At 39.3% G+C, this 141520-nt stretch overlaps 10 protein-coding genes, 2 long non-coding RNA genes and 1 other non-coding gene across 32 annotated transcripts in view; 7 read left to right on the top strand and 6 right to left on the bottom strand.

Moving 5' to 3' along the window:
* The window catches only part of pak1 (p21 protein (Cdc42/Rac)-activated kinase 1), a 58341-nt gene extending 18589 nt beyond the window's left edge, over positions 1–39752 (bottom strand). The window contains exons 1-5 of the mRNA XM_051957572.1: positions 39600–39752; positions 24363–24430; positions 5058–5277; positions 2258–2352; positions 610–757 (exon numbers count right to left, since the gene is read on the bottom strand). Of these exons, the coding sequence (XP_051813532.1) occupies positions 610–757; positions 2258–2352; positions 5058–5250 (436 nt within the window). The 5' untranslated portion in view covers positions 5251–5277; positions 24363–24430; positions 39600–39752. The remainder of the gene's footprint in view (positions 1–609; positions 758–2257; positions 2353–5057; positions 5278–24362; positions 24431–39599) is intronic.
* A 6577-nt stretch (positions 39753–46329) lies between these two features.
* Positions 46330–49662, top strand: aqp11 (aquaporin 11). The gene is made up of 3 exons (XM_022214602.2): positions 46330–47079; positions 47285–47401; positions 49076–49662. Exons 1-3 carry the CDS (start codon positions 46482–46484, stop codon positions 49174–49176), a joined length of 816 nt encoding a protein of 271 aa, XP_022070294.1. The 5' UTR covers positions 46330–46481; the 3' UTR covers positions 49177–49662.
* Positions 49663–50714: 1052 nt separating this feature from the next.
* Positions 50715–57958, bottom strand: clns1a (chloride channel, nucleotide-sensitive, 1A). Of its 3 annotated transcripts, XM_022214601.2 has the most exons (8): positions 57530–57957; positions 55822–55958; positions 54709–54837; positions 54482–54592; positions 54365–54370; positions 52737–52910; positions 51785–51851; positions 50715–50997 (listed from the first exon to the last, which is right to left on the bottom strand). In XM_022214601.2, coding segments are annotated over exons 1-8 (744 nt in total). In that variant the 5' UTR covers positions 57649–57957; the 3' UTR covers positions 50715–50996. The 3 variants fall into 3 exon arrangements, with proteins under 3 accessions (XP_022070293.2, XP_051813542.1, XP_051813541.1); XM_051957582.1 differs by lacking the exon at positions 54365–54370; XM_051957581.1 differs by lacking the exon at positions 50715–50997 and having other exon boundaries at positions 51781–51851; positions 57530–57958.
* A 2691-nt stretch (positions 57959–60649) lies between these two features.
* LOC110965514 (nuclear factor 7, brain-like) lies at positions 60650–63353 on the top strand. The gene has a single exon (XM_051957575.1). It carries the CDS (start codon positions 61338–61340, stop codon positions 62778–62780), a length of 1443 nt encoding a protein of 480 aa, XP_051813535.1. The 5' UTR covers positions 60650–61337; the 3' UTR covers positions 62781–63353.
* A 3385-nt stretch (positions 63354–66738) lies between these two features.
* On the bottom strand, positions 66739–95786 carry lrch3 (leucine-rich repeats and calponin homology (CH) domain containing 3). Of its 12 annotated transcripts, none has more exons than XM_051957561.1 (22): positions 95471–95786; positions 88009–88153; positions 87785–87911; positions 87593–87698; positions 86680–86816; positions 86511–86611; positions 86340–86433; positions 84217–84331; positions 83715–83860; positions 83434–83489; positions 83293–83338; positions 83071–83193; positions 82818–82862; positions 82416–82469; positions 80610–80678; positions 80352–80426; positions 79282–79315; positions 79079–79192; positions 77897–77991; positions 77611–77748; positions 77454–77531; positions 66739–71589 (listed from the first exon to the last, which is right to left on the bottom strand). In XM_051957561.1, exons 1-22 carry the CDS (start codon positions 95724–95726, stop codon positions 71431–71433), a joined length of 2313 nt encoding a protein of 770 aa, XP_051813521.1. In that variant the 5' UTR covers positions 95727–95786; the 3' UTR covers positions 66739–71430. The 12 variants fall into 12 exon arrangements, with proteins under 12 accessions (XP_051813521.1, XP_051813526.1, XP_051813524.1 ...); XM_051957564.1 differs by lacking the exon at positions 66739–71589 and adding an exon at positions 71597–71763; XM_051957559.1 differs by lacking the exon at positions 66739–71589 and adding an exon at positions 71953–77284.
* A 920-nt stretch (positions 95787–96706) lies between these two features.
* abcf3 (ATP-binding cassette, sub-family F (GCN20), member 3) lies at positions 96707–113442 on the top strand. The gene is made up of 21 exons (XM_051957567.1): positions 96707–96822; positions 98522–98666; positions 100947–101023; positions 101329–101384; positions 101643–101740; positions 102138–102260; positions 102343–102609; positions 104341–104421; positions 107803–107862; positions 107944–108000; positions 108177–108199; positions 108569–108624; positions 108716–108916; positions 109129–109205; positions 109308–109352; positions 109441–109573; positions 109833–109921; positions 111672–111763; positions 111849–111981; positions 112059–112146; positions 112900–113442. The coding sequence occupies exons 1-21, from the start codon at positions 96750–96752 to the stop codon at positions 113056–113058; spliced, it is 2133 nt and encodes a 710-aa protein (XP_051813527.1). The 5' UTR covers positions 96707–96749; the 3' UTR covers positions 113059–113442.
* LOC127536666 (uncharacterized) lies at positions 102616–103670 on the bottom strand. Of its 4 annotated transcripts, XR_007945748.1 has the most exons (4): positions 103585–103670; positions 103335–103542; positions 103272–103292; positions 102616–103208 (listed from the first exon to the last, which is right to left on the bottom strand). It is a non-coding gene; the product is annotated as an uncharacterized LOC127536666 (long non-coding RNA). The 4 variants fall into 4 exon arrangements; XR_007945750.1 differs by lacking the exon at positions 103272–103292; XR_007945749.1 differs by having other exon boundaries at positions 103335–103661.
* On the top strand, positions 104433–106495 carry LOC127536667 (uncharacterized). Of its 3 annotated transcripts, none has more exons than XR_007945754.1 (3): positions 104433–104941; positions 105087–105375; positions 105650–106495. It is a non-coding gene; the product is annotated as an uncharacterized LOC127536667 (long non-coding RNA). The 3 variants fall into 3 exon arrangements; XR_007945753.1 differs by having other exon boundaries at positions 105087–105521; XR_007945752.1 differs by having other exon boundaries at positions 105087–105606.
* A 1529-nt stretch (positions 113443–114971) lies between the features above and the next one.
* Positions 114972–121287, bottom strand: LOC110971639 (uncharacterized). Its single transcript, XM_022222025.2, has 5 exons — positions 121163–121287; positions 119094–119701; positions 118861–118937; positions 117969–118220; positions 114972–117784 (listed from the first exon to the last, which is right to left on the bottom strand). The coding sequence occupies exons 2-5, from the start codon at positions 119692–119694 to the stop codon at positions 117545–117547; spliced, it is 1170 nt and encodes a 389-aa protein (XP_022077717.1). The 5' UTR covers positions 119695–119701; positions 121163–121287; the 3' UTR covers positions 114972–117544.
* On the top strand, positions 120340–124849 carry LOC110971640 (dual specificity protein phosphatase 14). 2 transcript variants are annotated; one of them, XM_022222027.2, is made up of 3 exons: positions 120340–120535; positions 122420–122733; positions 123687–124849. In XM_022222027.2, the coding sequence occupies exons 1-3, from the start codon at positions 120479–120481 to the stop codon at positions 123901–123903; spliced, it is 588 nt and encodes a 195-aa protein (XP_022077719.1). In that variant the 5' UTR covers positions 120340–120478; the 3' UTR covers positions 123904–124849. The 2 variants fall into 2 exon arrangements, with proteins under 2 accessions (XP_022077719.1, XP_022077718.1); XM_022222026.2 differs by lacking the exon at positions 120340–120535 and adding an exon at positions 121214–122339.
* trnal-cag (transfer RNA leucine (anticodon CAG)) lies at positions 121450–121532 on the top strand. Its single transcript has one exon. It is a non-coding gene; the product is annotated as a tRNA-Leu (tRNA).
* polr2d (RNA polymerase II subunit D) lies at positions 124201–126345 on the bottom strand. Its single transcript, XM_022222028.2, has 4 exons — positions 126033–126345; positions 124975–125155; positions 124460–124555; positions 124201–124335 (listed from the first exon to the last, which is right to left on the bottom strand). The coding sequence occupies exons 1-4, from the start codon at positions 126109–126111 to the stop codon at positions 124257–124259; spliced, it is 435 nt and encodes a 144-aa protein (XP_022077720.1). The 5' UTR covers positions 126112–126345; the 3' UTR covers positions 124201–124256.
* A 1618-nt stretch (positions 126346–127963) lies between these two features.
* Positions 127964–141116, top strand: LOC110971642 (scavenger receptor cysteine-rich type 1 protein M160-like). The gene is made up of 10 exons (XM_051958237.1): positions 127964–128766; positions 131891–131922; positions 133353–133625; positions 134674–134967; positions 135052–135336; positions 136427–136720; positions 136796–137092; positions 138116–138409; positions 139146–139463; positions 139810–141116. The coding sequence occupies exons 1-10, from the start codon at positions 127964–127966 to the stop codon at positions 139860–139862; spliced, it is 2943 nt and encodes a 980-aa protein (XP_051814197.1). The 3' UTR covers positions 139863–141116.
* The last annotated feature ends 404 nt before the right edge of the window (positions 141117–141520 follow it).

Here is a 141520-nt window from a genome sequence, read left to right as displayed (position 1 = left end):
TTATCGACACGGTGCAGATTAGTACAATGAAACAGGTGCTTTTATTTTGAAGGAGGAAGCGATGCAACAGAAATCAGCGTCCGACCGGGAGCGCGGAACACGGACGGACATCAACGCTGCATCGTGCATGTATTATGTATGCACGCTGCAGCACGGATGTCCGTCCGTGTTCCACGCTCCGGTCGGACGCTCCGGTCGGACGCTGATTTCTGTTGCATTGCGCGCTCACTTCCGCTTTTGATGACGTATCGTGCTCAGACGATTAGTCGACGCTTCGTTAGCTGCAGCCCTAGCTGTTCAAACATTTTCCTGATGTTTTTACATGAAGACAACTAAAGAAACAGCTGATCAATGGTGTTAGTAATGATGAATTAATTTTCTTTCTGAAAAACTTTTAAAAAACGCCTCAGGGCAGCATAAAAAGCTTTAACTGAGTTCAACTTGAGTCTCTTACATTTCTCTCGCAGTGTCTCAAAATGTGAATAAAGACAGTAAGGATTATGGAGATTTGCCTCCGTTCAGCGTTAAATTGAAGCATGTAACTCCTTACATGTAAGCATGAAGGTCAGTTACTGTTGGGCTTAAAGTCTGACTGAAGCCGCTACAAACCTGTGAAGCTCATGTATTTCTGGCTGTTGGTCGTTTCCTTCGAGTCGTAGAACTTCAAGACGTCGAGGACGGCCTGAGGATTCTTCTTTTGCTCCAGTTTGGTGATGTTGGACGTCTGCAGGAGTCGAGCCCACTGCTCCGGCATCCCCTAAAAACACACAAAAACCCATTTATTATCACCTGACTCACGTTTTCTATGTGCGCTGGTTGTTCTTTTAGAAAACACTTACATGATGATTCTATTTATTTTCAATTTACTCATGTATTTACACAAGTGCTGTGATTTTTAAGTCATTTATTTGGTGAATTTTAATCTTTGGATGACGTAAATTCCAGTAATTTTCAGAAAATACACACAAGATCTTATTTACTATCATTTTATTCATCTATTTCTACATGTACTGTGTATTTTTAAGTCATTTATGAGGTAATTTTTTATCTTTTTGTGACGTAAATACACACGAATCTCCATTAAATATCATTTTATTCTTATATTTATACATGTACTGTGGTTTTTCACTAATTTATAAGGGGAATTTGAATCTTTTTATGATATAAAGTCGAGCAGTTTTTGGAAAACACACACAAAATTACATTTATTATCCCTTTATTCATCTATTTCTACATTTAATGTGGTCTTTAACCCATTTATGAGGTGACATTTCATTTTATCTGATTTTATTTTATCTGATTTTATTTTCCCGGTATGTTCTATTGTTGCTTTCTTTAAATCTGCTTTTATTTCTTATTTTAATGTTTGTTTTTAACTGGAAAGCACTTTGATCACCATGAGTGTTTTTGATCGATTTGATTTTGATTTATGAGGTGAATTTGCCTCTTTTTATAATGTAAAGTCCTTTAACTTTCAGAAATCACACACATAATTCCATTTATTATCATTTTATTCATGTGTTTCTACAGTTACTCTGGCTTTTAACCCATTTATGAGGGGAATGTGCATCTTTTTATGACATAAAGTTCAGTAACTTTCAGAAAACACAAACATAATTTCATTTATTATCATTTTATTCGTGTGTTTCCACATTTACTCTGGTTTTTAACTCATTTATATGACAAATCTGAATCTTTTTCTGATGCAAAGTCCTGTATCTTTTATAAAACTCCACACTGAATCATTCTTTCTCGTCCTAAAGAGTCCTAACGAGCCGTCTGGTCATATTTGTGCTTCGGGCTCAGAACTGGGTCACATCTTGTTTTCCAGCTCAGACTGTCAGGTCACTTCATCACTTCATCACTTCCTCCTGCTCCTGTCTGATCTCTGCTTCCCGTTAAAGCATCTACGGGCTCCGTTTTCCTCTCAGGTTTGTTGGTTTGTGTTTATCTTTGTGTAGATGTTTGTGTTGTCCCGGATCACAGGAGCAGAATCAGCTCACGGTTAAACCAGCAGCTAAAGAGCTCGGTCAGGCGGATCAGGAGAGCCGCAGAAACAAGGCGTCTTTGTCTGACGGGATTATTTAAAAAGATTCATCTGCCAAGTGTGTGTCTCTGAGTGTGTACCTGAACACACACTGGCACGCAACAATGAACACGAGTCCTTGGCTGAGCAATTAAAGGCTGAAGTAGACGCACAAACACACAACGCCAGATTCAGGAGTGTTAGCGCACACAACGGACACACAGCACTCACAGTAAACTCTCCGGTGACGGCGTCGAAGCCCACATGGATGGTGTGCTCAAAGTCAGACGGCAGAGAAATCTCTGGACGCTCCTTCTTCTTGTAGGCTGAAACACAACAAACAGACAAATCAGTGAAGCTCTACTTTCACATCATTAAGATCAGATGAACTTTGTTTGCTTGTCTTCCAGAAGTTACTGAACTTTAAATCATAATAAGATGCAAATTGACCTCATAAATGACTTAAAAACTACAGTAAATGTAGAAACACATGAATAAAGTGGTAATAAATGAAATCGTGTATGTGTTTTACTGCAAGTTACTGGAATTAAGTCATAAAAAGATTAAAACTTCCCTTACAAACTAGTTAGAGACACAGTAAACGTAGAAATAGATGAAGAAAATGATAATAAATGGAACTGTGTGTGTGTGTGTGTTTTCATAAAAAGATGCAACTTTGTCTTGAAATGGAGTTAAAAACACACAGTAAATGTAGAAATACATGAATAACCTGATTATAAATGGGAGTTTGTGTAGCGTTTCCTTAAAGTTACTGGACTTTAAATCATAAAAAGATTAAAAAATGCCCCATAAATGGGTTAAAAACATACGGTAAATGTACAAATACATAAATAAAGTGGAAATAAATGGAATTATGTGTGTGTTTTCTCAGTTATTGGGGTTTACGTCATAAAAAGATTAAGCTTTGCCTCATAAATTAGTTTAAAAAACCACAGTAAATACACAAATACATAAATAAAGCGATAATACATTGAATTATGTGTGTTTTTCAAAAGTTACTGGACTTTATGTCATAAAAAGATGCAAATTTACCTCATAATTGAGTTAAAAACACACAGTAAATGTAGAAATAATAAAGTAATAATAAATGGAATTGTGTGTTTTTTAAAGTTACTGGACTTTACATCACAAAAAGATAAAAACTGGCCTCATAAATGGGTTAAAAACTACAATAAATGCAGAGACACATGAATAAAGTGATAATAAATGTAATTCTGTGTGTGTTTCCTTAAAGTTACTGGACTGTACAACATAAAAAGATGAAAGTTTCTCTTATAAATGACTTAAAAACACACAGCAAGTGTAGACATACTCAAGTAAAGTGATATAAATGGAATTTTGTGTGTTTTTTTCCAAAAGTTACTGAACTTTACAACATAAAAACATGCAAATGTATCTTAGAAATGGGGTAAAAACACACAGTAAATGTAGAAATAGATGAATAAAGTGACAATAAATGAAACTGTATGTGTGTTTTCCAAAGGTTACTGGACTTTACATAATAAAAAGACACAAATTTAGCTCGTAATTTGGCTGAAAACACAACACACGTAGAAATACATGAATAAAATGATCATAAATGGAACTGTGTGTTTGTTTTCCAAAGGTCACTGGACTGTACGTATGTCATAAAAAGATGCAATTTTATCTTAAAATTGAGCTACAAACACATGGTAAATGTAGACATACGTGAATAAAGTGATTATAAATGTGATTTTGTGTTTGTTTACCAAAAGTTACTGGACTTTACAACATAAATACACTAAAATTTTCCTCATCCAGTTGCTAGCTTTAAGTGTCCTTCAGTCCATCCTGGTGTTCTTTTAGCAATTATGGTCCCATTTTGAAGATAATTCATAAATAAAGCAGGACATCATTTCACTGCTATCAACTAATGGGAACGACCAGTTTAAGTCTTTGGTTGGTTGGAGGTCATTAACCATCATGAAGTCTCGGTCATGGTGCCCCACTGCTAGCCAGACTCACTTTGACACTTTCTGACACCAACATCCATCTCCAGCCTCATCAGTTAACAGTTTTATTTCTTTAAATAATCAGCTACCAATTAACCATAACAGTCCTAACAGACGTTAATGAGAAACACCTTTTAACTCTGAGTTTTTGGTGTTCTTCTAGCAAACTGCGGTGCTATTTCGGGTAAATTAGAAGATCATTTATAAATACAGCAGGTTATGTTTAAGGGCAGGGCTGCTGTAGAGGCGTATTTACAGCTAAATACTGTATAATTAAACCTCTACTAACCACTGAGGCTTCCTCGCTTCGGTTTCTTCACAGAACAAAGGTTTCCTGCCTCCTGTGAGATGATTTCTGCTGCAGCGTCGACACAATGACGTTACTCTGTGCCGAGGAGGTTTAAAATCTGCTCGGCGAGTATCGATCGAGTCGCGTCTGATCATAAAAACAGGATTTCTTCAACGGTTTCTCAGTCACTGATGTGATTTTTTTAATCAAACCTGGAGAGACGACGGACACTGGAGGGTTCAGTAAAGGGACGTTTTCATTTTATCCTTCATTTGGTTCACGTTTCTTTTAAATTCTGAAGAGTAATATCACTCAGAAGGACCAGATTTATGGTTCTGAAGGCCTAATAATGTGACCAAAGTCCACCAGATTAAACTCCTTTGAAGCAATAAAAGGTTATTTATTGAGCTCCGTTCTGCTAATCTGATACACAGTTAATAGCAACCTGGAAATAAACAGAGAAATCACAACATTTACCACAAAACTATGATGAAATCTGGCTTAAGATGGACAGGAAGTGATGTCAGTCACCTGATTTGCTCATTTTCATGTCAATATATTTCATTTTGGTTGATGGCTATGACTGGTATTTATAGTGTAAGTGACAATTTTGTGGTATTTTCTAAGATTCACAAGCGTCATGGTACTTGTGTCCAAACTTATGGCCATGGCTGTAAGATAAATTATTTTCCATGAATCCAAACACATTCCTGCGTGTTTCTTGTTGAATTAAGGAGACCAAACTCACTCTTGTCTCCTCCTCCTGTCAGGATGAAGCGGATCGACCGGTCCTTCTTCTTCTTGTCCTCCGGGTTTGGTGGGAGGGGCTTAGAGCCGTGGTTCAGGGGGGCGGGGTCTTTGTTGCAGGAGCCAATCATGGTGCTGGTGTTCCTCATGGGTGGAGCTGGAGGTTTGTCCTCGACCTCCCCATTATCAGACATCTTCAGATAGGTTGCAGCCGGACGCTCCTGCAGGAGACGACCAATCAGAGAGCAGGAGGGTGAGACACGACCAATCAGAGAGCAGGAAGGTGAGACATGACCAATCAGAGAACAGGAGGGTGAGACACGACCAATGAGAGAGCAGGAGGGTGAGACACGACCAATCAGAGAGCAGGAGGCTGAGAAACGACCAATCAGAGAGCAGGAAGATGAGAAGCAACCAACTAGAGAGCAGGAAGATGAGAAACAACCAACTAGAGAGCAGGAAGATGAGAAACAACCAATGAGAGAGCACGAAGATGAGAAACAACCAATGAGAGAGCAGGAAGATGAGAAACAACCAATGAGAGAGCACGAAGATGAGAAACAACCAATGAGAGAGCAGGAAGATGAGAAACAACCAATGAGAGAGCACGAAGATGAGAAACAACCAACTAGAGAGCAGGAAGATGAGAAACAACCAATGAGAGAGCACGAAGATGAGAAACAACCAATGAGAGAGCAGGAAGATGAGAAACAACCAACTAGAGAGCAGGAAGATGAGAAACAACCAATGAGAGAGCACGAAGATGAGAAACAACCAATGAGAGAGCACGAAGATGAGAAACAACCAACTAGAGAGCAGGAAGATGAGAAACAACCAATGAGAGAGCACGAAGATGAGAAACAACCAATGAGAGAGCACGAAGATGAGAAACAACCAACTCGAGAGCAGGAAGATGAGAAACAACCAATGAGAGAGCACGAAGATGAGAAACAGCCAATTAGAGAGCAGGAATGTTTAAAAAAACAACCAATCACAGCTGAGCATTCACCCAAAAATTTCCCAAAAACAACATTAAAGCAGCTGTTTTAGATTATTTTGTAAATAATTTTCTATCGCTAACAGAGAAAACCCAAAACCTTCAGATAAAGAACAGAAAGCAGAATTATTTTAAACCATAAATCAGCGTTTAATTACTGATTAATATTTATATTTATAATTACTAATAGCCATGATCTTAGTGAAGAGAACTTTGATATGTGTGCTCTGAACAGTAGATTCTCTGCTGTGTTTATTTTGAATCTATTAAGGACAAGACAATGTTAAGACTTTATAAATCCTGAAGGAAAATCCTAAAAATGCATTTTATCAGAGTTTCTACAGAGTAAAGTCTGTTTAAGAGGAGAAAGAAAGGAAGGTTTCCATTTACTCACTGAGTGGTTTGTTTGATCTACAAACACAACGATGACTAAACCATGAGGAGTGTGTGTGTGTGTGTGTGTGTGTGTGTGTGTGTGTGTTTGTGTTTTAATGACGTTTTTTGGTGACTCCTTCAAACTAAAACAACAAAATCCTCAGAATCACAGAGTTTAACCTGAGTATCTGGGTCACAACTGGACCGAATAAAACACAGAGAAATATAAGAGATTCAGTTTTATATTATATTAAATTATGCTAATCAGATCTAAAACAGCTCTAAATTTGTCCAAATAGACTCAAACCTGTGCAAACTGTCTCAAAATTATTCCAAAATGTTTTTAAAGATGCCTACAATTACTGAAAAACTCTCCCAAAGCAACTAAGAACCGATGCAAACAGACTCAAAACTGTTCAGGATGATTCAATGTTCGTCCAAAATGTCTCAAACTGTTGCCCAAATAACAAAAAATGTTCAAAATGACTCAATATTTGTCCTAACAGTCTAAAAACTATTCTGAAATTATCTTTAAAATGTCCACAATTACTCAAAAACATGCCCAAAACAGCTTAATACTCGTCTGAAAAGACTCAAAACTCGAAATTAGCCCCAAAACAACCTCAAAATCTGGCCACATAAACCAAAACTGTTCAGGACGACTCAATACTTGTGTAAGATGATTTCATATTTGTCCAAAATGTCCCAAAACTATTTCAAAGTTACATTTAAAATGTTCACAATTACTCAAAAACCTGCACAAACAACTAAAGTTTGTCCAAATAGACTCAAAAACAGATCAGGATGAATCAAAATATGTACAAAATGACAGAAAATGTCCAAAATAATTAGAATTTTGCTCAAAAACAAACTCAAAATCTGTCGACATAGACCAAAACTGTTCAGAGTGACTCATAACTTGTCCAAAATGACTCAAATCTTTTGACAAAATGACAGAAAATGTCCAAAATAATTATCCAAAGTTGTTTAAATCAATCCACTGGACTTTAAGAAAGTTCCGTGAAGACGTTTCACCTCTGTGACCATGACCTGGATGAATTAGAACCTGCACAGACGTCCAAAATAATTAGAATTTTGCTCAAAAACAAACTCAAAATCTGTCAACATAGACCAAAGCTGTTCAGAGTGACTCAAAACTTGTCCAAAATGACTCAACATTTGTCCAGAATGTCTCAAAACTGTTGACAAAACAATGGAAGATGTCCAAAATGACTCAAATCTTTGGACCAAATGACAAAAAAATGTCCAAAATGGCTCAAAATTCACCCAAAACAACTGAAAATCTGTAGCCTAGCCGCGCTAGACAACCCACGGCAACGAATTTAATTCTCTGCCAGGGTGGGTCTAGTTACCCTCCATAAGGCTCGAGGCTGGATTCTCCTAAAACTGGCCGGACCAATCACCATGAAGTGTAGAGTCAGAAGGCGGGCGTAACGAAGTGACGACAGAGGGGCGGCAATTCTGACAGAAACAACCGGCGCACAATAAACAGTTATCTTTCGACTCGGCTTTGGCCACAGCCCTTAAAGATTTGAAGCTAAAATTCAACTTGAAAGATAAACAAAGGACGGCATTGAAGTGTTTCATTGAGAAGAAAGACGTATTTGGACTTATGCCGACGGGATATGGTAAATCCTTAATATACCAGTTGGCTCCGCTGGTTGGGAAGCTAATGGGACTTAGCCACAATCCGCCGGTGCTCTAGGAACTACGTCAGCCTATTCGTTGCGCTGATTGGTTGTATACCTACCCAATTGCTGCAGAGTGATTTGATAGACAACCTTTTAGCCCGCCTCCCTCCCTGTCGAGCGGCCCTAGACCCTTGTGCCTTCAGAAACATGGGTCTAGCACGGCTAGGCTAGAAAATCTGCTCACATAGACCAAAACTGTCCAAAATGACTCAGTCCTACCCAGTCAGTGCAGTAGTCATGTGTAGAGCAGGTCTCTAACCATGAACCGTTTTTCCATTTGCTCTTATGTTGGATATATTGTTTTAGGTGTGTTATAAAGTTTATTCTCAGTGCTGCTATTCAGAGAGTACTGAACCGATTTTCATTGTTTTCTGTAACGGTGACAATAAAGATCTATTCTATTCTATATTATAATGCAACACACCATCAGCAGCACATTTCATCAGATTTAAAGAAACCAAGAGATAATCTGATCCTAAAGAGCCGCAGGAAACTTTATACCGATGTGTTAATGACACAAATTAATGATTTTACGTGTAAATCACTGGAAAAAGAATTTCTCAGGACAACAGCAGAACCAGAACTCATCCATGTGTAGTCAGAATAAAACCATTAATCAGACAAATCACCAGTTTAAAAAGGTGAACGTTCTCCGTTTCCAGCGTCACTGATGAAACTTTTTCTCACCAAACGTGAACATTTTCAAACTAATGTGGCATTTTTCAGACTGAGAAACCTTAAATAAAACAGATACACGTTTAAAACGGTCATTTTCTGCTATTTTAGGAGCAGAAAAATAAGACCTAAAATACTGTATAATTAGTATAAAGAGCAGGAGGCTAAAAAACAGCGAAACATCAACTTTCTGAGCTGAAGTTAAGTTGAGTCTATCTCATATTTTGTCTCAATAGTTTCAATATTTTATGCATTTATTCGTGTTTCTACAGATTAAAAGTCTGTCTGACAGGCTTTCCATGCAGAAAAACTTCAAATAGTCAACAAAAAATGCAGAAATAAAGTTTTTCTTGACTAATTCTTCAGATATTTAACATAATCTCACACATTCAGTTTCAAAACTACCCCAAAGTTTCCGTCCTAAACGAGTAAAACTGTCAGCAGCGGGTAAATCTTACCTCAGCAGACGCAGACAAACATGTTTACAGCTTAAAACTGATCCACAAACAAACAACAACAACAAAAGAATCCCTCTGAGTGAAAACTCAGATCTACTGACAGTTAAAAGTCCAGAAAACAGACTGAGGCTGGAGCTGTGGAGCCGTTCGACCAATCAGGGCTCAGCGTGTGATGTCACAAGGTGAGTCACACCAGGAAATCTCACACACACACACACAACAAACACACACACACACAGATGCTGGAGGGTCAAAAGAAAAAGTTTAATTCCATCACAAATCACGATATTTTTAGAAAATAATTCTATGACTGTAGTTTTATAGCAGAAAATCTGGAATTATTCTCAAAATTATTCCAAAATGTTTTTAAAGATGTCCATAATTACTCAAAACAACTAAAAACTTGTGTAGACTCAGACTGTTCAGGATGACTCCAAACTCGTACAAAATGACCCACTATTTGTCCAACAAGTCGACAAAATGATAAATAAAGTGTAAAATAACTCAAAATGACTCCAAATAGACACAAAACTGTTTAGAATGACTCAAAACTTGTTCAAAATGTCTCACAACTATTCCAAAAGTATTTAAAAATGTCCACAGTTGGTCAAAAACTGGAGCAAACTGACTAAAACTTTGTCCAAACAGACTCAAAATCAGAGAGAAATGACTCCATATTAGTCCAACGTTTGTCAAAACTGTTGAAAAAATGACAAAAGAAAGGTCAAAAATGACTCAAAACTGTTCAGGATGACTCCATGCTTGTGTGAAAAATTAAATCTTTAAATGTCCAAAAGAAGTTAATCATCAGTATTATAGCAGTTAGGGGCTGTTTTCTGGAAAAATGACCAAATAATGTACAGATCATGAAACCAATAGTTATCTGTGGAGCAACAAACTGATCATTTTTAGCTCAACAGAGGAATTAAACACACTACACAATCCAAAGTTGTGGTTTTCATGAGAGGTTTCAGTGTTTTAGAACACAATAGAAATTCTTCATTAATCCTGAGGTTGTTAGAGAAGAAAGAGTGAAGTTCCCACCACTGGAAATACAAATAAATGAGCAAAAACGTGCAGGAGAGAAAAACAAACAATAAAAAAATAAAAATGTCCCATGTAAAGACTGTGAAAGTGTAAAAAATAAACCAAAACTTAAAACCATCCTTCAACACACAACAGTTCATTGTGTCTGCTGAGTATAAAGACACACACACACACACACACACACACACACACACACACACACACACACACACACACCTGAACTGTTAGACACACACACACACACACACACAAAGAGCTAGTGTATATTTACAGCCACCAGACACACAAACAATGGCTGTTTAGAAGGAAGTGACACACACTCATTACACACAAACACTGACTCACACCTGAAACCACCCCACACACACACACACACACACACACCAGATGTCTCACATTTCAAACCCTGATGTCAGTTTCAGCAAAGTCCTGTTAGTAAAACAAACCCACACACTGTCTGCTGCTTCACACAGAGAAGTCACCAGTCGATGACAATCACAGTTCCAGAGGACTTTCCAGACTTGTGACAAACAGAAACTCTGTCAGAATCATTTTACCCCAAAGAGTCCCAAAGAACTGAACTCTGAAGCTGCTTCTGTTCCATCACCAACAGAACATAGAAAAGTAATTTACATGACAGGACGAAGCATTAAACAATACAATACGAGACGATGCATGTCTAAAACTGGTCCAAAATGAAAAAAAAACGTTCAAAATTACTCGAAACTTGGGCTGGCCCAAATAGTGGTTTCTGGCCTCCGAATATTCAGGCTCTATTAAAGACGAATATCCGGATATTCGTTCCGCCCTGTAACGTCCGACGGCACGAATACTCGGATCCGTTCGTCTGGTCTCCCGGGTGCAAATTTTGCCTTCGTTTTGTCTTCAGTTAAACTGAAGAATTCCCAAACAGCGAAGGTCTTCAGCATCTTGTCTTGTGTTTTTGCAACGAAGTGAAGCGTGACATCAGAGTGGGCAGCAACCCGGCCATTCAGGTGGTGGTAAGAAACACGAATGGATGAACTGAGATGAGCCGAACACGACGGGATGAGCCGAAGTGGGCCGAAGGCAAAGAGACGAGCTCCGAATATTTTCGTCTGGCGGGAGGAGGGGGTGATCACATAGACATATGTGTATGTTTATGTGATCACAGGACGAGATGAGCCGATATGAGCCAATTTGGGCCGATGGAAGAGGGAAGACAGTAACGCCGCATATTCTTTATGCCCAGTAACGTCCGACAGGGGGTGGGCGCGAATATTCGGATACCAAAATTAATATCCGGATACCGCCGTAGCGAACGAATATTCGGATATTCGGGATATTCAGGTCCAGCCCCACCCCAAAACAACAAAATCTTTGTCCAAATACACTCAAAACAGTTCAGAAGGACTCAAAATTAGTGTAAAATGACTCAATATTCGCAAAATTATTGACAGAAAATGTCCAAAATGACTCAAAATTTGCCCAAATCAAATTCAAAATCTGTCCACATAGACTAAAATTGCTCAGAATGACTCAAAATATGTGCAAAATGAATGAATATTTGTCCAGAATGTCTCAAAACTGTTGAAAAAAACTGACGTTTGTGTCTAAAATGACTCAAAACAGCTGAAACTCTGTCCAAACAGACTCAAAACTGTTCAAAATGTCTCAAATCTTTTGCAAAATGACTGAATCCAAAATGGCACGAAATCTGCACAAAACAATTCAAAACTTGATTAAATAGACTAAAAACATTTATTTGTTCAGAATGTCACAAAACTATTTTGAATGTACTTTAAAACGTCCATTAATTAATTAAATAAATTTAAAAAATGACTAAAGCAGCTTCAAAGTGTAGAATCAATCAGTTAAAGTTTAATTCTAAAGGCTGATATTAACCATATAAAACCTTTATATGAATAAAACCTTGGTACGAATAAAACCTCCGTCTCCGTTGTCTTCTGTCTCTCTCTCTCGTTTTCTCTCTGTTTTACTGCATTGAACTGTTTCAAATAAACATCCAGCAGACACTGAGTGTTTCCTCATACAGGGAGTCACTCCACCTTTAAGATAAAGCTGACATCAAGAGTCAGCACTGCCTGGAAAATCCATACGAGCCTCTGCATTTACTGGAAGAAGATTCACACACTGAACCCTCCATGCATGCATTAGTCCTCTGACACACACACACATTGTACGTTATGCTGGATGCTGCTTTGCACATTGGTTTCCTTATTTTGTCTTGAATGCAACATGTGAGACTCACAATTTGGACAAAATGACTCAATATTTGTGCAATTTGTTTCAAAATTATTCTAAAATAATGTTAAAATGCCCATAATTAGTCAAAACTTGTCCAGATAGACTCAAATCTGGTCAGGATGATTCAGAATTTGAGCAAAATGATTCAATATTTGTCCAAAAAGGGCTTAAAACTATTCCAAAATTATTTTTAAATGTTCTCAAAAACCTGCCCAAAGCAACAAAAAGTGTCCTAATAGACCCAAATAGACTCAAAACTGTTCAGAAGGACTCAAAATTTGTCCAAAATTTCTCAAAGCTGTTGACCAAATGACAAAAAAACTCAAGATTTTCCCAAAACAACTAAAATTGTGTCCAAATTGACTCAAAACTGTTCAGGATGTCTCGAAAAATTGTGCAAAATGACACAATATATGTCCACAGCGTCTCAAAACCGTTTCATAATGCCAAATAATCGAAAGTGCCTCAAAATTTGACAAAAAAAAAGACAAAAAAATACTCAAAAAATGTCCTAAAAGACTCAGAACTGTTCAGAATGACTCAAAATTTGTCCAGATATACTTAAAATTGAGTAAATTGACTCAATATTTGTCCAAAATGTCTAAAAAGTTGTTGATCAAATAACAAAAAAATTCCAAAATGGCTCAAAATTTGCCCAAAAAACAAACTCTAAATGAGACCTAATAGACTCAAAACTGTCCAAAATGACAACTTGTAAAATTATTACTTACAATTTCAATCTTCTTTTGTCCAAAACGTATTGTTTCACCAACATCAGTCCTGATTCTAAACACATTCATACAGTGTCTGGATTTTAACCCTTTAAAGGTCAGTCCGTTGACTTTTTTAAAAATCTATTTTGCCTTATCTGGTCCTGAAAAGTCTCTGAAGTGCTATGCTAACTTTCTACATTAATATTTCACTTTTATCTCATTTCAAGGTGCATTGTTTAATTTTTATTCAATTTTAAATTGCAATATTTCACTTGATCTCATCACACAGCTGCAATATTTCATTTCTATCTTATTTTTAGGTGCAATATTTCACATTTAACTAATTTTCATTGGCAATATTTCACTTTTATCTCATTTTTAGGGGCAGTATTTCATTGTTATCTCATTTTTCAGTAGCAACATTTAATTTTTCAGGTGCAACATTTCATTTTTAGGTGCAATGCTTCATTTTTCTTTAATTTTCAGGGGCAACACTTCATCTGCATCTCATTTTGCAGGTTCAGTATTTCATGCTGCAGAGACAGGCGGAACATTCAGCTGAGCTTGCAGACCCAGCAGGAGGTATCCGCCCCGCTGCAGCCCAGGACAGAGCACCGTCTCCGGGCACGAGGAGGCCCCAGAGCCCCCGTCTGCTCCTGGAGCCGCTGCTGTAAACGACACGGTAAAAACCGAGAGTCAGACGACGGGAGGCAGGAAACAGAAACAGGAAGAGACAAAGAGGAGCGGAGACAGATGAGGAGGCAGATGGAGGCGTCGCTGCCAGAAACACGACGAGGAACGAACCAAACAAAAGCCAGAAACACAGAAACACACACAGGTCTGAGGCACGAAACACAAAGAAGCACCTCAGAGACGGATTCCTGGAGCCGACGCCGTGTCGTCATGGCGACCAGACGAACCCACAGGCCCCGGCTTCAAATGTATATTTTAACATATTTTATTTAACAGCAGCGAGCAGGACATCACACACACACACACACACACACACACACACACACACACACACACACACACACACACACACACACACACACTGGACCACACCCTTTATAATTTGCGTCTTTGAAGTTTGAACCTCGGAGATTCCCTGCTTCACATCTTGACTGCAACTCTTCCTTCTTTTAACCGTTTTCCTTTTATAGATTTTCAGACACGTAAATAGAATTTTATTTATTCCCTTTGGGGTAATTCAGGCTATCCAGGAGCTGCTATATGCACGAAAAATCTCACATCTGCCTAGGAGGGTGCCAAGAGAATTTAAAAAACCAGAACTAAAAAAAAGTATAAATACAGTTCGACACTACAAATATAAGTACTATGTGTGTATAAACCCTCATATCTTACTCCTCTTTACTGTAGAGCTCCATTGTTGTCCAGAAACTACAAAAACACATCTCTGTTGCTCTCAGGTTCATTTATTACCAAAAACAAACACACAAACTGTCTTGCTGCCACAAAAAATCTCTAGAAAACCAAACATGGATTAATTCCTGAATAAAATCATCCTGATTACCAAAACTTTCTGGACAGTTTTTAACCCTTTGAACCTCAAAACCTGGCAATGAAAGGCATTTTTCTTTTAAAATAATGCAGAAAATAATTAAAATAACCAAAATCTCACCTTACATCAGATTAGGAGCTATAAAGATTTAAGAAATAGTTGGATTTTCAACTTTCTGGTGTGTGATGGAAGTTTTGTCACTAAATCTAAGCTTACAAAAGAAACAAACAAAAAATGCATTCAACAAGTCTTATTTAAAAATCTGCCAGAAACAAACTGAGGGATTCAGTGAGATGCTGTAAAAAAACTAAAAATTCTCTAGTCTTCAACACAACTACTGAGCCTTGATTGATTTGGCTGTGACAAACAGTTAATTTACAATAATTCCTAAAATAAATGCAGCTCGGCTCAGAAACAGTGAACAGAGGAGCAAGATGTTGGAGATACATTCAGCATGGTGAAACATCTTTCTATAGATGATGAGCAGAGACCCAAAACTGGACTAAATTTGTTCAAAATGTTTAAATTCTTGACTACAATTACTCACATTGTCCATAAAAACAAAAAATGTGTGATTTTTCATTAATTAACCACGCCTGATGAACGTCAGTGTGGTTACTGCATTCGGTGCGGTATCTGGCTGGCTGGGTAAGTATGCATGTATGTATGTATGTATGTGTGTATGTCCGTTACGATATCTCTGCAAGTGCTGAAGTCAGGCTAATCAAACTTGGCACTGAAGATCAGTCTAAGGTCCCCTGCTCAGTTGTGGAGTTACAGGTCAGCAGATCAAGTAGGAAGGGAGATACGTACGATGATCAAGATTGATACATATTGCATCATTTGTATGGGGAGGACAGGGTTTTGGCCAGTAGAGGGCGTGGTTCTGCCCTCTACTGAGGGCTCATCTAGTTTCAACTAATTTTAGAGTCATTGTGCATAATTCTTGAGTCAGTTCGGACACATTTTGAGCCTTTTTCCACATTCTGACGAGTTTTTAAATCATTTTGGACAATTTTTGACTAGGAGGAATATAAAACCTACTGGATCAATAAAATAAAGTCAGTATGGCTCAGAAACCATGAACAGAGGAGCACGTTGTTGGAAGATACATTCAGCATGGTGAAACATCTTTCTGCAGATGACGAGCAAAGACTCAAAACTGGACTAAATTTGTTCAAACTGACTCAAAAATTGTCATTTAAAACACATTTTGAGTTGTTTGTAATTAGTTTCAACTAATTTTGGAGAGTTTTCATGCGATTCCTGAGTCGTTTGGACATTTTTTTGGTTATCTTGGATAAGTTTCAGGTTATTTTGGACCTTTTTTGACTCATTTCTGACCATTTAATGTAACTTTTGATACTGTCTTAGACTATTATATTTAGACATTGGAACAAAACACAATGGATCAATAAATAAATGCAGCTCGGCTCTAAAACCGTGAGCAGAGGACCAAGTTGTTGGAAGATACACTCAGCATGGGGAAACATATTTCTACAGATGATGTTGCACATTTAATTTTTCACAATTTATGACAGAAACTCTACTTATTCATGGCATTATAACTTTTTAATACTACACAGAAGGCCTTTAGGAGTTCTCTCTACTTTAACACATGGGTTTGTTGTTTCCAGGACTTTATATGAAATGAAAAATGAGGAGCTGCTGGGTGAACAAAGAAACCATAAACTACTGACATTAGATTTGTTTGCATCTCCGTCCTCTGGCACCATGTTGTTTACGATACACAAACAAACATTTTCCAGTGAGTTGCTTTAAAACCGTCGTCCTCCAGCTGACCAACACACACTCCCATTAACGATCAATCACATGTGAGAAGAGGCTGCTCAGCACAATTAGACTGTTCAGTCAGGTGGTAATCAGTGTGTGTGTGTGTATGTGTGTGTGTGTGAGGGACAGATGGTAATTTTGAAGAGGAGGACGTGGCCAAACATTAAATAAAGCATCGACGAGGAGGAGAAAGAGGGGGATGGTTGGTTTAATTCTGCATGAACGAAGCCGAGAGGGAACAAAGATAAAAATAATAAAGAGTGAAAACATGAAGAAAGAAAAGACGGAAAGAGATGGACAGAGTGGACAAAAGAAAAGAGAGAGAGCGTGACTAAATAACAGACTGTACACTAGCAGGGGGTACACACACACACACACACACACACGCACACGCACACGCGCACACACACACACTCTAAATCTTCATCGTGATCTTCAATGATTTCTGCTATAATCTGATATTTTGTCTTCCAAACACCAGGGAGTCCTCACAAGATAAGTACAAACAAGCAACTTACATTAACTTATTTTCATTCCTAGAGATACGACTTTAACACGAACTTAAGCTTAAACTCAGTTTTTACACTGAAATTCAATCATTTCTTTGTTCTCAAAACACAACAAAGTCCTCACAACAGCAGTAAACACATCAACAAACACACGCACAACAACTCTAAGGTGTGTCTCGTCTCGTTTTACTTTCTAATGATTCACATTCATTCCTAGAAATACCACCTCAACCCAAAACAAGTCTTCACCCTGAAATCCAATGATTCACACACGCATGCATGTTTCAGTCTCTTCACTTGAACTTCATTCATTTTTTGAGACACAACTTTGACCCAAACTCAACCTTAAACTAAGTTTCACCCTAAAACTCAATCGTTTTGGTGCCAAAACCCAAGAGTCCTCATAATTTTAGCAAACATTTACAGTGACTTAAGTTCATTTCTAGAGACACAAGCTCAACTAAAACTCAACCTTAAAGTTTTCACCTAAAATTCAGTGATTTTTTTCTATAATTTCTTCTTTAGTTTCTAAAAGAACAAAGTGAGTCCTCACAAACGCCAAGGTGTGTTTACACTTCTTTACTTTACATGACTTTTATAAAGACACAATTCTAACACAAACTAAGTTTTCACCCTGAAATTTAATTTTCTCTTGTCCAAAAACACAAGAAAGTCCTCACAACACTTGTAAACACATGTAGAAACACACACACCTCTTTACATTAACTTCCATTCATTCCTAGAGACTCAGCTTTGACTCAAACTCAACCTTAAACCAAGTCTTCACCCAAAACTCAATGATTTCTTTTGTCTCGTTTCCAAAACACCAGCGAGTCCTCATCAGATAAGTACAAACAAGTATGAGCAAACACAAAGTTGTGTTTCCATCTCTTTAATTCACCTTATTTTCATTCCTAGAGACTCAATCCTCAATCCAAACTCAACCTTAAACCAAGTCTTCACCTGGAATTCGATGATTTCTTTTGTCTTGTCTCCAAAGGACAAGTGAGTCCTCATGAGTAAACATAAGTACAAACACAAAAAGTTGTGTTTCCATCTGTGAATATAAACTTTCTGGAGACTTAAATCAAATCTTTAACCTGAATTTTACAGATTTCTGCTGTAGTTTGTGTTTCCGGCCCTCACAACACCAGTAAACCCTCTGCAGTGGACGGTATCTTGCCCAAGGGAACGTCAGACAGACCATAATAAGTGCAGACAGACCATAATAGGCGCAGACAGACCATAATAGGTGACGACAGACCATAATCCCTGATCCGATGTCACATTCCTGCTCTCAGTTTACCCACAATCCTTTGTGCTTCAGGTTTCTTCTCAGACTTTTGAAACTCAGGAGTCGATTTTACAGCTGATTAGAAACACGATCAATACGACGGAAATCAAAACAAATACCTGGAAGTTCCAGCTTATTTTATTGATTTATTAATTAAATTTAAGTCTCATTCATTTACCATCCAAACTTCTGTCTCTGAAACAGGAAATTATCTTCCAAGATGCATTTTTATGCAGAATTTTCAGCACAAAGTTGTTTTTGTAGTGCAGAATACGATCTTTATTTAGTTTCCCAGTAGAGTTGCTGTTTTATTTATTTATTTGGAGCCTTTTGTTCGCTAGTAATGCAAAATCGAATATTTTTGATCAATTTCTGGGACGAAACAAAGCATTCGATGACGGATTTCAGTCAAGGAAGTAAGAAAGTCCTGCAGGAACGGACAAGTTACATACTTTTAGATGTTTAATCTACAGATTCTTATTAATAAAAACATTATTTGCAGACTATGTATTCAAAGTATTTAACAGAAACCTGACTTTCTACGGTTTTCTACTATTAAACACCAACTACTTTGATTTGTCACTTTAACATCTAAACTTTGTTTCCAGTTTCCTAAATGTGAATATTTTCAGTTTATTTCCTCCTTTATGTTACTAAACTTCACATTTGTTGCCAAAAAATGACATTTTTTTTGCTGTTTTCTAATTTTTTAATTGACAAAATAATCAACAGATTAATAAAATAAAAAACACACAACATAATTCTTACTTGAGAAAATCCCTGTATTGTTCTGGGTTTTACATCACTGTGTTGTTTTTGCTTAAACACGTGGACGACTGGCAGCACAAAAAATGCAAATATTCCTTAGGTGTACACTTTAATGAATCATTTTACCAAAGCAAACAGACCTGAGTTGAATATTTGATTTTCCTGACTGATTTTTTTTCTCATTTCCAGCTTTTCTGCGGCAAAAACAAAAAAAGAGTCGAGGCTGTGATTAAGTGTCTGCAGCTCATTGATTATGCAGCTTATTGTAGGAAATCATCTGAAAACCTCCATCCAGCCATCTGCTCAGCCACGCCTCAGAGAAAGAGAGTGTGTGGTTAAACAAATATACATAATCAACGTGGTTTCCTCCCACTGAGATCATTTATCTGATCCGCAGCATCGTTTACCGCTCAATGAATGAATGAATGAATGGGCGGCCACATCTCTGTGTAAATACAACCGTTTTTTTTAATGAAAGTCTCATTTTAAAGCCTTTTAGAAGAACTTCCCTCCATCAGACGAGCAGCTGTTGAATCTAAACTCACTGTTTTACACAAAGAACGAAAACTGAAACGACGAACAAATCAAGTCTTTCTGCAAAATGTCCAAAACAGAAACAGAGAAACTCCATTCTCATCTCAGCTCTGATGTTGAACAAAGTCTGCTGATCTACAAACAATAATTCCAATGAAGGAAACATCCTCGAGTCGATTCCTCTTGTGACGGATTGAATCAAGACTCTAATCGGACACGAATCTTTTACCACGTACTCCGAGGATAAACCGTTTGTCCGTCAGTAATGAATAAACCAGAAAGAAGAGTCTGTTCCTGAATATTGGCTCGTTGTGGAGGAATTATTGAGTTTTATTCCCAATCTGGAGTCTGACGCTTGTTCGGGTTGACAGTCGGACTTTAATCTCGACCCAGTTTATCCAGTAAACCAGTGGAGCCTGAACTCATCTCATCACATCAGCAGGAAGCCGACCTACAAACCTCCAGAGTTTAGAACAACTACTTTAGTTGGTTTTCTTTCAGCTGGTTAAGTCTCAGTTTTAGTCCATTTCATTGTTTCCCATCACATTTTTTGTATTTTTTTCATGTGCAATATTTCGCTTAATCTAATTTTTCAGGTTCAATTAACCGTTTTCATGGCATTTCAGTTTTGATATTTAATTTTTTATCAAAATCTTCATGTGTAATATTTCATTTAATCTCATTTTTCAGAAGCAAAATTTCATTTCTATGTTTTTTCAGGTGCAACATTTCGATTTAATCTCATTTTTCAGGTTCAATAAACCCTTTTCATGCTTTTTCAGTTGCAGTATTTCATCTTTAGGTTTTTTCACGTGCAGTATTTCATTTTTAATCTCATTTTTCATGTGCAATATTTTATTTTTATGATATTTTTCTGTTGCAATTTTAATTACATTTTTTTAAGGTGCAACATTTAATAGAATCTGTTTCTTCAGGTGCAATATTTAATTTTTCATGTTTCAGTTCAATATTTCAATTAATCTAGTTCTTCAGGTGCAATATTTCATTTAATCTAACTTTTAGCAGCAATATTTACTCATTTTCCATTTGTAATATTTCATTTAATATAATTTTTCAGGTTCAATTTTTCATTTAATCAAAATTTTCATTTGCAATATTTTTAGGTTTTTCAGGTACAATATTTAATTTTTATTTCATGTTTCAGTTCAATATTTCATTTAATCTTGTTCTTCAGGCGCAATATTTCATTTTTTCTCCACATTTTTCAGTTCCAATATTTAATTTTGTCTAGTTTAAATTTGTTCATGTAAATTAAAATCTGCACAATTTTCACAACGACTAATCAAACAATCAAAGAAACGTGAAGAATGAAAGCCAGAAAACAAGAATAAGTTGATAAATATTCACTCAGACTGTAACAGAGACCAAACATTTCTGTCTTTTCTTCTCCGTCTTTGTCTCGTCTCGTCATCTTCTACTGCGTTTAATCCGAGTGGAAAGTTTTCTGTTCATCGCGTGGAAGAAAGAAGAAATCATCGAAAGAAAAGCAGAATAAAAGAAGAATCTGATCCACAAAGACGGAGCGTGAAGGAAGAAGACAAAAGAGAAACTGAACCCCTGATTCACAAATAAAGAGACCGAGCAGAAGAATTTACACCAAAACATTTTGCACTCAACAAACGTCTCTCAGCTTTATTCTCTTAAACATCGTCAGCTCCTTTAGAAACGACTCAGTAATGAATTAAAGACTCCACCGAATGAAAGAATAATCACACTGTAGTCGACACAGAGCCACACGGACGAGAAAACACAAGTTTAGTAGCTTTAATCTTTGGAAAAATCAAATTATTACTAATTTATTGTGCTTTAATCAGCAGAAATATCAGTATTTTACAAGTAAATGCTGTTATCTGGAAGAAATAGGACGTATATTGAGGACTAAAAAATGACTAATTCTCTTAACGTTACAGAGCTTTTCTCAGTTTTGTTAAATTACCAAAAAAAAACTAGTGAAAACACTAAAAAGATTTAATTTAATTTTTATTATTATTATTATATATTATTTCAAATTACATTATTATTTATGTAAAAAAAAAAACAATGTCCCCACCAACTATCCATATTTTAAAGTAAAGAAAAGAAAATAGATAAAAATAAATTCTAAAAAAGGACCAAAATACAGCATAAATGAAATAAAGTAGAATAAATAAAATATGTAAAAATATATTTTAAAAAATGACCAAAATATGGTATAAACAAAATTAAGTAGAATAAATAAAATATATAATAACATATTTAAAAAAGGACCAAAATACGGTATAATTAAAATTAAGTAGAATAAATAAAATATATAAAAATATATTTAAAAAAGGACCAAAATACAGTATAATTAAAATTAAGTAGAATAAAAAAATATTTAAAAAAAATATTTAAAAAAGGACCAAAATATGGTATAAATAAAATTAAGTAGAATAAATAAAATATATAAAAATTACTGGTGGTAGTGCAATATGGTGTCGGTTTCTGTTCTGCTGTTATTTTTACAGATTTCATTTTACATAAATAAGATAAGATAATCCTTTATTGATGTATATAATCACGTAACCGTCATCTTTATTAAACTATAACGCCGCAAATCAATATCTAGAAACGATTTCTGCATCAACATGTCGAGTTTTTTGTATTTTTAAAAAATTTCTGCTTTCATTTATCTATAAATTAATCCTCTGATCACCGGATGGAGGATAAAAGACGTAAAATGTCATCTGGTCGCATTTTATTTCCTTCAGAACCTCTTTGTTGTTGCACAGAAGCATAAATTTTAACGACATAAAATGTTTTTTCAGTCATTTTTCATGAATTTTTTCTGAGATTATTCACCGTTATAGAAGATTTCTCCTCCTCCATTCACACTTTATAAATGAATGAACACTGCAGCAGAACATTAAATATGAATGGAAACTCTCCTCCCCCACTAGACTCCGCCCCTCACCATCAATAATGGACGCTGCAGTGCATGATGGGAAATCCCACCACCACTGACTTACATAATGAGGAACACAGAGGTTCTGCTTGGTTCCTCACGAAATCATCTAATGACTAAACGAACATCTTCAGGGTGATAAATAATCAAATGATGAACACTTGTGCTTTCAAATTTAACTGTAATTCTTTGAACAACTTACTATTAATTTATAGTTTTTCTCTGTTTTGGTAAATTTAGATGGCAATTTGTGAAATAAAAGAAAAAAATAAGTATTAATTTACATGGTAACCCTAAAAAAAATCAGGTCAAAACTGTAAAAAATAAAGTAAATAAATGGTAAAAAATTATAATAATAATAAACAGATTTTGTGGGCGGCTGTGGGTCAGGTGGTAGAGCGGGTCGTCCAATGATCGAAGGGTCGGCGGGTCGATTCCCGCTCTCGCCTAGTCATGTGCTGTTGTGTCCTTGGGCAAGACACTTTACCCGCCTTGCCTCCAGTGCTCTTCACTGGTGTATGAATGTGTGTGAATGTTGGAGGTGGTCGGAGGGGCCGTAGGCGTGGATTGGCAGCCACGCTTCCGTCAGTCTGCCCCAGGGCAGCTGTGGCTACAAATGTAGCTTACCACCACCAGAGTGAGAATGTGTGAGCGAATGAAAAATTGATTTATTGTAAAGCGCTTTGGGTGTCTTGAAAAGCACTATAGAAATCTAATCCATTATTATTGTTATTATTATTTTATATGTTAACCATAAAAAAACATAAATATCCAAAATGTCAAACTTCAACTGCAGCCAGATACAGGTAGATCAGAAAGTCTGATCCAGATTCAATAATCATATCTATTCTCCACCAGCAGCAACAAGCTAACTAGCTAAACATGCTAACTAGCGCAATAGCAACTATCAGCAAACTCCACCTTTAATATAGTTTCTGTTGTCTCATTTATTCCAAACCAAAGAGTCAAACTGTTTCACTGTAATGTTGGATAATGATGCTGCCTCCACCGTGCTTCACATCATGATGCTGCCTCCACCATGCTTCATATCATGATGCTGCCACCACCATGCTTCACGTCATGATGGTGCCACCACCGTGCTTCACGTCATGATGCTGCCACCACCGTGCTTCACGTCATGATGCTGCCACCACCGTGCTTCACGTCATGATGCTGCCTCCACCATGCTTCACGTCATGATGCTGCCACCACCATGCTTCACGTCATGATGCTGCCTCCACCATGCTTCACGTCATGATGCTGCCACCACCATGCTTCACGTCATGATGCTGCCTCCACCATGCTTCACATCATGATGCTGCCACCACCATGCTTCACGTCATGATGCTGCCACCACCATGCTTCACGTCATGATGCTGCCTCCACCGTGCTTCACATCATGATGCTGCCACCACCGTGCTTCACGTCATGATGGTGCCACCACCGTGCTTCACGTCATGATGCTGCCACCACCGTGCTTCACGTCATGATGCTGCCACCACCATGCTTCACGTCATGATGCTGCCTCCACCATGCTTCACGTCATGATGCTGCCTCCACCATGCTTCACGTCATGATGCTGCCACCACCATGCTTCACGTCATGATGCTGCCACCACCATGCTTCATGTCATGATGCTGCCGCTGCCTCTGAGCAAAGTACAGAATCCCCACAAACATCAGTTTCTCAAAGTTTAAAGATATAAACATCAGCTGACCTGTTAACGTCGTGTCGTCGTCGCTCCTCCAACAGAAACTTCAGTCAGTCAGTTTTTTTATCTGCAGCCTGAAGACAAACAGAGAAAAACGTTAGAACGAAATTATTTTATTTACTCAGGAACAGAATCAGATCTCATCTTCATAATCATTAAACAGAAATGGAGGAAAAGTTCATGTTTTATGACTCATCTTTACAGTCCAGAGGTCAGAGAGGAAACAACGTCCTACGTTACTGTCAACCGAAGCTAATGCAATATTTTCAAATGATTCTATAACAAAGACGTTTACTAAGCTCATCTGTGATAAGTGAAAACAGGTTTTCAAAAATAATGTTCAGAGTCTGAACTTCATTAAACACCTCAGTGGAAGTGAGACCAAAACTTCACAAAAAGATGTGAAATTCATACGTGTGAAAACATTTCTATTTACAGAAGCGTTTTATAATCATAATTAAATATAAAATATATCATTGTTAGTCAGGAAGCAGCTTCTGTTGCTTTTTTCTGCGTCTGAAACAGATGGAGTCCAAACACAACAAACAGGAGGTGAGTGTAAACCTGCAGCAGCTGTCCACACATTAACACCTCAGTGAGAAAGTACACACAAACACACACACACTGATTCCAGATTAGTTCTCTTCAAGGTGTTTCTAAACTCTCATTATCGCAGCTTAATGCGACATGTTGACACCTGCAAGTGTGTGTGTGTGTGTGTGTGTGTGTGGCTGAAACAGCCACACACACACACACACACACACACACACACAGACAGCTGGCCAGTGTTAGTGGTTTTATCTGTTGCTAATCATCAGAACATTCGGCCACTAAGCTGCAGCTTTGATCTGATCTGACAGTTTAACGTCAGGGTGTCAAACATGCGGCCCGTGGACCAAAACCGGCACTCCAGAGGGTCCAATCTGGCCTGTGGGACGACTTCACAAAGTGTAAAATTTACACAGAAGACACTGACTGCGAATTCTAATTCATAAAACTATAAATTTAAAATAACATCTACATCTTGACAGGCTGTTTTGATCATAAAGTAAATAAGTTTTGTGACTTTGTAGACAAACTGATCTATGAATGATAAACTGAGACATAATGTTGTTGAAAATTCACTTATTTTTCTCAAGAAACTTCAGTTTTCAGAACGCGTTTTTTTTTCAGTAAAACAAAGGAGAACATTTGGAGTTCTATAGGTTATTATGCTCTGATTTTACTGGTCCTGTATGTGGCCCCTGGACTGAAATGATTTAACAAATGGAGAGTATTCAGTGTACAGTGGGTCCCCCACTTACATCAGAGTCGATATTCGCTGAAAGTCGGAACTCTGGCGTAAACAAAGCCGTTACGTGCATCACGATATCGTTCAGTTCTTTGGAAAAGTCATGAATCCCAACGACTTTCATGCATACAAAAGTCATTTTACAAGAAAATAACTGAATATGTTGCACTGTTTTTACAACTTGATCTACTTGATCACGCTTGGGAGTCACAATCCATCCATCCATCCATCCATCCATCCATCCATCCTCTATACACCGCTTTATCCTCACTAGGGTCATGGGGGGTGCTGGAGTCTATCCCAGCTGACTCGGGTGAAGGCAGGGGACACCCTGGACAGGTCACCAATCTATCACAGGGCTATATATGAAGAGTTCATTTGCAAAAACAGATCCGTTTTGATAAATTTTCAGAAAACTTTTTTTTATTATTTACTTGAGATAATATCAATCAAACTGAAGTTGAGTGGATTTCATGCAGTAGAAAATACATGACAAAATAGAGAAAAAAGAAATTATTAGCGTTGTTATCTCAAGTAAACAATAAAAAAATGAGTTTTCTGAAAATTTATAAAACCGAGTTACCTGTTTTTGCAAATAAACTCTTCATATACAGACAAACAATCACACTCACATTCACACCTATGGACAATTTAGAGTGATCAATTAACCTCAGCATATTTTTGGACTGTGGGAGGAAGCCGGAGTACCCGGAGAAAACCCATGCATGCACAGGGAGAACATGCAAACTCCATGCAGAAAGATCCCAGGCCCAGGCCGGGATTTGAACCGGGGATCTTCTTGCTGCAAGGAGACAGTGCAAACCACTATACCACTGTGCAGCCTGGGAGTCATAATGAAGACCAAAAAGTTAGCAAATGTAGCACAGTCCAAGGTGGCGTACAACTGGAGAGTGTAAACAAAGACGTCTTATAGCGCCGCATGACGACGTATTCATTCACTCCGCTCGGCAACTAGTTACACGTAACGACAAAAGGCTGTCGGTCAAAGACATCGTAAACCGAGTAGTTCGGCCGCCATACTACCACCACCATGCTTCACGTCATGATGCTACCACCACCATGCTTCATGTCATGATGTTACCACCACCATGCTTCACGTCATGATGCTACCACCACCAAATTACATAACCAGCTTCTTTCTTCCATTATTTGGCAACACTTTATCCACGTTGTTCATCTTAATATCATGTATTTAGTGCAGAGTTGTGCACATTGTGGGATTTTGTCTTGTTTTTATGCATAGATGTTTTGTTTTGAGTGCGGCTGGTGTTTTGTTAGAGATTAGAATCATGATGAGGATATTTTCTTAAGAATAAAAACTGCTGGGGCATTAATCAAGCAGTCAGTATATCAATCCATAAAATAAAAAATTTATCATTTGGGTGCGTGTATAAGCAAAAACATCCTACTTAAGTTTCAATTTGATCGTAGGATTTCGCTGCAGTTTTTAGGTTTTGAACTGTTGAAGATATGATGCATAATTTATATTATTTTCTGACTTCAGACTAATAAAATAATCAGAAAAACAACTAGGACGCATCAATAATTGTTTGCAGTAATTCAACAAAATCCCTCTGAGATTGATGAACATGATAAATTACTGCCACTAGTAGCAGGTTTATTATTGACTATGAAGCACCGTTGAATCTATTTACAGCCACATTTAGCTTCATTACCGCTGTAACATTATTACAGATTAGCTCCAAATTAGCTTTGTCTGTTTAAGTCAGGCTGATGCGTGGACGGGCTGGAAATCCGATGTGTTGCTCCTGAACCAGCTTTGTTTCAGCCTCCGACCGGCTGTCGTCTCCTCTGAGGCTGAAAACACACATTTACCACAAACTGTGTTGATGCTGCTGGCAGACCAATGTGAGACTTACTGTGTTCGACGTCTGACGGAGAAAATATGTTCGATTCTAACGCCGTAAATATTAAATTTCACGTATGGATGTCGTGTGAAACATGCAGCTGATTATTTAGTGGAAGAGGTTTAAATCTGTGGAGTAAATTAAAGCTGCAGCCAAAGATTCGTTATGTAATGACGGATTTACATCACTGTTTGCTGCATTAGACGTGAGAAAATAGATTATAAATGAGAAAGCAGTGGGTTTGTTGGTTCAAAAGTAGAAAAAGAGACAATAGTGACAAAGTTTATTCCATTATTATCAGAAAAAGAGACTTTTCTTGCTACACCACATTTAAATATATTTACTACTATTGCTGTATTACTGTAATGTTGAATAATGATGTTGCCTCCACCGTGCTTCACGTCATGATGCTGCCACCACTGTGCTTCACGTCATGATGCTGCCTCTGTCGTGCTTCACGTCATGATGCTGCCTCCGCCGTGCTTCACGTCATGATGCTGCCTCCGTCGTGCTTCACGTCATGATGCTGCCACCACCGTGCTTCATATTATAATACTGCCACCACCGTGCTTCACGTCATGATGCTGCCTCCGTCGTGCTTCACATCATGATGCTGCCTCCGTCGTGCTTCACGTCATGATGCTGCCTCCGTCGTGCTTCACGTCATGATGCTGCCTCCGTCGTGCTTCACGTCATGATGCTGCCACCACTGTGCTTCACGTCATGATGCTGCCACCACCGTGCTTCACGTCATGATGCTGCCTCCGTCGTGCTTCACGTCATGATGCTGCCTCCGTCGTGCTCCACATCATGATGCTGCCACCACTGTGCTTCACGTCATGATGCTGCCACCACCGTGCTTCACGTCATGATGCTGCCACCGCCGTACTTCATATTATAATACTGCCACCGCCGTGCTTCACGTCATGATACTGCCACCACCATGCTTCACGTCATGATACTGCCCCCGCCATGCTTCATATTATAATACTGCCACCGCCGTGCTTCACGTCATGATGCTGCCACCACCGTGCTTCACGTCATGATGCTGCCACCACCGTGCTTCACACCATGATGCTGCCACCACCGTGCTTCACACCATGATGCTGCCACCACCGTGCTTCACATCATGATGCTGCCACCACCGTGCTTCACATCATGATGCTGCCACCACCGTGCTTCACATCATGATGCTGCCACCACCATGCTTCACATCATGATGCTGCCACCACCATGCTTCCTGTCATGGTCCTGCCACCGCCATGCTTCACGTCTTGGTGCTGCCTCCACCATGCTTTATATTATCATGCTGCTATTGACAAAGTTTTTTTTTATTTTCGATTGAAAAAGCAAATTTTCTTGCTATTTCACAGATCAATATATTGACTACTGTTTCTTTTTACTGTAATGTTGGATATTAATGTTCATACAGGAGGCAGAGGGGGCAAGCAGAGGACAAACCAACACACTTGAGTGGCCATATTTAAAATCTGGAGGGTGTTCTGTGTTTCTGTAAGAACGGAGGTGAGAACACAGCATGAAACTTCCCTCCGGGGAGAGGAATAAAATGAGGAAGAGAGAGAGCAAATGAGGGAGATGGATGTTGGCCTGAGAGCGACGAAGCAGAGAAAAATAATGTCAGGAAGGAGAGAAAATATGAAACAGAAACAGGCAGAGAAAGTGATTCCAGGAAGAGAAAATAAGATAAAGATGGAGGCCTGTTTTTGGAATTATATTCTTATATTTCTAACTAGTGATGAAGTATTCTAAATGCTGTGACAGATAACTGAAAACATGATTTATTTCCTTTGTTTCTAAAATGGTTTACATGATAATCCCTTCTCCTATAATCCTACTATTATAGTCTGGATATTGACAGCTACTCAATTTAATTCCATCCAGTAATTACCTCCCGACAGCCGATATTCTTTCTGTTCATCATGAATGTATTTCCTCTCTGTCAGGAACACACATTACGGGAGCTTTTACAATCTTCTGCAGGTCAAACTGGGATCTTCACGGACTATAAACGGACCCAAGATATTTGCTAGCATAGCAACATTAAAGCTACAAATACGACTTTAACACTCACTGTTCCACAACCTCCGTTTTTAAAGTGTCTATAAAAAATATTCTCTTTTATTGCGTTAAACACTGAATCATGGTCAGTTTAATTTGATGAAGCAGCTTCACGTCATGATGCTGCCACCACCATGCTTTAATCATGATGCTGCCACCACCGTGCTTCACGTCATGATGCTGCCACCACCGTGCTTCACGTCATGATGATGCCACCACCGTGCTTCACGTCATGATGATGCCACCACCGTGCTTCACGTCATGATGATGCCACCACCGTGCTTCACGTCATGATGATGCCACCACCGTGCTTCACGTCATGATGATGCCACCACCGTGCTTCACGTCATGATGATGCCACCACCGTGCTTCACGTCATGATGCTGCCACCACCGTGCTTCACGTCATGATGCTGCCACCACCATGCTTCAAATCATAATGCTGCCACCACCATGTTTCACATCATGATGCTGCCACCACCATGCTTCATATAACTTTAAAAGAAGGTGTTAAATTGGCCATGAGTCAATGTTAAATATTTACACGCCGGGTTAATAATTTCTAACCAAAGACAAACACATGAATCTCAGAAAGTAAATTTTAAATCCATTCAGTTATTCATTAGATGAAACATTAAAATATTTAGCCAGTGCCCTACACTTGTCATAATAGTCGGAAAAACTCTGAATTGTCTCAAAAAGGCGACCCACTTACTGCCAACTTGAATCTGCAAATGTGACATAATGTAATTTGTTATGTAAAGCAGCACAGATGAAACGAGCCAACTTTCTTTAATTCTGATTTGAAAATGATTCATTCTGCTTCGAACGTGGGAGGAAGAGAGAGAAAATGAGAAGAACATCTAACTAGTGGACGAGAGCAAAGAGAAAGAGAGACTTCCTCCGTTTGACAGCGAGAGAGACGAGGGAGTATTTATAGATAATAGTATTATGGTTGCTTCACTGGTTACATCACATAGACTGAAGGGAAGGACTGAGTGAAGGCTGAAGAAGGAGGAAAAAGGGGGAGGAAGGAGATTAGAGTGAAGAGGAGATAAAACTACACGATGGTGAAGAGCAGAAAGAAAATAAGGGGAGACGTTTGAAAAAGGGATGGAAAAGGGTTGAAAGGAACGAAGAGGAGAAGAGGAGGAGGACGGCAAAAGGGAAAGAGAGGGAGAACTGAGGAGAAAAACTAGTAAAAATCTGCTTTCTGTGTTTGGATACGTGCAGTTTTAAGGCTGATATCAGCAAAAATGACCTCATGATGTCGGCATTTGAACGTATCAGCTGGAACTCCCCCTCAGAACAAACCGCCTCCTTACAGAGTTTTAACTGACTTCATTCGCTGGAATCTGGTCCAAGTTCAGAGCCGCACCCACAATTATCTCCGTTACTGATTAACCTGCTGATTGTTCTGTCAAATGAAGGAAACATTCAGAGTCCACAGAGTTTATCTTTAAGCTTCTTATAATCGCGTAACGATTCCAACTTAATTTACAGCAGAGAAACAGCAAATCTTTAGAAGTTCCACTCAGCTTTATTGAATTCATATTAATTAAACTAATCGCTGGTGTTTATGCTCACAGTTTGTCACAAATATGTCGATCAGTTACATTGTGTTGGTCAAAACAAATCAGTAATTTGGATTTTTTTTAAGTTCAGGCCAGGATGGATGATTTAAAAGTTTTTTTTTAATATTAATATCATTTTTTTGTAAATATTTACTGTTATCGTTGCACATAACACCAAGTAAAACTGCAGAATAAAGTGTTAATTTACATGATAATCATATAAAACAGGTCATAACTGTACAAATGATAATGGGATCCTTTTGACCATAAAATTACAAAGTTTTCAATATTTTTACATTTTTATTTAAATCAAAAACTAAACTTTTTTATTATATTTAAATCTGTAAAAAAAAAACTTTTTCCTGTTAAATTGCTGATATTATTTTAATTTACATGTTGTGGGTACAGATAAATAAATAAAAACTATTTTTAAAAAACAGAGCAAAACTGTAATGAAATAAAAACTACATTTTTTCTTTTGTATTTAAATCCGCCAAAAAAAATTACCTATTTTTCCTATTGTTTTCAAATTATTGACATTATTTTAATTCACATGTTGCCTGTAAAAAAGGAAAGAAATAATAATACTCAATGTTTTAAAAAACAGGCCATAATAGAATAAAAAAACAATTTTCCTGTTTTGTTAAATTAATGACATTGTTTTAATTTGAATGCTGCCCGTCAAAAAATAAACATCAATGATAATAATAATAATAAATGTTTAAAAAAGCCAAAATAAAATGTACATTTTTTCCTGTTTTGTTAAATTACTGATATTTTTCATGCTGCCTGCAACAAAAAATAAATAAATAAAAATTACTTCCCTATGTAGTTAAATGACTGATAATATGTGTAAAATAATTTTTAAAATGTAGAAATATACATGTTGACTGTAAAAAACAACCGGTCACAAGAGCAAATAAATTTTTTAAAAATCTATGTTTTCACAAATCGTTCTCTGATTGTCTGATTCAGTGTGCTTAAACAACCTGTGTTGGAACCATAATTCTACAGACTAAATGATGAATTTTATAAACAAATTTTAATGCAATAGCAGCATTTCTACCAATAAAAACAATTTAAAGATGAGGTTTTCAGCACAAACTCTTTGTTATTCAGTCTGAAAGTGTTTTCCAGGCTCTAATCTAAACCCAGACGTGGATTTAAATTAAATTATTGTGAAGGTTTGAACCCTGAAGTCATGAGATGAAAACACCCAACAGACGCACAATCCAGCAACACACACAAACACACACAGCCTTTGGTGGTTTGTAAGAACACAACAGAACTATTCAACACTTTAACGCTTTAACAGTGAGCTGCTGGATCTCACAAACCTCCACTTTTATCTCTTTATGACTCAGCTGTGTGTCCTGTCGTATTGTGTTGTGTCCTGTTGTGTTGTGTTGTGTTGTGCGTCTCTCACACACACTTGTGAGCGTCGGTGTTTGTGTGTGAGCTACTTTAAGGTGTGCTCGGTCACCATGAGTGGGTGGTTCTTCACCATATGGTCCCCGGGCTGCAGAAACACACTCATGATGTCAGCCGGTAGGAAGCTGCCATTTGGCCTCAACCTCGTCGTCACAACTTGTTTCTGGTGTTTTTGTGTTTTTACTGTCAGACTATTCAGATGAAGCAGCCGATTCTAATGGTTTTATGTGGGTAGATTCACTTTTTAATCCTGAGTTGAGCCAAACTGGGCATATTTGAATGAATCAGCTGAAGTAAAGCAGATAAAATTAGGTTATTTGAAAAACTCCACTGTATTTTCTGCACTTTTCCACTCATAGAAACACATAGATGGAAGTTTAAAAATGTGAAAACCTTTAATATCACCTCTACTTTTCTATTGTCCTGCAATGACTCCAATGTTCACCAATGAAACCATAAATTCCCAAACTTTTCAACCCAACACAGAATATTAGAGCGACCAGAAAGACTCTTAAATATGAGTCTTTTCACCAATTTACAATCAGGTCCTTTCAAAACTCCCCAAAAGAACTATTCCGCAGACTCATGCTAATGACCACCACTAGCACACGAGGGCTCAGTGACGCATTCAACAACCCCCACCGATACTCACAACGACCATCGTTGAGTAGTCAGATGAGTTTTGGTATCGGTCGTTGGAATAATAGCCCTGGACACACCTCACAGAGGTTTAAAAGCTGAGGCAACACCAACCACCACCAGAACTGAAGAAGCCTCTTGGATCAGAGGTAAAACATATTCAGGGAACTTTCTTAAAGTCCAGTGGATTGATTTAAACTACTTTGGATAATCATGACCTGGATGAATGAGAGCCTACACGGACACTCTTAAATATGCATACACTACTGGTCAAAAGTTTCAGAGCACCCCAATTTCTCCAGTTTTTTCCTGAAACTCTAGTAGTTCAAGTTCAAAGAAGAGCTTGAAATGGTATAAAGGTAAGTGGTGAACTGCCAGAATTAGACAAAAAAGCCTTTTTCATGGAACAAGAAATTAACCTAAAGTTCTTCTGCAGCAATAGAGGTTGATCAGGCCTTGAAAGTTGTTGCTACCAAATCCTACAGGTGTCCCAAATATTCTGCATTTCGTCCAACCCCCTCTGTCTGCATAAAGTAGTGTTGGAACAAACCATGGTACCATATCCTCCAGAGCATTATTTAAACAGCAGAAAGTAGTGTGTCACTATAAAACTGGAGAGGAAAAGGCAATTAACAATCAAAGAGAGCCAGACCATCAGAACACTGAAAAATGTAGGTCTTTAGTTGTCGACCATCCCCCTCCTCAACACTGTCCTTTGATAGACAGTTCCAGCCTTTATCCAGCAGTTAAATACTAAAGTAGAGAGCGTAGCAAAAATATCCTGCACAACAGTAGAAGACACTGCCATCAAAATCTAACCATGGGGGGCCAAATGTCACGAAGAAATCAAACAAGGAATCGACTTCGAGCTCAACTTTGCAAGAAAAGGGAATCTCTGGCTGATCAGTTTGACTTCAAGATTTATATAGCCTCAAGGTGTCAGAGAGGACAGTTTTCTTCACCATCAAAAGGCTCAAAAACTGAGGAAACTCTGACAGGTAGAAGCCTGGAAGACCTAAGGCCACCACAGAATGAGAAGACAAGTTTCTGAGTGTCAACAGCTCGGTGATAGGAGCTCACAGGACAACAGCTTCAAGCACAGCATAATAGTGGTTGTAGTCAGAAGTCTGAGTTTCAAGTTGAAAATCTGCCCATAACAACTTGAATTGTGGCCAGAACAACACACTACTAAAAATCGTTCAAAATAATTTAAAATGTGACCAAAATGACACCAAAACCTGTCCGAAATGATTGAAAATCTGCCCAAAACAAGTAAAATGTGGCCAGAATAACACAAAATCTGAATAAAACAACCTACAATGTAACTAAAATGACTAAATCTGTACAAAATTACTTGGAATATTTCCAAAAGTGATCTCAAATCTGTCTAAAACACCTTAAAACCTTTTCTAAATGACTCAAAACCTGACCAAAATGACATCAGAACCACAAAAACCTTAATAAATTGCAACCATGATAAACACATGATGCTAACTGCTCGCTCCTGATGCTAACTATTACCATCAGGAGCTAGCTCATGATGCTAAGTGTTTGCTCCTGATGCTAACTGTTAGCTGCTGATACTGTGTGCTCATGATGATAACTGTTAGCTCCTGATGCTAACTGTTCATTCATGATAACACAAGATGTGCAGAAAACAACCTAAAATGTGGCTGAAATGAGAAAACCTGTCTAAAATGACCAGAAATTGCCCAAAACTATTTAGAATGTGGCCAGAATGACACAAAATCCTGTTCAAAATGATTATAAATCCGTATAAAACAAACTAAAACGTGGCTAAAATGACAAAACCTCAGCCACAACTGAATCCAAATGAAAATCTTGTCTGTTTCTAATCAGGTGAAGTTGCAGCTGGAATATTTCTGCTCCATAATTATAGCCTCAAACCCTCTGATCTTTGAACGCAGCATTAACGGCTCAGAACGGCTTCCGTCCATCAATAAACCAGATGAAACCAGATTCATGGAGAGAAAGTTTAGTTTAGTCGGTCTAGATGTGGAGTTCAGCAGCTTCCAGCAGACCAGAACATCCATTATTCAGCAATATTACGATTTAAACTGCTGCTCAGAGTCTCACTGGAGGAAAAATATCTACGTTCAGGGATTGTTTAGCTCATTATCCACCTGCTTCAGCTTCATATTAATTCTTGAACCCAATGCATGCTACTACCCTTGTATCCTTGTACTTGCTCTGTGCTGCTGCAATACCTGAATTTCCCCTCTGGGGACCAATAAAGGATTATCTTATCTTATATCTGCAGATTACCATGCTACACAGTTAGCATTAATATTAGAATGTGAAGAAAACAGGTCAGATTTAAACTTTTTCTGAGGGTTTTTTCTGTTCATTACAGCACTGAAAAGAACAGTTTAGGGATTTATTATTATATTAGTCACTCTATTATAGCCAGTTAGCATCAGGAGCTAACAGTTAGCATCAGGAGTGAACAGTTAGCATCATGAGCTAACAGTTAGTATTCGAAAGTTGAACAGTTAGCATCACTAGCAAACAGTCAACATCATGAGCTAACACTTCGTATCAGGACGCTGAACAGTTAGCATCATAAGCGAACAGTTGATATCATGAGTGACCAGTTAGTATCAGTAGCTAACAGTTAACATCAATAGCTAACACTTAGCAACCAGAGCTAACAGTTAACATCAGTAACTAATAGTTAACATCAGGAGCCAACAGTCAGCATCATGAGCAAACAGTTAGCATCCGGACCTAACAATTAACTACAGTAGTTAACAGTTAACATCAATAGCTAACAGTTAACATTAATAGCAACTGTTAACATCAGTAGCTAACTGTCAACATCAGTAGCTAACTGTCAACATCAGTAGCTAACAGTTAACACCAATAGCTAACAGTTAGCAAACAGTTAACATCAATAGCTAACAGTTAACATTGATAGCTAACAGTTAACATCAGTAGCTAACAGTTAGTAACAGGAGCAAACAGCTAACATCGATACCTAACAGTTAACATCAATAGCTAACATTTAGCACTGATAGCTAACAGTTAACATTATGAGCAAACAGGAGTGAACAGCATCAGGAGCTAACAGTTAGCATTAAGAGCAAATTTAATGTGTTTTTTCTTGATACTACTCACAAAAATGTGTTCTAAAGACTAAAACAGGTTGTTTTTCAGCCTCGTTATCATGGTTTTATTAAAAGATTAAATAAATGCCTGTGATAAGTAACTGCATTCTATGTTTCTGTGTTTTTGGTTCAGTCGGATTCAGTCTAAGGAAACTGACGGTTAAATTTAACTTCAATGACAGGTGAGACACACACACACTCACACAGAGTGACAACTGGCTTCACACCATAAAACACTCCTTCAGCCACACCCTGGTAACCACGACAACCAGTGGACCGCCTCAGACCTCCAACCAGGAAACGTTTCTGACACCGGTTTAAATTCGTTTAATGTGTTCACCTGAAGGTTAATCATTAATTAAATTAACTAGTTTCTATTCATGTTGGTTCGTTCTGTAATCTGGTAAAGTTTACTTCCTGCTTCGTCACCGGTTCATTTAGGAGTCGATATCTTAGTGATTAATTTCTGCAATTCGGTATAATTTTATTCATACAGCAGGAATTCACAGCTAAAGTCATCAGACCACTAGACGTAGTAACTCTAACAGTAAATCATAATAATTAATGCTGTTAAAAAACGGTTCAAATCTGTAAAAAAGCAATAGTGACAAAAATAAAACTGGTGGAATTCTGTACCATTAAAACTGGAAAAACACTGAAAGTACCAGCAAGTACCTGTAAATTAATGTTTTTTGCTAATTTAAATACAATAAAATGATATGATTTGACAGCCACACATTGTAAATATATATATAGACACACATTTCTGATTTACAGTTTTGGTGTTTATTTTTAATAGCTAATATGCAAATTGTTTGATATTTTACTTGATATTTTGATATTTTCTGTAATAAAATAATGACTTACCACTTTTCACTCCTTACAGTTCAATTTTTTTATTTTAAATGGCAAATATCTTTAAAATAATGTTATTTGTTTGCTTATTTAAAATACAGTAAAATTTGTGTAACTTTACCATCAAATGTAATGTAAATATTTGTACACATTATTAATGATGTAACATCTACTTCTGGCCTGTTTATTTTACAGTTAATAAAACTTCTTTCAAAGATTTTGCTCATTTTTATCTGTATGCATTTTACATGTTTATGTTTTGACATGTAAGGAAAACTGTAAAATAACTTTAAATTATTCAAAAACATTACAGTTATAAAGTATTTAAACATTAATTTTTTACAGTGTTGTCTGGAGGGGTCAGACAGGAAGTAGCAGCTAAAATAAAACTCACATCATTTTATTATATTTTATTTCTTTTAAAGCATTTTCACCAGAACAGAACATTTTGGACCAAAAAAAGCTTTTGTTCAAATTCACAATAACTTTAAATAAATGACAGTTTACATCTTTAAAGATGTCAATTGGCCAAATCTACATAAATTAATTCCAACTATATTAACCCTTTAAGCTTCAGTCAATTCCAGCCGTTTTCAGTACAAAAAAATCGCTAATATTCTATTTTTAAATAAAAAAAATTACGAAAAATACGGGGAATATTGGACGCGCATCGGGAGGTGCATTTCCTTGAAAACGACCGATTCGGGGATTTTATACCGACTTCAGGACATGTTTTGGACAAAATGGTTTACTGGCTTGTGTCATCTGATGTAAAAGGTTGGATTATGGCCGTTTTTTGTGGAATCTTTTTTTTGTGTGTAATAATAAACCCGGAAATGTGAGTCACGCTGTGTGCGTTGAAGCCGTGTATAGAGAACGGATGGATGAATATTTGTTTTTGTCGGACAAATGTGTTTTTCTCACCCGCTGTGGTAATCGCATCTGAAAGTGGTTTATACCGGCGGATTCATGAGAATCTAAGCTTTCCATCGGTGTATAGTGTTTGTATAATCGCGTTTGCACCCGTCGGACATTCTTGAAATTCCTATGCAAATTAGTAGGTGCATAGCTGAAAGAAAATCACCTAAAAGCTGTTTTATGAGAATTATTTGTATTTTTACATAAAAAATTTGAAATTATCAAAATAAAACCAAATCAGCTGCTTAATAAGTTTCTCAAACTACTATTAAATGAACTTCAGGTATGATATAAATTTTTTTAAAAATCACAATTTTACATTTGTTAATGATACCGCCACCACCGTGCTTCACATTTCATGGATTACTATGATAATTAATTCATCTGTGGGCTCATTAAAAGCCAAATATTGACTCTAAATCAGATTATTATTATTTATCCTGTGAAAATATATTTATTATGCTTATTTATATTAGCTTTCAATACTTCTACAATCCGCTTGCTGTTTATTTAACTTGCAAAATCTGCAGAAAAACTTAATCTAATACGATTTAATAAAACATATAATTACATTTTGTGCCATCAGACTTTATGTACGAACTAATTTACCCTCACAGAGGCGTAAAACTGCATCTGCAAAATATAAATATAATATGCTGCCAATACTCATTAAAACTTTTTCTGACCAGGAGAAGCTGCAGCTCAGACAGAAACCCAGAGAAAGGTTGCTGTTTCTGAGACTGATCTGAGTTCAGGGGTCGATATGTGATGATGAGGAGGAAACTAATGCTGAGTGGATCGATCAGAGCGGAGCTGCTGCAGAAACTCTGAACTCTGATTTGTGCTGAGCTTAGTGGAAACGATGAGCGAATCCCAGAAAAACTGGAGGAAGAAGTTCACCCAGAATTAAGGTGATTAAAAACACAAAGAGGCACTTTAAGGGGGATTAAAATGAATGATTTTTAATTGGATTTCTGATTCCTAGCTCTGACTAATTCGGAAGATTGGATTAAAGGTTGATTATTGGGCTACTGTGAGATTTTTTTAGCATAAAAGAGCATAAAAACACACTTCTGTTGTTGGATTACAGTAAAATACAGAATGTGGTGAATCCTTGAAGGTGGATTCAGACATGTAAAAGTGTAAAATGGCAGATTTCATTCATTCAGCCTCCGGTGAAAATCCTCCTCTTATTCTAATCAGGAGTGAAAATAATCGAACCACCAGAACCACCGACCCCTTCCCCGTAGCGTGGCCGGGCTCGGGTTGCTTAGAGCGGGCTGGAGGGGCCTGCAGGGTCCGGGGCGGTGATGTGTGGATGGAGGTAGGACCGGGAGATAATAGTCCTCTCAGCCCCGTTAACCCTTCACGCTGCCGGGCTGAGCCACCTGATCCACAGCGTCCCGAGCCCCGCCAGAACCAGGATTAAATCTCACCCACCTGGTCCGGTTCCGAACGTGAATCCAGCCGGTTGTCCGCCCCCGGGAGCCTCCGTCTCATGTATTCGGTGCAGAGTTGCTCCCCGTCGGCTCCGCCTGCTGCTCCGTCGCCTCCTGCTCGGTTCCTCCGTAAACTTGCGGCTATTGTTAGCCGCTCATAGAAACACACCGACGGACCGGATTGGTCAGCGGGGGGACGCGTCACCGAGACGCCATGTTGGTCCGGGGAGGAAATGATAAAATAAAATAAAATAAAATAAAATAAAATAAAATAAAATAAAATAAAATAAAATAAAATAAAATAAAATAAAATAAAATAAAATAAGTGAAATGAAACGAAATAAAAGAAAAAAATGAAATGAAACGAAATAAAATAACATGAAATAAAATAAAAATAAATAAAATAAAGTAAAATGAAATAAAAAGATAAGTAACATAAAATGAAATAAAAGAGCATGAAATAAAATAAAATAAAATTAAATAAAGCTGTGAAATGTTACTAAAATATAATACAGAGTAGATTATTATTATTTTTGTTGTTCTTGTTGTTGTTTTAATTATTGTTAAGTTATTATTATTATTATTATTATTATTAATAACAATATTATTAGTGTTAAATTATTATTATTATTATTATTATGTACAACCTTGTATAGGACTCTTTTTTGCTATGACTGGCATCAACTTTGACAGTCTGTCACTGTTTCACTGCATTAAAGTCAAATTTCTTGTTTGTGAAAACCTATTTGGCAATAAAACCTTCTGATCTTATTATTCTAATTACTTTTATTTGATTTATTCTTTTTTTATATTCCAGACATATATGTATGATACAGATTAGCTAAAAATTTAAAATGTGGAATTTCATACTAAAATTCTTTGTTTTCTTTAAATTTAACTGCAGTCGTTCTATCACATTTAAACAGAGATTTTTTAAATTCATTTTAGTTATTTATTTTTAATAAGTGGTCACTCTTTTGATATTTTGTTTCCATGATATGTATTCTTTCAGAATAAGGTAAAGAAAACATTTCCCTCTATTTTGTCTCTTTAATTATAATACATGCTTAAAGGCTGCTTTCTCAAAACGTGTTTTTTCTCATTTCTAAGCCAGAAATCTCCGCTTTAGTACCACTTGCACACACTTTAGGGTTATTTCAATCTATATTTGTTTTTGTTTTTTTTCCATATAACACTCACAGCCTGATCTATAGAACAGTTTATATAAATGTAGTGATTTTATTCTCTGTTTTCTAGAAAGATAAACAAAAAAAAAAAATCCAAAATCCTCTCAGTTGAAACCTTTGACTCTAATGTGCCAACAGACTGAAACTAAACTTTAAAGCTGGTTTTATCCAGTGTAAATTAGGACATATTTATATATTTAATACATAATTTGTAGATCTACATGCATTTTAAATACATATACTTCACGTTGATATCTATAAATTAAATTTTACACTATTTACCTGTTTGTCTGCCCTTTAATGTACTTACCAATTAGATAATTAGGTCCAAAATACATATTTTTTTCTTTCTGCATGTGAAATCATTTAGTTTATAAGTTAGTAAATAAATGTTAATTTCTATTTTAAGTCACATAAACAGCACTATGCAGTTCTACCTTACTACGTAGCTTCAGTTTAGTTCAACTACAGTACAATTCAGCTGTAAATTATGTGAGCATCATGAAGCAGATTAAACTGTTCAGAACTACTCAACACACATACCTACAAAGATGGTTAAAAGCACCATTTTCTGCATCCTACCAACAGTAATTTAATAAAAAATATTCTTTTGTTTCTTTAGCTTATGTTAGCATGAAGGCAGTTAGCTTAATGTTAGTTTTTAAAAAAAAAGGAATTACTTACTGAGAAATATATAAAATTCATCATTTTCCCAACAGTAACATCCAGTTATAAAGCTGCTTGTAGTTTCTTTTTTGTATGTCTTCCTCTTGAACTCCCTAAAACAGAACAGAAGTCTGATTTTTTTTTTTTAATTTAAGCTCAAAACTCACAGAACTATAATTATTCATCCATGCTGGAACCTTTAGAACCCCGGACCAAGATGGCGGCTGCAGAGACGCACGTGAGCGTCCTGCTGCGTCATCTACGTGTCTGGATCTATGGCAGGAGCCTGGTGGTGCCTTCACTGGCGGCTGGGAATGCAGGATTTCAGATCCTTTAACGAGCTAAAAAATCAAAGAAATCGTCAAATTATGGACGCATTCATGGATGAATAAAGATGGAATAAAGCCAGTTTTATTTAGTATCTTTAGTGTTTCAGAGGACACTCCTCTGTGATGTTTGAATCTGGTGTTCTGCAGCAGATCTGCCTTTGAGTATAAACTGGAAATGCATCTCAGCACATGTAATGACGGGAAAGATAATAAATAAAAGAAGTGACCCCACCCAGTAATCCTCATGTGGACAATGTCAGTAAGATTTAGAGCTGAAGATCAAGCTCCAGATCCCCACAGGAGCAGATTTTATGATGGGAGGAACACCATATCTAGAGAATGTGCATTTTTGCCTGAACTGGTGTAGGAAGGTACAAATTAAAGTGGGTCTCAAGAACACTGCTAAAATATATGCCAGGCCTCAAGAAGGTTCTAGAACACCAGTCAGGTCTCGAGAACATCCTAAAACCAGATTATAGGCCAAAGAAGGCACCTAAAACCAGTTTTAGATCTTTAGAAAGTTCCTAAAGCCATATTCGGGCCTGAAGAATGTTCCTGAAACCAGATTCAGGTCTGAAGAACCCTCCTAAAACCAGATTAAAGTCCTAAGAATATCCCTAAAACCAGTTTCAGGTCTTAAGAAAGTTACTAAAGCCATATTCAAGTCTGAAGAACACTCCTAAAACCAAATTATAATCCAAAGAGCACTCCTAAAATCAGAATATACTCCAAAGAAGGCCCCTAAAACCAGTTTCAAGTCTTAAAAAGGTTCCAAAAGCCAGACTCAGTTCTGAAAAACATTCTTACAACCAAATTAAGTCCAAAAACCCTCTTTTAACCAGGCTCAGGCCTCAAGAACACTCCTAAAACCAGATTTCCAAAGAATGCTCCTGAAATCAGTTTCAGGTCTTAAGAAAGTTCCTAAACCCAGATTGAGGTGTCAGGAATGCTACTAAAATCTCACCTAAGTCATAAAAATGCTCCTAAGACCAGATTCAGGCCTCAAGAATGCTTCTTAAAACCAGATTTAGGTCTCAACAACATTCTAAAAACTGACTAAAGTCCCAGGAATGTTTCTAAAAAAGAATTCAAGTTTCATGAACACCTCTAAAACACCAGCCACATTGCAACAGCACTCTGAAAAACAGATTCAAGTCCCAAGAATGCCACAGAAACCAGATTGGGGTCTTAAAACCACTCAGAAAAAACAAATTCAAGTCTCAAGAATGCTGATAAAACCTAATCCAGATCTGAAAAATGCTTCTAAAATCAAATGTAGGTGTAAAGAACAGTCCAAAAACCAGATTCATGTCAGATACATACACCATAACAAATATTAGTGTTGCCTGAAATAGTTCAAGTTCATTTTGTCTTTAAGACCATCAACAGAAGCTAAACTCCGTCCAGAAATGATTGAAGAATTGTCTCAATAAATGTTGTGGTTTTAGAAGGTATATTGTCTAACTTAAATACTATAAATGTCACTTGTAATTTCTGGGAGTAAAAATCTGTTTTGCATTAAAGTTCTCACCTTTTTATCACCAGCTGAAACAAGGACAATGACACACTCTTAACATTTAAACTTCCTTCTCAGAGAACAACTTTCTGGAGGCAGCAGCAGAATCAACTAAAGTGGAGCAACAGCGCCATCGTCTGGTGATGTGGAGGTTTTCAGACCATCAGTGCAAACCCAGAATCCAAAGTATGTTCTTAATGTCATATGTTCTACAGTTTTGCACAAATGAACATCTCCCAACCTTATTTACTAATAAATATAGACTTTGGGAGCATGTTCTTCAAGTTCTGCTACAAATCCACAGTTGGATTGAGGTCTGGACTCTCAGCCTCCAGAATTTCCTCCTTGTTGTCTTTAAATCATTTCTGAGTATCTTTGACTGTTCGCTTCGATTCATGGTCTGGATGGAAAACTGATCTTCTCCAAGTCTCAGTTCTCTTCAGACAGCATCAGGTTGTCCTCCAGGATTTCTCTAGATTTTGCTGCATTCATTTACCCTCTACCTTTACAAGCCTTCCAGGACCTGCTGCTGAGGAACATCATGATGCTGCCACCACCATGCTTCACGTCATGATGCTGCCACCACCGTGCTTCAACATCATGATGATGCCACCACCGTGCTTCACGTCATGATGCTGCTACCACCATGCTTCACGTCATGATACTGCCACCACCGTGCTTCAACATCATGATGATGCCACCACCGTGCTTCACATCATGATGCTGCCTCCACCGTGCTTCACATCATGATGCTACCACTACCATGCTTCACGTCATGATGCTACCACCACCATGCTTCACGTCATGATGTTCCTCAATCAAAGGGCTAAAAAAGGTGAAAATCACGTGAAATATCTGTATTTTACAAATCATCATTTATTCGTTCACAATTTGAATGTAAATGACACTGTTTACTGTATTAAAATCAATAATTTTAACTGTTATTTTAATGATCTGTCACCTGTTTTGTTTAATTACAGATAATACTGCATTTAATGGCTCTATTACTGCTGCTCTTTATATCCTGACAGTCAATAGAAACTTTGAGGTAGAAATGTACACAGAATTCTACTTGTAGGGGGGTTGTAATTATTCATTGTGGATTTACTGATGATCTAGTGTCCTGGTAGTTGAGATAATGATGAGTTGTCATTTTGTCATGATTCATTGCACATGGGTTGGTCACTTTGCAAAAGTGAACCAAATACACACCAAGCAGTACTCAGTGAGTATCTGCACAATTTGAGAATGGGTTTTGAAGGCCTATATAAAGGCCCAAAAAAGGCCACCATTGTTAGTCCAGTGAACAGCATCATGCCGCGTCTATCACATGAACAACGTCTCCGGGCACTGGGTATGGTGGAGGCCGCTTTGAGCTACAGTGATGTATCCAGGCGTATGGGCTGTTCCCAACCCACAATCAGAAGCCTGGTCCAAAGCATGCGCCGACGGATTGCTGCCTGCATCCAAGCAAATGGAGGCCATACTCGGTATATCGACTGTTGTGACTTTGTGTTTGGCAGGTGCTGTTTTCTTTTGTGAAATTCTTTATTTTGAAATCATTCTTGAAACTTTAGATTTTTGTTTCTGTATGCCAAAAGCTAAAGAAATGATTCATATGAAGAAAATCAAGTTTCAGGCCTCAAAATAAAAATTATGTTGAAAAATATGGTCTCAAAGTTTTTAATGACTGTCAGTGTACATATTTATACAGGTGAGAGGACACAGTTCTAAGATTTCAGGTCAGGCACAAGAGAGCGCTTAGAGCAGAGGATATCAGAAAACTGGTTTATATTTTATTTTATTTTGGCTTGAAACATCAGCATTTTGACCTTGATATCCATCCAAAAACACAACCTGGACAAACTCTTTAACTGTAGAAGTAACAGAACATCTCTAATCATCTCTTTTGTTAAAAAAAAAAAAACACTAATGCAATATTATAGTGATTATTTACAATTTTTCTTTACACTGATGTCCATTTGGTATTTGGATCAGTTCAGATTTTGTTCAGTTTACTTATTTGATATTTGGGCCCAAATCTAAGTTCTGTAAAATCTGTGAAATGTCTTTGTGTTTAAACTGGAGACACTGAATCATTTTTTGTTTTTGTGGTGAAAAAAATCATGTCTGAAATCAGATGAAATTCTGAAAATGATTGTCATAAAGTTCTTGCAGAGCTTAGTTTTGATTCCCAAATGACTTCCCCGTAACACCTTGTCCCCGCTAGGTGCTTATAAGTTTAAACACATCCTTTAATAGACAGCAACAGCGTGCAACCGTTTTCTGTCATCTTTATGTGAATTTTCAGACTTTTCGGCCGCGTCTTCGTCATGCCAAGAAACCTCTTCTTAGACAACACTTCCTGTGCCGCTGGAATGGTTACAAAATAAAAGCCTGCAACATTAAAAATACATCGTCAAAATAAAAGCATGGAGGGAACAGTTATTTTAACACTAGCAAAATAAGGCTTGCCAAAAGTGATGAACTGATCAACAGACCTTCATAAGTGTAATTTACATGCAGTTCATTTTTTATTAAAGATTTCATCCGTTGTGAATAATACGTCAACTGAGCAGCCTTGGTGGAGTACTGCGCTCTCTGAGTGCTTTTCTCGTTTCAGTTTGCAGACCACGAAGATAAAGTCAGACATCTCTTCTTATTTCAAGAAGAAAATTATCACAGGAAGAGAGAGAGAGCAGCAGAGGCATAGTGATGAGGAGACAGAGGAGGAAGGAAGTGAGGAGATTAACTCAAAATGTTAACTGTACTGTTATTAGTCTGTGCACATTAGATCATTAGTAACATTAAATATAACATAATAAGACAAGTTTATTAATAGGCGCTTCCTCAAGTCTCTCTGATAGTTTTCTGCTAGCCTACATACTACAGGTTTATAAAGAGATAGTAATAATGGTACTAGTAAAATAAAATTCCTGAAGTTATGGCTTTTTAGTTTTGGTGTGCCACCCCAAGATTTAAAGTGGTCCCCTCTATGAAAAACTTCTGCAGGCGCCACTGCAGTCACTTCCGCTCCATGAGAGCTACCGGGACTGAAGCTCATTTGTTCCCGGGCGGAGCAGCAGCAGCACCGCAGACCTCCATCCTCCATCCTCCAGAACCGGAGCACTCAGCGGCCAAAGGCAGCGTCAATCCTCGGTAGAGAGCGCGGACAGCCCGCAGACATGAGCTCGGACGTGGCGGTGTCTCTGTTGGTGCTCGCCGGTATCGTTGCTCTGAGCGATGCGACCCGCAGGTTGCTGTTCCGGGCCCTCGCGCACACCGGTCTGTCGGTGTACGCGATGGAGCTCGTGTCCACCTTCCAGCTGTGCTGCTGCACGCACGAGCTCAAGCTGCTGTCTGAGGTCGGCGGGATCGAGCCTCGTCTCGCGCTCACCTTGACGTACGTGGCGGCCGTCGTGCACGGGCTCACCTTCCGAGGCGCCTTCGGTAACCCCTCCGGTGCGCTCGAGCACGCGTACCGCGCGCAGCTCACCGGCGGATGCGCACTGCGGAGGATCGCGTGTCAGTTTATCGCTGCCGCCGCTGCGCGAGCCGCGGTTCCGGTGCTCTGGAGCGTCGGGCTGTCCGGGCTGCACGCGCGGCACAAGCTGCTGGGTTTCCGGTGCATCAGCCCCATTCACGTGCCCTTACCGCAGGCCGCCGCAGTGGAGCTCGCGTGCGCCTTCGCGGTTCAAACCATCATCACGCACACGCGGTCGGTGGAGGAGAAATACCGCGTGCACGCGGTAGCGGCGACCATCACTACAGTGGTTTATGCAGGTAAACAGTCACTGACTGGTACTAGTTAGTATTACTAGTACTACTGTGTAGGACCTTTTACTAGTACTACTGTGTAGGACCTTTTACTAGTACTATAGTAGTACTGTGTAGGACCTTCATGCTGCTCTAAAACTCTTCACTACTTTGTTGTGTTCTGCTGTAAACTAATGAAGGGTAATTGAAGTGTTTGTTGTTTGTTGTCCAGGTGGAGGTGTGACTGGAGCCGTGTTTAACCCGGCCTTGGCCTTCTCCACTCAGTTCCCCTGCAGCGGACACTCCTTCCTGGACTACTGCTTAGTGTACTGGCTGGGACCACTGCTGGGTGAGAACAAGAAAACCAAAACTGATCTTCTCCAAGTCTCAGTTCTCTTCAGACTGCATCAGATTGTCCTCCAGGATTTCCCTAGACTTTGCTGCATTCATTTACCCTCTACCTTTACAAGCCTTCAGGACCTGCTGCTGAGGAACATCATGATGCTGCCACCACCATGCTTCACATCATGATGCTGCCACCACCATGCTTCACATCATGATGCTGCCACCACCATGCGTCACAGTGATGATGGTGTGTTTGTGATGACGTACAGTATTTGGTGTCTAATCATAATTCATTTCCAAGTTCAAACTTCAATTTGCTACTCTGTAATTCAGAAAATACTGAACCGGTAAAAGAATACATACGCAACTGTCTTTTTTCTAGTTTCCTGTGTATGTTCTTTCACATGAAACACTAAAATCTGACTCTTGTTCTCAGTTAAAGTACATTTCTGTGTATAAAATGAGACATGAGTGCAGTTTGAGGACCAGCAGTGTTACATTTTTAGTTCATGTCGCTGGTTCTGGCCGTCGCTCAGCCAGTCGTGTTAAAAGTGTCGACACAAATCTGATAAGCTGCTTAGATTCAATTCTCATGACTCATTTGTTTCACACAAGTGCACACTCATGCATTTCCCTTCATCGGCAGCTGGAATGAGGATTTAAAATATCATTTGTAACTTCAGAAATTAGAGTTCTATTGTTATTTTAAAAATGTCATAATTGGCTTTTAGTTTATTGCTCTTCAGCATTGACTCATGGCCAGTTTATTTGAGTTTTTTTGACAAGAATTTATTAAAAATGGCTTTTTTATGGCACAGATTTCTACAAAGTTATCTCAATTAATGATGTAAATGTTTAAAAAAAAAAGTATTTGCTCAAGTATCTAACTCACCTGATTCAACACATGGAGCAGACAGTTGGTCCCAAAAGTCCCACAATTAGTGAAATAGAGATGATCTGAGGTCAGATGTAGCATAGAGACTCCTGGATCTGGTGGATCAGTCCTCCTGGATAGAACGACACCATGAAGACCAAAGAACTCCAAGAAACTCTGAGAAAAGGTTGTTGAAAAGCATAAGTCAGGACGATACAAGAACATTTCCAAGTTCCTGAAGATCTCTTGGAGTCCAGTTAAATCCATCACTAAGAAATAGAAGGAAGATGGAACATGAATAAATCTGACTACAGCAGGACGTCCTCAAGAACTGAGAGACCGTGAAGAAAGAGACACTAGTGAGGGAGGCCACCAAGACTCCTATGACTGCTCTGAAGGAGTTCCAGCTTCAGCAGCTGAGATGTTAGAGACTGTTCATCCAACAACTGTTGTCTGTTCTTCACAGTCAAAGCTTTATGGAGACAAAGAGAAAGACTCTAATGGAAAAAGCTCAAATTAAATCTGAACTAGAGTTCACCAGAAGACATGTGGAGACTCTGAAGACACCTGGAAGAAGGTTCTTTAGTCTGAGGAGACCAGGATGGAGCTTTATGACCATCAGACTGGACATCATCACAACACACCACCACCACTGTGAAGCACAGTGGAGGCAGCATCATGATGAGGGTAAATGAATGCAGTACAGTCCAGAGGAACCCTGGAGGACAACCTAATTCTACTGAAATCCTACAAATGTGTAAATCTCTTTCAACCCGTCCTTTCATTTTCTTCTTCTCTGTCCAGGAATGATGAGTTCGGTGCTGCTGTTTGATAAACTCGTCCCTTCGCTGTGGAGGAAGTCTTCTTCTCTGGATCTACCGCTGGACGCCAAGAAGTCGACCTGAACACGACAAGGCATCGTTCCAACCTGAGCACAGTTCCTGATAGAACCGTTCAGCTTCTGCTGAGGAAACAGAACGCTGATATGCACTTTTATAGACGAGACTTTAACCTGAAGGATGGTTTTTGACTTTGGATCATAATCTTCCAGGACGATCTCACATCAGAAGCACCTCTAAGACAAATGTAAACTTTCAGAGGTTATATTTTCTCTTCATGCCTGCAGAATTACAACAGAAGTAGCCGGTTAGCACTTTATTTTGAGTTACTACACTAATAATTAGTTCACTGGAAAGTTAAGAATGTGATGTTTGGTTCTATTACACTGATGAACTTTGTTTGAACTGTGAATATTATTCCTGTTTATAGTTGATGACATTCCAGAGCAGAGCACAGTCTAAAAAACAACTCAACACGTCTGTTAGTTTTTGCACAGATTAATTGGTGCCTTTGAATTCTCTGTAACACACATTAAAGTGTAAAATCAGTTATGTTTGGGTCCATTTGGAGATTGATTTATTGATTAGTTGGTGTATTTTAGTGTTTAAATCGTGGCCTTGTAAAGCAGCAACAGAAACCTGATTAGTTTGGACTTTTCGTCATGACGAGAAGCAACAAATAGGAATTTACATGTATTTTAAAAAAAGGCCAAAACTGCAAATAAAGTCCACATTTTACTGTTTCTAAATCAGCAAAAAGTGTAATTATTTTTACATTTATTTGGCATTACCGGAAAGAAAAATTATCTATGGAGTCACAGGAGTGCCACATCAAAATATAAATAAATAAGGAAATATAAAGACAAATAAATAAAAAGGAAAATTTTGTCTTTGCTTTTACCTTTTCTGTTTTTTCCTTTTATTTACTTATTTCTCTTTATATTTCCACATTTATTTATATTTTGATGTGGCACTCCTGTGACTCCATAATTACCTACTAGGACTGAAAAATGGTAAATAATTTACTGTTATTTTACAGATTTTTCTTGTTTTGTTAAATTACAGGTAACTGTCCAAAGCACAGAAAAAAAACCCAAAAACTTTAAAAGGCCAAAACTATCAAATGTGAAAAAAATGTGTTTTCACAATTTTTTTAAAAAAAATTTACGTTGTTGGAACACAGAACGAGTTTGATTTTAAATCAGAAAAATTTATACATTTACAGACATTTTCCATTATTTGGAGGAAATTATTTAAATAAGTTGAAAGAATTAAAACTGTTATTTTACAGATTTTACCCGTTTTATTAAATGACAGAATAAAAAATAAATACAACAAAAAAAAATGTATTTTACACACTAGCTGATTTTTTTTTTTTTTAAAGAGCCCAAAACTGTATTTAGTTGTTGTTGTTTTTTTTTACACTCTGACCATAAAATCATTGCTCTCCTGCATTTAAATCCACTAAAATCTATTTGTTTTAGACGCTGGCCACTTCCGCTGTTGTATTTGAACACTACAATATTCTAATATTTAACATATTTTTCTTTCACAGTTCAGAACGGAGCAGTGAGTTCTAATAACTGAAGCAAAAACCAAGAAGCTGATACAAAAACTAATCATTTATTGACATTTTCATACAAAGACGTGGACTCTCCGGCGATATTAAATTGGTCTTTAGGTACAAAACAGAAACAGAAACTTTAGTTTTACGGTTAACGGGACGATCCGAGCTGCAGCGGCCACTTCCTGACGTCGTTACCGCGGCAACACGAGAAGCTACCGAAGAGCTTAATGGGAGGAGCTTATAGGCGGTTAAACAGGAAGCGGATACATAAGTGCTGCCGTTTCTTCTCTTCAATCCCACGATGCAACACTGGAAAACATCTGCAGAAAGAAAACAGCAAAAAAAGTAACAACTAATTCCGTTTTATCGTCAATTTTAGAATGTTATGCTGCTGCTTTCTGTCGCTAGTATCATAAATAAGAAACACATCAATGGTTGTTTATGTTTATTTGCCTCTTCATAAACTTCAGAAATGTCTAATTGTGACTTTCTCCAAATGAAAACTCAGAAATCTGGTAGAGCAGCAGTGACTGAAACCAGTAAAAAATGTGGATATTTGCATCTCATTTAGAGCGTGGAATACAGAAATAAACCATAAAAAGCTACAGATTCTCCTGGCAGCAAGTAGAAAAGATAAAACCAGAAGAACCAACAACTGAAGAACAGACAGAAGTGAAAACTGGAATAAATGTTAGTGAAAGATTAAAATCCAAACAAAGAGGAGCTTTTATTCTGGATTTAGACAAAACACATTAAACCTGTTAGTTAATAGAACAATTAGTGATAATCTGGTGTCTGTTTCTTTACTATTAATGGTGTTTTTCTTTTTAAATAGCTTCCCGTGTTTAACTGTAAATAATTTAGCAAATGTTAAAGGAACTCTCTGGATGTAAAATAATGAAACCTACTTTAACAGTGTGACGTTTTGTGAACCTGCTGGCAGTAATGAGTGAAACTAATGTTTTCTCAACATAAAAATAAAATAAAAGCAGCAACAAGAGGCCTAAAAACACATTTCTCTGCTTGTAAAAGAGCAACCATGTCCTCAGTGGACGTTTGAATGAAGTCATTCTAAATAAAGTGCAGATTTGTGTCTTTTAAACTCACCAGTGCTCCACGTCTGCGTCCTCAAACTGCCCGGCCTCCATCGCTGCTGCGTCCACCTCCATCCCATCTGTCAACAACACAAATCTAAAATAATCCCCATTTTTAAGAGCAGATTTGACCTCCTACAACAGACTAATGTCGACATCCACCCATGAAAAAAAGGAATAAAAGCTTCATCAGGTTCACTCTGAATAAAAACAGACGTAGTGTTCAGACTGTGATGTAAAAGTGGTTTAGCTGCAGTTTTTAACAGAAATCAAATGTGTTGTTCTGCTCAGAAAATGTCACGTTTCTATCTGCTGGACTTGTGCAGTTCTGAAGGTTTGCCTCCTTTATGAGCCGTCCATCCACCCCCACCTCCTCCTGCTCACTCTAATGTTGGTTAGAAATGTGGAGTTTTCCCCTAAACATACTTATTAAATAATAAATGAAGGTACCATCTACTAGATAGTTAACAGAACCTGAACATTTCATGTGTTCATCTGCTGTAATGGAGTTCTGAAGGTTTGCCTCCTTTATGAGCCCTCCATCCACCCCCACCTCCTCCTGCTCACTGATGCTGTGTAGAAATGTGGAGTTTTTCCGTCTAAGCATATTTCTTAATCTTAATAATAAATAACAAACAAAAGTAATATCTGAGAAGCAGCTAATAGAACCCGCAGGTTTCATGTGTCAATTTGCTGTATTTATGAAGTCATGAGGCTCTGAAGTGATGGAAAAATGCAGCAAAAATTAGTAATAAGAGCCTCGTTTATAGTCGTCTTTATGAACTTTAAGGGCCCGTAACTCTGTAAATATTCATAGTTTGAAGATAAAACTCTGCATGGCTTCAACAAATGCACTAAAGTTACTGTAGATAAAACATTCTGTAGGTAACGGTTCTATTCCCTCTGTCTCTACGTCTTCGTTTACTGCCAACAGTCTGAATTAAATCTGAGGTCGGGGTCCAAACCTTCGAAGTCGGCCTTGGTCTCTTCGGTTCTGACTCCGGCCATGTGGTACTGCTGGGCCACGGACTGGGCCAGCATCCCCTCCAGCCTCTCCAGCGTGGCCTGGCCCTCCTGGGTCAGCGCCGACAGGCCCTCATCACAGGTGTAGAAGGAGGGGATGTCGCTGTGGCCGTGCTCTGCAGCAACAGACGGTTTAAGGTTTAACATGGAGCCTTCAGGAGCACTAAACCAGTGTCTAACAGGTGGATCTACACACAGAGGAAGGCTTTTAGATGCTGTAGGTTTCCTAGGTGTGCTGACTGTAAAAGACTGAAGTGTGATTCATCTTAAACCAACGTTTCTGTGGGTCAGTCTGTGGTATTTTAGATGTTAGTGCTGCTCCACCGTCTTACATGTTGTTCAGAGGTGATTCATTTGAACCCAAACTCAGGTTCTGTGGAGTATTTTAGCTCAGTTTGGGTCATTTTTGTATTTTCACCCTCCACCTTACTAGGGAAGCTGTTTTATAGCTCCAGAAGCAGAACTCAAACTGGCTGCAGTAGAGGAGAAAGTTTACATGATTGGCCCCTGAAAATGGAAAAACGGTGCACATTTTCCTAACAAGGCTGCCAGAGTGTATCTATGGATGGATCCATATTTCTACTATAATACAGTCCGTGCTCAACATTTCACCTACTTTTGAGGCTCTAACATCACAACTTGACATTTCTTTTCCCATTTTTAAGGATCAGCAATCATTCATTCGTGTGTATATACACGAGTAATTCTGAACAATCTTTATTTTAGACACATTTGAAGATATTTTGGACACATTTCCAGTTTTTATCTACGATTTTGAGCAATTTTTGACAAGTTTCAAGACATCTTTGAAAATTCTGAATAATCTCAGACAAGTTTTGAGTTATTTTGAATGAATTTTATTACATTCTGAAAAAGGTTTTTGCTTCTTTTGGACAGTCTTTATCCTTCTTTTAACATATTTGGAGTAATTTTGGAGACATTTCTCAATCAATCAAAGTTTATTCATAGAGCACTTTACAACAACATAAAAGAAGACCAAAGTGCTTTCCAGCAGCATCACAAAACATTTTGGTCAATTCTGAATCATTTAGGATGTTTATTCCAAGCAAAACTTGTCTGGTCAAACTTTCCACACATCAGATTCTAGTGATAGCAGAGCCTCAAAAGTTGGAGAGATGTCGAACAAAGACTGGATTTTAGTAGAAACATGGATCCATCAATAGATATAAACACTTACAGGACCTTTATGGAGACACAACCCCACTTTTGCCTGAAAATGTTGCACTTGTCTGATCTTTGGGGGTCAATTATTACAGATTTATTCTCTGCTGGATCCATTCAATCTGTCTGAAATGATTCTTACTGTGTTCTCTCTACATTTCACGGCTGTTGGAGTTTTATTTCTGCAGATATTGAACCCTTAAAATTACTTCTCAGGCAAGATGTTTTCTTAGAGGGCAAAACTCCAGACATTCCCAGCTCTGAAACCAGATGAAAGTCTCTACATTCAGCCAAAATATTTTCCAGAACTCAGATCTGGGTCCCAGAAAGTCTAAAGGTTCAACAGAAGGCGTTTGTCTCTGTGAATGTGAGGTGATGGACGTCTTACCTGCTTCTGCAACCAAAGCGTCCAGACGAGCGGTGGAGGAAGAGGAAGAACAGAAATGAGACAGTTTGCATTCTGAACGTGTGTTTTTATTATCTGTATATTCTTGTTGTTCCTCACCAGCTTCCTCCACGTCGTATTCTTCTCCCTCGAAGTCGTTGTCGGAGTCGTCGTCCTCGGGGTCTGGATGCAGAGCCTGACACTCACACATGGCCGAGAACATGGACTCCACTGGAGCACAGGAAACCAACACCGGATGAGTCAAAACTGGACTGATTAAAAACCCAAAATGTGTGAAAAAAGTGCAGAAATACAGCAGGAAAACCCCCCAGCTGCTCAGTGCTCACATGAGGCCTTGTCGCTGGGAACAAACCGGATCTCTGTGATCGTTCCTTGGTCATCATCTTCACCATCATCGCTGCCGTCTTCATCTTCATCATCTGCTGCTTTTTCTGCCATTTCTGCTTCGTTCTCATCTGTAAAAAAGAAAAACATGAAAACACAGCGACGACAAATCAGCTGGTTTTACATCGAACCGCTCAAATCCAGAACATTCTCTTCCTCACGCTGAAATCTGAGGCTGTTTGAGGAACAACAGCTGAGGAAATATTTCAGATAAAAAGCTGAACTCATCAGTGTTTCTTCTCATCATGTCATTGATTCAGAATCTGTAAAGTTGGACAAATAATCTCTGATTATCTGTGAGCTGAAATATGAAGACAGTGCATGAAAAGTCCCTTCTTTGAGCTCAAATTAACAGAAAAACCTAAAATATAGACGTCAGCTAGTGAGATTTCTGAATCATGTGCAGCTGCAGGACACAGTAACACAAAACTAAACATGTAGAAGACTTTAAGAAGAAACAGTCGATCAGATACGTTCAGATCTGAGAAGTCGTACCACAAAAATGTAAATATTAGTGGATAATCAAATCCAAGCTTCATCCACTTATTTTTTATCTATTTTTCCAGCATTACAGATTCAGAATCAATGACATGATGAGAAATAAGAGAGAAACTTTCAGGTTTGTATCTTCATTCATTCCTGACATGTTGTCGCCCAAACACCCTCTAATTTAAATGTGCAAAAAACCTGCTGAAAGTAGGACAATTTTAAAAATAATCTTTGAAAAAAAAAAGATAAATCAAGCAAAAAAATGCCACAAATACCATTTTAAATATTCACAGTTTATGATAAAAGTAAAGTAAAATAAAATGAGAGATGATCCAGCAGCAGGATGACTTTGGATTAACCCTCATATAAACACATTTTTTCACTCATCTTGTGATCATTAAACCCACAAACTACATATTTCTGGATGAGATTTTACACACATTTAAGACACTAAAGACTAAATGAACATGAGTTTTATGGAGTAAACTTTTCAGCACCAAACAAATGTCCTCCAGACAGACGCTGGTCAGACTTTAACTGACCGACTGGTTTCATTTTCTCCTCACCGCTGAGTTTGCCGTTGACCATCACGTACAGATGTTCCTGAGGATAAGTGCTGACGTCTCTGGAGATGGCGTGGAGGCCGATGGTGGGATATTCCAGAGAGAAACCCAAACCCGAACCGTCGAACCACAACAGACGCCTGAAATTAAGGCAAAAACAAACAGCTCAGAGATGCTAGTTTTATGTGAAGAAGCTGTGAAATACAGAACAGAAACATGACAGATTTCATGACTGTAGATCCAAAGTTCTGCGATCAGGAGACAGAAACTGAAATCAATTTAATTCTACATGTATCCAAGGATTGTTTTCGTTCTCAACTAATGACTTCATTTGGCTACAAAATGACAAAAGATTAAAACATTCTCAGCAAAATTCCCCAAATCTTAAAGTTTATTCAGTATACCACCAGATATCACTGCAGAGATAAGACAATTAACTGTTGAAGTAAACACATCTGGACTGGTTCTAATGTAACAAACAGAACAAATAAAAACATCTGGACCAGTTCTGATGACGGAAATAAAACAGGCAAAATATCTGGACTGGTTCTGGTGTAAACGGGTAAAACGTCTGGACCAGTTCTGGTTTAAACTGGTAAAACATCTGGACCGGTTCTGATGTAAAGAGATAAAACATCTGGACTGGTTCTAATGTAGCAAACAGAACAAATAAAAACATCTGGACCGGTTCTAATGACGGAAATAAAACAGGCAAAATATCTGGACTGGTTCTGATGTAAACAGGTAAAACATCTGGACTGGTTCTGGTTTAAACTGGTAAAACATCTGGACTGGTTCTGATGTAAACAGGTAAAACATCTGGACTAGTTCTGATGTAAACATGGAAAACATCTGGACTGGTTCTGACGTAAACAGGTAGAATATCTGGACTGGTTCTGGTGTAAATGGGTAAAACATCTGGACTGGTTCTAATGTAGCAAACAGAACAAATAAAAACATCTGGACCGGTTCTAATGACGGAAATAAAACAGGGAAAATATCTGGACTGGTTCTGATGTAAACAGGTAAAACATCTGGACTGGTTCTGATGTAAATGGGTAAAACATCTGGACCGGTTCTGACATAAACAGGTAAAACATCTAGACTGGTTCTGGTGTAAACAGGTAAAACATCTGGACTGGTTCTGACGTAAACAGGTAAAACATCTAGACTGGTTCTGGTTTAAACAGGTAAAACATCTAGACTGGTTCTGGTTTAAACTGGTAAAACATTTGGACCGGTTCTGATGTAAACAGGTAAAACATCTGGACTGGTTCTGGTGTAAACAGGTAAAACATCTGGACTGGTTCTGACGTAAACAGGTAAAACATCTAGACTGGTTCTAGTTTAAACTGGTAAAACATCTGGACTGGTTCTGATGTAAACAGGTAAAACATCTGGACTGGTTCTGATGTAAACAGGTAAAAAATCTAGACTGGTTCTGGTTTAAACTGGTAAAACATCTAGACTGGTTCTGGTTTAAACTGGTAAAACATCTGGACTGGTTCTGATGTAAACAGGTAAAACATCTGGACTAGTTCTGATGTAAACATGGAAAACATCTGGACTGGTTCTGACGTAAACAGGTAGAATATCTGGACTGGTTCTGGTGTAAACAGGTAGAAATTCTGGACTGGTTCTGGTGTAAACAGGTAAAACTTTAACGGCACCTGCATTCAGACAAACACCCGCCGCCATGTGCATCACTTACGTTTCGGCCACGTACAACGTGCCGCAGCCGAGCCTCTGTCCGTCCATCACCGCCGTGGTCTCGGCCTGCTCGTGTCGGATCCCCTCGGTGGGAGGTTGGAGGTTTTTCAGGAGAACCATCGTTGAAGTCTGCGGGGCCGCTGGACGAATCGGCGGGAGGAAACCAACCGAACAAGCCGTCAACAAACCGCCGCTGACCTATTTCTGCTACCGAGCTACTAATTTAACCGGAGAACTTCTCCGTGAACCGGAGCTGGACGGCTGGAGGCGGAGAGAAGCAGAGCCGAGCTGAGCGCTTCTTCTGCGGGTTGAACGGAACCAGACGAGCAGCTCAGAGAACCATAGACGGAGAAGAACCAGAAAAGTGAAGTTAGCAAACTGCTCTTAGCCACTCTGAATCAGAGGAAAAACACGGGCTGAAGTATCGCGATATCTTGAATTAAACGAACCGTTTGTACGGAGATACGCATTCACGTAGACGTAATACGAAAGCAAGTTCTACGTAAATCAGTGTCTGTGTCCCCTGGTGGCCACCGTGTGTAATTACACTTCATCTATTTCAAACAGCGCTGTTGATTTGTTTTATTATATTTAAAACGATGAAAATTGAAAAAGCAAGTCAATTAACAAGCTTTTTGTAAAAATAAGTAAAAAGTTAAATTATGAGAAAGAAAGATAAAGAAATAATCCCACCAAGCCTTAAAGACAAAGCACATAATTATGTCTTTCGTGTTTGTCATTTTACCCTAAAAAATTTACAAAAACGGACTCACACAAAGCTGTGAAGGACATAATTATGTGCTTTAGTGTTTTGTCTTTATTGCTCGGTGGGATTAGTTCTTATTGTTATTCCTTTGTGTTTTTAATTAAAATCAATAAAACATTACATTATTATAAGTTGTTATTATTTCGTGGCTTATTTTGGTGTTTTGTTTATTTTTCTTTGCTTTTTAGAATTAGATTGTCTTTTTCTCGTTGATACAGACACTCACATAAGTAGATTATAATTCTTATTGTTGTTGACAATAATAATAATACTAATGATAATACATTCATGACGACACGTTAGACAGGACTTCACTGACCTCTGGCGGCCAGACTGAAGAACTGCAACACTCAAAAAATACGATTTCAGCAATAAAACAACTTGATGTAATAACTTTACACATTATAATCGCCATGATGTAATTTATTCTTGGACAAGGAATGTTTGATGAAAAACATTATAATTGCAATTTAAACAGTAAGAGACAAAAAGCTTACAAACCTGACCCTGCTTAGCTTCCGAGATCAGACAAGATCAGGCGTTTTCAGGCTGGTATGGCCGTCAGCAACAAACACAGCAACAAACACACTATTTATGGAGGAAAACTGTCCTCTTTACTTTGGATTCTCCTTCATTTCACACTCACTTTATTCAGATCTCACTTCATCTGTCAACACACCAAAATAACATCATATTAATATGTCATACATGTGTGTTTATACCATCAATCAATCACATCATGGACAAAATCAAACACAGTAAATGTCACAATAAAACAATCCACTTAAGTTTTTATCCACTTCTCACCAGCTTATGCATCGCAAAGAAAACTATCCTTATAAATTGGAAAGCCAAAAACAATCTGAACAATAAGCAGTTTAGGAATCTCTTATTAGACTACATCAGCTTCGAGACAATGTCTGCAGGTTCAAGGGATCAGTTAGCTGATTTTCGTTCCCTCTGGTCCCCTGTGATCAGCTCCATCACCTAATGTAAGGGGTGAATTGGGGCCTCGCCACCTTGGCGGTCGGATGTCGGTGCGGGGGGGCCTGGGGACTGGGTGCTTGGTGCTGTCTTGGAGTGGGGGTCTGGGCTCCCGCGCTGGGGGGGCGGCTTTGTGCTTGGTCCGGTCTGGGGTCGGGGTGGGGGCGGCGGTTGGGGCTCTCTGGCGGCGGTGGGGTTGGGTTGCCGTGGGGGCCTGGGCCGGTGGCTGCCGGCCCTGGGCCGGGTGGGCGGGGTGTTCTGGGGTGGGCGGGGTGCGGGGCCCTGGGTCCGGGCGGCGGCGGGGGCGCCGGCCCATGCCGGGTGGCCGTCTGGGGTGGCTGGTTCCCCTGGCGATGTTGACCCTCTGCCTGGGGGGGCGGGGGTTGCGTCCTTGGCGCCTGGGGCTCGGGGTCCTGTGCTGGGTCCGCCCTGGGCCTCCGGCCCCTGGCGGGGTTGGCGGCCGCCGATCCTGGTCGCCTGGGGCCCGGCCCTGCTGGGTGCTGGGGGTCCTGGCCGGGTTCTCCCTCTGCCCCCTTCCGGGCCGGTCCGTGGTCGTCCTCGTGGTTTGGTGGCTCAGATGTCTGCTCTGGGATTGCTGCCGGCTTGCCTGGGTTTTGTGGGCTCTCGGGCCGCTTCTGGCCTTCACGGAGGTCAGAGGTCATAGTTGCATGATCACAGTCACAATTGCACCGTACTCTGCATGTGAACATAGCAACCATGTTGTCTTGGGGGGTGTTAAGTTTGTCCTGGTGCCAAAATATCAAAAGACATGTTTCCTCAGTTTGTGTGTTTCACATAGATGATTTGAATAATTACTAGCTGTGTTTCGTAACAAAACCCGTAGGATGCGTTCCGGTGTGTCTTTGTTAAGGTGTACCAGCTTGTTATCTGTTGTGTCGGTTTCAATTGAAAGATAATTGTATTCTTGCACTTTTCCTTTTCTCTTCACTATCCTCTCTTGTTGTTGTTTTTTTTCTCCTTTTCTCGTTTCTCTCTTCCTGCCTTTCCCCTGTCAGGTCCGGCAAATTTATGTACATTTATCTAATCAACAAGTATTCAATCTAAATAAATTACTGTACAGTATCAAGGGGAGTCTTATACTTAGGAACTCCCCTTGGAAAAGCAAACTTGTATGGCACAATGCAGCAGCCAGATCCTCATTCTGCCTGCTCTGTTGCCGGACAGGACAAAAAAAAAAAAAAAAAAGTTTTTATCCACTTGTCAGCTTTGTTAAAGTTCAAACTAATTAGTCAAAGTGAGCAAAATAAATAGAAATGATGCGTTAAAGTGATGATTGGAGGTGAAATAGAATCAGATAAAAGGTGTTAAGATGCATTGAGAAAGACTCTTTCCCAGACAGTGAAGCAACAAGAGACAAAATGTGGAGTTTAGTTTGATTTAAAAGTTTGTGTGAACAGTTTGCTGTTGCTTACGGCCATACCAGCCTGAATACGCCCGATCTCGTCTGATCTCAGAAGCTAAGCAAACTGCACAATTAAAATCACAAACTATGAGACAATAAAATGCAGTGACTTCATTGACAGTCTAACAGTAGGAAACCATGAGGTGGTGTGTTTACTTTAACAGTCAGAATATTTCTAATTAGTTGATAAATGAAACGGCTCCATCTGCTGGTGAGAAAATGAGACATCAGCTGTTGATCATTTACTGACAAGGAAGAGAAATGAAATCCAAAGTTGACTTTGTCATTGTTGAATGGAGGTGAAACACCATTACGGAATATCTGAGCTGAAAACATGAACTAGAAAGACTAAACTGCAGTTCTACAACACCGGAGTTTGAGTCTGACTGCTGACGGAGAATTCATTCAAACACCAGCATCTAAAGGAGACACGATTAACTGCAGTTTTACTGAAATCAAGTCCACCCACAAGACCAGGAAAGAGAACTTAAAGTTTACGTTTCTGATCAGAGCGGAGACGTCGTTACCTGAAACTGTGGGATCTGTCCTGAAGAACACTGACTGGAGGACTGGAAGTCAAAGGGACTGAGTTTTGGTGAGTCTTGTCGTTGAAAAGAAATCTGGAAATCAGTGGAAATGGCTGAGAAAACTGCTGTTGTTGAAAGTTTCCTGATTTGCCACGTATGTTCAGAGACTTTCAGAGATCCTGTGTCTCTGAGCTGCAACCACAGTTTCTGTTCAAGCTGCCTGCAGGAATTCTGGGAACAAGCTAAAAACAAAAACTGTCCCATCTGTAAAAGAAAATCCTCTAAAGATCCAGAAGTGAACTTTACACTGAAGGAACTGGCCGTTTCCTTTGCTGGGAGACAGAAAACTGGATCATCTGAAGCAGAAAAAGTGGAGCAGAAAGTGGAGGTGGAGTGTAGTAAACATCCAGAAGAAGCTCGATTGTTCTGTAAAGATGAAGGCAGAGCTATTTGTCCTGTCTGTGAGTTTTCTCTCCACCAGAGTCACACAGTGGTTCCTATAGAACAAGCAGTCAGTGACCTGAAGAAAAAGCTGAAATCTGACTTAAAGTCTCTGCAGGACAAGAAGGACAAATACAAACGAGTGGAGGAAACGTACGGAGAAATGAGAGAACACAACAAGAATCAGCTGTTGTCCACAGAGAGGCAGATCAGAGCAGAGTTCAACAAACTCCAGCAGTTCCTGAAGGAGGAAGAGGAGTCCAGACTGGCAGCTCTGAGGGAGGAAGAGGAGCAGAAGAGGAAGACCATCAGCAGAGAGATGGAGAGGATCCAGGAGCAGATCTCCTCTCTGTCAGACAGCATCTCTGCTGTAGAAGAAGAGCTGCAGAAACACAACATGTCGTTCCTCAGAGGTTATAAAGACGCTCAGACCAGAGCCAGAGCCCAGAGCTCACTGTCAGACCCACAGCTGCTCTCAGGAGCTCTGACAGATGTGGCCAAACATCTGGGCAACCTGTCCTTCAGAGTCTGGGAGAAGATGAAGGAGAAGGTCCACTTCAGTCCTGTCATTCTGGACCCAAACACAGCAAACCGCTGTCTCTATCTGTCTGATGATCTGACCAGTGTGAGATATGGAGACACAAAGCAGAAACTTCCTGATAATCCAGAGAGAAACACTATGTATGTAATAGTTCTGGGCTCTGAGGGCTTCAGTTCAGGGAAACACAGCTGGGAGGTGGAGGTGGGAGATCATCCTGAGTGGTTCATAGGTTTGGCTAAAGAGTCAGTTGACAGGAAGGGAAAGAGAAAGGCTTCACCAGAATATGGAATCTGGCGTTTAGCATATCAAGGTGGAAAATACATTGATGTTGTTGGTCAGAATGTCAGAGTGAAGAAGAATCTCCAGAGGATCAGAGTCCAGCTGGACTATGACAGGGGGGAGGTTTCCTTCTACGACTCTGAAGACATGACTCAGATCTACACTCACAGAGACACTTTCACTGAGAAACTCTTCCCATATTTCAGTATTGGAAAGTCTGGATTTGCCAAAACTACTGATATTAAAATCTGTCCCTCTGAGATTTCTCTGATGATCAGGAAAGTTCTTTAATGGTCCAAACTCTCATCTTAAAACCCTAAAATAACTCCAGCTTTATTTCACTCTTCATCACACTTTACAGTCAAACCTTCATTCTAGATCTTCACATTCTTCATTCTGTCTTTAAAACACATCTGATGTCACTTCATAGTTTTTATCACTGAAATCTGTTCAACAACCAAAATGATTTTCATCAACAAAACTGTTCAAAGCTGTTAAAACGTGCAGAAATGACATTTTCTGTACTTTGAATTCAGCGTGTGTTTAAATGAGACGAGAAGAAGAAGAAAAAGATCCACTAAACTCTGAGACTGGATCACATCATCAGTTTAAAGGTGGAAATGTTTCAATGTGTACAAAGTGAGGCTGATTATCTAAATGTAGATTCTGATCCTGGTCAGCAGCATCTGGACTCAACATCTGGATCAAAGACTTTGTTTGACTTTTTCTTTTATCCTCATCAGTCGTGTTTTTTCTTTGTGAGATTTCTTCATTTATTGTTCGGTTATTTTAGTTTTTAAAATGTTTTCTGATCTCCACATTTTCTACATTTTTGGGAAATCTTTGAACATTTTTTGGTGGAAAAAAAGAGAAATGTTAAAAATGTTTCTCATGTGAATGTTCTTAAAGAAAATATTAGAAATTTTACTGATATATCTGTAATCACTTTAGATATTTTTAGGGTTTTTTGTAAGATTTTTTCTCATTTTTTGAAAATATTTACAAGAGTTTTTCATCGAATTTGGCGGATTTTTAAAAATAAAACTTTTAAGGAATTATTGTAATTTTCTTCCTGAAGGTTTTGCAAATTTTCTGAAATTTAAGGAATTTTTTTTGCTGAATTTTTGGATTTTTTTCAGACGAGGAAACAATATTTTTGGTGCCGTTAAATGAAGACAACAGGAGGGTTAATCCAACTGTCTCTGCTTGTGTCTGAAATGAACGATGTAAAGTTTTGTTGGTTTCTTTTCACCTGGAAATCATTTTTTACAGACTTGAGCCTTCAAGGATTTACTTCTTTTCTTTAGTAACAATTTATTCAAGATGTAAACTCCTGTTTTTAGAATAATCTGACTTTTTTCTGCAGAATATTTTCTCCTGTTGTTCAATAAATCCTCTGATGGTTTTGTAATCTGACCGGCGCTGCTTTATTGGACTTTAACTGATGTGTTGAGTGTGTGCAGTCAGTTGTGTCGCTTCTTAGAAGAAGATTAATCCTCATGAAACTGAATCACATCAGCAGGAGACGAATTTATGAATCAAAGATGTTCATGATCCTGAAACAACTTTAACCCTCGTGTCGTCCTGCGTTTTAAAGTTTGAAAATGTGGGAAAAAAATACATTTTCACAGAGAAAACTTCCACATTTTCAACATTTTGGGGAAATTTTGAACATTTTCTGGTGCAAAAAAAGAAATGCTAAAAAAATGTTTCTTTAAGAACATTTGGAAAAATAATCAACACAATTTTTCTGAATGTTCTTAAAGAAAATACCAGAACTTTTACTGATATATATGGAATCACTTTAGATGTTTTCAAGGATTTTTTGGAAGATTTTTATTCATTTTTTGAAAATATTTACTTTTATAAATTTTTATTTCTGCCACATTTGGTGATTTTCTTTAAAAAACAAAACATTGAAGGAATTTTTGGAATTTTTTTCCTGAAGATTTTGCAATTTTTTATAAATTTGGGGATTTTTCTGCTGAGTTTTGCATTTTTTTTCAGACAAGGAACAATATTTTTGGTGAATGAAGACAACAGGAGGGTGAAACATCTGCAGAAAGTCACCACCAGATGGAGGCAGAGCTTTGATCACAGTCTGCTCATTTCACACTGAATCTTTTCATTCCTCTTTCTGACTCTTTTCTATCTTGTTGTTCTCTGACAGGTTGATGAAAAGCATCCGGTCTCTACACTTTCTTATTGGTAGTTCTTTCATTTTCCATCTTTAACCGTGATGCTGTTGATGGATCCTTCATCAGTTCAGTCCTTTCTAAAGAAACATTCATGTTGAATCCTCTCTCTGATATGAGGCTTTTCTCCTCTTATTTATTCTGAATGTTGTTTTGTTGTCTCTGTGCAGCCTGAGAGCTCCTGTAAGTTCTCCATGATGACGTCATGAAGCTCCTCCTCCAGGAAGCTGATGTTGTTTCATAGATTCTGGCAGCTCCTCTCATTCAGGTTGTTGTGGTTAAACAGTAACTTTAAATGTTGACTCTCTGATCAGGACTTCTTCTACTTACTTTGTGTAAAGCAGCAGTTCCAGCGGCAGCAGCACAGCCCCACAGCATGATGCTGCCACCTCCATGCTGGACGGTAGCTTTGGTGTTGTTGGGCTTCAAGGCTTCATCTTCTCTCCTCCAAACATGTTTCTAGACGATGTGGACAAAAGCAAACACAATAAATGTCACAATAAAACAATCCAGCTGGTATGGCCGTAAGCAACAGCAAACTCTTCACACAAGCTTTTAAATCAAACTAAACTCCACATTTTGTCTCTTGTTGCTTCACTGTCTGGGAAAGAGTCTTTCTCAACGCATCTTAACACCTTTTATCTGATTCTATTTCACCTCCAATCATCACTTTAACGCATCATTTCTATTTATTTAGCTCACTTTGACTAATTAGTTTGAACTTTAACAAAACTGACAAGTGGATAAAAACTTTAGTGGATTGTTTTATTGTGACATTTATTGTGTTTGATTTTGTCCATGATGTGGTTGATTGATGGTATAAACACACATGTATGACACATTAATATGTTGTTATTTTGGTGTGTTGACAGATGAAGTGAGATATGAATAAAGTGAGTGTGAAATGAAGGAGAATCCAAAGTAAAGACGACAGTTTTCTTCCATAAATAGTGTGTTTGTGGCTGTGTTTGTTTCTTACGGCCATACCAGCCTGAATACGCCTGATATCGTCTGATCTTGAAAGCTAAGCAGGGTCAGGCCTGGTTACTACTTGGATGGGAGACCACTGAGGCCAGGCCTCTCCCTGCCTGTAGAGCGGGATGTTGGGGTACTGGTGGATCTTTGCGTGATCACGCTGGTGAGGCTTGGTGCTGAAGCTCTTCCCGCACACACTGAAGTTGTGCTCCTTCAGACCATGAAGCTTCATGTGGCGGGTCAAGCTTGGCTTCTCAGTGAAGTGTTTGTCACACACACTGCAGACGTGACTCTTGCGCTCCACCGTTGTCTGCAATCTGCTGACAAAAAAATCAGGTGCTGTAAGCTTTTATCTGGACCACCTGCAGAGGGCGCTGCTGCTGCTTTACTGCAGACTAGAAAAATAGAACCCATTAGAACGTACATCAAGGCTTCATTAACGTCATCAGTAACAGGTGTGTAGATTTGTCCTGCTGATGGAACCACTACAACATCATACACTGCTGATGGAGGCAGACATGTTTGTAGGTGGTGGTGGGAGACAGGAGGATGATGACAAAGCTGGTGTCCATCATGGAGGACACCTACCGCCCCCTGCAGGAAACAGTAAGATCACTGGGCAGCTCCTTCAGTGACAGACTGCTTCACCCGCGGTGTCTAAAGGAGAGATACCGCAGGTCCTTCCTTCCTGCTGCAGTCACACTTTACAATCAAGCTCTCAGTAGTTTCTGTTCACCCATTTACAAACTGTGCAATAAAAAATGTAAATACTGATGCTGTGCAATTACTTAAAAATCTTGCTGTAAATAAGTGTTCTGTTTGCTGCTGTACAATGTAAATTTCCCCTCTGTGGGATTAATAAAGGTTTAATCTTTCTGTCTTTCTTAGTCCAGTATCAATCAGCCAATCACGTTTGAGTCACTGGTTACTATGGTGACTCGCTAAGGTCTAGTCTATAATTAAAAAACACCAGAGGAACAGTAATAAATGAGCCTCAGTGGTTTTTCATTGACCCTTAACATGCGAACACATTGTCACTACGTTCTGCTCAAGACAATAAAAGCATCAACTTTAAAGAGTCAAATTAAAATATTTATTTCAGGACTTAAACTCTTCAAACAGCCGCGTTCAAATCTTTTTTACAGCTTTCAGCAAAAATGAAGCAAAAGTGGAAAAATGTCTAAAACTGTGAGTCCCGTTTGTCTCCTTTAGAAACGGTGGAATGTCCTTTAAACTGTCGTCTCTGGGTTTGTCACGACTCATCACATGACCCGTCACTTGCACCGTCACGTTTCCTCCACACATGACCCCGTCACCATGTCACATGACCTGTCCCATCTGTCACATGACCCATCACCGCCCCAGGAGAAGAAGAAAAACATAAAAGGTCTGTACAACATGAACCCTCGTCGCCGTCTGCCTGCTCAGGACACAGAGGCACAGGATTGGACAGCAGACCTGTCAATCACAGCACTGTCTCCAGGGACCGATGCACCCTGAGTTCAGCCTCACAGGCAGCTGGACCAGATCCTCTCCTGGTTCAGTTTCCTCTGATGATTCAGTCTCAGGTGAGTCTCTGAAGTCTTCCACAGTCTTTGCAGCAAAGCATCTGACTGGCCGAGGTGGCTGAGGGGGCGGGGCTCAGCCTAGGAGTCAGAATTCAGGGTAGAAATGTTCCGATGAAGTTCTGACGCTGCGTTCAGGTGAATCAGAAGCAAAAAGAAGCCTAAGAACTTGAAGTTAAACTCTGAGGTTTCCGGTCACCTGAACTCAGCCTCGATGAAACATGCAAATATAAAACATCGATAAAGTTTAAATTAAAAACAAAGCTGCCGTCATTTTCTCCTCCGTCAGCAAACCAGATTCATGTTCTGAGTGTAAACAGGAGAATAAAAACAAGGAGGAAATTGAAAAACCGCTGAAGGCGCTAGAAAACCTGTAAAAACATGAATTTATTTAACAATGTTTTCTACCTTTTATAATTTAGTTTTGTAATTTAATTAAACTGGTTTTCTTACGCTCTTCTTTCTATGAATCTGTGTTTGTTCTTTGAAATGTTTGATGTTTGTTTATTTCTGTACGTCATGCAGGACGGAGGCTGAGAGTTTCTTACTGAGTTTAATCAGTAAAACTTTGTGGTTCTGCTCTCAAAATGCTGAATATAAATAAAGTTTATTGATAACGATGTGGGTTTGGGGTGTAAACACAAACATCTGGATGTTTGGAGCCAACAGGAGGAGAAAACAACTTTGTTTTTGCACCTTTAAAAAAAAAAACACAAGAAGAGGAGTTGCTGTGGTGACTGATCAACTCCATCGTCACGGTAACACGCACCGCCTCATATACAGAATATATCTATATATGTATATATTTACAAAATATATTTGTACACAAGCAGTCCGTCAGCAGGAGTCAGTTCACCCGGTGATCACCTGACCGCCGTCCTCCAATCAGGATCTTAAGCCGTCTGACATCATCGACACATCTGCTCATTCACTCTGATTGAAATGATTTCTGACAGTTTGGATCTGACGGAGACGTTGAAAACATCCAACATGTTGTGTAGCGTGAGCTCTAAGAGCTAAATTAGCTTAGACCAAAGATGCCTAGCTTCATGGCTAGCTGTGTTACCTCAAACTCAAACTACTGGGTTCATAGTGTGAGGTAAATTAGCATTTCCAAACCAACTACTGTACATCAATGCTAGCATGAGGCTACATTAGCTTCAACTCAAAACTAAAGATGTTTAATTTTATTGCTGGCTGTGTAAGCTCAAACTCAAACTACTGGGTTTATAATAAGTTGGCATTTCCAAAACAACTACTGAACACTTAAGTTAGCATGATGCTACATTAGCTTCAATTCAAAACTAAAAATATCTTACTTCATGACTAGCTGTGTTCGCTGAAACCCGAAAACTACTGGGTTAATAATGTTAGATGAAGTTAGCATTTCCAAACCAACTACTGTGTGCTTATGTTTGCACGAGGCTACATTAGCTTCAATTCAAAACTAAAAATGCCTAACTTCATAAAAAGCTGTTTGGGCACAAACTCCAAACCTCCTTCACAGGTTAAATTAGCATTTTCAAAACACTCGCAGTACACTTACGTTAGCATGATGCTACATTAGCTTCAAATTCAAGATTAAAGTTTGACAGCCAGCTGTTTAAATTTAATCTCAAAACCAGCTAACAAAATATTGTTTACAGTTAGTTTTACTCTCATAATGCTAGCCAATATTAGCATACTTAAAGTGACTACTGTACACCTGTGTTCACGAACATTAGCATTTAGCGTTGGTAGTGTAATCTACACCATCTTTATTGATGATTTCTGGATTATCTTTAAACCCAAAAGAAGCAATTAAATAAAATGTTTACAGTCAGTTGTATTAGCTTAATCTACAAACCGGCTAACTTAATAATGTTGTCTAATGTTTGCAGTAAGTTGTTTTAGAGCCAACACTAAACAACTACAGAAGTGTTGGACATTAACATAAGCATTGAGCTGCATTAGCTCACCAACTAGCATTTGCTGTGTTAAAGTCTCACGATGTCAGTTAATATTTAAGTCTGTTTCAGTCGAAGTTTTACTACTATTAGCATTTAGCAGTGTTGGCTACACCCAATATTAACTTTTTAAATGTGTACTAACATCTGCAGTGAGCTATGTTTGCATACTTACTGCTAGCTTAACCATTATCATAATTCTCACTGTCGTATTCAAGCTAGTACATTTACCATTGAAAGCATTTAGCAGAGTTAGTCTTGAGCTATATTAGCTCAATTCTGGACCAGAAAGCAATGGCTAATGTTTATAGTTAACTGTGTTAGCTTAGTCTCTCAACCAACTAGTTTAATCAGTTAATATCGGCAGAAAGCTGTAGTGTCACTTTCAAAACAACTCACCTTCATCAATGTTGAGTATTGTTCGCATTAGCTTAAACCTCATACAAGCAAGATTTGTGTTAGCTGAAGCTAATGGCTAATGTTATAAACTTTACAAAATAATTTAATAGCCAAAGTTGGCAGGTAGCATTTTCAAATTATGTTGAATTTAGATTCTCAACTGTTAGCAGTTAGCATTTTGTCCTTCTAATCTCTGTGACTGTTTTTATATTGATTTTAAACCAAGCAAATTTATGTTAGCTAATTTACAGCTAGCTGTTATTCTTGAAGTCAAAAGCCAACCAGTGTGATATTTTTAGCGTCATGTTAGCATCTCCTCTGAACCAACTACATCAATATCGGCTGCTAATATTAATGAGCTACCTTAGTGTCCTTTAAATAAACAAAAAAGGTTTGTTAGCGATTAGCAGCACAACACGTCAAACCATCTTTGTCAGTGTTAAATAACGTTAGCATTTTGCTACATTAGATTGATTCGCAATGCAAATATGCCACATTTAACTAAATATTAATCTTTTTATACTTTGTTTAGCTTGTATTTAGGTGTTTTCATAAGAATGTTTAGGTTTGGTATTGTGTTTAATAATAAGGTTGTTTGTAATGATTTTATTATTGAATGTACATTATTTTTAAAACCTTGAGCCCCCTCTCAAAGAAATACCCTGTAGGAAAAAGGAGGGACAAAGTGTAATATTTAATATCCTAAATCTGTACAAAATTTTAGTCACAGCTTCTCAAATGTGAGGATTTTAAGCTTTTCTTTGACAGAAAACTAAATCAAAATGTCGTCAGTTGTGTGCAGATTAATTTAGTTTAAGTTTTGTTTGAGCAACAGATGTTTTCTGCTCACGTCTCCATCAGATCCAGCTGCTGTTTTCACATAAAATCTTCCCGCCTGTGATACCAGCTGAAAGTTTTATCCTGACGACAACAGATGCTGCATCCTGAAGCCTCAAAAACAAAAAGACGAACTTGTCAAAAGTCTGTATGGAAGCCTGCTGCTGCCAAAAATTAACTAAATTCAACTTTAGTGTTAACTAAAAATTAACACTAAAAATAAGAAAAGTTAGTCAGAATTTTAAAAAATTTGCATAATAAATAAAACCTGATCAAAATTCCGTTAAGTCTTTTTGTAAATATAAAACATTTTTTATCTCAAATTGTGACTCAAAAGTTTAACGTTTTTTTTACCTTTGGATGTATTTTTTAATAATTTGAGGCAAAACTATGAATAAAAAATTAACAATTTTCCTCATAATTTAGATGTTTAAGGTAAACTGACTTTGTAAAAGTCAAATATTTTTCAAGTCAACTTTCTGACTTCTTATTCACGTTTAAATTTTTTATTTAACAAAATCTGAGCAATTTTTTGTCATTTTTTGTTTAAAAAAATGACTTTTTTAAAAGTAGAACCTTTTGACTTTTCTTTTGTCAATTTTGAGATAAAAAAAATAAAACTTAAAAAAATGACCTTTGAAAAGTAAAACCTTTGAGTTTTAAATCTCAGTCAAACCTTTGATCTTTTATGGTCATTTTGCATGAATATTATTTTAATCGTGACTAACTTTTCTTCTTCTACAGACAGAAATGTGTTTGTAACCTTGATGCTGACCAATAGGAGCACAGAGACTGTAACCATGGAGACGGTGCGACCCGCAGACGTCCACAGCTGCATCAGAAGCTGTTTGTTTACATTCTGGCTTCCTGATGACATCACAAGTTGGGACAAGCACGAGCTCTGATTGGTCGACGACCGACATGTGGTTTCCTCTATGATCGGCTGATCAGAACCCTGCATTAACCCGACTGCCTGCAGCGCCACAGGAGGCCGACTCAGCGCGTGCGGTGGCGTCCGAGTGGTCTACATGATGACGGAGGCTCCAGGTGCGGTGCATGATGATGTGGTTGTCGTTGTGACAGGATGTCGGGGCGGGGCCAGGTCCAGCAGAGCGCTGACGGTCCCGGCCACCTGGGGGAGCCCTTGCTCCTCCAGGATGTGGAGAGGAAGACACAACTGACTCTGCATGGACAGACACCACAGAAGAAGACACACAGCGAGGGGAGGGGTGAGGGGTGGGGACAACGGAAAGGTGGGTCAATGGATGGAAACTTAAATAAACCAACAAAATAACCGTAACCATGGCAACACAAGGGATAAAAACAAGGAGCAGTGACATCAACAAAAAAGGAACAACTGAAGTGATGGGAGGGGAAAAAAAGGTGAGAAGCAGAAAGGAGACAGAGTTCCAGAGCTTTCAGCAGAGTTCCATGGTCTTCATCAGAAAATAGAAAACAGATTTCAGTATAATTAGAGATAACACACTTGATTCTGCTGAGAATAAGACCTTCGTTATTGTTACAGACACACAAAGTGAGTCAGAGCTGCTTTAATCGACTTTATTCATGGAGGGAAAAGTTTTCTCCAACATCAGGGCAGAGCAGAGGCACAGAGTCTGATAAAAACACGCATCATCCTCACTCTTCAGTTTATAAAAGTCAAGTCTTAAGTATTTTCCGTCCTTTCTCAGTTCACGCTTGTAGGACGCCGTAATCAAGTCCATGTCCAAGAGGGTCTATGAGTCCATTTCCACTGCAGGACTTTAACCTGGAACCCAGTTAGGATTTTAATTTAGGTCTAAGTTAAGGTTTTATTAAAATTAAATCTGTTGTTGTACAAAACTGAGGTAAATCTTTTTCTTGTGATTTCCTTAAAATGTCCACTAAACGGTAAGATAAGGAGAAGATCTTCAGTACCTAGGAAACCCGTAACAACAGGTGAACCAGTGCGCTAAAGACCTTCACAGCTGAACTACCTTCAAGTCTGAACCAAAACACGCAAAGTCTTTGTGAATTAATTTTCGTTGTAATTTCCTTCTACTTTTGTTGTTTTCTGTTTGCTACTACTTTTCAGTTTATTCTTCCTCTAGAAATTCCATCTTTTCTTCTGACTAGTTTAATTTCGTGATTTTTTCACTATTTATGGACCACATTTTGAGGTGATAGCAGGCATCAGCATCAATCTAAGCAAACAAACTAATTCCGTCTAAATGATTCTGTAATGTTTTTTCTTCACTAAGGAATCCTTTCAAAGGATGCTGTGCAACACCCTTAGTAAGCCTCTCAGCTAACGGTAAACTAAGCCTCAAGTCTCATATTTAAAGAGAAAATTTTGGGCTCCAGAATCTTCCCAGAACTTGGACTTTTAAGATTCTTTTACGCTTTAGTCTGATGTACAATCTTGTGCTTCCACTGTGGATGTTAATGATTGATCGTTAACTGATTAATTTCCATTGCTAATGTAACAGATTAAAGACATTAATCGATAAGGCAGAAGGACATTCATGTTAGAGAATGTGTTGTAGATCAGCTGTAGTACCACCAGGTGGAGCCTCTTACTGTCTAATGAGATGGAAGACTGTAGTTTGTTTAAACTGTGGTTAAACACTGCAGTAACTTGAAGCCGTTGTGTTTAATTGCAGACTGTGTTTGTCTTTGGTATGTTTTTTCAATCACAGTCCTGAGAACTGAAGTGAACTGATGCCACTGATTTAGGTTCAGAAAGTGAAGCAGTGAAAATGGGCCTCGGTAGGTGAAGTTCCTGCAGTGGAAATAGAGGTCTTAGAGTTCTACGAAGGCCAAAGGGCTCCGACACTCTGACTTCTCATTAAGTATCACTGTTGGCATTACAGGAAGGAAGACCATGTTTGGAAACTCTGATTTTTGGTGCTCAGAGCTTTTTCTCAGGCAAACATGTTTACGAAGAGTATGGCAGGTTTCTGATCGGGAAGGCTGAACCACATTACAAACAGTAAAAAAACACTCAGACAGGCAGCCAAACATAAGGCACAGGGGGCGGAGCTTCAACAGGCAGGAAACAAGCTTCAGGGTAAACTTCCAACTCTGGGTGTTTGTCAAGTTTCAACTTCAGCAGAGGAAGGATTGGATGATCCTCTCAGGTTCAAAAGAAACAAACAAACGGAGTTCAGCAGACAAAGTTCTGTTTGGATCCGAGTTCAGACCAGCAAGTCCCAGGTCAAAGGGAACAAGTCCAGAAGAGAAAGTCCCAGGTCAATGGTAGCAAGTGACAAGCCCAGTCCTACATGTCCCAGGTCAGAGGTAACAAGCCTCAAATCAAAAGTATCAAGTCCAGAAGAGTAAGCCCCAGGTCAAAGGGAACAAGTCCAGAAGAGAAAGTCCCAGGTCAAAGGTGACAAGTCCCAGGTCAATGGTAGCAAGTGATAAGCCCAGTCCTACATGTCCCAGGTCAGAGGTAACAAGCCTCAAATCAAAGGTGTCAAGTCCAGAAGAGCAAGCCCCAGGTCAAAGGTAACAAGTCCAGCAGAGAAAGTTCCAGGTCAAAGGTGACAAGTCCAGCAGAGAAAGTTCCAGGACAAAAGTAACAAGTACAAGATCAAAGGTAAGTCCCAAGTCAAAGATAGCTAGTCCAGATCAGCAAGTCTCAGGTAAAGGGTAACAAGTTCAGACCAGCAAGTCCCACATCAAAGATAAGTCAAGACTAGCAAGTAACAGATCAAACCTATCAAGTCAAGATCAACATATCCCAGGTTAAAGGTAACAAGTCCCAGTTAAGACCTAGATAAGTATTGATTTTTGTGCTTCGAGTCCCGAACCAGTCAGTATTTGTTGGTGTGCTAGTGTGTACTATCAAAGACTAACTGACTAAACACTGATCAGTTAGCAGGAAATGTAAGACACCCAAGAAGGTTGGGGACAATGTCAAGTCATTTCAAGTAAAATTCAAGTGAAGTTGTGAGTCTTTGGTGTTTAATTCAACATTGAGTTCCAAGTCAGGTATCGAATGTTTGAGCTGAAGTACTGTGATTTGAGTCTCGAGTCTCTGAAAGTTTAGACAGCAGGGATTTTAGCACTTACAGGCTCAGTTGATCTGAATGGTATCATTAGCATAAAAAGACAGACACTGAAAGCTGAACACTGTCAGACACGATAATAAAACTAATACGATCTGGATTTGATAAATGGATTTTGTGGATCTGATAAAAGTAACCCTAATCCTCAAGTCTAGAGAAATGCTTCCAACATCTGGATCACATGAAGCAGACCGTGGGTATTCTGAAACAGCAGGAGCAGCAACCTGGGGAGACTTTTAGGCAGTGTTTTGATTTTTGCACAGCTGAGTTTAGAAGGGACACATTGGTGTCATCAGCTGGGCTCTGATTTGTAATGTGGCAAGTCTCTCCATCAAGTCACAGCAAAAAGGCAAAATAATCCTGGACTCTGATCCCAGAAATCACATCCACACTGCTAACCAAAGGCATATAAAGATCAAGCCCTCATTCTAAATTTGGCCTGAACACCTGGAGACAAGTTAAAGGTCTGGACCCATGTGGATTTGTGAATTTGGAAGTGCTGGAATATTTTTCGAGTTTGGACAGAGCTATAATCTTCATATGAAAGATGTAGCTCAGTCAACTGTATGAAGCAGCGACATCCAGGTACTCTGGGGTAGTTTACAGGTGACCACAAAGCAGCAACAAAGTCTGAGGCTGTGGTGCTCAGCTAAAGGCATTCAAATATCTAAACAAGCAAGTCCCAGAAGATGAACAGGTGCAACACTGATAATAGTCCAGGTAATACAGCAGACTGTTATATTGAAGAAGGATCTAAGCTCCTTTACTTGTAGTTGTGGATACAAGGGACTGAAGTGAGGTTTCAGGATCCCCCTGTAGAGGTTTGGAAAGTCCTCTGGATCTACCATGTGGAGGTGAAGGACTATCCTCCATTGTGGTCATGCACTGTGAGGTGTGACAAGAAGAATGAGATTGTTGATACAAGCAGGATTATCTTTGAAAGGAGCTGGCTGACGTGGTTCGGGCAGCAGATAGTGGACAATGAGGAAGACCCAGGACACACCACAGGGTTTATCCAACCCTTCTGACCCTGGGATGGTTTGAGGATGTCTTTCTCCTTCGCTACTTTCTAAAGGCCAATTCATGCTTTCATGCACAATGGGACCTTCATTATCTATCCTGGTCTGCTAAGGTCCACGCAAAATTTGTGACCACGTGGACGTCCATACCAGTACCAAGAAAACAAGTGGTGCTACAAACAAATACTTGGAATAAGGAGATACTGTTTAAGGTCATTCTCTTCATCCACACCATTATAGATCTTCATAAGACTCGCAATGGAAGGAAGACTTTGGAGGAACTTTGTTTGGATGTTGTTTCCCAAACACAGCAGGAGGTCCTCATTTCTCCAAAAGTCCTTTGCTACATTCACACACTGTGTTTGGCCCACCTCAGAAATAATCATTAACACTGTATACAGAAGATCCGTAACTGGCTGCTGTATCCCCATGTTTTTTTCTGTGTTCGATACGAGGGGAAAGCAACCGTCCATGTAGCTGAGTGAGGCGCATCGAGGGGTATGAACAGTGACATGGACACAGAAAGCATGAAGTGGCCACAACCTAGCCAGCATAATAATTATTATTATTTGCATTAATGCTTAGATGATTTAAGTACTGGATCAAGTTGTATCTTGAAAGGATTTAGTTTTCGGCAAGCCACAAAAATCTCTGAAGGAATATACGCAAGTGGCTTGTTACTGCAGGAACTCATGGCAGGCGTAAAGATAAACAGAAACAACCTCTGAATCAGTTCCTTCAGCAATAGCAGTGGAAGATCGGACAGTTTTGATTGTGACGTTAACTTTGAGTGCTCCAAAGCTACAACAAATACTTACTTGAAACAATTTCAGCTCTAAGAGCTGGAAATACTAGCCTATACAGAGGGTCCTCGATTTACAACGTCCTCTACCTACAGCGTTTTGTCATTATGTGGAACTAGTCGGTGAGCAAAGCGGATGAATAGGTCGTCATGCAGTGCTACAAGACAGTTTTGTGTACATTCGCTGGTTGTACCCCACCTTATATTGTGCTGCATTTGCTAACTTTTTGCATTTCATTATGGCTCCAAGCGTAAGTCAGACTCTTCTAATGGATTTCCCAAAATCGACTGACAGCGGGCCGGAGGAACAGAACTCTGACATAAGTCGAGGACCCTCTGTATGGTGATTTAATGTTGTTGATAGCGATATAGGGCAGAAAAATGGTGGGTCTTGTCCTCTCTAACAAGTCAGCACTGAGTCCAACACAGCAGTTTTGAAGGGCTGTTTAGAAGTAGCTACCCTAGAGTAAGTGCTTTTATCTTCCATGGAAACAGCCCTGAAATAGCCAGTCCTTGTAGTGAGATCAGACCCACAAAAGTTCATGGTGCCACAAAACAAGTTCCTGCAGTAAAAGCGCCCAGATTTCCTATCTAGCCCAGAAACAAGTCCAGACTCCATAAGGGAACGTAGCTGCAGAGCCAGACATCCGGTGTACCTCCAGTATTTGTGCTTAGCTAGGGTAATGTCAAAATGTTCGACTTTAAATGTGCTGTGAACAGAGATATTCTGAGGAGCAGATTTGAGGATTTGCCGGTTTCTCCTTCTATCTGTGGAGTCGGCGGTCAGCAGACGTTTGGCGTTCAGGTCCAGGCATGCGGCGCCAGGTGTACATAGATGGCACACAGCACCGACATGACAGACAGGTAAAAGAGTGCGAAGCCGGCCAGCTGGGCCTGAGGGGACAGGCTGATCAGGGGCGGGGCCATGGACAGCAACACAGCAAGTGTCCCATAAACCCCGCCCCCTTTCCCCTCCAGGACCTCCCCCACCGAACAGAGACGGTCCTGAGTGTGTTTGTGTTGGTGAGATGGACATGGTGGAGTGGGCACAGGAGTGAGACAGAATCAGAACAGGGTTAATGAAAGGTGGGAGGATGAAGGAGAAGGAAGAAAGTTGTTAGTTGAAGAGAAGAAGCTTCAGTCTGAGTACCAGTCATCCAGGTGTGTTTGTTACCTGGGGAACTCCGATCCTGCGACACGCCTCCAGGAAGTTCTCTACGTTTCGTCGACATTTGGCCATGGTGAGTTTAGGCTGCGAGGAGCAGGGAGATGTTAGGATCACCACAGGTGACAGCAGCAGGTAGATCTACGTCTATTAACCAGCGACTCACCACAGCAGGGGAGGGGACGTGGATGCTGGGGACGGACCGCGGTCTCACGTGATTGGCCAGGTGACACAGCACCACCCCATCCGTCAGAGCAGCTCCCAGGTCGCTAGGCAATGACACTTTGAGACGAGCCTCAATGTTCTGGACAAAGAAAAATAGAAGCAATGTGACTCGTTTTATAGTACCTTCAATGAACATAGAGCAACTTTAACTAATATGGAGCATATAGGTGTGAAGCGGACATACAGTTTAGCAGGTGTGTCCAGGTGAGACAAGTGGAGGTACTCACCTTTCTGAGCTGCTCAACCACCTCAGCATCTTCTCCAACCAGAGGAGGAGCAGCAGGAGTCTCCTCCTGACTCTGAGGAGCAGCAGCAGCGTCACCTGGAGGACGGAGAGGGAGGAGTCAGACACACCTGACTTATGCAAACGGTCTTCTTAACCAACAACTGGCAGCCTTATCAATCAGTAATTAATTAATCAATCACACAAAATTAACTCAGTGGAGATCCGTCCATGTCCTGATGTAGGTGTTTGGAACGAGATAACGTGCTCTAATGGCATCACCAATCAACCTCTGGATCACAGTATAGTGCAGTTCAGCAAACAAAACTCTGTCCAATAGGCATTAAGCGTCACAGGAGACTTTCTCATGGGGGAACTTTACTGGCTGAGCTCCCAAAATGCTCTTTGCTTGCCAATATAGAACTGCCTGTAGTCCAAGTGATGCCTCCTTGGGTCGCTACAGTGCAAACCCAGCAAGAAGCCCCACCTGGTGGCGCAATCAGGTACTACAGCGAGTTGACAATACATTTTCCGCCATATACAGGGTTCTCGACTTAAATTGGAATTCCGTTCCTATGGAGCGACGTACTGTGATTTTCGCCATAAGTTGGAACTCATATTTGTGCATATACAAGCAGCCGATGTTCGTCGGTGTTTTGCCCTTTTCTGAGCATTTTATTATGTCTAATTTCATGCCCATGGTGATGGCTTTCCTTTTCTTCAAAGCACTGCCATCAGAAGAGTCTGACTTATGCTTGGAAACCATAATGAAGGGCAAAAAGTTTCCAAAAAAACAACACAAACCTAAGAAAGCGAATGCGGCACAATCCAATGTGGCATACAACAAGCGAATGTAAATTGTCTTCCTCATATAGTGACGACGTATTTGTCTGCTTTGTTCGCCAACTAGCTCCCGCACAAAATTTGTTTTAACATCGCAAATGCCGTACGTTGGAATGATGGAACAAGACTTTCTTAATAAATCCATAGCAGATGGCAATGTAACCATTGAATGCCATAGGTCAAGGACATCGTAAACCGAGGACCAACTGTGTATGACCTCTGTTTCAGTTAATACATCTGAAATCGGTTAAATCATGAACAGCAATTAATAACTAATCAACGTTTCTACACCTGGCTTGTGAAGGTGGTCTCAACTCAAGATTATCACCTGGCAACACCTCACCTTTCCTCTTCTCCTCCTTCTGACTTAGGCGATACAGGAAACTCTCTGGTCTCACGCCGGCTGTCCGACAGGAAGCCACGCCCCCTGAGCCGGGGTAGGAAGGTGACTGATTGGCTGAAAGAAAAACCAAGATATAGAGTCAAAAACTATCTGAAAAGCAGAGAAAAATGAAGATATGAGGGTCGTGTTTCTGGTGGTCTTACCTGTAGGTGACAGAGCGGCTCTGTCTTCGCCCTGCTGAGACAAAGCACATGACAGTGACACACCTGCAGGATCTTCAGCTGGATCACACACCTGCAGTTCACTCCAAGTCTGCTTAACTTTAATATCTTAATTCCAAGTTCAAACTCAAACCAACACTGACTGCATCTACAAACACGAGCTCTAATACATCCTATTATTATCACAAAACTGAATTCATCCACCACTGAAAGTAGTCCCAAATAACTTCTGTTTCTGTCTGTATGATAAAAACTCCAGTGAACAGTTAAAACTACAGATTTGTGAGACTTCTAATCCATCCTGATTGGTTGATGGACCTACCTACAAGTCACTCATCATGAAGAAACTCCACCGTAGAGTCACGAGCCTTAAGACTTTTTTGAAACTGCGACTGAATGTGAGGAACTGAAAATGTTCCCACAAAGACTCAAGGTGCGTACCGTCCATCTTCTAAACTATCAGGGTTTTTATCCTTTGAATTACTCCTCTGAGCATATATTCATACAGAAAAGATAGTATTTGGTTAAGTAACCCTTCTAGTTTATATCTACAAGCTTCTGGTTGATCTTGGACTCCTCTGGACATTTTGCCTACTGTCAAGCATGGAGGTGGCAGCATCATTATATGAACAACTGAACTGACTCAGACTTGTTTCTTCATCAGTCCACAGGTTGAATTTCCCTTAGGATTAATCAAGTATCCATCTATCCATCTATCTATCTATCTATGTTCTTAATGGGTTTAAGTCACTCTAAAACTTTCATTCTAGCCTGACTGAACCATTTCTTTACCTCTGAGTCATTTCTGACCAATTTTGAGTCTTTTTTAAAGTAATTATGGATGAGTTTCAAGTCATTTCCTACAGCAGGTGTTCTTAAAGATTCAGTAGAAACCGGTGGAGCTGAAAACCACAACAAGGAAGTCAGAAAGTGTTGACAAACAGACACAAAGAGAAACCAACAGCAGATCAATCCTCCGAAAGCTTCCAGAACCAAACAGATTGTTAGCAGACATTCAGACAGATTGAGCAGCAGCATGCAGGTTGCAGTACCTGCAGCAGACAGGAGGCGGCGCTGTCAGAGGCAGCATGAGAGCGACAGCCGTCTACAGACACTCCGGTAACAGACTAACAGATAAACACAGAGAAAGAGAGACGAGGAGGGCCGAAACAAAAAGATGAAACTCAAACAGAAATAGAAAACAGAAGTGAGAGGTTCTGGTTCGACTGTATTTAGTTTTACGTAATGTCAGGTTTTTGGAAATACGTCAAATCAATTGTCGGATGTTAAAGGTAAACCTGATGTTTCACCTGTCTGTGTGAACCAGGTCGTCTCTTTATTGTGTTTGTGTCAAAGTCGATCTCAAACACCAGAACACACTGACACAGAAATTCAGACAGAAAGACATAAAAAAGAAAAACAAGGAGGAGGAAATTAAAGAAAAAGTGATGACAGGAGGAAAATAGGATGCAAAGAGCAAAAAAAGTGTCGAGAAAATTAAGTAACACAACGGATGAACAGATGAAGGAGGAAGAAGAAGAAAGTGTTAATGCAGAAAGCACATTCAGTTTCTAATTTATGGATTAGTAACAGAGAAATGACAGGTTACAGCCTGCTCCTTATGAGACCTTTAAGTTAATTTAACATGTTTAAAATATGATGGTATTTACTTAAATAATTCTAATTTCATATAAAGAATTAAAATAACGAGTATAGTCACCACAACCTTTTCACCTTTCTATGTAATAAATCTGCTCGTTTACAGCTTAAAGGACAAAATATACACGTTTTGCTTTCATTTAATTCCTTTCACGGCCTTTATTCAGCTTAAATCAACTCAGATCTTCAGATTTTTGTGCCGTCTTGTGTGTATTTTACTGATTCATTTCATAAATTCACAGGTCCATCTGGGGAAAAAAACTCACAAACTCGACTCTAAACACCGTGGCTCGTGTTATAAAAGTGTCTCTACACGCAAAAAGGAACATTTAATAATAAATAAACACGAATGGAACTGAACCATGCAGCACACAGGAAGATGAAACACCACCGCCGAGGAGGAACTGAAATGGAAAAGATGCAGGAGGTGGGCGGGTCTAAGTGACAGGAAGAATGAGTGACAGGTGTGTTCATGCTGTAGTGATGAGGAAACTGTGGAGTCGCATGCAGCAGATTCAGTTCAATGAGACAGAATCAGTCAGATTCAAATCTGCAGAAATGATGCCTCAGACATTTTAAGAAAACATTTTTCAACTTCTCATTTAGAAATTATACTCTCAAAACCCACTTCTCTGTTGTTTTAACCGGACGCTCGGATCCTTTTGGAGCTTTTCTGTTTTGCCTCAAACTTTTTTCTCATTTTCAAACATTTTTTTTTATACATCAAAACAAACCAACCGACGTTCAATCGACTCTAAATTAAGTGGACAGACTCTTACTGTTTCATAAGTTTTTTCGGGTGTTGTTTAATTTAGTCAAAAATAACGACAGAGAAAAAGAATCAGCAATTTTTACTTTCTAAAACAAAACTAAAAAAAAGAGTAATCCTTCTCGACAATAACTGTTATTCAATCAATAAAAACCAGGGCTAGCTGCACTGTTTCCTATAAAAAAATGCTTGAATGTCGGTGAATCCAAAGTTTTTCACTATGAAACAACATTTTCGGTGTTACTTTTGTTTCAGGAGCTCCAACATATCGTCGACAGGCATGATTTAAATTAATGCAAACAGGAATAAAGGTGCAGATCAATGTTTTGTTGTTTTTCCTCAGGATAATCTGGGAACTAAAGTTAGTCAAAAGCAGCTTTTCTTTAATTATAATAGAAGCAGAGCCTGTTAAGTTGCCTCAAAAACACGTTGAAGCTCTTACTGTGAAACTGAACTGCTCTTTAATCCTATCTGTGGCTGTATTCATGCTTTTATTCTGTATTTTTTCTTGATTCTGTTGTTAAAGGAAGCTGCTGTTTCACCAGTTATTACTATTATTTTAATAATAAACCTACATGTCTGACATTTCTGGTGACGAATCGTGAATCTGATTGATTCCTGCCCGTTTGTCTGCTTTTATTTTGAAAATCAGTTAGTAGATTTCCAAGGGGCAGGGCTAAACTCTTACCATGAAGAGGGCGGAGTCGTCTGTGTGGGTGGAGCGTCTGGAGGGGTACACACTCTGAACACACATAAATGTAACAGACACACACACACATTAACACAAACAGACGAGACGTGAACAGGTGTGGTGATGGAGGGGGCGTGGCCTAAACACAGGCGGCGTGGCTTAAACACAGCTGCTGGTAATGAACCAAACTGAAGACCTCCTTTAGGGTTAAATTTAAATGACCTGAGTGCAGCAGCAGGAACCACCACCACCACTTTAACGCTTCTTTATTTCCCGCCATTAATTCAGGTTTTTTCGCATTTTGCTCGTTAGAATTCGGTGAGTTTTCAGTTGCAGCAGACGACAGAAACGACACTCGACTGGACAAACAAACACCGACAGCAACAGGTAAAGTCTCACCTCAGTGTCTGGACTGGACTTGGTTGGACTCTGAGCTGCTTTATGCTGAAAAACAACAACAGACTGATGTTAATACAGCTCCTGTTTCAACAAAAATATCATAATAATGTGACATAATTCAGAAATTAAACATTAAAAAACACATCTGACTGCAGTGACTTCAATACAGTCCAAAAAAGCAACTAGCAGATGATATGGTTAAACTGGTGGGTGACTGGTTAAACTGGTGGGTGACTGGTTAAACTGGTGGTACCTTGGAGTAGCTGGTGACGCTGTCCCTCTGCAGAGATCGGTTCTTCTGCCTCTCCTCGTCGTACCTGAGAGCAGCGAGCTGAGCCTCCCTCCTCATCCTCTCCACACCTGGACCGACACCTCTCTGAACGGGTAGACAGGTGGACAGACAGACAGACAGTTAGTCCTGAAGGAGCAGAGTGTCTCTGAGGTTTCCTATCAGACAGGTAGGAGGAGGTGTTACCTGGCTGTGGGAGCTAGAGGGAGCTGCAACGCCATCGACCACACTCCTGGAAGACAGACGGTTAGACAGGTAGTTAAATAGGTAGTTAGACAGGTATACAGGTGATCCACACATGTTCTCAGACTGAACTGGTTTCTGTACCTGCTGTGTCTCTTTGTGTCTTCTGTTCTGGACAAACTGGATTTGACTGGAGAACCCTGAAGACACAACAGACAGAAGATGACTCTGATGAAGCAGAATAACACGACAAACCTCTAACGTCCTGATGAATCAGAGTTCAATGCTGCAGTTTGAAAATACAGCAGAACAATTCACCACTGAGCTTAATCTCCAGAAAAACAACTTTTCTGTGGCAGCTCGAGACATTTTAAGACGTTTTTGTCCTCGTGTGAATAGAAACCCTGTGTGGGCGGAGCTTCGACCTCTCTGGTGATGCGTCTCTCGATGTAAGCCATGAACTGAGAGCTCAGGCTGCTGCTGTCTCCTCTTCCTCCTCGACTCCGGCCCTCGTCTTCCTCCTCCTCCCCCACACAGCTGTCGATGAAGTCGATCTGCTCCAACTCCACATCTGGAAACGGAAGATCAGATTGAGAACTCTGACAGGTGAGGACAAACTTACAGGTAACCTTTAGATGGAAACTCTAAATAAAAGGCTAATTTTACCGTTTTTATTTGCCGTAAAGTCCCAAAAAAGTCTAAAAAAAATGTTCTTCATTTGTCATTATGAGCTTCTGACTTTAACCAGATGAGAAATATTTAATCTGCAGCTCAATAAACTGAATATCAGCTGATGTGAATCTGAGAAGCTCCAGTTATCACGAAGCACAAACACTGAGGCTCGGTAGCAGTTAGTAGGTCAGCAGCTGCAGTTTAAGCCTCATAACTCCCAACATGATCTGATCTGAGGTCAGTAAAGATGCTCACGTGTTCCGTTGGCCAGCAGCGGTCCTCCTCCTCCTCCTCCTCCTCCTCCTCTCGGTCTCTGGTCTCGGCTGATCTCGGCCACTCTGCTGGACAGCTCTGAAAGCTCCTCTGAAGGCTGAATGGACACAAAGCAGGAAGAATGTTTTAGCAATCGGTCCCTTTAACAAGATCTACGAGTGAAATCATGATAACTAGCTTTTATAAACTGATAACTCATTCAGAGCTCTGATGTGGAGGTTTTAAACCAAACAGAAGACTAGAAATGAAACTAACCTCCTGATTTAAGGTCCTTTTATAGATTTAAAAGGCTCAATATTTAACTCACACAGACCCTAACTTTGTTTTTCACTTTTTACTACAGTCACGGTTAACGGATCAGGATTAGTTTTTGATTTTAGGCGTTTTTAAAATAATCCATGTTCAGCTTCATTCCTGCTAATCTTTGCATCAAACTTCTCCTTTTCTACAGAGCAGTAAAACTAAACCAGCAGTTTTTACTTTCACATCAGTGGGACGTGTTCTTCAGAGTCGCTGTGATTCAGTGACTTATCAGATTTTTATTTTTTTGATCGTTGTGTTACTCTGGACTGCAGCCACAACATCCAGCAGGTTTGTTCTCAGGCGGCATCAAGTTCTCATGAAGTGAAGCCAAAACATCTCCAAAGGCTGGATGTCAGATCAGGAAGCATCAGGTTTGACTTTTCTATCAGCGAAGCATTTTAAAGTGTTACATCACAGCTGATTGAGTTCATTTAATTGTGATAAACTGTGCAGCCGAGCCCTTGGTTTTTAAAACCAGGATGTTAATTATTAATTATTCGTCAGTATGAATGAATTCTGCAGCATCAAATGGCATAAAGTGTCTGACAGCTGTCTGGGTTAGCTCGCCAGCTTTCTGTCATTTTAGAAGTGTTGAGTCTTTCTGAACAATTTTAGCTAATTTTGAACACATTCTTTTCATTTAGGACAAATTTGGGGTAATTTGTGACAAGTTTTTAGTTATTTTGAATTGGTTTCAGTTCATTGTAGGAATATTTTAAGTCATTTAAGTCAAATTTTTTTTAAATCTAGATGGGTTTTAAGTCCTTTCAGGAACATTTTAAGTCATTTTCGACAAGTTTTTAGTAATTTTGGATTGGTTTTAAAGTCATTTTAGGAAGGTTATGAGTTGTTTATGGCAGGTTTTTAGTCATTTTTGATTGGTTTTAAATCATTTTAGAATGATTTTGAGTCATTTCCGACATGTTTTTAAGTAATTTTGGATTGGTTGTAAGTCATTTTAGGAAGGTTTTTAAAAATTCTAGATTGTTTTAAGTCATTTTAGGGAAGTTTCAAGTAATTTATGATGAGCTTTTAGAAATTTTGGATCGGTTTCAAGTCATTTTAGGAAAGTTCTGAGTAAATTTCGACAAGTTTTTAGAAATTTTGGAATGGTTTCGTGACATTTTAGGAAAACTTCAAGTCATTTCCAGCAAGTTTTGGTCATTTTGTGGTGGTTTCAAGTCATTTTAAGAAAATTTATCGAAGTTTTGACTGGTTCCAAGTCATTTTAGGAGCGATTCGAACCATTTACGTCAAGTTTTTGTAATTTTGAGCTATTGTCAAATTACTCTGCAGCAGAAAATTGTAAAAAAAGACACCAAATCATACACATATATAGCATATCATATCTGTTATCAAACTGCTGTAAAGAGATTGATAAAGTTACAGGATATTTACTGTTGACGCCTGTTTTCTGTGTTTAACAAGTAAGATTTTCTTGGTTCAGTTGTTGAACAGGAATTGTAAACTAAGCTGTTATTTTAGATTCATTTATCTGGTGTTTGTTTATCTGTACTTCAAATTACTACCTTAAATGAGTTTATTTTAGGGTAAATATTTTGTGTCAGTTGTTAAAAAAAGTCTGAATGATCAGTTTATAATTATTCACATGCTGATTATCAGTTAAACTTTAAAATGTGCATCCCCAGTCCTCAATTCATGAAAATGTTCCTTTGGTTTCATCCTAGAACTCTCAGGTATAATATATCTGGTTAAATCCAGAGTTTTAAAGTACATATTTTAGGTTCTGGTTCTGTGTTACATCAGCGAGGTTCTTTATAAAGACAGAGTTTGTGTCTGACCTCGTTCCCGAGCCATCGCTTGTCTCCGCTGTCGACGCTGTTGAAGCCGGAGTCCAGAGCTCCGTATGGACGGCCGGGATACAGCTCATCGACACTGACGAGAAACAGAGGCGGTCACTAACTGAGGCTTTTATTCTGAAGGAGCAGAGTGTGTGTGTGTTGATCGTGTACCAGGTCAGAGGTCGTCTGTCGTAGTCGGGGAGGTCGGGCGTCGTCTTGCTGGCCTCCAGGTTCAGATACTTGAATATGTGAACTTTCCCTTTGATGCAGATCTGCAGAGAAAACTGCGGTTAAACCTGAGATGCAGACAGACCGACCAGTGATGTCACTTCCTGTGTACCTGTGCGGGGGGCGTCTGCAGAGGGTTGTTGTCGAGGACGATGGTCTGTAGCTGTGTGAGTCGTCGGTAACAGACGGGGATGGAGGTCACTTTGTTACAGGAGAAATCCAGACGGACCAGAGGAAGCTCGGCCAGCTCTGGACGGCAGAAACACAAGCAGTTAGTTTTATTCTGAAACTGTCGGCTTGTTTCCTTCCTGTCATTTAGCAAGCAGAACGCCAATGTTTATCTTATAGTTGGATGATTTTAGCTTTCTTTAGTCAGTTGTTTAAATTGTGGAGCAATTTGTTTCAGTGAAATCCAAACAAATTCAACAGCATTTCAGTCCAGCGTTTTTTTTTCCTTCCATCCAAAGATGAACTTTATGGTTTAGTAGCAACAAAAACGTGGTCTCCTTTTGGTCTACTGAGGTTTGGAGAATCATTTAAATGTGGCTTGATGTTGAATTTAAATATTTCCTACCTAAGATTTTTCCTTTTTTTGCAGCGTTTTGGTTCATTTTGTTGGTAAAAAGAAAAAAAAGCTTAAAGAAATCTCAAGTAAGGAGCAAAAATGAAGCAACAAAGGCTGGTTTACATTTTATATTCCCTCTGTCACTGTAAGTTTTACTGTAAATAAATATAAAGTTCCTCAGTCATGTCCACTGATCAGTAACTAACGGTGTAAACATTATAATTTAGAGGTTCTACCGTTCTACAGACTCCCTAATCATTAAATGATTTATTACTGATCAATTAAAACAAATAGTTTGCTGTGACCATCACAGTGTGTTGAATCAGATTTAGTCCGAACATTGATCTGGTTTCTTTTTTGCTGTTCTTTAAAAAAACTCACTACCTTTAAGTTCAGAGTTCAGTCTTCACCTGCCTGCAGTGACATCACAGCGTACAGGTGTGTGGTTTCTGTATCGTACCTGGAGGCAGCCGGACCAGGTGGTTCCTCCGGATGTTCAGGTCTCTGAGAGCCTCCAGCTGACCCACCTGGGCAGGTAAGGTCTGGATCTCATTACAGCTCACATCCTGCAGCCAAAAGCATCAATAAGCGATCAATAGAATCGATAACGTCTTCGATCAGTGAATAATCAGAGAGGCGAGCGATGACCGACCAGCTCGGTGAGGTGTCTCAGCTGGCCCAGTTCTTCTGGCAGAGAAACCAGCTTGTTGTTGCAGGCGATCAGAACCTTCAGAGGGAGGCTGCAGACGACGGCGGGGAGAACCGACAGCTGGTTCCGACTGAGGAGAGAATAAAGAAAAACAACAGACCAATATGGAGACAACTAGTCTGCTTAGTCACGTCAGAATAAACAGCATCTAAGTCTGAGTGTGTTACCTGAGGTTCAGGTAGGTCAGGGCCTGCAGGTTCAGCAGTCCGTCCGGCAGAGACCTCAGACAGTTCTGGTACAGATTCAGACTCTCCAGAGACACGAAGAGACAAACCTCCAGAGGAAGCTCCGACAGCCGATTACGAGACAAATCTGAAAACAAACGGAGAGAGAGAAAGTTCAGGTTACATTTTTAAACCCTCGTGTCGTCCTGCGGGTCAAAATGACCCATTTCAAAGTTTGAAAATGTGAAAAAAAAAATATTTTCACAGTGAAACCTCTGATGCTCACATTTTCAACATTTTGGGAAAATCTTTGGACATTTTTTGGTGGGAAAAAAAACGTTAAAAACGTGAAATTTGCTGGATTTGGGTAGATGTTTTTTGTGAATGTTCTCAAAGAAAATATTAGAAGTTTTACAGATATATATGGAATCCCTTTATATATTTTCAGCATTTTTTGAATGATTTTACTCATTTTTTTTAAAATATTTACGAGAAATTTCTCGCCAAATTTGTGTGATTTTTTTAAAATAAAATTTTAAGGGAAACTTTTAAGGAATTATTGGAGTTTTCAGAAATTTGGGGAATTTTTTTGCTTATAATTTGGATTTTTTTCAGACAAGGAAACGATATCTTTTGGTGCCCATAAATGAGGACAACAGGAGGGTTAAATATTTCTGTCCAGGAAGAAGCTGAAGAAAGAAGAATTATGAAGAAAACCAGCTGCCTCAAAACTCAGAGAGACCATCCAGCAGACCGATGCTACTGTGCTGCTGGATTTTTGGTGAAGTTTCCCTTTAATCCTGCAAATTAAATTTAGTTTGGACTCCAGATGTTTTCAGATCATCAGGGAGGTAAAGATCCTCCTTTTGTTGATCAAACAACAGCTGGAGGTTAATTTGAGAGTTGGACTGGATTTCAAAAAGGATGAACATCTCAAATCGTAACTGAAGTCGTCATTTATTCAAAATAAAAGCCCCAAGGAAGTCATAGGACGTTGGGAGGATGTTTTGTAGCATACCGGACTATCAAAATAAAAGCTCAGAGATAGGTTTTTTTAAATCAAATGAAGCATTTAAATACATTTTATTTATTTATAATATCTGGGATTTCTTGGCAGGACATAAAACCAACAATAGCTGCATTAACACACTCAGAATTCAACAATAAATGTTCTAGTTTTATCTGCTTTCAGAATAAACCTCCACTAGACAACAGCTCAGAGGCTGATTGAGAATGTTTGCTTCTAAGTTTCACTTTAGTATCGCAGGAATCCAACAAACAGAACTGACAATTCTGCTTTACTTTATACAACAGAGAATGATGAACAACCCACAGTGTGACTTCTAGTGTTTATTTTAATGCCGGTGGTGACACTGAGTCACAAACCAAAAGAGGAAATGGCACCAAAACGTTGACAACCTGAACCTCCTACATTACGAGAGGTAATAAGTTCTATTTACCCTCACTGATGGCTGAAATAAATGTGGAGAATAACACTGAAATATGAAAAAAAGTCTGATTTACCATCTTATTTGGAAGTTTTGTGCTCTTAAGGCTGATTGTTCGTTCACAGATATAACTGATGAGTTGTCAAGTACTAAATTTACTGCCAACTATTTTCATTTTTTATTTAAAATAAGTCTAAGTTCTCTAACTACAGCTTCTAAAATGTGACTATTTTCTCGTTTCTTTCCTCCTCGATGATGCTAAACGAAACATCATTTGTCATCTTGGTCTTTAGGAAACACAGATTAACATTTTTCTCCATTTTCTGACACTAAATAGTCCAAAAACAACCTAGAAACTAGCCGACAGATTCATTAAAACAATCATTAGCAGCAGCCTGAGTTAATATGAAGGTGAAGCTTTAAACCAGGGGTGTCCAACATGTGGCCTGCGGGCCAAAACCGGCCCTCCAGAGGGTCCAATCCGGTCCGACTTTGTAAAGTGTAAAAATGACAGAGAAGACATTAACTGCAGATTGTAAATCTTTAAAACTATAAATTTAAAATAATTTCTAGACCAAGACAAGTTTTGATCATAAAGTAAAATACTAGATTGTCCTTTGGTCATTTTGTGTCTCATTTTTGTAATATTTTGTCTTGTTTTTGTCGTTTTTTTGTCTTTTTCTGTCTGACTTTTGTCATTTGTCTCAAGCTGTTGCCGTTTTGTTTCTTCTTTTTGTCGTTTTATGTTTCCTTTTTGTCTCGTTTGTGTGTTTTGTCTTATTGTTGTCATTTTACTTTATTCATTGTTTGGGTTGTTTTTTGTCTTGCTTGTGTAATTTGTCTAATTTTTTGTCGTGTTTTTGTCTGTTTTTTGCCGCTTTGTAACTTTTTTGTCTCTCTTTTTTGCTTCGTTTCATGTTGTTTGTCTCATTTTGTTTCTCCCTTTTGTTGTTTTGTGTCTCATTTTTGCCATTTTTTGCCTCACTTTTGTAATATTTTGTCTTGTTTTTGGTCTTTTGTTATTGATCATAAAACAAAACACACATCATCAGTTCCAGATACCTGAGACTAAATGTTGTGTTTCTTTGTAGATGCTCTGATCAGTTAGTTGTAATGTGGAAATAATAAACTGAGGAATAATGTTTTTATTTTTCTTCAGAAATTTCAGGTTGTTCATGATGTTTTGTGAAAAGATAATCAGTTAAATGTGAACATTTTTGGCATTAAAGCAAAGGAAACATTTCAAGTTGTGGGTATTTATCGGTCATTATGCTGTGATTTTACTGGTCAGAATGTAAAATGAGTTTGACCCTGGTTTAAATTGTCCACATGATTCATGTCTCTGAATATCTTACAGTCCACCACAGGACTAACTGGTGACCAAACCATCTTCAGCTGAGATAAAGCAGCTCCATAAATAAAAAACACTTCAGTCTGTTATCTGGTGAACACAAACAACTTTCCATGAGCATCAGCTGCCGGCCAAACATCACAACATTACACTATAAATCACACACATTATACTCATTTTAGACTCTAATAAAACAGCTTTCTTTTACACATTCAGATTACATTTGAACCAAAGCTAGTAGCGCCTTAAAATGGCTCTAAATTAAGATCTATGTCATACATGTCACATGTTTATCGTGTCTCGTGGTAAAACTCCATCACACGTTGAATCTAAAGCAGGACTTGTGTGGAGAGCAGAGAGCCTCCTTCAGTGTTGAAATATCAGCAAAATAACTGATTTTAACGCGCACAGAAAGGAAACATCCTCATTAACAAGCATTAAAATTCCACTGAAAATGCTGCATTTTCCACGTTTACTGGGTTTTTTCCTACTGAGGGGAATTTCTGTCAAGTCAAGACGAAAGGGAAACTAGCAATGCCAAAGAGATAAAAACTCAGAATAAAAACAGCATTGGAAGTTTTTTGGGCAGTTTTACTAATTGGAGTTTCATATACTCAGACTTTCTGTTCATAAAATGGTCAAAACTCAGAGGAAAATGCAGATTTCTGTCAGATAAGGCGTCAGTCTCACTGTGGACTGATCACACCCTTTAAAAGGTCTATTCTGAGCAGGAAAACCCCAGTTTATGGGCCGAACGAACCAACGAATCAATGAATCCTCTTTATTTACACTGCAGAGCACATGAACTGCTGTCAGACTAACAGGCCTCAGTTTAAAATGTCCTAAAATGCTTTTATATGTTTTATATGTGATGCAAACTAATGTCAGATTCCTCTAATTATGTTTCAAAATTAAATTATGACGTAATGGAACTTCCTGCAGCCCTAAAATGTGATTGTCTGTTTTTCTCCACCATACATATAATCTGTTATTAACCTTTGCAGTTATCCTGTTATTCAGTGTCTTTTCCTGTTAAAAGCTGATTCTGTGCATCAACAGAGACAGAAAAGTAGAGGAAAGACGCCTCTGAAAAACTAATCCAGAGACAGTAAAGGCTCCAATAAGTCCATAAAGTTAATAATTAACTTCTAATAAAGTTTTATTAAGGATAAACCATTGAAAGGTGATTAAAATGTAACGTGCTGTTACACTAATTGAAATTATATCCGGTTTGTTGTTCAAGACATTTGGGAAAATCAAAGTACACAAGTGAAAACAGAAAACTCAAGCCCAGTTTTTAAAATTAAATTATCTTATTTGTATTGTTTTTACAATAAATTGTGAAACAAATTATGTAATTTTAAACCTAACTTTGTTTGAGGTCCAGTTTTTATGAAAAAGAATTAAACTTAGTTTGAGATTTGTGCTCTGACAAGCTCTAACTGGTCTGAAAGTTAGTTTTTAAATTAACTGATGTCTGTACAACCTGTGAGACTGTCGTTATTATATCTGTCCCAAACATCTGTGTCAGCATTGATTATTACTAATCAATAATCTGACGACTTGTAGCAGCTTTAAATGCTAAAAGATCAGACTAATTTAGTTCAATGTCAGCACAGAATCAGACTAATAAAGCATCAGGATCACACCTGAAAACACCTGACAGGAACACTTTAATTCTTAAACCAATATTTTTGTTTATTTTTGTTTCAACATTTCCCAGCTTCAGCTTCTCAGTTGTGACGATTTGCTGCTTTTCTTGTCTTTCCTGTCATGTGACGCTATACTGAACCTTGTGAAGATGCCTTGGGCTGTGGTAAATTAAAACAGACATTTTCACTGTCTTCAGTCAAACAGCTGATCGATTAGTCTCAGCCCCAGAAAGCACAGATCTGCTTCTACAAAATACCGTTGTAGGTAGAAAGTCGTGCTTATACCTGAAGTTTCAATGCAAGACATTAAAGTAAAAACTCTATTAGAGGCCCAAATCTGGCCTGCTGACCACAGCTTTCCTCCCAGTACTCCGACACATCCCGTAGTTTCATGACAACATTTAGTTCTAGCTTCACATTCAGAGTTTCTATAATTATCGGAGCAGCTGTGAGCAGCAGCACCTGGACTGCAGGCCAGGAAGTACAAATCACCACGGTAACGTCAACTTCCTGCTGTACAGTCGCCCAGCCATCGTCACCAGGAAGTGTCCTGAGGTGGCCGACACCTCCAGAGGACAGACATGCGCGTGTTTGTTTGTGTGTTTACATCGTTTTAACACAAACGTTCTCTGATGAAAACTGATTAATCACTCAGCAGTTTAACGGGTTCAGGATCAGAGTTCAGCCAGACGTTCTTTGTGTAAAACCGGCTCAACAAAACCTAAAAATCAGACATCACAGGTATCAGACGGAGGTTATCAACTCTCTTTGTTAACTCAGACGTGCTTCATCAGGCTCTGAGGCGTCATGTGACTCCTCTTCTGCACAGAATGGACCAATCATGTGTGGCCTACTTCAGTCTGAGGAACGATCTGAGAGCTTTTAAGAACAGAAAAAATATTACAGCAAAAATAGCTGCTACTGCAAATAATGTTAATGTTAATTAAGCATTAATATATTGATTCTACCACTTGTTGCTAAGGAGATAGTTGCTCTTTAACTTTAAACTTGAAAGATTAAGGCGTGATAGATCTGACACTGTCCCATAATGAAAACTACACAGAAAACAGTCTAGTTTGTGTGAAAATCAAAGGTAAATCACTGTTATTTTTTAATATTCTCTGTGGTAAACACTATCTGCAATCCCTGCAGCGTAAATATATAAAACATATTTATGCATTTTCTGCTTGATCAACTAAATGCAACCAACATATATGGCTATTTGTTGTAGCCGCACGGCTTCGTTTGGTGTGATTAACGACATTTAGCTCAACAAATCAGCAGAAAAACGTTTTCTCACAGCTGAGAGTCTGCATTATTCACAGAGAAGCATTTACAAAAGTTAGACGCTTTTTACAGGTGATTTAAACTCAAAACTCCAAACAGAACTGCAGCATCAGTTACCATGGCGATCTGACCATGCAGCATCAGTTACCATGGTGATCGAGCAGGTTAAAAGAGAGCTACCTCTCTGACACTGAAATCTCAGAACAGACCTCATTAAACCACTAATCTGTCTGCACAGTACACCCCCAAGTTCAGTCTGTGGAGCAGCAGCTGAGGATTATGGGTATTGTCGTTCTTCAGCTGCTGACATTTCCCCAAGAAATGTTTTCTTTTCCTTTAAAGAATGAAGATCTATCAAGAGAAGTGAAGAAATGTTAAGATCTATTTGGCTATTTTGATAATTTTAGTATTTTTAGAGACTAAAAAGTTGAAATTCTCTAATTGCAGCTTCTTCAGTGTGAATATTTATCTGGTCTCTTTCCTCCTCTGTGACAGCAGACTAAATACCTTTGGGTTGGAGACAAAACAACACAGTTGTCATAGGCATTTCTCACCATTTTCTGACATCTAAAGACCACAAAATTCATTGATAAATGGGGAAATTAACAGACAGACAAATGGAAGAATGTCAGCTGAAGTTCTGTCCTGCAGTACAAAGTGTTCAATAATCCAAAAGGCAAGAATATTCAATTGACTTTATTTATAATCCAAGATTAAGCAGAGGATCGTTAAATCTGAGAACCTGGCTCCCTCAAATTCTGCATTAAATTAACTGTAAACCGTTAATCGATCATTAAACAGCTGCTGATTGATTTGTTTTTGATTCGTTTGTTTTGTCCTCCACGGTGGCGCGACAGTGTCTGGAGGGGGGGCGGAGCAGCAGCTTCTCATTCACTAATCAGACGTTAGAATCAAAACAAAGCCAGGCAGGTGTGCGCTCGCTTTTCACCTGTGCAGCTGACGTCACACACACGGGGTGAGGCTGCTCTCAACGGCCCGATTGTCCCGAACCGGGGAGGTTCCGCTCCGGTCCGACTGAGCAGCTAACTAGCTAAACCGGCTGAGTCTGAGTGTAAAAACTAGCCGCCGTGTTTACCTTTCTGTTAGCCTGCTAGCTAGCCGCTCAACCGTCTGTCCCACAAACAAATCTCACAGGTGTACTGACACATTCTGTAACCCCAAAACACGGCGTCCCTCCGCCTCCACCCGACGGCTCTTAACCCCAGCTTCACGCCTGAGAATCACATCTAAGAGACAGATTAAAACACCCAGACGGTTCTGAACGTGTTAATTGAATTTAATCGCGCTAAACGCTGCTAACGAGCTAAAGTTAGCAAACGTTACTTGGGTCTCCTGCTGCTGCGCGGATCATCTTTTAACTTTTATTTAAACCCACATGCGTCTAAAAAGTCACTATAAAAGTCATTGAGTATGAATATATTACTGTGCTGGTGTTTTATAGTGATGTTAGTTTTTAGAAAGCCCCCGTAATAACATAAATATTATCAGCAGAATCACGACTGGGTACCGTTTGTGAGGGGTGCGATGTTTGTCATAACACCGGCCCTGACGGTTTTCCCATCCCGTTCTATCCACAGCCTTAAAGTTAGATTTTAACTTTCCAAGCAGTGAAGTCCGTAATAACTGCATTTAAGTTACTTTATGCGGCCCGACAGAGACCAGCCCGGCTCCGTGTTCCCGCTGCCCGGGCTGTACGGCTCACTCACCGGCCCTGGTGGTGTCCGTCAGGTCGTGGTTGGCGGCGCTCCGGGGAAACTCCTTCAGCTTCCTGCCGCTGAGGTTCAGGCACCCGGTGGCCGAGGCTTCATCCAGCGCCCGGTCCAGAGAGCGGTTCCAGGGCGCCGGGCCCGCCGGTCCCAGTCCGTTAGTGTTCCCGACTAAAACATTCCCGGCCCCGCCGCCTCCGACCTGGAAGTTGAGTCCGCTGTTGTCCGCAGACCCCAGCAAGACCGAGGCCGCCATTACACACTCCGGCTGTTAGCTTACAGTGCTAACTGCTAACTCCCACCCTAAAGTCCAGAGGGGAGCATGCGCACTGAGCGTTCAGAAGGCGCAACTGGACAACACCGAGTACTACTACAAACTGTACTGCAGTAGTACTGCAGAGCAAGTACTGACAGTGTAAAGCTGTAATACTACTATTAGTACTGTAGTAATACTGCAGGAAAATTGCTATTACTATAATATTACCAATAAATAAAGCAGTAATGCTGCAACATTACTACTAATACTGTAATAAAATACTACTAATAAAAAACTGTATTACACATACTACTAATACAGTTACGGATAAAAACAGACAGAAAATGTAAAAAAAATTACAAGTGACTTTTTGTTTCAGTGGTGTCAGATTTCATGAAACAAAATGTGTTCTTTACCTAATCATGCATCAAAACTGAAAAGTCAACACTTGTTCTGTATCTCAGATTCTATTCAATAAAATAGTTTACTTAGTATGATACCATAAAACAAAGAAATTAAAGAAAAATTGAAACTTACTGACAATGATAAATGTTTCATTTACTTGTTTAAACTTAACAGGGAAAATAATTTTAGAGCTATTTTAAAACAGTTACAATTCTTCAGCAGTGTCAGTAAAAATAAATAAAATAAATAACATTACCAAAAAACAGACAAATACATGAAGCTGAGTTTGTGGATGTTGTCTTGTGCTGATTTTTACAAACCTAATAATAATGTATATAAATCTATAAATAAATGAAAGTTCATAAGACATAAACAACAACATAAACGTTTTCCTGTTTATTTTATTCATTATTTATCAATATTATGCACAAGTTCTATACAACTTCTGTAAAAATGAATACACTGTAAATATAAGAAAGGAATGTTTTTGCGGTTTGTGTATTTGTAGGCTTTTATCTTGACATGCTCTTCCACCCTCACAAACTTCATCTCCCAGAATTCCCTGCGCTGTCGCATTTTGACGCATGCGCGTCTCACCGCTGTCCAGGGCCGGGTATCATGGCGACGTACGTGGACATCCTGAAGAGCGAGTTTCCTGAGATCGACTCGGAGCTTTTCGACTACATCACAGGTGAGAGACCGAGAACAGAGCGTCTGTCCCCGGGGGGACAGAGTCTCTACCCTCCAGGGGCAGAGCCGCCGACTGCCGGCCCTGTGGAGCCGCACAGACCGGCCTCCAACGTCTCCGTTAGCCGGGCTGGCGCCTCTCTTTAGCCGCCGAGCTAACGGGCTAACCGGGTTGGCAGAGCAGGGGAACCGGTTAGCACGGCGTGGCCCAGGTACGGCAGGTTAGCTGGACCGAACCTGGGCTGGAATGTGAACCGGGATCTGGCTGGGATGAACAGTAAAGAACATTGAAGAAAATAACGCTGTGAACGTTAAAGAAACATTTCAGGAAATAGCAGGTGAATCATCAGAAAACTATAAAAACCCACTTTTATACTCAGGTGGAGTCAGACAGGTTTTATTGGGCTTTTCAGGCTGAGAATATTGGACACACCAGGATGTCACTATGTCTTATTTAGTTTTTAGCATTTTCACAGTTTTTCTGGTCATAAACTCAAACTATAAAGTAGAAGTATATAATAATTCATATACGGTGTAATAAACTTTTAATGTAGCCTTGAACGGATAAAAAAAATGTACCAGTTGCTAAAGTTTTACGTTTTCAATACTGACAGAGTTCCTCAAGTCATTACGCTTTAAATTATAGAAGCTAAATACCTGATAGACTCTTACTGAGTCACATTAAGTTTCTTTAATCTTCAGATTCTGAGTCAGTTTTGAATTATTAGTTCTTTAAAGCAACTAAATTCGCAGCTAAACCTAAATACTACACACTTTAACTGACAAAAACGCGTCCAGATACATTCTTTATTTACACAGAAACACATTTTTATGCAGTCTGTACACTTTTTAATGACAATAATATAAAATCGGCGTGAACATCATAACTCTTTACTGATATGTGATCAGATGAGTGAATAATTGGCCTCCTCTCGGCTCTACTTCTGGTTTTATCTGATTAAAGTTTGATAAATGTGGTGATTTATTGTCAGGGTGGACTGCAAACTATCTGGTTTAGCATTTTATTGATTTTTTTATAATGTTTTAGTCATTAATTACGATCAGAATTAGCAGTAATCTCATCTGTCTAGTTTATAAAAACACCCAGAAGTGGTGTTTTAGTTTTATTGTGTTGTATTGACGGCTGGTTCTTATTTTATATCCATGAAACTCCAGCTGGTTGAGGCTCCACTGGTCCTAAAAAGCTGTGAAATCAGTTAGTTTATGCACATCAGCAACCATTTTACAATTAAATCTGAGCAAAAAAATAAACTTTCTGAGGTACATGGTGGGATTCAGAGCGTTTTTTTCCTTTTGTCAAACAGTAAACTGAATATTTCTGGTGTTCAGACTGAAACGGTTTGAGATTTGACTGATGAAAATGGATAAAAAAGGCATCAAAGTAATCTAAACCAGATTAAATAAAGGTGTGTAAAATCATCTCCAATTCCACGTTTCCACTGTTTCTTAATAATTCAAGAAAACAGTCATGGAAGAACAGTTTTGTCTACAGCTGCTACAGAGCTGGAAGGTTTTTTACATTTTAATTTTTACGCCGTAGTGTCCCGTTGGAGCTGAAACCAGTTGGTGTCCACGTACGTTGGAGCACCTTTAAATGCCAGCGTTCAGTTTCTGTTTCTGAAATCTAGATGTAAATACAGACAACAGCGGATGACTGATGTGTAAATGTTTGTGAATTTCAGGCGTTTTGGACAGCGGAGCAGATTTCGAGGATGGCGAGGAGGTCTACGACGCCATCGGAGGAGTTCTGCAGGACGTCTCGGCCGACAGCAAGAACGAAGACGACATCCGAGACATCTGCCTCCAGATGTTCAACACCCTCAAACTGTGAGTTCTACAGGAATCTTCCCATGACTGGTGTGGTTCCTACAAAACACAGAAAATACTTTTGAACTTGATGCTTTTTTTGTAGTTATACATGAAATATAGTTGCTCTATATTAAAGTTGCTCTGTATTAGTTAAAGTTGCTCTATATTAAAGTTGCTTTATATTAGTTAAAGTTGCTCTATATGAGATAAAGTTGCTCTACATTAGTTAAAGTTGCTCTATTTTAAAGTTGCTCTATATTAGATAAAATTGCTCTATATTAAAGTTGCTCTATATTAGATAAAATTGCTCTATATTAGATAAAGTTGCTCTATATTAAATTTGCTCAATATGAGCTAAAGTTGTTCTATGTTAGTTAAAGTTGCTCTACATTCGTTAAAGTTGCTCTATTGTAGATATAATTGCTCTATTTTTAAGTTGTTCTGTATTAGTTGAAGTTGCTCTATATTAGTTAAAGTTGCTCTATATTAAAGTTGTTCTATATTAGATAAAGTTGCTCTATATTAAAGTTGCTCTGTATTAGTTGAAGTTGCCCTATATTAAAGTTGCTCTATATTAAAGTTGCTCTGTATTAGATAAAGTTGCTCTATATTAAAGTTGCTCTTTATTAGTTAAATTTGCTGTATATTGAAGTTGCTCTATATTAGTTAAAGTTGCTCTATATTAAAGTTGCTCGATATTAGTTAAAGTTGCTCTATATTAAAGTTGCTCTATATTAGTTAAAGTTGCTTGATATTAGTTAAAGTTGCTCTATTTTAAAGTTGTTCTATATTAGATAAAGTTGCTCTATATTAAAGTTGCTCTGTATTAGTTGAAGTTGCCCTATATTAAAGTTGCTCTATATTAAAGTTGCTCTGTATTAGATAAAGTTGCTCTATATTAAAGTTGCTCTGTATTAGTTAAAGTTGCTGTATATTAAAGTTGCTCTTTATTAGTTAAATTTGCTGTATATTAAAGTTGCTCTATATTACTTAAAGTTGCTCTTTATTAGTTAAAGTTGCTCTTTATTAAAGTTGCTCTATATTACTTAAAGTTGCTCTTTATTAGTTAAAGTTGCTGTATATTAAAGTTGCTCTGTATTAGTTGAAGTTGCTCTGTATTAAAGTTGCTCTTTATTAGTTAAATTTGCTGTATATTAAAGTTGCTCTATATTACTTAAAGTTGCTCTTTATTAGTTAAATTTGCTGTATATTAAAGTTGCTCTATATTAAAGTTGCTCGATATTAGTTAAAGTTGCTCTATATTAAAGTTGCTCTATATTAGTTAAAGTTGCTTGATATTAGTTAAAGTTGCTCTATTTTAAAGTTGTTCTATATTAGATAAAGTTGCTCTATATTAAAGTTGCTCTGTATTAGTTGAAGTTGCCCTATATTAAAGTTGCTCTATATTAAAGTTGCTCTGTATTAGATAAAGTTGCTCTATATTAAAGTTGCTCTGTATTAGTTAAAGTTGCTGTATATTAAAGTTGCTCTTTATTAGTTAAATTTGCTGTATATTAAAGTTGCTCTATATTACTTAAAGTTGCTCTTTATTAGTTAAAGTTGCTCTTTATTAAAGTTGCTCTATATTACTTAAAGTTGCTCTTTATTAGTTAAAGTTGCTGTATATTAAAGTTGCTCTGTATTAGTTGAAGTTGCTCTGTATTAAAGTTGCTCTTTATTAGTTAAATTTGCTGTATATTAAAGTTGCTCTATATTACTTAAAGTTGCTCTTTATTAGTTAAATTTGCTGTATATTAAAGTTGCTCTATATTAAAGTTGCTCTATATTAAAGTTGCTCTGTATTAGTTAAAGTTGCTCGATATTAGTTAAAGTTGCTCTATATTAAAGTTGCTCTATATTAGTTAAAGTTGCTCTGTATTAGTTAAAGTTGCTTGATATTAGTTAAAGTTGCTCTATATTAAAGTTGCTTGATATTAGTTAAAGTTGCTCTATATTAAAGTTGCTCTATATTAGTTAAAGTTGCTCCATATTAGTTAAAGTTGCTCTATTTTAAAGTTGCTCTGTATTACTTAAAGTTGCTCTATATTGCTTAAAGTTGCTCTGTATGAGCTAAAGTTGCTCTTTAACATTTGCCCAATGCATCTTCACATGCTTCAGTGTTAAAAAAAAAAAAAACTAAAATACAAATATTTTTTAAAAGGTAAGCTTTTCAGGACAATGTGCCTCGATGTGTGTGAATTCTAACCAGCTCCTTTTTATTTTTCAAGAATACCAAAATAAGTGTTGATTGACTGATTGAGGATCCAGTAAAGATGTGGTGATGTTTCTGTTTTTCAGGAACAACCTTCACGGCTCTCAGAAGCAGGTGCTGTTGGACGCTCCTGTTCAGCTCTCTCAGATCTCTGCAGACAACGGTGAGAAGAATCAGACGTAAAAACGGCAGCAGATCCTGGAGAACTCAACATATTCACACGTAAACCAGGAAATAAACCCTCAGACTTCCTTTAAGAGATTAGAAAAACTTTGCTGATCCTTCACTGGATACAGATGAGGCATGAAAGAAGCAAAGTTAGCAATCCAAATGAGTAAAATAACACAAGCATTCAGAATAAATGGAGCTTTTAGTTATTATTACTACAGAAATAAACTATTATTAATATTGATTTGAGTGTGAGTCAGATGACAGTTTTTGATTTATGTCTTTTTTTTTCTCCTTCAGTTTCTGCAGACAAAGATGTTCAAGGCATCTGGATGATGAAACGTCCTCAGAACACAGTGAGTCTGACTGAAATGTTTATTTGTTTTCTTTATTGTTTATTTCTGTTTACGCTCTCGGTAGATTGACAGAAACTGAGTCAGATTTAAAGGAGGATAATGCTGTAGAAGTCTGGACTGTCCTGCAGAACTCGTATCTAAAACACTGAGGAAGTTTAACTCTGATCTGCTTCAGACTCGGTGACGTTTTGATTTATCAGCTAGAAAAGTTTCTCAGATTTTTATAGAAGCTGTTTTCTGAATCTTTTGTCTCTTCAGACGGTCGATGCCAAGAAGTTGGAGAAAGCCGAAGCAAAGCTGAAAGCAAAACATGAACGCAGGAACGAGAAGGACTCCCAGAAAGCCTCCGGTCCACTGTGAGTCCTCACCTGAGCTCACCTGTCGTCATCTGTTTTCCTCTCACCTGTCCTTAAATGTCCATGTCTTGACTGTCTATATTTTACCCGTCTTTACTTGTCTTTCTTTCACCTGTCTTCTTCTCACCTGTGCTCCTCTCACCTGAACTCTCACCTGTTGTCCTGTCACCCATCCTTACCTGTCTTCATCTCACCCGTTCTGTCACCTGTTCTTCTTTCACCTGTGTTCATCTCACCTCTTTTCCTCTCACCTGTCCTTCTCTCACCTGTCCACATTCTCTCACCTGTCTTCTTCTCACCTGTCCTTCTCTCACCTGTCTTCTTCTCACCTGTCCTTCTCTCACCTGTCCACCTCCTCTCACCTGTCCTTCTCTCACCTGTCCTCCTGTGTCGTCAGGGTCCTGGAGGAGGCGTCGGCCAGTCAGGCGAGCAGTAAGAAAGACAACCGAGTCGACCAATCAGGGAAGAACCGGAGCTATGACATTCGCATCGAGAACTTTGACGTTTCGTTTGGAGAGAGGTGAGAACCAACCAGAACCCACCAGGAGCTCATTTTAACCCGAGGTCGTTTAATTCTCTAAACCTGTCAATGTTGTCTCCAGGTGTCTGCTGCAGGGGGCGGAGCTTTCTCTGGCGTCGGGCCGGCGGTACGGCCTGATTGGTCGTAACGGTCTGGGGAAGACGACGCTGCTGAAGATGCTGGCGAGTCGAAACCTCCGCGTCCCAGGACACATCTCCATCCTGCACGTGGAACAGGAAGTGGCCGGCGACGAGACGACGGCGCTGCAGAGCGTCCTGGAGAGCGACACGCAGCGAGAAGATCTGCTGCACGAGGAGAAGACGCTGAACGCTCGCATCGCCAACGGAACGTAAGCAAACGTCTCCGAACGCCGTGATTTTTTTCTAGATCACAATGATTGCTCTTTACCTTCAGATCAACTTGATCGTCCATGTGACACTTAATTATAAATTCCGTGTACGAAATCTGTTCTGAATCTGAGTTCACCTTCTGTAATCTGAACACGACAGTACGCCATGTTTGTTTCAGGGCATTTCTAGATGAAAATAGTTGATCTTTACCTAATGATAGTCACCTATCGACAAACTTTATCGTCCACGTTACACTTAATTATAAATGCTGTGTATGAAATCTGGTCTGAATCTGAGTCAACTTGGTGCCATATTCAGCTTAAAATCATCAAACTTTTAGTTCAGTTTGTGCTCAGAAATCTCTGATTTGCCTGAACTTTTTACAGCATAAAATATAGATATTTATGAAGATATTTGTGGAATTTTAGCTTGCAAAATGTTTTTTTAAAATTGCCCGTCAACACACTTTCAGTAGGTTTTTTTCTAACAACAATATCTCAGGAACTATTAAAGCTAAAAATTGATTTTTTTTTTAACAAAACCACCACAGAGAGACCCAAAACCACCACAGAGAGACCCAAAACCAACACAGAGAGACCTAAGACCACCATAAAGAAATGCAAAACCACCACAGAGAGACCCAAAACCACCACAGAGAGACCCAAAACCAACACAGAGAGACCTAAGACCACCATAAAGAAATGCAAAACCACCACAGAGAGACCCAAAACCACCACAGAGAGACCCAAAACCACCACAGAGAGACCTAAGACCACCATAAAGAAATGCAAAACCACCACAGAGAGACCCAAAACCAACACAGAGACCCAAAACCAACACAGAGAGACCTAAAACCACCATAAAGAGACCCAAAACCACCACAGAGAGACCCAAAACCACCACAGAGAGACCCAAAACCAACACGGAGAGACCTAAGACCACCATAAAGAAATGCAAAACCACCACAGAGAGACCCAAAACCAACACAGAGACCCAAAACCAACACAGAGAGACCTAAAACCACCATAAAGAGACCCAAAACCACCACAGAGAGACCTAAAATCACCATAAAGAAATGCAAAACCACCACAGAGAGACCTAAAATCACCACAGACTTGAGTCATAAGTGTTGATATTTTTAAAATATTCTCTCCCACTATATACAGCAAATGACTGTTTAGTGTTTCCACTTTGGAGCCTTCATCACCCCGTCAGCCTTTATTTTGCCATCAGCTGACTGTTGCTGAGCAGCTTCATCCCTCAGAGAGTTTACTGCAGTTTATAGATGTTAACTAACCCATAATAAACTTTCACAGCTGTCCAGAAACTGAAGACGGAACAGTTTCAAAATAAAAGCTCGCCGTCTTGTTTTACCACAACACTAAACTGTTCATGGGGTCACTGTTCATCTGAAATATAATCTCTGGAATGATTTAAAAGCTGCAGCAGCAACTATAAAGTGTAATAAAAAGTTTTGATCTAGCAGCAGTAAATCCTCTGAGCTTCTGGTTTAGAGTTTACAAGACAAAACTTTGATCTGAGTCGCTGCTGGATGTTGATCAACTATGTAAGTCACTTTAAATGATTGGACTCCAGTTTATCTCTGCAGGATTTACAGGAAGTTAATGTAAATAAACCAACCAATAGCAGCTCAGCAGGTGTTGTGTTTGTCCAATCAGCTGTCAGATTCTGTTGTGTTTTGTGTTTTTAAATGTCGTCGTTTGTTTCAGTGCTGACGGGATGGAGAGCGTCCGGCTGTCGGAGATCTACGTCAAACTGGAGGAGATCGAAGCCGACAAAGCCCCGGCCCGGTAACTACGGCAACCACACAGACACACTGCTCTTTTCTTCTTCAGTGGTGCTTTTAGTCATTGTTAGATTGTTTGGCTCATGCAGGACTACAGCTAATCACATTGTTCAGTATCGATTAATCTGCTGAATCATTCCGTGTCTGACATACAGCTTCCAAACTCAGAGTTAAATGTTGAGCCAACCGCTAATCGGGGGATCAATAAACTGTTAAAGCGCATTCATCTTTCTTAGTTTTCAACCTTTTATTGACGGTGTGATCAAAACCAGGAGACACAAAAGCTCCAGTGTGTGACGGAAGTAAGAGATGCACAAAGAGATGCAAAAGCAGCACAAAGACATGAACAAACCAAAAACACACAAAACTGCTGCAAAGACATGTAAAACTGCCACAAATGCACATAACTACCACAAAAACATGTAAAACTGCCACAAAGGTATGTAAAACTACAACAAAAGCATTTAAAAGTACAACAAAGGTATGTAAAAACTACCACAAAGACATGTAAAACTACCACAAAGGTATGTAAAAACTACCACAAAGGTATGTAAACTACCACAAAGGTATGTAAACTACCACAAAGGTATGTAAAAACTACAACAAAGACATGTAAAACTACAACAAAGACATGTAAACTACAACAAAGACATGTAAACTACCACAAAGGTATGTAAACTACCACAAAGGTATGTAAAACTACAACAAAGACATGTAAAACTACAACAAAGACATGTAAACTACAACAAAGACATGTAAAACTACAACAAAGACATGTAAACTACCACAAAGGTATGTAAACTACCACAAAGGTATGTAAAACTACAACAAAGACATGTAAAAACTACAACAAAGACATGTAAACTACAACAAAGACATGTAAAACTACAACAAAGACATGTAAACTACCACAAAGGTATGTAAAAACTACAACAAAGACATGTAAACTACCACAAAGGTATGTAAAAACTACAACAAAGACATGTAAAACTACAACAAAGACATGTAAACTACAACAAAGACATGTAAAACTACAACAAAGACATGTAAACTACCACAAAGGTATGTAAAAACTACAACAAAGACATGTAAACTACCACAAAGGTATGTAAAAACTACAACAAAGACATGTAAAACTACCACAAAGGTATGTAAAAACTACAACAAAGACATGTAAACTACCATAAAGGTATGTAAAAACTACAACAAAGACATGTAAAACTACCACAAAGGTATGTAAAATGACCACAAATGCATGTGAAACTACCACAAAGACATGTAAAACTACCATAAATGCATATAACTACAACAAAGGTATGTAAAAACTACCACAACGATGCCCAATACCAGCACAAAGAGATGCAAAACTACCACAAGCACATGTAAACAATACGCCAATGACCACAAAGAGACAAATGTGCCACAAACGGATTCAGAATTCACACAAAGACAACCGTCGCAGTAAAGTGTTGCTCTAAAAACATTAAAGGTACTTCAGTCAGCTGTAGCGTGTCTCAACTCGCACAGTAGTTACTGAACGTCACTGTGTTTTGTTACATAACAGAAATAGTGTTCATGTTAGCAACAGACCGCAGGACATCGTAACCATAGCAACAACGGTTTGTTTTTTTCAGTTCCTGATGCTCGGCCTTAAAACGTGATGAAAAATGTTCAGCAGCAGCTTAAAAACTGGAGTTTGAAGCAGATCTGGACTCGATGTGAGACAAATAAATCAGTCCTGCCTCTGGAGACGGTTAAAAATAAAGAGACTTTGATGAGTTTGTGCTGCTTCACAACAAAAATAGGTCGACACACATCAGCAGCTCTTCAGCTTCTTCTGGCACGCTCTAATAATAATACTGATGTTTATTCATATAGCGCCTTTAAAATTAAGCTACAAGGGCTAAAAAGGTTCATCAGATTACAGAAAAGGAGAATAAAGCTAGATAGGAAATCTCCAAAAGATAAAAATATAAAACAACATTAAAATCAACAATTAAAGTGACTGAAAACAAAAAATAAGTTCTATGTAAGCAACTCTGGTCCTCAAATGGGCGGATCTGAAACTGTAAACTGCTGTGAAACTGTATTACTCACTGCAGAAAGTGTTTCTAGTCTGCTGGTTCTGGACCCTGAGGAGCTGCAGATGTTGATATAAATGTTAGACTGTCTGCAGCAGGATGGACATGAAGTCAGAATGTCTGGAAAGAGACATAAAAACAAGGCAAGTAGACATAGAACTGACAAAAACAAGAAAAAAACCCACTACAAAGACATAGAAAATGACTAAAAAAAGATGTAAACCAAATACAATGGGATTTAAATCCACTGCAGAGACATAACATGATCACAAAGAGCAGCAAAACCACAGAAAAATGAGCAAAACCAGCACAAAGAGATGTGAAACCATTGCAAAGACATAGAAAATAGCTGAAAGGAGGTGCAAAACCACTAAGGACACATGCAAAATGACTACAGAGATGCAGAACCACCACAAATATACAAAATGGCCATATAGACATGCAAAACAACTAAAATGAGATGAAAAACACTGTAAAGAAATGTGAAACTCGACAAAGAGACACAAAGCCATCATAAAGACATGCGAAACCTCCCTGGACACAAAACCACCACAAATAGATGGAAAACAGCCACAAAGAGACACAGAACCTGCAAAAAGAGAGACAAAACCACCAAGATGGCATACATACCCACCACAAATAGACTCAAGACCACCAAAAAGGCACGCAAACACCACGGAAAGATATTCAACCACCACAAAGAGATGCAAAAGCACCACAAAGACCAACAAAAGCACCACAAAGACTAACAAAAGCACCACAAAGACCAACAAAGCCACCTTAAAAATATTCAAAACCACCACAGATAGACAAAAAATGGCCAAGTGGAGACCAAAAGGATTAAAAATAACCATAAAGAGATGCAAAAGCACCACAAAGACCAGCAAAAGCACCACAAAGACTAACAAAACCACCATAAAAATATTCAAAACCACCACAGATAGACAAAAAAAGATTCAAAATAACCACAAAAGATGTTCAACCACCATAAAAATGACACAAAACCACCAAAATGACATGCAAAACCACTACAAATACATACAAAAATGGCCAAATAGACACAAAACCAACATATGGAGACATAAAATAGTCATACAGAGATGAAACAGCCACAAAGTTAAACTAAAACCACCATAAAGAGACACATAACTGCAAAGACCCTGAAAGTCCCAAAAATTCAGTAAATCTGTGGATTACATGAACATCTCAGCTCAGATTCCTGCTGTTGTACAAACACAAAATTTTATCCCTGACACCTAAGAATGAATGATTTGTTTTGATTGACGTCCGTCTCGTCCAATCAGAGCCTCCGTCATCCTGGCCGGCCTCGGGTTTTCTCCCAGGATGCAGCAGCAGGCCACCAAGTGAGTCACCTGTTCACCACACACACACTTTTCACCTGGTTCCTCATCAGCAGCATCACCAGGAGTGTTTTCTGTGTTCAGGGAGTTCTCTGGAGGATGGAGGATGAGGTTGGCGCTGGCCAGAGCTCTGTTCGCTCGGTGAGTTTCCTCCTTCTGTTTCCAAACATCCAGACCTTCAGGAGGCAGCAGCAGGACTGTATTTGATGTTAATGTGGTGATTAAAGATTAAAATACACACAGATGTCATTTAAATGAGTGGAACAGGACAGATGGGAAGTTCTTTTACTGATGATTCTCTGTTGTTTTTTCTTCAGACCAGATCTGCTGCTGCTGGACGGTGAGTCAGAACCTCCTCTGATCCAAATATCACTGACTGTCATGATCCAGAGTAACTCCTGGGAATGTGAAAAAGATGAGAAACAAACACATAGAGACATAGAGCAACTGAAAAGAGACATAAAATGACCGAAAAGAGATGCAAAACCACCATAAAGATACACAAAACCACACAAAAGATACACAAAACACCACAAAGAGGTGTAAAACCACTACCAAGCAATACAAAACCACCATAAAGATACTTAAAACCACCACAAATAGGACTGGAGCAATACCTCCACAAAAAGACATGAAATACCACAAAAATGTGCAAAACTACTACTGGTACTAGTGGCGTTAAACTCGTGTTCCTGTGTTTGTGTTCCAGAGCCGACCAACATGTTGGACGTCAGAGCCATTCTGTGGTTGGAGAACTACCTGCAGGTCTGGCACACGTTAGCATTCCTCATTAGAAACAATGGAGCCGTTAGCCATGAGCTAACATGTATTTATATTCTCCCGTCTCCCTCCTCAGACGTGGCAGTCCACCATCTTGGTGGTCTCCCACGACAGGAACTTCCTGAATGCTGTGGTAACAGACATCATCCACCTGCACTCCCAGAGGCTCGACAGTTACCGTGGCGACTACGAAAACTTTATCAAAACCAAAGAAGACAGACTGAAGAACCAGCACAGGGAGTACGAGGCCCAGCTGCAGTACAGACAGCACATACAGGTACTACTACTGCACTACAGACTGGTACTACTACTGCAGTATATATAGGTACTACTACTGCAGTACAGACTGGTACTACTACTGCAGTACAGACAGCACATAAGAGTACTACTGCGGAAAAGATATCATGTACAAATACTACTGCAGCAGTGCATGTTTCTTTCAGTACCAGTGATGTACTGTCAGACTAACATGTTGTGTTTTCGTTTCAGGTTTTCATCGACAGATTTCGGTACAACGCCAACAGAGCAGCTCAGGTCCAGAGTAAACTCAAACTGCTGGAGAAGCTGTAAGTACAGACCTGATCAATCTGATTGATTTGATCGATCTGATTGATCTGACCGATCCTCTGATTTTGTTCATCGTGATTAACTCTTGTTTTCTCCTGCAGACCTGAACTGAAGCCCATCGAAAAAGAAACTGAGGTCACTTTAAGGTGAGAAGATAAACATCAGTTCAAACCCAATTCCTGGTCCTCTGATGATCAATATGTTTAACCGATTGATCTGTTTGATCTGCTGAAGGTTTCCAGATAACTTTGAGAAGTTGTCGCCTCCCATCCTGCAGTTAGACGAAGTAGAGTTTTACTACACTCCAGACCAGAGACTCTTCTCTGGACTCAACCTGTCGGCCGACCTCGAGTCTCGGATCTGCATCGTACGTCTCAACATGATCAATACAGTTAATCAGTAGCTGGAGATCACTAAAGTTAATTGGTAGCTGGAGAGCTGTTAAAGAAACTAGTTTCATTTATGTTATAAGTATGATATCATCAATCAATACAAGACAAATCATGGTTCAGAGTTTCCCCATCTCCTGGAGATCTGCTAATATCAAAATCAATAACGGATCACATCGATCAATACTTCAGGATCAGGATTGTTTTGGGTGTTCAGGTTCTTGTGTTTCCTGGCAGGTCGGTGAAAACGGTGCCGGTAAAACCACCGTCCTCAAACTGCTGATGGGAGAGTTGACGCCAGTGGGTGGAGTCAGACAAGCTCACAGGTGAGAAACTCGCCGACCAATCAGAGCCGAGGATTCACCTGAATGTATTTACCTGCGTTTATGTATACTCACCTGGTCAGAGACGTTTCACAGCTTTTAGTCTCTGCTTAGGGAACAGTCACACCGTTTAGGGAATGTTTTAGTTTGCTCTGTTACTGTCTGTTTAGGAAACTGTGTTGATTTGTTTAGAGAACTTTGCATATTGTGTTTAGGGAACATTTTACACTTCATCACTATTTAGGGAACTTTGTGCACTTTTATATAACCTTTTACTCTTGGTTTAGGGAACTTTTTACTCTCTTAGGGGTTTCTATGTTTAGGGAACATTTTCACACTTATCAAGAAGCTTTTACGGTCCGTTTACGTGTTTAGGGAACTTTTTACTCCACATTTAGTGAACATTTTAAACTTTTCAGGGAACTTTTTACACTCTGACACTATTAAGAGAACTGTTCATCTTCAGAAAACATTTGCACTGTGTTTCACTCTCAGTTTACACTCTTAGGGAACCTTTTGGTAATGTTTAACACTTTTCAGGGAACCTCTTACACTGCTCAGGGAACATTTACATTCTCCTTAGGGAACCTTTTTCTCCCTGTTGTGGAACGTTTTACACCGGTCAGAGAAACTATTACACTCTTGAGGGAACATTTGACATTCTCTTAAAGGAAACTTTTACTCTGTTTTGGGAACTCGTTACACTCTTTAGGAAACCTTTTATAGTGTAAAACATTTAGGTAACATTATACATTATTCAGGGAACCTTTGTTTCTCTGTACTAATTTGGAAACTTCTCTCATTCTTTAGGGAACCTTTCACTGTGACAATCCTTTCAGGGAAACTTTTCCTATCTGTTTTGGGAATGTTTTACGCTTTCAGGGAACTATTTACCCCAAGTTTGCACTATTTAGGGAACCTTTTACTCTCCATTTAAGCAACATATTACACTTTGATGGGTACCTTTTATACTTTGGTGTGAGAGTTTTTGGGATCTTTGTACACTCTCTTTAGGGAATTTTTTTTACACTTTACAGAAGGGAACTATTAGGGAACTTTTCACACTCCTTTTAGGTAAACAAAAGGAGTGTGAAAACGTTCAAGGAATGTTTTTGGCTGTTCAGGGAACTTTGTAGCATCTGTTTACATACTTTTTAGGAGCCTTTTATTCTGTCTTTAGCCAATGTTTCACACTTTCCGGGGAACTTTTTGCCCTGAGTTTAGGGAACTTTGTACACTACATTTAGAGAGCGTGCTCATTTTTTTGCACTATCTTTGGGATATTTTTTGCTCTCTCTTTATACTGTTTAGGTAACCTTTGACTGTCTATTTTGGGTACTTTTTACACTCCTGTTTAGGGAACCATGTATAGACAGTTCAGGAAGCTTTATAAACTTTGTTTAGGGAACCTTCTACTCTCTGTTCAGGCAAGCATTATACTATATTAACAGAACCATGGATATTATGTTTATGGAAACTTTTACTCTGTGTAAGGAACAGTTTTTCCTTTGGCTAATGGAAACCGTTTATCCGTTGTGGGAACCATTTATAGAAAAACGTTCACATAGTGTTTACATACAGAAGGAACTTTTATAAGCCATTTCTTCGGAACAATTTATCAAGAACCTTTTATGTAACACGTGAGGATGAATGTTTATGTAGAAAGTCTTCTATACCAGAACTCTTAGGGAACTGTTTTTCTGGGGCTCATTAACCAGCTGAAGTCTTGTTGATGTTTTTCTCATCTCTTCAGGAACTTGAAGATCGGTTACTTCAGTCAGCATCACGTGGACCAGCTGGACCTGAACGTTTGCTCTGTGGAGCTGCTGCTCAACAAGTTCCCTGGTAACCATAGCAACAACAGTAACAGCAGCAGCAACAATAACAAAGCTGCATGATGAACTCTGATTGGCTGCTGTGTTTGTCGCAGGTCGGACGGAGGAGGAGTATCGCCACCAGCTGGGCGGTTATGGCATCACGGGGGAGCTGGCCACGAGGCCGGTGGCCAGTCTGTCAGGAGGACAGAAGAGCCGGGTGGCCTTCGCACAGATGACCATGCCATGGTAACAGAAGGCTCAGGGATCAGCTGGTAGCTGTTTGATGATGATGATGATAATAACGTCGTCTTTGTGTCCTTCAGTCCAAACTTCTACATCCTGGACGAGCCGACCAACCACCTGGACATGGAGACCATCGAGGCTCTGGCTAAAGCCCTCAACAAGTTCAGAGTGAGTCGTTAGCTCAGCGATGCTAACGTGTCTGCAAGCTGTTTTCTTTAAAGTTTGTTTGGTTTTGTACAGTTTATTCACAGTTCAGTTTGTTTGTTTTGCCCAAAGTTTTTGGTAGGGTTTCTGTACGAAGTTCATTGCTTTGCCCACAGTTAGTTTTCTCTTATAGCTTATGTTTTGTTTGTTTGTTTGTTTTGCTCAAAATCTGTTTCCTTACTACAAAGTTTGTTTGTCTTGTTCAGTTTGTTTTGTTCCCTTTTTTTGTCCAAAGTTTGTTTGTTTTCACAAAAGTTTGTTTTGTTCAGTTTGCTTTTTCAATCTTTGTTTTGATCGAAGTTGGTTTGTTTTGTCCAGAGTTGGCTATGTTCAGTTTGTTTTTTTCACTTCAATTTGTTTTGATCGGTTTGTTTTTTCAAATTTTGCCCCGTAGTTTGTTTGTTTTATGTCCACCGTGTGTTTGTTTTGCCTAGTTTACTAATTTTGTTTTGTTCAGAGTTGGTTGTGTTCGGTTTGTTTTGTCTTGTTCAGTTTTTGTTGACTTTGTTTCTGTCTTCATTTTGTTGTGTTCATGTTGTTTCATTTTGTTTAGTTAATTAGTTTTGCCCACAGTTTCTCTTTTTTTTGTCCAGTTGTTTGTGTTTGGTTTGTTTATTTTGTCTAAAGTTTGTTTTGCTGACAGTTTTTCTTTTGTACTAGCTATTCTCTGTGTATCTCAGGTGCATCTCCTCACCTGTGTGATGTCATGTGTTTCAGGGCGGAGTCATCCTGGTTTCCCACGACGAGCGTCTGATCCGGCTGGTCTGTAAGGAGTTGTGGGTTTGTGAAAACGGGAAAGTTCGGCGCATTGATGGCGGCTTCGACGAGTACCGAGACATCCTGCAGGAGCAGTTCAGGAAGGAAGGTTACCTGTGAGGCCCTGCCCCCCCCACATCAGTGACCACACCCACCAGTGACCACGCCCACCAGTCACATTGCCTCACTCCCTCCATGATAACACTCGTCACAGCAGCCAATCAGCCGTCAGAGCGGACTGGAGGACGTTTTCTTCCCTGAACTTTCTCACCTGCTGCTCAGGTGATCTGCTGCGAGCTGATTGGCTGTTGTCGGTCACCTGGTGAGGTCACAGCGAACTCTGGAGGAGTCACGAATCATGAACAACTCAGAGTTAATTTAAACCGTCTCATTGCAGCCAATTCTGTTTTGTATCATCAGACTTTAATGAGTTTTAAAGGAGCAGACATCAAACATTATATTTACATCCAGAGAAAGACAAATAAATAAAAACATCAGATCATGTGTTCGGCTTCTCTTCTTCGTCTTTACAGGGTTTGACTGCTTTTAAATCTGGGCTTCCAATATAAAATAAAAAAATTAAATGCGGTTTATTTTGCTGACAGCAGAGAATCAGAATGGAGTTTCTGAGTGGAAACAAAACACCTTTATTGGTTTCAGCCCGATTCTTTGATCACCTGACAGGCCGACCAATCATCTTTCGCAGCCTTTGTGATGTCATCAGGAGGGAGGAGTCAGTGTGGATGTGTTCAGGAGGACCAGGCGATTTTCAAGATGCTAACTTCTGCTCTAAATGGCTCCTTCACCTTCATGGAGACTCTTCTAGCTACTTAAATCCACCTGGAGGAGTTGAGATCAGATCTATCGTCTGGTTGGTGTTGGACTCCTCCAGGACTTTAGCCACTATGATATTTTGCTTGTTTCCTCTTGTCTCTGATCTTGTTTATGGTTTTAATTGATGGGATCTCAAGGTGCAGGTTTCTGGTTTAGGAATTTCAGAGTTGCATTTCTGTTTTTTTGCAGATGACATGTTTCTGTCTGTTTCTAACTGCTCTAAATAATTCCTCTTCTACCGTCTTGGAGGATCTTCTAGCTACTTAAATCTACCTGGAGGAGTTGGTTAGATCAGGTCTACCTCTTGTCTCCAATCTAGTTTGTGTTATTAACAGGGTCTCAAGGTGCAGGTTTCTGGTTTAGGAACCTCAGAGTTGCATGTTTGTTTTTTAGTGGAAGACACATTTCTGTCAGTTTCTTCTTTGTCATGTTGGTCTTGGATCTTGGACAACCCTTGCATTTCTTCCTCTGAGTTGAATATGAGTTGCTGCCTCAAGGGAAGAAGTTAAAGTATTTGAGGATGTTTCTCAGGTGGAAAATGAAGTGTGGGATAGAAAGACCAGGTGTCGCAGCATAGATGTTTTACCGAACCGTCGTGGTGATTTACGTTCCAACCCTTTGGCCAAAAACTGTCGCTACTGACTGTAAAACTGAGATACAACCAAAATCAGCTCCGTCTTCTGAATAGTGGCTGAAGTGCTTTCCAGTAAAATAAAGAATATTTTTGGCTTTATGAATAAAACCCAACAATAGTTTGTGCAACTAAATATTTTCATAGGTTCCCGCTGCCCCCAACATTTAGTAATTTGTCTGTTTGTGTCCCGGTGGATAAAGTCACCTGCTTTCAGGTTAGTCTGACATTAAAACACCTTATTTCATTCATTTTAAACCAAATTTTAGTCTCACAGCTGTTTGAACTGCAGTCACTGATGGAGACAAGAAGCCTCTCAGTGTTCGGTCGACTAGCAGCATCTCTGTGAGGTGTTCAGGGAACTTCTGTAAAATGGAGTTTTAGAACCAGGCAGGTGAGTCAGAAATGACATTTAACACGGGAAATGAATGGGGTAAAGCTTTCTAAAAATTCGGTATATATCTGAACTCTCCTCTGGAACTTTCTGTTTAAATTTGAGTCATTTCTGTAAACATTTCAGTTCATAGGTTTAACTGACAAAAAAACAAACCACTCAGACATCCAAACATAGAAACAAATCAGAGAAATTTATTCGTTTGTACAAAATATTCAAAACGGCTTCTTCTCTTTTCCTTTTCTAAAATAAATCCCTTATGTTTTAGTGTCACAGTACAACAATCTGACCTGTAAACTCTTGAATTGTAACATTTTCTGGTTAATATTTGAAATGCGGAGGGTTTAAAATCCACACGATGCTGTAATAAAAATAGAAAACACTCTTACTGATTATGAAATCGCAGCTTCTTTATCAAAACAGTCACAACTCTGAAGGCTTTTGATTGTTTGAGCAGCAAAAATAGTTTAAGTACCTGTAAAACAAGATTATTGTCATTACTGATGAATGATTTTATGTTTATTGAACTAACAAAGGTTGAATAATGAATAAAAAGTGCCAAAAATAAATATAAAAGTCTAAAGTAACGTCGAGCTGAAACAGTCTGTGTAGACTTGTTGTTTTAAAAAAGTTTTTGCAGAATTGTGTTTATTATTGTTTAATGTATTGAAACAATCTTTTTTATTTTTATTTTTATTTTCACAATATTTAGTTTTCCTTTATCAATTTTGATGTTTTATCTCATTTTTAAAATTATTTTAATTTCTGTCATTTAGTTTTATGTATTTCCTCATTTTTGAGGAAAAATACTAAATATAAAAAGAAATTTATAAAAAGTTTTTCCTTTAAATCATTTTTGTATTTAAAATAAATTTTAGAATATTTTTCTACTTTGATATTTTCTCACAATTTTGACATATTTTTCAATGTTTTTATTTTTTTTTAGCTCAAAGTGTAACCCATCTCTTACATTTGTAACTTTTTTTGTAACTAGTTTATATGAATATATAAACTTAAATCCTTCTTTCAGAAATATTCTTTTATTGGTTGTTTTCTCACAATTTTGACTATTTTTTTAGTTAAAACATTTTACTTATATATTAGTTTGTAAACGTTTCACCTCATATTTTAGATCAGTTTTTAAATTCATGATTTATTTTTTTATTTTTTTTGTATTTAAGTTTCTCCCTGAAAAATGTTAAACTTTGAAGAGTTTATTTTTTTTATGTGTGTAAACATTCAGATTTCCATCATCCTGGCTCAGATTATCCTTTTTTTAAAATTCTACTTTAAACTCCAGCTGCCTCCACAGATCAGCTGTTTGAGAACATCTGGAGTCTAATTATTCAAAATAAAGGACCTTTTATTTTTATCTTCATCAGTCTAATGTATGAAATCTGGTTCTGTTTGTGCGTTTTAGCAGTTTGAGCTCGTTTAGACGCTGTGATGTAACGGTGCAAAGGATTGTGGGTCAGATAAACATGCTGACTCATGATTCTATCCAGGTGTGCTGGTGTTTCTGGCACGATGTGTTTGAAGTTTGATATATTGGAGCATATTACATCTATTACTGGTGAGATATGCAAAATGTTAGTTTAAATATTGGAAGCCTGAAACCTGCCACAGTAATAAATTCAAGTTTTTTGCAGAGGAGTTAGTGCAGTTATGCATATTAAATACATGCATCATCTCCAGTTTTCTTCCCTAATAGCAGAATAATAGTGAGTTATGCTACAGAAAGAGCTGCAAAGCGACAATAATGAAACCTGAGCTGGCATCCTGTGAAAAAGAAAAACATCTGAAAACTAAAACATCTGGCTTCTCCAAATTAAAGTCCAGAACTTTCCCTGCATCAGTCTGTGGATATTTACAGTACCGTTCAAAAGTTTAGTCACTTAGAAATGTTCTTATTTTTGAAAGAAAATCATTTTTTTTAAATGAATGTAACATTAAATGAATGATAAATCCAGTCTAGACATAGTTAATGTGCTAAATGACTATTGTAGCTGGAAACGGCTGATTTTTAATAGAATATCTCCATAGGGTACAGAGGAACATTTCCAGCAACCATCACTCCTGTGTTCTAATGCTACATTGTGTTTTTGCCGTAAGTCAGAACTCACATACAGTGACGTTTGTGGCATACGACCAGAGAATGTAAACAAAGCCATCTTCCTTGTATAGCGCCGCGTGACGACGTTTCGTCTGCTCTGCTCGGCAACTAATTCCCGTGCGATATTTATTTTAATGCTGCAAACACCATACGTAAGACTTTCTTAATAAATTTATGGGAGATGTCGACGTAACCACGAAACGCTGTAGGTCGAGGACGTCGTAAACCGAGGACCTCCTGTATACCGGAGGGTCAGAGAGAATCCTCAGAACTGATGCTGGTGTTCTTTGCATGAACCGTCAGTGTCATTTCTCCTGATAGACAAAAGTCCTCAACTTACATCAGAATTCCGTTCCTACGGTACGACATAACATGATTTTCACCATAAGTCGGAACTCGCCCGCTAACGGTGGCTAACTGATGATTGAAAACCCTTGTGCAGTTATGTTAGCACATGGATAAAAGTGTGAGTTTTCATGGAAAACATGAAACTGTCTGGGTGATCCTAAACTGTTGAACGGTAGTGTAGAGGACCTTCACCATCAGTGGTAAATTCTCCTGAGTCTCCACAGGTAGGAACTGAGTGCAGCAGCTCCTTGTTCTGGGGGAAGTTTCCTGCGGTGGGACCGTTCTTCTACATCTCTGGTCTCTGGGCTTCTGCTGCCTGCAGGTGCGGCTGGACGGCGTCCCGGTAAAACGTCTCCAGCCTGGACAGCGTCTGGTCCCAGATCTGCTGGTCGAAGTGGACCGGGACCACAGCGGTCTCCTTCAGGGTGAAGACCACCAGGTCAGCCTCCTGCAGCCCCGACACCCACAGCTGGACCTGGATCTGGGTGAAGTAGCTGTGGGTGGACTTCAGGCGGTAGCGGGGAGGCTGGAGGATGAGGACACGTTAGGTAGGTCTGTTTTTATTAACAGGTCATTGATGATTAAATAGGTCTGATCAGCAATAAACTGATATTTTTTAGTTTTTCCTTAAACGTTTATCATTAGTTTTAATAATCGATACCAGCCCATCTGTGGACTCTAATGGTTCCTGTTCTTCTGTTTTTTTTTACCCCTCCAGGCCTCCGTCCGTCCTCGTCCAGGACCTCCAGACAGAAGGCCGGGTCGTCCCTGCAGGCGTCCTCCACCAGTCTGTCGCGGTGCTTGTAGGGACACTTCACCTCCAGGCAGAGCAGCCGTTGGCCGGTCCGGCTGTCAATCACGATGCCGTCCGGGCTGGCGGCCAACCACGACCTCTGGGCGTCGATGAAGAGGCCGCAGTCCTGGACGGTGACTTTCCGACCCAAAGCACGACTCTTCAGCTCCTACAGGACGACATCACAGTGACGTCATCGGTTACATCATCGACGTGTGATTCAGAAAAAAGTCTTACAATTTAAAATTTTTTCTCAATTAAAAAACATAATTTGGATGCTTTGTCATTTTTCTTCGACTTGCTGACGTCTGTCTTAAAATGTGATTTTTTTCTTCATAATCTTTTTTCCTGCAATTTTGACTTTAAAAATGTTTATATATTTTTTGCATAATTTTGATCTTGGTATCATCCTCAGATTAATGAGGGAAAATTAATATAAGGATAAAAATTCTAGATTTTTTAAAAATGTACTTTCTAAATTTTTTAAGGATTTTTTTGAATTTGATGATTTCTCAATTTTTTTTACTTGTCAGTTCAACATTTTTTTTTAGCTTTTTCTTGATTTTATTTTTACTTTTTAAAGTTAATTTTGATAAAATTCATTTTGAATTTGAATCTATTAAATTATTTTTTTTCAAAATTGGGGATATTTCATGATTTTTGTTTTCTCGTTATCGGATTGTTTTTAGTTTTTTTAGGTAGTTCTGACTGAAGAAGCTCTGGGGCTGTGAAAGGCTTTCAGATAAATAGTTTTAGTGTGGAGGACAGAAACAGAAATGCTGAGCTTCCCGTCAGGTGCTGAGACTCACCTGGTACCTGCGGACGGCCTCGGCCTCCATGTTGATCCCCCAGTTCATGGCTCTGGTCTGGACCCTCGGCCCCTCGCCTGGTTTATACATAATCTGATGTTAGAGCATTTTTACTTTCAAACAACTTTAAATTCAGCCTTACTGATCAGAGCCTAAAGCTGTTTGATCTTTAATACCATGTGAATCCTGAGGACCAGAATCAGCAGGTCCAGGTGAGAGGGGGCGTGGCCTACCTGTGATGGCGGCCAGGTAAGAAGCGGGCGGGGTTTTGCTCTTCCCGTTAACGAATTGGCAGTTAGCGATCCGATGAGCGACAGAAGCTGTGATGCGGTTCTTCCTCCAGGAGAACCAATCCGGGTTGGTTCTCTGTCCGCGGGTCAGAACCTCCACCTGCTCCACCACATGCCTGTCCAGGTGTTCTTCCACCCCCACAGGGAACTGCTCTGGGCTGGGGGCGGTTCTGTCTGAGGTGTGGGCCGGTTTCCGAGGAGGTTCTGGATCTGCAGCCGGTTTCCGAGGAGGTTCTGGATCTGTAGCCGGTTTCCGAGGAGGTTCTGGATCTGTAGCCGGTTTCTGTTTCCGTCTTCCACCTGGACAAGGTTCCACAGCATCCTGGTTCTTCTGGACCACCTGAGTGTTGGTTCTGGTCTGAGGAGGGCCTGCAGCACCAGACCTGGTCCTCTGGGTCTGACTGGTTCTGGTGCTGTTGGTGGTTTTGGCTCGAGCTCCTCCTGATGCCATCTGGATGGACGGATGGTATCGGACCTGTGGGAGAACCAGTTTCTGGGCTGAACTGGACCTGGTGGAGTTCTGACCGGTTTTCTGATTCTGCATCTGGAGGCTGAATTTATCAATAATCAATTTAAAATCAATAATAAGAAATTATTTAAAACAATCCATTAATCATAATATAGAATAATAAAACCATAATAACTAAATAATAATTATTAAAAACAATACAATTATCAATACTTAAATAAATACAAACAAATATCAATAATAATTCATAAATTCAGTCATTGTTGAGAATAATTATTTACATATAAACTCATAAAATCTCACAAACTGTCAACAGAAGATTAATCTGCAACTAATCTGATAATCAATAATAAAAAATAAAAGTATAAATATTAAAAAGGCCAAACCTGTGTTTCCTCGGTCTAAATGTTTTCCTGTTTATTCTCAGGATTTATCTGTTAATTTTAACCTCCTAAGACCTGAGCTTTGGTTTGTTTTGCATTTAAATTTTTTTCTACTTACTTTTGGTAAGGAGTGACCAATAAATATAATAACTGGATAATATCTAATATCTGATTATTATGTTTATTACATTTACATTATATATTTTTACTAGATTAACATTGTTATTACTATTATTATTATTATTATTATTATTATTATTATTTGTAGTAGTAGTAGTAGAAGTAGTAATATTCGTGTTATTATTAATATTAACAATATGCCCTTTTGGAAAAAAGAAATCAAAAACAAAAGCACGTTTTAAGAGGTCTTAAACAGGTCTTAAGAGGTTAAAGAATATTATCTGACACTTCCGTTTATGTTTTGACTTTTACTATGAAGCAGCGTGTGAGGCTTTTATTTTGTAGTGTCCGGACGGATGTTTTGGTGTTTCATAAGCTTCGGTCTGAATCGTTTCTGCTTTCGGATCAAACAGGTGAGAAAACCACAATCTGTACCGCAGACAGAATCTTGTCACCAGCCTACATTCAGAATTCTTTAAAATCTCACATTTTTCGTCTCTGTCGGTAACAACAGGCGGCAAAATTGAACTTGTTGAAGTTTAACAGACTGTTAAAAGTAAAATCTGCATTTAATCATTTAAGAGATTTAGTGTTCAGGACCCGATCTGCTGTTCGGCTTTAATCTAATGAAAACAGCTGCGTGATTTTAACAGGGTTTAGGGATTTTAGTCTTCTAGTGTTTCCAGTTTTTACCGCTTAAAATGGAGCTTTAACGAGTCAAATCAGACCAACCGGAGAGTTTACGTGAATGAAACGAAAGCCGAAATCTTCATAATATTAGCTTCTTACAAAATATATATTTTTTGTTATTTGGTAACTGCAGAAAAATAGAGACAGTTAAGAAAACGCATAAATGCATGCATTTTGAATAGGGTTAGGCGTTGATCAGCTGGGGCGTCACTGCGCAGCTTGTTCGAGAATAAACCGCAAGTTAAGCTCGTGTTTTCATAAATCTAGTGAGTCTAGTTAGGTGTGGAGGTGCTGTGAGGCTCTGAGTTTACCTGTCAGGGGAGAGGGAACAGCGTCAGAGTGGGTCTTACCTGTCCGTGGACTCCGTCGGACTGACAGCAGAAGTGAAACTGCTCCTGTTCGAAGCTCCGCTGACTCATAAACCCGTGACCGTCTCCCGGACGTGTCCCGAACATGTCTGAGCACCACGGGCCGCCGATAATCCCCCGATTTATTCATCTCCTGTCAATAATACCGTATCAATACCATCGTGAATAGTGGATCGATCCATTAGAATCTAGAAAACATAAATAAACTGGGACAAAAAAAATTGACTGAACTGGCTATATAATTGTAGCTGTCATAGAGGTTTTTCAGTGTCAGGATGGCCGAGCGGTCTAAGGCGCTGCGTTCAGGTCGCAGTCTCCCCTGGAGGCGTGGGTTCGAATCCCACTTCTGACAGTATCTTTTTCTCAACTGTACTTTATTCTGGTTTGTTTTGAATTATTTTTAATTTATCTGATTTTTTCATCCTACCTCCACGACATTAAAGTCAAAGAGTACATTGTTATTTCATCCCCCAGGGCCCTGCAGCGTTTTTACAGTGAAAATAGCATAGACCGTTTCACTGCTTTTTTCAAGATGTCGACCATTTCCGGCTAAAAACCACTAGAGATAATAGTTTAGATTATCTCTACAGATCGTTCTGGTCTCTACAGGTGATGTGGGTCTCTCAGCTGCTTCTGGTCTCTACAGGGCTCTCAGGTGTCTCCAGATTTCTACAAGTCTTTCAGGTCTCCACAGGTCTTTCAGGTGTCTCCAGGTGATGCGGGTCTCTACAGGTCTCTCAGGTGTCTCCATATCTCTCAAGTGTCTTTGGTCTCCTACAGGTCTTTCAGGTGTCTCTGGTCTATCAGGTCTCTTCAGTTGATGCAGGTCAATCAAGTCTCTCCAGGTCTCTACAGATCTTTTGGTTCTTCCAGGAGAATCGGGTTTCTCAGGTGTCTCAGGTCTTTCTGGTCCCTTCAGAGGATGTGGGTCTCTCAGGTGTTTCTGGTCTCTACAGGTTGTTCTGGTCTCTGCAGGTGATGCAGGTCTTTCTCGTCTATCAGATCTTTCCGGTCTCTCCAGGTGATGTGGGTTTCTCAGGTGTCTCCAGGTCTCCACAGGTCTCTGTGGTCTCTCTTGTCCCTCCAGGTAATGTGGGTCTGTCTGGTCTCTACACGTCTCTGTGGTCTCACAGATCTCTCAGGTGTCTCTGGTCTCCAGGTGATGCAGGTCTTTGTAGTCTCTCAGATGTTTCTGGTCTCTGCAGCTTTTTCTAATGCAGGTCTCTCTGGTCCCTCCAGGTGATGCGGGTCTCCCAGGTCTCTCCAGGTCTCTTCCTGTCCGACCTGGACTCGGCTCTAAGTCTCGGTGTGTTGACCAGCAGGAACGTGTCTCTGGTCGTTAACGCCAGCGGTCTGGAGGAGGTCTCGTATCCGGACCTGGAGGGTCTTCAGGTCCTTCACGTTCCGGTCCAGGATCAGCCTCATGCCCCCCTCAGCCGGTACTTTGACCCAGTAGCTGAGCGGATCCACCAGAACCGAAGCGGGTCGACTCTTGTCCACTGCACCGCCGGCCGGAGTCGGTCTCCAGCTCTGATCCTGGCCTACCTGATGAGGTGAGCTCACCTGGACCAGCTGGTAGACCGAGACCAGGGATTGTGGTCTCTATGAGATGGGGGTGTTGTTGTGGTTGTTTGTGGTCTTTATTGTTTCTTTGTGGTTGTTTTGATCAGCTAGTGTCTCCTTTTGGCCATCTCGAGTCTTGTTGTCATTTATTTGTATTTCTTTGTTGTCATTTGTGGTTGCTCTCAGTGTCTCTGTGGTTGTTTTGTGTCTCTTTGTGGTCACTTTGAGCTTTGCTATGTGTATTTTTGTCATAATTTAATGTCTCTTTGTTTTAATTTCTGGTTGTTTTGCGCCTCCTTGTGGACGTTTTGAGTCTCATTTTTGTTGTTTTGTGTTTGTTGTCATCTCTGGTTGTTTTTTGACTCTTGGTGGTCATTTGTGGTTGTTCTCAGTGCCTTTGGGGATGTTTTGTGTGTCTTTGTGGTCACTTTGAGCATTGTTCTGGTCAGTTTTTTGTCACCTTGTGGTCATTTTGTGTGTGTTTTCAGGCATTTATGGTTGTTTTGTGCCTCTTGATGATCATTTATGGTTGTTCCCAGCCTCTTTGTGGTTGTTTTGTGTCTCTTTGTTGTAATTTATTTTCTCTTTACATTCATTTGAGGTCATTTTGAGTTGGTTGCTTTGTCTGTTTTTGGTCATTTTGTGTCTGTTTGTCATTTGTGTTTCTTGTTGTCATCTGTGGTTGTTTTCAGTGTCTCTGTGGTCATTTTGAGTGTCTTTGTTGTAATTTAATTTCTCATTTATTGATTTGTAGGGTTTTTTTGTGTCTTTGTTGCCATTTTGAGTCTTTTGTCATTGTTTTGTGTCTGTTTTGGTCATTTTGTGTCTCTTTGAATTGTGGTCATTTTGACTTTGTGGCACATTTCTGTCTCTCTGTGATAATTTCTAGTTGTTTTGAGTCTCACTGTGACCTCTGACGTGTTTCTGGTTTGCTTATCTGCAGGTTTGAAGGTCTGAACTTGCGTCAGGCTCACGAGCTGGTCCTGGAGCAGCGACCGTTCATCCGACCCAACACCGGGTTCTGGAGGCAACTGATGGACTACGAGAGAAGCTTGTTCGGCTGCAGCTCTGTGAGGATGTCCAGGACGTCTGCAGGAGTTTTACCTGAAGCTCTGCATGAACCGGATGCTGACGCTGCTGCGTACTGCGTCAACATCTGACACATCTGTATCCATGCTGGACCAGATGTAAAGATTGACGACATGATGGTTTGTCTGGAATCAGTGAACAGCCAAGTGTTCGTGGTTTTACTCAGTTTGACTCCAGCGTTGTTGGACAGAAGGTTAAGTTATAATAAATAAAATATTTATTTATTGAGGAACAAACACCTGGAGCTTAAAGTGGATCAAAAGGTTTAAACTGTTAAACAGCTCTTTATACAGAGCAGGACGACCCTTGAAGTAATATAAAATCTGAGTTTTTAAAGGAAAAGCAGCAAAGAAATGAGAAACATGGAGTACAAAAAAGACAAATGAGATTTTATTGTGATAGTAAAAGGAATAAAAAGCTGGTCTCAGTACTGGAAACTTCTCTTGGTCTGGATGTCGTCCAGAATCTGCTGCAGCTCCTCGTCCTCAAACCGACCCTCCAGACTGAAAAATCAGAAGAAGAAAGACGATTCAGTCCTCAACTTTATTCACAAAGCAACACCCAGAAACGAAAAGCTGTAAAATGTTTAATAAATGTTTTTGGTAGATCTCTGAGCTTCAGACTGACCTGGGGATCAGAGCTTTGGCCTCTTCAGCAGCTTCAGGACAAAGATTGGCCAAACTGGCCAACTCGAACTTATGGAGCTTCTTCTGCAGGAGGAGACTGAAGACAGAACGATGGGGGTCAGATAGAAACCAGATCACAGGACAGAATAACGGAGAGTCAGAGCTGAAACAACAAGGATACAGGCTAAACCCTCATCTGTGCTACGTGTATGTGTCTTGGTGGTCATTTATTGTAATTAGTGGTTGGTTTCCTTCTTTGTGGTTCATTGTGGTCATTTTGGGTCTCTGTGGGGATTTGGTGTATCTGTAATTGATTGTAGTCATTTTGGGTCTCTGTGATCATTTCTGGTTATTTTGTGGCCATTTTGAATCTTTTAGTGCTCTTCTTGTAGTAGTTTGTGGTTGTTTTGGCAGCAGGTTCACCCTGTTAGCATTCTACAGCCAACGAGCAGCTGAAGCAGCAGAAGCAGAGCTCACTGAAGCAGCTCTGAACCCTCCTTCCTGTCGTGAACGTACCTTCGCACGGCCGTGATGGTCTCGCGGTTCTTGAAGCGGCTGAACCGAGCCGTGTAGTTGAGCGTCTTCATGAAGACCTCGGACAGCTCCTGCTCGTCCTCCGCGCTCTCGTTCTGCTGCTTCCGGTGTTCCAGCAACATGTGGACCTCCGAGTTCAGCAGCGTCTCGGCGTTCTCGAACTCTGTGGAGGCAGCAGGAGACATCCCACTGATTAATTACACTCAGCTGTAGCTACGTAGAAAATGTTCTGTGTCCATTTGCCAATTAATTAATTAATGCAGTAACACAAAACACACACTAAGTGAAGGATGTAGCGATTGTGTTCTTTCACAGTGAGGGGAGCCAGCTAACTTTGCTTTCTGCTGCCCGAACACATCGTTATTAACCGATTTCACTGAGTTATTTATCAGTTTAGACGTTACAAGTCCAGATCCAAGTCCAAGACCACACTGAGCTTCCACAGACCTGAACTACAGGAAGAGGGAGGTTCAAAACACACTTTCAGATCTGTGAGAGACTTATTCAAACAGTGAAAAAACACCTCAGAGCAGATCCTGGTCCAGAACTTGTGCAATTAGACTAAAAGTTCAGGCTTAAGTACAGATATAGTCCAAGTAGAATAGGTGGAATTAGTAGTAATGTGATTAGGAAACACAAAAAGAGGAATTTCACCCCAGAATGACACAAAAAAAATCACCACAAAAAGACACCTAAGGCACAAAAATACACAAGGTGACCATGGAAACACACGAAACAACACAAAGTGACAAAAATTAAACACAAAGACACACAAACACAAAGGGATCACATAAAGACACAAAAAACATAGATGCAAACAAAATAAAAACAGAATAAAGGTTCCTTTTCTGCATTTTCATTAGTAGAATAAAGGTTTTACAAACGTTAGAGTAAGTTTCAGACACATTAACGATTAACCCAGAACGTCTAACGGGTTTACATCATTAAAACGGGAAAACGGAGAATTTGAGTTTCCGTTAACTTTTCCCTGAACCGTCGGTTTGTGTCGGTGCATTTAAATAAACTGGTGATGAACGGACCTTTAGGAAACAGCAGCTGAGAAGCGTCTTCTTCAACATCGCCGACATGCGGAGGAGCCGCGCCGCTTCCAGCCGCCATGACGGGCAGACAACCGGCTACCGGAGACACCGGAGACCGGAGGACACACCGGAGGGTCGCACTCAGGCTCCCGGTGAGTCCCTGTAGCTCTCGATGAAGCTGAACGGTGTGAGTTTTAGCCGACACGGAATTTAATCAGGCGCCTTTCAGTCACAATAACACTGAGAGTCACTTCCGACTGTGAAACGATCACTTCCGCTTTGCTGCTTCTTCTTCTGCTGCTTTATTTACTGTCTACTCAGAGGCAGTGTAGCTTGTTGTTGATAATGTATATTAATGAAATGAACTACCATTATTGTAGTTTAAAGTACAGTATGAAACATTAAAAGTAGACTTCAGTATAAACACAACTGAACCAAAATATCCTCATTTAAAAGATTACTGCGTTGGCCGGGAATCGAATCCGGGTCGCGGCGATTTGGTCCAAACAATATGCACACCTTCCATTAGGGGGCAGCGCAAAGAGGTGTGTCTGAAGATACTATCAGGTAGTGTTTTGTTTGTGTTTTGGATTGTTGCGCGGTTTGACGGAGCGCAGGGCGAGAAGAGGCTGTGCCCGGTAATGTACCGACAGCTTGCTTGTTTTTTGCCATTTCTGCCGGTGAAATAATAAAAGTGAACTTGTGTTTCTGCACCACACTGTCTCTGTCTGAATGGTGTAACACCAGCAGAGGTCCAAACTAAAGCTAGCAGAGGTCCATCTACAGCTAGCAGAGGTCCAAACTAAAGTTAGCAGAGGTCCTGAGGCAAGTTCGATAGCTGTGCTAGCAGGCAGAGCAGCAGAGAGCAGGAGGTTTATTTTCAGAAGCAGAATTATTTCTTCATTGTAGATTTTAAAGTCTGTAGGAGCAGCGAAGTATGCAGTTGTTGGTTGTAAAAGCAAACCTTCATTGACTGACTGTTAGTGTAAATGTGGAGACTTCCTAAAACACAGTAAGAAGCGCACTGACAAACAGACAGAGGACTGATGACCAAATGTTTGATGTTTCAGCTGATGGTCGTGTTTTAATCTAGGCTGGCTACCACCAGCCTGAATCTCAAGTGAGATACAGGCTGGGTACCTGCTATTCATTTTCTTGTAGGGGTGGAGCAGTTTAAAATTTTCCACAGCCGTTGATTGGGCGCTGCATATGTCAGTCAGTCTGGGGCAGTTGAAGCTCACAGCCAATCGTGTCACTGCTAGCCGCTGACGTAAATGCAGAGCGACGGCAGCACCACGAAAAAGAATCATTGCTGTGTTTGCTCATGTGTTTGCTTCTTTCGCCATGTCGCCGGACGATTCTTGCCGTTTATGTAAAGTAAACATGAGGGAAAGTGGACCCCGTGTTTATGCACACTCCACAGATATGTTTGTGTCAAAAACAACGCCGACCATATCAGATAGGTTAGCGATGATGGACCTGATAGTCACCCCGGAGCCGGAGCAGTCAAACAGATGCTGCCAGCGCTGCACCTCCACACTCGGTCGGCTTGAAAAAGACTTTCCTTTATTCAGGCAATGGGAAGAGAACGTCCGGTTAAGCAGCGTATCGAAAAGACAACGTGAACCCACCCCGTCCAAGACACCGAGGACTTTGAAAAAGACCTGCCCAAACCCACCGAGTCCACTAGCTTGTTCCTTCGGAAACACGACAACAAAGGTAACGCTTCTTGGGGGGGGAGCAGGAAGATGGCGGAGTGAGCGGCTGGACTTTTGCGGGAGCAGACAATTTTTAACCTGTCTTCTGTCCAAAGACTGTAAATCTTGACATATTTGGTACCAGGAGTTTCACAATTTTATAGACTCTTTCGTGGTGAGTTTTGTTTTAACTCATCTCTTCGTCCTGATCTCTATAAAAGCATTACTGAGAAAATGGCTAATGTTAGCCGAAGCCGAGTGCCCGTTGCTAGGATAACCGATCACAACTACATCAACAGCACCCCAATGGCCGCGAAAGAAGTTGAAGTTGAGCCTATGGAAGAAGGAAAACGTCCTAAACCCCGCCATGATCACACTCCCCTTGCCAGCCCGGATGCCAAAAAGACTAAAACAAAAGGTGACAAAGAAAAGGTAACTGAGGAAATAACTAATGCAACTCTACTTGAAGCTATCCAGTCCCTGGTTGACAGATTTGACAAGCAGGATGAGCGCTTGGCGGCACTCGAAGACAAACTCGAGGCGGTTAACAAATCTGTACACAAAACTCAAGAGGACATCGGGCATCTACAAGAGAGAATTGTGGATTTGCAACAAGAGAACGCGTCACTGAAGAAAATGTGCTTGGAACAAGCACGTTACAAAAGAAGATGGGATCTCAGGATCACTGGCCTCACTGAAAAAGAAAATGAAAACACAAGAGAGGTGGTGCTAGGGATCCTTACACGTGTGGTCCCGATGTCAATAGAGAAACTGCGCGACACAGTGGACACTGTTCATCGGATTGGAAGATTCAGCGCAGCAACCAACAGGATGCCGAGGCCAATCATCATCCATTTTGCAATGCGCACTGTCCGTGATGAGGTGTGGAAGAAATCCAAAGAGGCGAGAGTCTGCAGAGAGATGAACTTTCAGTTCAAGGAGGACTTTTGCAAGGAGGATCGGGAAGCTCGAGCCAAGCTATATCCTAAAGTCAAGGAAGCCAAAAGACTTGGGAAAAAAGCTTTTCTGAAAGAAGGGTATGCCGTTATTGAGGGCCAAATAGTTGAGCCCTAATAATTGTGTTCTCTTGAGCAAAGGATTTACAGGAAACTGGTTCTGAAAGTTTTCTCAATGTTGTCATTTGTTGAAATAGTAAAGCATTACAACTTAGTTTAAAACTGTTCACATTGTTATTTTGGTACCATATATTCTTGGACACAAATATAATGTTCCCGCTTTAGGTAGTGGTTATAATAGTACAATCTATTACAACAATCCAATTTAATCAAATTCTGATCTATCTTTTTCTTTTTTCCTATTTAGCTTTATTTGTTTTCTTTCTTTAATGTCTATTTCCTTATTATCTTTAAATGTTAGAGGTTTACAGAACAGCGTAAAACGCAAAGCTATTTTTCTATATTGTAAAGACCAAAAAGCAAATTGTCTATTTCTCCAAGAAACTCATTCACGTTCAAATGACGAAAAATTTTGGAAAAATCAATGGGGGGATTCTCTATTATTTTCACATGGGACTTCACACTCTGCAGGGGTCATGATCTTATTTAATAAATTTCCAGGCACCATTATTGATCACCAAAAAGATACTGACGGTCACTGGTTAATGGTAGTTGTAGAAGTAGAGAATGACAAACGATTTATTCTACTTTGTGTTTATGGATACAATGTTTTTACAACAAATAGAAATATGTATGCCACACTTTGTAACTCTGTAACAGAATGGAAAAACACCTTTAGAGCAGATAGTGTGATTATTGGCGGTGATTTTAATATAGCTCCAAATTCATGGTTGGATCGAATACCTCATCGTTATGCACAACCTACCTACTGTGACTCTATAAATGATCTATGTTCTAACCTAGACTTATGTGACTATTGGAGACTTATTAACCCTGGTAAAACACAATTTACATGGCTTAATTCAGCAGGCAATGGTCAATGTTCACGATTAGATTATTGGCTAATATCAAGAAATTTATGTAATAAGGTGACTGACTGCAATATTTCAGCATCCCCGCTTACAGACCATTGTATGGTAAACTTAAATTTGGTTCTATCTAAACCTCGTCATATATCTCAAAACACATGGAAGTTTAACAACACTTTGTTGAAGAATGAAGCCTTTTGTGACCAAATAAAATCAACCATTATGGAAATTGAACAATTGGACACAACCAATATATGCAAATGGGAATGGCTTAAGTTTCAGGCCAAACAAATTGCCATTGACACTGGGAAGAAAATTAATGCATCTAGAAAGCAAAAACAAAAGAAAATTATTAATAAAATCAACCTGTTATTACAAGATGACCAAAGAGCAGAAAATGAAGCACAACTTCGGCTATTACAATCTCAGCTAGATGACATATACTCACTGAAAGCCAATGGGGCATATATACGGTCAAGAGCTAACTGGATTGAACAAGGGGAAAAAAGCTCATCCTATTTCTTCAGCCTTGAAAAACATAGACAATCAAAAAAGAAGATTACAAAACTTAAAGTTAATGGTGTTGAAATAGATGATGATACTCTTATCTCAAAAGAAATATGGACGTTTTACAATCACTTATATCAGTCTGATTTTAAAAAGAATGAGTGTGAAAATATGTTTAGAGTAATTGAAGGTGATATTATAAAAGTAAGTGCTGATGATAATGATTTTCTTAACAAAGAAATAACCTTAAGTGAAATGGAGATAGCATTAAAACAAATGAAAAATGGAAAAGCACCAGGAATAGATGGCCTAACTGTTGAATTTTTCAAACATTTTTGGGAAAATATTAAATATCTTTTATATAAAGCATTTATGGAATGCATAAGTCAAGGTCAATTGTCCTCTACAATGAAAACTGGGCTAATTACTTTAATACCTAAACCAGACAAAAACCTGCATGTTTTAGACAACTGGAGGCCCATAACATTACTATGCATTGACTATAAGATACTTGCATTGACATTTGCAAACAGACTTAAAACAATTTTAAATAAAATTATTGGAGAATATCAATCGGCCTTCATTAAAGGGAGACATATCCATAACCACATAAGGTTGGTTGCAGATATGATAGATTACCAATCTTATATCCCGACTGAAAGCTTTATACTATTCTTAGATTTTTTTAAAGCATTTGACACGGTAGAACATGAATTTATTTTTTATACTCTAAAAAGAATAGGATTTGGAGAGAAATTTTGTAAAATTATAGAGCTATTTTACACAAATATAAACAGCTACATCTCTTTAAACCCTGGATTAACTCCACAAATCACAATAACTCGTGGTATAAGGCAAGGATGTTGTATTAGCCCTAGTTTATTCATTTTATGTACACAAATGCTGGCCTATTTAATCTTAAATCACTCTCCAATTGAAGGTATTAACTTTTTGGGTCATGAATTTAAAATCAGTCAATTCGCAGATGATACTGCAATCTTCCTAAAGGACAAAACTATGATCGAGAAAGCTATAGAAGTAATTTCAATATTTTCAAAAGCATCTGGATTATCTCTAAATTTGAAAAAGTGTGAATTGCTTCCCCTCTTTACATGTGCTGAGTCTAATCTTGAATCCATTCCTGTTAAAACAGAAGTTAAATACTTGGGTATAACACTAACAAAAGACAAAATTAAAAGACAGCAATGCAATATTGAAGCCAAAATTGATAAAATGGGGAAATCTTTGAATTACTGGCTATCACGAGATCTTTCAATATTAGGAAGAATTTTGCTCTCAAAAACAGAAGGTTTGTCTAAATTGATATATCCTTGCCAAGCTCTTTATATATCTCCCAAAATGATTAAAATGGTCAATACTAGTTTATTCAATTTTATTTGGAGAAACAAAACACATTATCTTAAAAAAACTCAGTTAATGAAAGACTATACCAATGGTGGATTGAAGGCAATAGAATTTGAAAGTTTTCTAGGAGTACTTAAGCTAAACTGGCTTAAAGCTTTTCTTGATAATTCTGATTCAATGTGGTTTCACATACCTAAATCTTTATTTCTCAAAGTAGGAGGGATTGAATTTTTGATGAAATGTGACTTTGACATTACAAAACTACCACTCAAACTTTCTGACTTTCACAAACAAATTTTATCTTACTGGAAAATGATATTTACTCACAATTTCTCTCCACACAGATCCACCTTGTGGAATAACAGGACCATTACACGTAATAGGAAAACACTTTTTATCCAGGAATGGTTTGAGAAAAATATTCTATTTGTAACTGATTTAATGGATGATTCTGGTAATTTTCTGCAAAGCGATATATTTATGAGGAAATTTGACTTAACATGTTCTCCTGCGTTATCCCTCTGCATATGTCAATCAGTTCCAATCCCTCTTAAAAATATGATACAAAACACCATAAAAACAAATAGTGTAACCATCAGTTTACCAGAGCCGAAGATTAATGACGTGCCTCTAAATGATAAAAAATGTAATAAATTAGTGATGGGTAATTTATTGAAATCTAAATTATTTCATGAATTTACAATTCAATCTTCTATTAATGTCATTGAAAGTGAAACGAAAGTCGAAGGCAAATATTTCAAGTTTATCAAATGGCCAGTCTTGCCAAAAATAAAAGAGATGCAGTTCAAAATATTGAATAATTTTTACCCCTCAGCAGAAACTCTGAGGAGGAGATTTAAGTTTGAAGTAGAGTCTTGTGAATTTTGCAAAGAAAGTCCTGAAACATCTGAACATTTATTCTTTTCTTGCAATGTCACTTTTAAGTTTTGGCAAGACATTTCAGACTGGTTGCCGCTAGATACTTTGGACTCTTTCTCAAATATTCAAGTCTTAATATATATGGATGGTCCCAATAATATAGTTACCCAGGCACTAAATATAATTTTTCTTATGGGTAAATACCATATTCACAAATGTAAATGGAAAAACTGTAAACCTTCTGTGTCTTGTTTTAAGAATGAAATGAAAAGTTATTTAACCTCTTTAAATGTTATTTGTCAGAGTAACCATCGCTGGACTCCTGTGTTTGACACGCTAAATGAAATGTTAAACCTTAATTAACATATTTTATGGAATTTATATTCTACCATTGATGTGCTCAGCTTTTGCATTTATTCTGTTTTTATGACATTTCCTAAACTCTGTAAACCTCTGAAATGGATTTTTTTTTTTTTTTTTTTTTTTTTTTTTTTTAATATATGTATTTTATTTACTCCTGGAATAATCACCTCTGTCATTTTGAAATGAAATGTGTGTTTTAGAAGTGTCATCAGCTCTGTAAAAGTTCTGTAAATTGATGCTTTATGTTAATAATAATAAAAAAAAAAAAAAAAAAAAAGGTAACGCTTCTTCTCAAACAACCCATCATGCATTGCGCGTAGTCGCTTAGTGTGCGTCATCGTCTAACTGTCCCTCCCCGTCCTGTGATTGGATCCCTGACTCAGGGACAAATTCAACCCCAGGTCGCCAGACTGCCTAGTAAACGAAATGACAATGAGTGCACAGGCAGTCTGGGTATTCCCAGACTATATTTTAGGGCTGATCTCTGCTATTTTACTGATTTTCATTGTTTTGTTAAATTCCTGGGAGTCTTATTTTGAAAGCCTCCGCTTCCTGTCCCATCAGTGAGTCCAGATGAGGTCCGGCTGGTCGGAGGTCCGAGTCCCTGTTCTGGCAGACTGGAGCAGCAGCGTCAGTCGGACTGGGAACCAGTGAGGGACCAGAACCTGGACTGGGACCTGAAGAAGGCAGATCAGGTCTGCAGGAGGATCAGCTGTGGTTCTGTGGTTTCATTCAGGAGAACTCTGGACCAGGAACCTCCACAAGACTTGGTCACCAGATATGACTTCAGCGGAACTGCAGAATCGCCCCGATTCAGAGTGAAGATCACCTGCTCAGGTGAGGAGGAACCACTAATAATAATAATAATCATAATAATAATGATAAATATCTGTGAAATAATGACATTCTTTGCTAATCTATGTACAGAAACAATAATGTAATTTTCCAATCAAATGTTTTACAGAAATAAATGAACATTTAAATACAGATTTTTAATGTGGATGTTTTTTGCAGTTTTCCCTGTATGTTTTCTTTTGTTTCTCCTTTTTCTTCTTTTACAGTCAACATATAAATTAATACTTTTTTTCAGTGATTCTCTATTAGATGTTATCTGCAATTCAGCAAAACTTGGAAAATCTGTGAAATAACAGGTAAAAAATGTACAGTCCTTAAAATGCGTACGTTTTTATTTTAAATAATGTCAAATATTGGTAAAATAATGATAATCAGATTTTATGGTCAACACCTTTTACAAGAATTAACTTTTGGAAAACTTTGAGAAAACTTTACATTTTGGAAAATATTCTTATCTGTAATTTAACTAAACTGCAGTAAACTGAATAAAAATTGTGTCATTTCAAAGTCAAATGTTTAATAATAATTAATACCCGTTGTAAAAAATACTGCATACTTTTCTTTCCAAATCCACATTTCAAAACAAATTTACTTTATTATTTTATTCACTATTTGGAAAAACAACAGATATTAGATGTGGACATTATTGACAGATGTTTTTTATTTGTTTGCTTTTTAATTGTCAACATTTAATCCAATAATCTTGTGTGTTTTTTATTTACAGCATATTTTTTATAATTTCACAGACAAGAGAAAATCTGTAAAAATATGATAAAATTAAAAAGTGACTTAAACTGATTAGTTAGATCTAAAATATCAGAAAATGGTAAAAGAATGTTGATCAGTGTTTCCTTAAATGTCACGGCAGGAAAAACTGTAAAATATGAATACATTTTTCCAAAAATATTCAGATAAAAACAGTTGAAATGCTGTAATTTTTTACAGTGTGAATCAGCTCCGACACAGGAATGTTGTAATGATGGAATTTGTCCAAATGTTGAACCTTCTGATCTTCTGTCTCCTCCTGCAGACTCTGTGAGGCTGGAGAACAGGACTGACCTGTGTTCAGGTAGACTGCAGGTGAAGAGGAACCAGGTGTGGTCCTCAGTGTGTTCAGATGGATTTGACCAGCAGGATGCTGAGGTGGTCTGCAGGGAGCTGGGCTGTGGTTCTCCTTCAGGGTTTAAGGAGGAACTCTATGGAGAAGCTCCAGAGTGGATCCCAGAGTTCCGGTGTGGAGGCCATGAGTCTGCTCTGCTGCACTGTGAGCGCTCAGATAGAGACACCTGCTCACCTGGAACCACCGTCACACTCACCTGCTCAGGTAGGAGGAAACATCTCCAGCAGCACAGTTTGAACTTAAAATCCTGGTTGTGTTTGTTTATCCTGTGCTGCTGTTTCCACCCAGATCCAGGTAGAGTCCGGTTGGTCGGAGGATCCGGCCGGTGTGACGGCACCCTGGAGGAGAGAAAATGGGGTGAATGGAGACCAGCGAACACGCCAGACTGGGACCTCTGGTATGCCAACAGAGTGTGCAGAGAGCTGGACTGTGGATCTCCACTTTCAACCAGGAGAAGAGAGACGAGTCCAAAAGACACCTGGAGATTTGAATTTGGCCACAATCACAAGCATCTGTTTGACTGGTTCAGATACCATCAGACCTCCTCTGGTGTCATAGAGCTCACCTGTTCAGGTAAAACCATCAAGAGTCAGCTTTACAGTGTGTTGTAAAATGTGTATCCAGTGAAATATAACAGGGTAAACAGTAAGACCTGGATGTTGGACTCCACCAGGGCTGTCCTTGTCTCTGATCCTGTTTGTGGTCTTCATGAAGTGGATCTCAAGGTCCAGCTGGGGTGAGGAGGGTGTCCGGTTTGGGGACCTCAGGATCACGTCTCTGCTTTATGTAGATGATGTGGTTCTGTTGGTTCATCAGACCTTCAGCAGCTCTGGAGCAGTTTGCAGCTGAATGTGAAGCGACTGGGATGTGAGTCAGCTCCTCCAAGTCTTCATCATGGTTCTCAGCTGGAAACTGGTGGATTGTTCCCTCCAGGTTGGAGGAGGTTCTGCCCCAGGTGAAGGACTTTAAGTATCCAGAAAACTTTTTATTTTTTACATCCAGTGACCCAACTTTACGATTCTAAATGTCTAGAAAACACTTCTTCCTGCATTAAACACCTGAACAGTCAACATGTAAATGAATATTTTTATTTTGTGACTTTATGAGATTTTATCTGGAATTTTAACAAACAGGGAAAAATAATGTAATTTAAAAAATAGATATCACAGATGAAAACTGTTAAAATGCTGTAATTTTTACCGTGTGAATCAGCACTGAGCACTGATGTTATGGAGCAGAATCAGTAGTTTGGATGGAATTTGTCCAAATACTAGGGCTGGACCCGAATATCCAAATATTCGTCCCGGCCCCCCCCCTGGTCGGACGTTACTGGGCAGAAAGAATATGCGGTTTACTGTCTTCCCTCCGCCTTCGGCCCACAACGTTGCATAAACACAAGACAAGATGCTGAAGACCTCCACTGTTTGGGAATTCTTCAGTTTAAATGAAGACAAAACGAGGGCAAAATTTGGACCCGAGACCAGACGAACGGATCCGAATATTCGGGCCGTCCCCCCCATCCCCCCAGCGGCCATTACGGGCCGGGACGATTATGCGGATATTCGTCTTCAATAGGGTCCGAATATCCGGAGGCCACAAAAACCACTATTTGGGCCAGCCCTACCAAATATTGAACCTTCTGATCTTCTGTCTCCTCCTGCAGACTCTGTGAGGCTGGTGGCCGAGAATCACCTGTGTTCAGGTAGACTGGAAGTGAAGAAGAACCAGGTGTGGTCCTCAGTGTGTTCAGATGGATTTGACCTGCAGGATGCTGAGGTGGTCTGCAGGGAGCTGGGCTGTGGTTCTCCTTCAGGGTTTAAGGAGGAACTCTATGGAGAAGCTCCAGAGTGGATCCCAGAGTTCCGGTGTGGAGGCCATGAGTCTGCTCTGCTGCACTGTGAGCACTCAGATAGAGACACCTGCTCACCTGGAACCACCGTCACACTCACCTGCTCAGGTAAAGCTGCAGCCTTCGTTTAAGTTTTTCTTCTTTTCTCAAGTCACTTTCTGTAATCAGTCCATTTCTTTCTAGACCCTGATGATATTCGGTTGGTGGGAGGAGCTAACCGTTGTGCTGGTAGACTGGAGATGAAACATGATGGAGTCTGGAGAGCGATGAAAATCCAAAACCCCGACTGGAACCTGAGCTTGGCGGCTGAGATCTGTAGACGGCTGGACTGTGGTGTTGCAGTCTCTGCAGTAAACAGACCAGAAAATCCACAAGAAGATGCTTGGTGGGTCAGGTCCTCCCGACCTCATTTTCCACTGAAGCAATATGTGACAGTGAATAATGAACAGACCTCTGACAGCTTGGAAGTCACCTGTTCAGGTAACACCAATAATCACAGCAGCAGTAGATTCCATTAGACATAAATGTCAGCTTCCACAGGGATCCTGAGAGAACAGGGCTGGGTGATATGGCCAAAAAATAAAATGTCAAATTTTTTTTTTTAGTCATCTTGGACGATTGCGATTTTAATCTATTTTTGCCGCTTCTTTGCGGTCTGTTTGCTATGGCTAGTGCAAGCCATGCCGCACTCCCGTAGCTGCAGCACTCTTCCCATTCTTTAGGATGCCTCTGCCAGAGGTGCTGAAAGAGGTTAGTTGTGCTGCTACTCTTCGTTTTCACAGTACTTTTGCAAACCTTGCACATGACTGTAGTTTGCTCTGTGTCAGTCTTGTCAAAGCCGAACCACTTCCATATAATCGATGTAACATGAGGCCCTTTTCTCGCGACCAACTCTTCGTCTGCTGTTCTGTCCGCCATGACGGCGGTGTGAGTGTTTTGGCGGAAGGAGATGAGAGGCGGAAGCAAACGCCAGTGCACAAGTCGTGAAAGGCAGAAGAAGAATCTGTATTGTTATATATTTAAGCTCGCCTTGATTTTACGATTTGGCAAATTTTCAAATCGTTAGGTTTTGAAAAGGCAAATTAATTCGATTTATCACCCAACCCTATGAGAGAACTGAACTTTTCAGGTCCAGACTCTAATCCTCAGTTGGATTCAGGTCTGGACTCCAGAACTTCCTCCTTGTTGTCTTTAAACCATTTCTGAGTATCTTTGACTGTTTGCTTCGACTCATGGTCTGGATGGAAAACTGATCTTCTCCAAGTCTCAATTCTCTTCAGACTGCTTCAGGTTGTCCTCCAGGATTTCTCTAGACTTTGCTGCATTCATTTACCCTCTACCTTTACAAGCCTTCCAGGACCTGCTGCTGAAGAACATCATGATGCTGCCACCACCATGCTTCACATCATGATGCCTCATAGGTGTCTTGGTGGAGCAGAATCAGTAGTTTGGATGTAATTTCTCCAAATGTTGAACCTTCTGATCTTCTGTCTCCTCCTGCAGACTCTGTGAGGCTGGTGGGCGGGACTCACCGGTGTTCAGGTAGACTGCAGGTGAAGAGGAACCAGGTGTGGTCCTCAGTGTGTTCAGATGGATTTGACCTGCAGGATGCTGAGGTGGTCTGCAGGGAGCTGGACTGTGGTTCTCCTTCAGGGTTTAAGGAGGAACTCTATGGAGAAGCTCCAGAGTGGATCCCAGAGTTCCGGTGTGGAGGCCATGAGTCTGCTCTGCTGCACTGTGAGCGCTCAGATAGAGACACCTGCTCACCTGGAACCACCGTCACACTCACCTGCTCAGGTAAAGCTGCAGCTGGAATCACTCCCAGACAGCAGGTAACGTTCCCACAGCGTTGGAGAACGTTACCCACAAGTGTTCATGATTTTATGAAGAAAAAACTCATCAAATGTTCAGAGAATGTTCTCAGAAAGTTTACAGTGATGTTCCTGTAAAGAACAAAAAGTCTGAATGCAGCATTCAGAGGATGTTGTCAGAAAGTCAGATCAGGTTCTCAAACCAATATTCAAAAGGTTTTCCAGATGTTCTCCAGACCTCAGATGATGTTCATAAAACGTTCCTGTAATGTGACATTATTAAAGGAGGAAGGTTTAGCTTGTATGTTGAGGGAACGTTCTTCTTCAAAACACTGATGATAACAAATGATGTTTTCAATGAAACATTCAGAAAATGTTTTTAAGGTGTTACCTCCTCAGACAACAGAACGTTCTTTAAAAGATGTTTCCACAAAGGTGGAACGTTCTGTCTGCAAAGACTGTCTGTTGTCTGAGGTGTTGATGTCAGGATGCAGGAACGTTTTCTGAAGACGTTCTGAAGATGTTGTTGAGGGAACATGTTCTAGAATCTGTCAAACGTTTCCACAACGTTTGGAGAACGTTCAGTCTAACAATGTTCTCACCAAGACATCTTTAGTTCTTCTACTTTTAAGAAGAACATTCTGGGAACTGAGAGAAAACGTTCTGCACAACACACCAGTAGAACCTTCTCAGATCTGCCTCCTGTCTCCTCTCAACTACAGCCGACATGAAGCTGGTGGGAACCAACAGCACCTGTGCAGGTGAGCTGCAGATGAAGGTTCATGGAGAGTGGAGGCCCGTGGCGAACCAGGACTGGGACCAGAACCAGAACCAGAACTGGACATCAGCAGTAGCAGCAGCAGTGTGTTCTCAGCTTGGATGTGGTTCTGTCGTGGCTTCAGATGTAGAGTCCTCTGTCGTAATAAGATTTGTGTGGCTTATCAAGTCCTCCTGCGTCCAGTCGGCTGTTTCCCTCCAGGACTGTCTGCGTCCGACCAATATCTATCAATCCCCCCAGAGTCTGCAGGTGGTCTGTTCAGGTAAGTCCTTAATTTTTTCTTTCAAATGATGGCTGATATCTGTAAATGTTTTTTTTTTAGGTTTATGGTCAAAAGCTGTTCATAAAAATACTGATTTTTAATGTGGACTTTTTTTCTAGTTATTTTCTGTAATTTTAACAAAACTGAAAAACTTTGCATTTTATTACATTCTAAAAAAAAAACTTAATGACCAGAAATGTCTGTAAAAGAATGAATTAGTGTTTATAAAAATCTACTTTTCCAGTGAGATTTCGTCTGTAATTGAAATAACAGTAATCCTTCAACAAATAACAGTTAAAACAGCTGATTTTTTACAGTGTAGATTAAGGAACCTCTGTGTTTCCAGATCTGCTGGTTCAACCAAACATCTCCGTGTCTCCGTCCCATGATGGAGTCTAACAGCAGAAGGTTAGGGTCTTCTTGGGCTCCAACTTCAGCATCATCTGCTCCACCAGGCCTCAGTATCCAGGAGGTTCCTTCCAGCTCGTCTTCAACTCCTCCAGCTCAACGCTCAACTACGTCCTTCCAGCCATCACACATTCGGCCGTTTTCCTGTTTCCTGCTGCAGAAAACCTGCACAGAGGGATGTACACGTAGCCTAGCCGCGCTAGACCCATGCTCTGAAGACACAAGGGTCTAGGAACGCTCGACAGGGAGAGAGGCGGGCTAAAAGGTTGTCTATCAAATCACTCTGCAGCAATTGGGTAGGTATACAACCAATCAGCGCAACGAATAGGCTCCTAGAGCGCCGGAAATCAGAGGATGCGGGAGTTCGGTGAAGCCTTATTTATACAGTCAATGGGTGAAGCTCAAGTATATTACAGACATGGTAACAGAAAGATTATTCAGAGTCGGTGCTAATGGAGCTCAACGACTGTTGTCGACCCTGGCAGAGAATTAAATTTGTTGCCGTGGGTTGTCTAGCGCGGCTAGGCTAGTTGTTTCCGGTTGTTTCTGTCAGAATCGTCACGCCTCTGTCGTCACTTAGTTACGCCCGCCTTCTGACTCTACACTTCATGGTGATTCGTCGGCCAGTTTTAGGAGCATCCAACCTCAAGCCTTATGGAGGGTAACTAGACCCACCCTGGCAGAGAATTAAATTCATTGCCGTGGGTTGTCTAGCGCAGCTAGGCTAACTTACACCAGTATTTACCACCTCAACATCTTCTCCCATAACTTCTCCTCCACCAGCCGGCCCATCTATCTCATCCCCTCAGGTAGCTTCAGAGTCCAGGAGGGGAACAGAAGTTCTACTTTCTGCTCAGACAGACCTCCTCAGGCTTATTGGTGTCTTAATTCCAGTACAAAGACAGACACTGTGGTGATTTTATTCATACAGAGGCCAAACCTGGACTGCATTTTCTAAAAATCTACACTTATTCCTCTTAACAGCAGTTTGTGAAATATATCTGATTCACAAAGTTCAATCTTAGCAGCTTTAGCTGTCGAAGGAGCTTCCTTGTGCAGCGATAAACTGCTCCCAAAGCTCCTGCTACAAATGAAACCTAACCGTGACACACTGGTTAGCTTTATTTAGTCCTTTACTCCCTTTTTCTTTTCAGTCCTTATGCCTATTTTTCTTCTAAATGGTAGCAAACGTCTGTAAAATGCCTTTTTTGTGGCTTTATGTACAATAAAAACAATCTAATCTTAGTCAGATGTGGTTGTTATTTACAGTTTTCACCTCTTTTCATTTCAGAGTTAACATGTAAATTATGACTTATTTTCAGAGATTTTACTAGATGATGGATGGATAGGTAGGTCTCTATCTTTATAGTCTCAGTCTACAGAAGGTACTCACTGTATTTCTCTGCTCCTTCTGGCCCATGACCCCTCAAAATCCCTATTGCCGATCCTGGAGTTGAGCAGATCCCAGGATCGGAGGATTTTTTTTGAATGCCGCCATCTGCTGGACATTTTGCATAACAACACTCATCCTTTAAAATTTCAGACCTGTATTGTCTTTATAGGTAGTGTCTACAGATACGGACCGTACCCGTAGCCCACAGGCTACGGGTACGGTCCGTATCTGTAAATCCGTATCTGGAAAGTGCCGT

Source organism: Acanthochromis polyacanthus, chromosome 13 (assembly GCF_021347895.1).
Source record: "Acanthochromis polyacanthus isolate Apoly-LR-REF ecotype Palm Island chromosome 13, KAUST_Apoly_ChrSc, whole genome shotgun sequence".
NCBI classification, from domain to species: Eukaryota; Metazoa; Chordata; class Actinopteri; family Pomacentridae; genus Acanthochromis; species Acanthochromis polyacanthus.
The sequence above is the reverse complement of the archived record's forward strand: the minus strand, read 5'-3'. Positions and strand labels throughout refer to the sequence as shown.

Excerpts from the sequence above, each read along its gene's own strand:
- aqp11 (XM_022214602.2), top strand. The coding sequence starts at position 46,482 with ATGAGCTCGGACGTGGCGGTGTCTCTGTTGGTGCTCGCCGGTATCGTT. Across the intron at positions 47,080-47,284 it reads CACTACAGTGGTTTATGCAG|GTGGAGGTGTGACTGGAGCC; the intron begins GTAAACAGTCAC and ends TTTGTTGTCCAG. Across the intron at positions 47,402-49,075 it reads CTGGCTGGGACCACTGCTGG|GAATGATGAGTTCGGTGCTG; the intron begins GTGAGAACAAGA and ends TTCTCTGTCCAG.
- clns1a (XM_051957581.1), bottom strand. The coding sequence starts at position 57,648 with ATGGTTCTCCTGAAAAACCTCCAACCTCCCACCGAGGGGATCCGACAC. Across the intron at positions 55,959-57,529 it reads ACGTTGTACGTGGCCGAAAC|GCGTCTGTTGTGGTTCGACG; the intron begins GTAAGTGATGCA and ends CCTTAATTTCAG. Across the intron at positions 51,852-52,736 it reads GACCAAGGCCGACTTCGAAG|ATGGGATGGAGGTGGACGCA; the intron begins GTTTGGACCCCG and ends TGTTGTTGACAG.
- LOC110965514 (XM_051957575.1), top strand. The coding sequence starts at position 61,338 with ATGGCTGAGAAAACTGCTGTTGTTGAAAGTTTCCTGATTTGCCACGTA.
- lrch3 (XM_051957559.1), bottom strand. The coding sequence starts at position 95,726 with ATGGCGGCCTCGGTCTTGCTGGGGTCTGCGGACAACAGCGGACTCAAC. Across the intron at positions 88,154-95,470 it reads GACGGACACCACCAGGGCCG|ATTTGTCTCGTAATCGGCTG; the intron begins GTGAGTGAGCCG and ends GTTTGTTTTCAG. Across the intron at positions 83,490-83,714 it reads AGAGACGCATCACCAGAGAG|GGTTCTCCAGTCAAATCCAG; the intron begins GTCGAAGCTCCG and ends TTGTGTCTTCAG.
- abcf3 (XM_051957567.1), top strand. The coding sequence starts at position 96,750 with ATGGCGACGTACGTGGACATCCTGAAGAGCGAGTTTCCTGAGATCGAC. Across the intron at positions 108,917-109,128 it reads AGTACAGACAGCACATACAG|GTTTTCATCGACAGATTTCG; the intron begins GTACTACTACTG and ends TTTTCGTTTCAG. Across the intron at positions 109,574-109,832 it reads TCGAGTCTCGGATCTGCATC|GTCGGTGAAAACGGTGCCGG; the intron begins GTACGTCTCAAC and ends GTTTCCTGGCAG.
- LOC110971639 (XM_022222025.2), bottom strand. The coding sequence starts at position 119,694 with ATGCAGAATCAGAAAACCGGTCAGAACTCCACCAGGTCCAGTTCAGCC. Across the intron at positions 118,938-119,093 it reads TTACCTGGCCGCCATCACAG|GCGAGGGGCCGAGGGTCCAG; the intron begins GTAGGCCACGCC and ends TGTATAAACCAG. Across the intron at positions 117,785-117,968 it reads ACGGACGGAGGCCTGGAGGG|CCTCCCCGCTACCGCCTGAA; the intron begins GTAAAAAAAAAC and ends CTCATCCTCCAG.
- LOC110971640 (XM_022222026.2), top strand. The coding sequence starts at position 122,205 with ATGTGGGTTTCTCAGGTGTCTCCAGGTCTCCACAGGTCTCTGTGGTCT. Across the intron at positions 122,340-122,419 it reads CAGGTGTCTCTGGTCTCCAG|GTGATGCGGGTCTCCCAGGT; the intron begins GTGATGCAGGTC and ends TGGTCCCTCCAG. Across the intron at positions 122,734-123,686 it reads ATCCTGGCCTACCTGATGAG|GTTTGAAGGTCTGAACTTGC; the intron begins GTGAGCTCACCT and ends GCTTATCTGCAG.
- polr2d (XM_022222028.2), bottom strand. The coding sequence starts at position 126,111 with ATGGCGGCTGGAAGCGGCGCGGCTCCTCCGCATGTCGGCGATGTTGAA. Across the intron at positions 125,156-126,032 it reads TCAGCTGCTGTTTCCTAAAG|AGTTCGAGAACGCCGAGACG; the intron begins GTCCGTTCATCA and ends CTGCCTCCACAG. Across the intron at positions 124,336-124,459 it reads GCCAAAGCTCTGATCCCCAG|TCTGGAGGGTCGGTTTGAGG; the intron begins GTCAGTCTGAAG and ends CTGATTTTTCAG.
- LOC110971642 (XM_051958237.1), top strand. The coding sequence starts at position 127,964 with ATGGCTAATGTTAGCCGAAGCCGAGTGCCCGTTGCTAGGATAACCGAT. Across the intron at positions 131,923-133,352 it reads GAATAACAGGACCATTACAC|TGAGTCCAGATGAGGTCCGG; the intron begins GTAATAGGAAAA and ends CTGTCCCATCAG. Across the intron at positions 139,464-139,809 it reads TCTGCAGGTGGTCTGTTCAG|ATCTGCTGGTTCAACCAAAC; the intron begins GTAAGTCCTTAA and ends CTGTGTTTCCAG.